Below are 144,179 nucleotides of genomic sequence, written 5' to 3'. Positions count from 1 at the left end.
ACTCCATTAAACTATACCAAACAACATGGCATGTCTCAGTGCTAACTTCCCCACCTGACCTGTGGGATAGTCATCAAAGTCAAGTGCAATTCTTCTGCGGGTCAGCAAATTCCCACAGTCCATTCTGCTATCAACTCAATCTTGGGTTGCTGAGCCTAATTGCTTGATTGCCTTTTAGGGGAATGACTTTTCTTTGTAAACTAATCATGTCTACATGCCAATGTTATCAAAAACGCGCCTCAAGGCACAAAAGGCGTGCCTCGCCTCAAGGCGCAAAAGGCATGCCTTGCCTCAAGGCGCAAAAGGCGTGCCTCACCTCAAGGCGCAAAAGGCGTGCCTTGCCTCAAGGCGCAAGCCTGAGGAAAAAAAAAATCAACAAGATTTCTGAGACATAATCAACAAGATTTTTGTAGGTTAATCTCATGTATTTTCCAGTTATTTCAGTTATGTAATCAGTTTCTTAGTATATTTTAACTCTTGTTGATTAATCTCATATATTTTCCAGTTATGTAATCAGTTTTTTAGTTACTTTTATATGTTAATCTCATATTTTTTAGAATAATCTCATATATTTTAACTTTTGTAGGTTGATCTCATAGATTTTTCAGTTATTTCAGTTATGTAATCAGTTTCTTAGTATATTTTAACTTTTGTTGGTTAATCTCATATATTTTCCAGTTATGTAATCAGTTTTTTAGTTACTTTTATATGTTAATCTCATATTTTTTAGAATAATCTCATATATTTTAACTTTTTTAGGTTAATCTCTTATATTTTTCAGTTATTTCAGTTATGTAATCAGTTTCTTAGTATATTTTAACTTGTGTTGGTTAATCTCATATATTTTCCAGTTATGTAATCAGTTTTTTAGTTACTTTTATATGTTAATCTCATATTTTTTAGAATAATCTCATATATTTTAACTTTTGTAGGTTAATCTCATATATTTTCCAGTTATGTAATCAGTTTTTAGTTACTTTTATATGTTAATCTCATATTTTTTAGTACTTATTTGAGATTTTCTATTTCTTATTGGTTGTTATTTCATCAATAATGCATTTTTTTATTTATTTGTATTTTTAGATATTTTTTTTATAAATTTTTTAAAGTTTTCAAAAAAAAATTTTGAGGCTTACGCTTTACGCCTTGCCTCGGTTTTTGGTGGAGTGCCTATCTACGCTTCAACGCTTTTCACAACACTGCTACATGCACACACACACATGCATGCACATACATACATGTTAGTATTTGTAAGTCACCAAATCTCACATTATTTTCAATTGTCACATCTTTTAAAGGATTCTTTTGTGAAAAGATAATCCACAAAAAACTTGATGATGAAAATCTCCAAGAGTTTTCTGAGAAATACCACATAATTTTTAAATTTTCCCAAATAAATCCTTGCTGATATTAGTAACTATAATGCACACACACGTGCATATTTGTGCATGTGCTTGTATGTGCGTATCTTGGACCCCTGAAACATATGTGTGGCTTCTTTACTGAAGAAGATCCCTTCACTTATTACCTAAAAAATGTGTTAGATTTGATGACCAAAGTTGGTTTTGGAGCATGCACGATGGATCGGTTTTATTAAATGTTTCTAAATTTGAGCTTTAATATTATTAAAAGGATGTTGTTGTCTTCTTCCTTAAAAATGTCCGTGCATCTTCAGTATTTTAAACATTTCCATATTAAAAGATGATTGTACTACAATGAGTATCTATGAAAAGTTTATGATTGTGCTAAAATATGTATCACTAATATACTTTTAAATTTTTTTACTTTATTATGCAATTATGGAAATGCATGTGCACTGTTTTCACATGTCATGATGTAGCAGGGCCTTCTTATGGGATTGTGAACTATCAATACTGTCTCTTTCAGTGATAAATGGCACTCATGTGCAAGTGGGCATCTATCTCTACTTTGAGCTATGAACTGTGATCTGGAACTCAATGTTCTAAGCATATCTGAGTCATTTTTAGTCCAAATGAACCTACCTTAGTGAACCAGGATCTTTCAGCTTTCATGGCTTATGACCTACAACCAGTGAACCTGATTGCTATGGTTAAATGGCAAGCCCTGTGTGGAGGCAACAAGGATTTTTGTTGGGACCCAATTTTCCATTTGAGATGCAGCCAAGCACAAAAGGATTCTGCCAAATTCCATCAATTTTAAGATGGAAATGGCTACATTATTGTAATCCTTTTTATCATATGGGAAGATGGCAGTGAGGTAGAAACCTTGGTCCCCTCTCTTTTCATGGAATGATGCCTTGTATACAATTCTCTTTGGCCATGTCAAACCTAAAAAAGTTGACACCCTCAACGAAAATTATGTAAACAAGTAACATTGAGAGGAAATAAGGTTTCTTCAGTCACAATTTTAATGTATTAGTTAGGACGTCCTTAAGACTAAAAACTTAAATAATGATGTTCTAACTGCCTTTGCATTCAAAATAATGAAAATTGATTTGTCCAATTACTAGTTAAATAACCAAGCAGAAACTCATGTCAAGCCACCAAATTGTGTATATGTAGATCTATGAGTGTATGACCACATAAATCTGTGCATATATATATGCACGATGCATGCATACATGCACACTTAGAAATGTGAACCAGTTAACTAGAGGTCAATTTTGAGAACACTGGAGTGTTGGTGCTGTTCTTGTAAGCTAGGTTGGTAACTATATTACCCAGATCCTCCTATTTTCAGCCATGTCCATGTCTGATACGTGGCAACACCAACACTGACACTGACTTCAGGTCTCCAACTTTTAGCTCGAAACTTGTGGATGCTTCATTTCAGGTGTGACATTTACTAACATCTATAAATGCTTCATAGTATAATTTTAGGCTTTCCTTTTCTGTTTGAACTAAAACACAATTTTTTGGTTAGCTATAATTACAAACATCTTCATTATTTTAGGTATCACATCTTTATGTTTTTTTAGGAATTGCCAAACAAGAAATTATGGGTTAGAAACTTAGAATAACATTTTATTTTTCATACATTTTATTACTACATTGACATCCTTCTTTCTATTTCAAAGTTCAGACACGTCTTTCTCCTTTTGGTATAGGAAAATGTTTATGCACACTGTTGTTTTTTTGCTCCATCATTTTCCATGCCATTCAACATAAACATATAGAAACTGGCTATGGTTTGTGTTCAACGTATTGCAGGGATCGTGCTTGTCAAGGGATTTTTTTTTGGTCAGCCCATCTATTGGTTCCAAGAGAATTGGTTCAAATGGGCACAGTACTGCTATTTGCAGCAAGGCCAAATAATAATAGGAGTCATGCCCTTAAAAACAGTGCCAACTCCGTAATTTATGGCATCATTATCACTGGAAACTGTTAGTATGTCTTGTCCTATATATGTTATAAAAGCAACAAATGAAGACTATCTTGCCAGATAATGTTTGTTCTCTCCATAACCATTAAAGTCCTCTTGCTACATCATGGATGTTTTATTTTATCAGGCATGGAAAATTTTCCCTTAACCAATATAACCTTTTAATGTTATCTTCTAGATATATCGAGTTAAATTTTAACCTTCCTGAGTGTTTTCTTCTTTTTGAAATAACCTTCTGAAGAGTTATTTGTGATGCCAATGCAGCCCTCAATGCCAAAAAATAACCAAAGCTGTGCAGATCTTCATACTTCAGCTCTTGACATTTCAATATCAGATTCCATTTTCACTATGTGCGTATCAGGTGGCATTGTCCTATATAGCTAACTTGTCCATGTTTTTAAGGTGGAAAGTTTCCCCTTAGCATATTATGGTCCTAGTATATATGGAAACATCATTGATAATTGTTGAAGTTGGCAAATTTAAATAAGGAGACTCTTATAGAAGTAAACATGCATGTGAACTAGGCTATCTTGGCTCTCTGTCAATTGATTGTTGTGCATAAAAAGAAATAAATCAAATTGTTTGGGTATAGTTTTATGACGGGAATGTTTTTGATAAGCCTCCATTGAGCCCATGTAAAGTTGAAGCATGACATCAAATGAAATTACCTAGTGCCTGCTGCTTATTTCCTTTGTAAGAAATCATCTTTGTCCTTCACTTCCCTTGTTGCGTGAAAAACATTTTATGTTGTATCGTGCCTGTTGTGTATAGATGTCACTTGTTTGTAGTCTCAAGTACTTATTGGGAAGAAAAAGTTTAGAGTAGATGTCATGGACTAGATTGGTTATTCACTCGTTTTCCACGCTGCACTTGCATCATTTTTTATTTGTTTGATCTCTCAATTTGATCGAAAGATCATTCCTTTATTGCAGCAAACATAATGTAGCATAAGCCTTATTGATTGTCAACTAAAGAAAATATTTTTCCTTTTCAAATTCTAGAATTGCATTGGCATGCCTATGTAGTGGAGCTTTCATATGAATCTCTATTCTTGGTACTCTTCTGATTTTAATGGAAGTCTCTCTCTAGCTAGCAAAGAAAAGGAAAAGAAGAGAAAAGAATATTATGTCAAATATCCTAAGGTTGCTTGTTTTCCATGCTGCAGGTCCTCTTTTTAGCATTACATCTTCAACTTTAAGGGTTCTAAATCTTTCCTCAAATGAACTAGCTGACCACTTGCCTGCATCAATTGGGCATTGTGCTATTATGGATTTAAGAAATAACAGGCTTTCAGGAAATTTAACTGCAATACAATCATGGGGAAATTATGTGGAATTTGTTGATCTCAGTTCGAACTTATTGTCAGGAACCTTACCAAATGAAACTTCTCAGTTTTTGAGGTTGACCACTATAAAAATATCGAACAACTCATTGAAAGGAATGCTTCCAGACATAATGGGGACTTATCCAAAACTGACTGTTATTGATCTTAGCCTTAACCAACTAACCGGACCTCTTCTGGCAAGCCTCTTCACATCATCAACATTGACCTATCTAAATTTTTCTGGAAACAAGTTCACGGGACCCATCTTATTTGTGAACTCTCAGACATCTGTCTCTGCACAAAATTCAAGCCTTGAATTTCTTGATCTCTCTAATAACGTGTTGAGTGGCTTGTTGCCTCCTGACATAGGCAACATGATCAATCTACAGGTGCTGTATCTCAATAAGAATGGATTTTCAGGACCAATACCCCATCAAATAAGTAAGTTACAGAATCTGGTCTACCTTGATCTGTCTAACAACCATCTAAATGGTAGTATTCCAGATGGTCTTTCTGCAAGACTTCAAGGATTCAATGTGTCCTACAATAACTTATCTGGCGTTGTTCCTGAAAATTTGTTAAGGTTTCCTGAATCCTCATTTCATCCGGGAAATGCTTTACTGATTTTCTCACCCCCTTCTTCACCCAAAAGTGGATCAAACATTGATGTCAAGGGAAAACATCAGAACCATTTGAAGCGTGTAGTTGTCGTTGCACTGATTGCAGGATCAATTGGTGGAGCAATTGTTATATTAATACTGTTTGTGCTTATTACTTATAAGGCACGATCATATGGAGTAGGTGGTCAACAGAACTCCAACAGCAAAATCAGCGGGAGGGATATCCATCATGAGAGATCTTCCAGGCCACACCTTTTTGGGCTTCAGAAAAATACAGAGGCCATGCCCACTTCTTCAAGCTTTTCTACTGATCGCCTTCTTTCTTCAGATGGCAGATCATTGTCTGCACTTGGAGATGTTGCTTTGACCGTGACTGAACCTGTTGAACAAGGCCTATCGCTGTCAAAAACAGGACATGTCCAATCTGCAAAATCCTATACTGTGGAGAGTTTACCTCCTCGTAGTTCAAAGCAAACATCTCTGGGCTTTTCATGTTCACCACCTGCTGATGCTTCATCATTGTCTGGGAACGCTGCTGGCTTGAAGGTGCCTTCACCCGATAGATTGGCTGGAGACTTGCATTTCTTCGACACTTCTTTCATGTTCTCTGCTGAGGAACTCTCTCGTGCACCTGCAGAAGTCCTTGGTAGAAGCAGCCATGGAACATCTTACAAAGCTACACTTGACAATGGGCATATGCTGACTGTAAAATGGCTCCGAGAAGGCCTTGCTAAACGCAAGAAGGAATTTGCTAGGGAAGCAAAGAAGCTCGGAAGCATCAGACATCCAAATATTGTTTCTCTTCGGGGCTATTATTGGGGTCCAAAGGAACATGAGAAGCTCATTTTGTCAGATTATATCAATGCGGAGAGTTTGGCTCACTACCTTTTTGGTAAGAGCCCTCTTATCTTTAGAACTTTTTTTGTTGAGAATTCAAAATCCATGGGGATCCTGTTTTGTCATTTTTATTCAAGAATTTTGTTCATCTCCGATCGTTGGTCTATTCTGGTGTTTACTTACTGGTTTTGTGATGCTTTAGTTTAAGGGAAACCTAAAATCATGAGGCCATCTCAAGAGCTTTATGGGACTTGATTTGTATCAGGTTCTAGATGTTCTAGTTGCCTCGGTGTTACTTTGTTCTGAAATTTCATGAATTGGGCTGAATCTCTCCAAGTCCTTGGAGCTCAACTCTGGTTGAGCTGAGGTTGGTCATGGAGTCACCAAACACTCTGAATTAACTTATTTTACTTTTTTGTTTGTCTGTGTGTGCATGCATGTCTTATCTGCAGAGCCTGAGCCTAGGAAGCTTCCACCACTATCCTTGAATCAACGCCTCAAGGTCGCTATTGATGTTGCTCGCTGTCTGAATTACCTTCACAATGAAGGGGGCATCCCTCATGGAAACCTTAAGGCGACAAACATCTTGCTTGAACCTCCTGACATGAATGCATTCCTCACTGATTACAGCCTTCACCGTCTGATGTCACCTGCTGGCACAGCAGAACAGATACTAAATGCTGGTGCACTTGGATATCGGGCCCCTGAATTGGCCATTGCCGAAAAGCCACTCCCATCTCTAAAAGCAGATGTTTATGCTTTTGGTGTGATCTTAATGGAGATCTTGACAGGAAAATGTGCCGGAGAGATAATATCTGCAAACTCGGGGGTGGTGGATCTCACTGACTGGGTCAAACTGTTGGCTAGTGAAGATCGGATGTACGAGTGTTTCGACAGGCTAATCCCTGGGGTTGAAAGCCCTGGAGGGCATCAAAGGGGACTTGAAACCATGCTCGAAGTCTCTCTTAGATGCATTCTTCCGGCTTCAGAGAGACCAAATATCAGGATGGTTTTTGATGATCTGAATTCTGTGGTGCTATGAAACTGTCAACAGGAGTGCAGATGTGCATGTATGTACATTATCTACTGATTCAGCATAACTGGCAAGAGTAAATCTGTTTTGGCAGGCATGGGAAGAAAGATCATTGATGGGCTCTGCTTTTCAGATGCCAATTTTTCATCCCCCCCCCTGGGTTCTTCAAGTTGGTGTTCTAACCCTCCATTCTTTCTTTTTTGTCATGTAATTGATTTATTGTTTCAGTGATGCCTTTTTGGCGGTGTTATAGGGTTTGGAACGGAATGCAGATTAATTGAAGTTGAGTTGGTGGCATTGATTTTCTGTCACCTATTTTCTTTGGGCTTGTTATTCCTGAACTCATTTCTTTATTCCCTTTTCTTTTCTTCTCTTCTCTAGTTGTTCATGAACAATATATGGAATATATGGCTAGCCTAAGGACCCCTAAGGTTTCATTTTTCATTAAATTCATCCAACAAGTTCTCAGAATCTCTGAGACATTACAAGAAAGAGAGGGACTGAATTATCAGATTGCACTGAGATGGCCATGCAAACAAAAGGTAAGGGTACAATAAAAGGATGTATGCATGGTACACAAGATGGAACTTGTTGTCCCGAGAGGGTTGACAATGATAAGGCTCTTGCCAGGCACAAGTTTATTTGCTTGGAGACCTTGCCCACTGAAGAGTACACCCAGCTTCGACCTTGCGGCAAGGGACACTACTCGTAGTTGTAGGTTTTAAACCATATTTATTTCATGTCAGGTGTCAGATTACTTTTAGGTGGATCTGAAACCTGATCTAGAATTTTGACTGGGTAGATACCCCAACCAGGATATGGGTATTGAGCATAATGTTTCAGTGGCAAATGTCATTCAGAGGGTAATTTTAATGATATTTTTAAAAAATTAACTTTACTGAGGAGTTTCTCAGTAAATATTGATATATAAAATTGTAAAATACAAGAATCACTTGAATATGAGAACTAATGTGTGAACCATGATTTTCATAGATTTTTTGTTCTCCTGAATCTAACGGTGCAGATGTGATCTACATGCTTAGTTTTATAAGAACCCACTATTGAATCATCCCATTTTGATGCATAAATGAGATTTTTTTAAGATTTTAAATTCAATGGCTCATGATCTTCATAAATATTCAAGCATTCAAAAATCACATTTTTCATCAAAAATACATGATCCAATGGTTGATTCCTAGCAAATTCACCATGCCAAGCATATCCACATGGCTGGATTTGCAAAACAAATGTTGAAAATGCCCATATTTTTAGTTCTCATATTTCAGTTTTCATATTCTAGTGATTCATCCAAGTAATATATAAAACTATATGAAACATATAAATAATCTCAAAAGTATTTAGAACTGTTTTTATATGTTAATAGCAGGCTAAAATCACGTTGAAAACATGTTATTCTTAATATAGGTGTTTTCCTCCAAAATATCACATTAAAACCATGATATTTTCAAAATATCGTTGATACTTGGTTCAATATGCCTGGGCTTCCTACATAATGAAAGGCAGACCAAAAAACAAAGAAAAAGAGACAGGATTACACTCTAAACCCAAATAGCTGTTTCACTGACCCAAAGGGGGGTTGGCGTAATGGGGTGGAACCTTAGCTGATAGACAGGTGGTCAAGGTTCGATTCCTATGAGCATCTCTCTTCTGCACAAGCCAACGCTCAGCCTAGGTCCTGAGGGCGAGGGTCCTAGCCTCAGAATTTTATGCCGGCGGCATGATGACTGTAGCGTATGGCAGGTGAAGGCATGCTTCAAACGCTCACCCATGGTTTAAAACTGTAGTGGATACCCCTAGGTCATGCCATACTTTCAAATCAACAACCAACATAAACCCATCTTGGCTAACCCAAGCATGCTTCAAAACTTTGACTTGCTCGGTTTTGATCGGCTTTCACAGTTAGTTATAGATAAGGTTCATTCAGGGTGGATCCAGTTTTTGTCTCACTCATATGTTTCAAATTCATTTGACGCGTTTAACTTTGGATGTGTCTTATATAATTATTGATAGTTTGGAAAGAATATCTCGGTCTTTGTCATGCATGTTGGACCAGATCACCCAACAAGGTTGCATCTATTTATGGACCCACAAAGTTGAGCGCAACTGAAAAAATGCAAGCAGGACCAAACTCGAGGGTGAGTCTTCTCCAACCCCGAGAGAATGATGCAAGAGCGGAACCGACCAACTTGGTTTCATTGGATCATTTAGATCCATATCTTACTTTAGATTTTTTTTATAAATTGTATTTAGATATTGGATCCCTATCTAATTATCTAATTAGGGAGGAATAGGTAGGTGCTAAATGAAATATGTGTTGAATGCGTTTTTTATTTTATTTTAAAATTCTGATCGAACAAATGTGATCTATGTACTTGATTTTATAGGGATTAGTGCTTAAAGTTTTCGATTCTCACACATGGGTGGGTTTTTGTAAGGTTCAAAAAATCAACAGTCTAAAATCTTTAAAAAAAATTGAGAGTACTCCAAATATCATTTTTTCATCGAAACGTTGGGTGAGATTAGACTTATGGTGCTCAAAAAAAGTGAGGTAGGGGTTGGAGGTGCTGGATAATTTCAGCATGGTGGCTGATATGGCAGAAGTGTATATAATCGTCTTTTTAATGAGTTGAGGCCTGATTTCAAGAGCGTGCTACAAGCCATTCAAGCGGATATGTTAATGGCCTAACAATGATATTTCTTGGCTTGGATTACCATTGATTGGTACGTTTCTAATTAAGGTGTGGCATCTACTCCCATTGATGATTTGGAAACTATTGTACTTTTGTAACGACCAAAAGCCTCTGGAGCCCGAATTCGTGGATATTACCTTTTAGAGTGAAATTATTAAAAATAACTTCAAAACCAAGCAAAATTGTTTATATATATATATATATATATATATATATATATATATATATATATATATATATATAGCAAGGTCTCGGTATCACTCTAAAAAAATACTTGGTTTGGAAGTTATTTTTAGTAATTTTCATCTCAAAACTAACATCCACAAACCTGAGCTCGAGAGATCCCAGCAGGTTATCAAAAGACTTTTAATGATAATTGAGGATTACCAGAATTACAAGGTATCATAAGAAAAAAGATTTGTACCATGCATCCAAGTTCGGTCCAGTAGTCTAAAGTCATAAAAAAAATTCAACGTAGCTAATTAAACATCACATTTATGAATTAAATCATATTAGTAGTTATAGCTACCAATACAAACTAGAGGTATATATTATGATGAGGATAGAAGCACTAGAATGAGAGAGCATTCGCCTACCATATATACAGACCAAATGGTCACAAATTCTGACTTATTTAGTGATGGATGTGTCTGGGGCAATTAGACACATGACATCTCTCATTCCCCCGGCCCCGGTAATTATTGTGTTTAACATTAATGTTAGTTTCGGGGTGCATGGATTTGGCCGACCCGATAAGGTAATACCATCCCATCCATCAACTAGAGGAATGCCAACGTTAAGGGGACACCCTCCTCTTAGTCACATTAGAGGAGGACTGATGATGAACCCTAGAAACAGGGTGCAGCGGTTTATGGTAGACCCTGTTAGGATCACTGTGGAGCTAGGTCAAATACTATCACACCAGCAAGTAGTGGCAGTCAAGAACAGTGAAGGACACCAAATCACAAGGATGTTAGGTGGGTAGCGGCACAACAAGTTAGGGTGATGTCGCTCCAAAGGAAGAACAAGAAAGAGAAATGGTAAGCCCTCAGGGGGCGCATCTCTACCTAGAATAGAGAGATGAAATATGAACAAACACCTACATCTTTGTGCCTTTAGTACCACAACAACACCAGCACTATGAAGGGTTCCTTCATACTCGCCAGGTACACCTCAAGTATCCCTTAGTGGGCTAGTGGGATTCCAGGGATGTATATAGTAGAGTATGTTTTATTTTTGTTGTGTTGTGTAGTCGGTTGTGACCTAGTTGTTATTAGGAATTCTTGGGTTGCATTACGGAAGAACACATGAAAAAACTTTTTCTGATGGTCTTTTTTTTGTGTAAAGATGTTTCTTGTCATAATTAATAAATAATAGCTTTGTGATGAGTGTGTTTGCCTGCATATTGTTAATGAATGCATAATATATAAGCGTACATACGTAAGCATGCCTAACTTATGAATACAATATAAGGACTCATCGAGGTACATTTTATCAATCAAAAAGCTCTCAATCAAACAGGAGTCAGGCTGTACCCTCATGTACGAGACAAACAAGGCATGATTCAACAACGAGGGGTACTGCAAGCCCTAGCATATGGATCAACCCTCTGGCCCATCCATTCATAGTACAGGGGCTGAGGGTGGAGAAGCGCCATCAGCATCATAGGGACAAGGATGTGACATCATAGAGAGTGGCATGCCTCCCCAATATACCACTAAAAAAATTATGTATGGGTTGCTGCAAAATTTTAAACAGCAAAGCCAGAACCAGGCGGTGTCAAAAAATAGTTCTTGAACTGAAAAGTTCAAGAATATGATGTGTTTATGTTCAACGAAACTCAGAGAGGAGATGCAGAAAATAAGTAGATGATGCAAGTAGAGAAGGCATTGGATGTCATAAAGTGCTTGAAAGACCATAAAACATGGGTCGCTACATCCAACTTGGTTGGAGACACAAAATACTGATAGTAATCCATCAGAGATATGCTGAGAGATGAATAATTTATTTTTTGAATGAATTCCAGGAACAAGTGCTACTGGAAGTTCTTCCCAAAAATAGAGAAGATCAAGAAAGAAAAATAATTAAAGAAGCTCAGACAAGGCAATATGAATGTGGCGACCTACACGGCTAAGTTCAACTCCTTGTCCTAATTTTCTAAGGCTTCAGTATCTACAAAAACAAAAATGTAAGTTGTATAAGCAAGGATTAATGCCCAAAATCCTGAAGTTGGTGGGACCTTTTTAAATAAAAAAAATATGACAAGTTGATTGAGATAATGTCTCACTATGAGTTTTGGGGTGCACGAACATCGAAAACAATAACAAGAAAGAAACCAAAGCAAGACCAACAGGGACAATATAGTTCATCGTCCCGAGGTTTATTCAAGAAGAGAAAAAATAACAAGTTTCAAAAGGCACAAGAAAAAAATAGCGAGGGGAATGGCAAAAAGTAGCATATTAAGTGGTCAAAACATCAGGAAGCAAAGAGGCCTCAACACCAGGAACCAGCACCCAAAAACAATGATAATTGTAAAACTTGCAGTCTCAAGCATGAAGGTCGTTGCAAGGACAAAAATGTTAAGTGCTACAACTACGAACAAACTGGTTACATCGTCAGGAAGTGCCCCAAGCCAGCCCGAGGAGATAGAGCAAAACCCAAGGACAAACTAGTTGCTCTAGGCTAAGTGTATGTGACAACTCTTCAGGAAGCTCTGGCCAGCCCAAATGTCGTAGAAGGTACTCTACCCATTTTTAGCATTAGTGCTTGTGTACTTTTTGATTCGAGGGCAACACATAATTTCACTACCCCCGCTTTTGCTACACAAGTGCCTATTCCACCTATGTCGCTAGACATACACTATCAAGTAGAAACACTAGTTGGAAAAACCGTTTATATAGATATGTCTTGTAAGGGATGTATGGTACACATAGGCGAACGTTTGTTAACGGTATATCTCTTACTATTAGAATTTAAAGGGGCAAACATTATCTTGAGAATGAATTAGTTGTCCAACCATCATGCAATCATTGATTGTCAAAGAAAGAATGCCAGTTTTCAACAGCTTGAGACCTTGTTATTCACTTTTTAAGGTAAAAAAATTTGCAAAAATGATAATCATTTTATGCTTTCAGGACAACAGATACTACAAAAGGGTTGCTTTGGTTATCACTACAAGAAAACTGTTAATTAGCGACGGAAATTTGCGATGGTTTTTTTTCGTCGCAAATTTGCGACAGATTAGCTAGAGAAAACTTTTTTCATGAACCCGTCGCTAAGTAGCGACGGATTAGCGATGAAAGTTGTTTCATCGCTAATCTGTCGCTAATTAGCGACGAATTAACGACAACAATTTTTTTGTCGCCAATTCTCAATACAAGAAAACATTTTAGCGAGGGATTTAGCGAGAGAATTTTTCATTCGCTAATTAGCGACGGAAAAATTCCCTCGCGAAATCCCTCGCTAATTTTCGATTTAAACCGAGCGCGAAATTTTCCCTCTCTCCCCGTTCGAAATTTAAATCGATCGCGCTCGATTTAAATCGGCTTCGATGATGCAGAGTGATTGTTGTGCAAGTCAGTTCATGGTGGACGGCGATGATGCAGAGTGATCGCTGGAGGACGGCGACGCCGGTTCACGGAGGATGACGACGCCGGTTCACGGAGGACGATGACGTCGGAGAGCACCGGTTCACGGAGGACAGTTTACGGAGGATGGTGACGCCGATTCACGGAGGACGACGACACCGGTTCACGGAGGACGGTGATGCTGGAGAACACCAGTTCACAAAGGACGATACAAGTCCGGCGACGAGGCAGAGCGGTCGTTCTGTGCAATGCCTGTCGGGCGCGGTATAAGTCTGACTTATTGCTGCCTGAATACCGCCCGACAGGGATCAAATTTTTTTTTAAATTTAGCGACAGATTATCGACGAATAATGTTCGTCGCTAAGCTGTCGCAAATTAGCGACGAAATTAACGACATATAAGTTTTTTTCGCTAATTAGCGAGCAAAAATTCGCGATGGCCTCTATCCATCGCTAATCCATTTAGCGACGGCTTAGCGACGGATAAGCGATGGATATAGTCTGTCGCTAATCCACGATTTTCTTGTAGTGTATTTGGCATATATGAAGACAGAAGTTGGGGATAACCTTACAATTGCATAGGTTGAAATCGTGCAAAAATTCGTAGATGTTTTCTCTAACAAACTATCAAGACTTTCACCAAAAAGAAAAGTCGAATTCCAGATTGATTTAATTCTCGATATTGCACATATCTACATTACACCTTATCAGATAGGACTACTGAACTAAAGGAATTCAAGGATTTGTTGCAGGAGTTGTTAGACGTTGGATTTATCTTATTATTGGTATTACCTTGGGGCACACCGATTTTGTTTGTGAAAAAGAATGGGTCACTATGAATGTGCATCGATTACAGAAAGTTCAATGCAGTCACATTAAAGAATATGTATCCATTGCCAAGGATAGACGATGATTTATTTGATCAACTTCAATGAGTAGTGTGTTTTTCTAAGTTGGATCTTCGCTCTGAGTATCATCGGTTAAAAATTGAGAAGAAGAATGTGGTCAAGACAACTTTTGGCTTAAGATATTGGGGTTATGAATTTTTAGTTATGCCCATCGATCTGATGAACGCACCCAATAACATTCATAAATTTAATGAATCACGTATTTATCAAAAAACATATAGAAGTAACTTAATCAATTATGGCCAAATGAGCAACGGCTTCCTGCATGTTGAATTAGCCATGGCACGGTCCTTGTGGTCATATAATAAAAGTATATATTTATATGGCCTTAAAAAGAAAAAAAGAGGCATGGGAGTTGGAGGCGCTTTATGGCCAGCATGTTGCCTTCGTTAAACAACTAGTGCAATAATTTGAAGATAAAATTGATTTAAATAGAAACGTTTTTCATTGTGCGATTTTTTTAAAGCTATTTTTTTGTCGTTCACACTGTCAATGCGTTATTTAGGCGTTAAAATATATCGTTACTTTTGAATAAAGAAAGAAAATGAAGGGTTCTGGTCAATCTTAAACTACCATCAGTCACAAGGAACTGTTCTTGGTCAGTGTGTACACTGGTTATTTTGTTTTAAATCTTGTATTGAATTTAAAGTTTAAAGTTCATCTACTATTAAACTATAGCATCATTCGACACAACTTTCAAAAGGGGTCCTGTATTTAACTTAAACCTTTAAGTTCATTTGCTGTTAAATTACTCCCTACGAAGCTTTGTCCTGAAGGTTGGAATCCATCGTACCTTTTCAGACCATCTCGAGAAGGCTGAAGGCGGCAGGTGACCGGAACAATTAAAAGACACCAACTAATAAAGATTTTTTAAGAAAAAATAAAGAGAAAGAAGAAAGGAGAATAATCTTGTGTCCTTTAATCCTATAAAGTTGGTTGGTGATGGCCAAAAGGCTCAAAGTATTGCCATCCCTACCGACCACTTTTATTGGAATATTTCTTTTTCTTTACTTTGTCCGTCCCACCGGCCAAAGGAAATAAAAAAACAAAAAGAAAAAGCAATTGTCCAAGCTGACATAGGATGGCAGTGGACAGGGAAACCGGGTCCTGCCCCACCTTGCTTCGTTTAGACAAGTTAGTGAGGACATGAAATGGGGATGAAAGTTAAAATCAAAACCCATGCAGGAATAGAGGAGACCTTGTTCTAAGGGTGGCAAAATCTGACCCAACCTGCCAACCCGCTTCTTAGCCGGGTTAGGGTTTGGCTTAAACGGGTTCGTGTCATAAACGGGTCGACCCGCCTAACCCATTTATTAAACTGATCATGTTCGTGTTAGGAGTATGCCAACCCGTTTGACCTGTTTAATAAACGGGTTAGGTGGGTGGGTCAACCCATTTACATGAACCCATCAACCCGCAACCTATTTATATATATATATATATATATTAACTTATCTAACCCTAACTCCTGTTTGACCAATAGTCCGAACCAAACCAAATTGTAAATAAAAATGTCTATGTTATCGGGTCGACCCGTTTAATAAATGGGTCATTGCGTCGTGTAATCGTGTTGTGTCGACCCGTTTATTAAACGGGTTAACCGTGTTGTGTCGGGTTATCCATTTATTAAATGGGTCGTGTTTGTGTTTGCCACATCCGACCCGTTTAATAAATGGGTCATGTTCGTGTTGAGGTATTCTAACACAAGGATTATGACATGCGAAACATTTTTATCAGGACATTCGTGTTCATCTTGTAAAGAGCTTGTTCAAACTCATAAAATAGGACAGGCAGTGCTTTTCAGCTGGGTTGGGCTTGCGGAGGCTAGTTAACTAGCAATAAATATATTTTACATGTATTGTATATCATACAATATAGATGGTTTTGAGGTGTTTGGCTTCCAAGCAATATGTTTGTAGCTCAAATCTAATCTTATTGCTTACAACTTTGAGACAATGCAGTTCGAACTTGGCTTACTAGATTTAGAGTCTAAATTCTATTGTTTTAAATTTTTTATTTCCAAAATGTGTTTTTTTTTAACTAATCAACTCAAGCTTGGCTCATTTAGTTCGGGCTTATCATAAGACCAACTTCTACTTGGCGCGCCACAAGAATAAGCTGAACTTCAACATCCTTTGTTTGGTTCATTTGGCTCTTTTACAAACCCTACTTAGTAGGGAGGCCATTAACACTCAAAGGAGTTGACTTTATTGATCTTTGACATTTTTACTCGTCATAAACATAGTCACAGATAATGCCGATATTTTGAAAATATGGCCAAGCTGATATTATACCCAAAAAAACAAATATTTATTTCAAAAATATTGTTATTTATCATTATATGAATTGGTAAAAAAGAAGGATAATCTGAGATATTGGATGCACCAAAGTGCAATATTGTAGCTTATCCCATTTTTCCAGATAAGTAGTTCCTTCTTACACCAATTTAGTGGTGGAAAGGAACTACTTATCTGGAAATATAACTAAAAAAACAGATATTTTGATAAATGATAAAAACTGATAAAATCATATATATTTTCCAAATATGACTCTTTGGTTATTTAAAAAGATATATAATGACTTTACCACACTGTATTACACCTTTGCACTTCAATCAGCAAAAACTTGGAAAGCACTTGTATTTGATTTTTACATTTTTTTAGATGTTGGTCTTTACATATTCTAAAAACTATAACTATGCATATTTTTCTCTAAAATTTTAGTCTTTGGAGATTTTAAGAGAATTTTAGAGCTGATAAATTGTCATTTTAAACTCCTGACACTATGGACAAAAGCTTGAATGGCAGCCAACATCTTATGAGAAACTGAAAATTTTAATACAACAACAACAACTACACCTTCATCCCAAAACAATTGGGGTCGGCGTTATGAACCAAAAAAGAAAATCATAAAGGCACTCTCTTGAGATATAGTCAAGCCCATTTTGCATTCATGGATCTATCCAACCTATTGTTGGATTGAGCTGAGTTGCACACTAACGGATCACCCGATTCGAGTCGGGTCCTTGGGCGAGTCCAAATTTGTTATGTTTGATTATTGTTAAAGACTTAAAGTAAATGCAGATCATTAAGACTAATATGAATATCATAATGATAGTATTACTTTTCCAGAATGGCTCGTGGGACCCCATCCCAGCTCGAAAGGTGAGAGTGTGAGGGCCCACAGAGTTCTTTCTGACGGCAACCCATTTCTCCGGTGAAAAAATCGGCGATCTGTGAGGGAAACCAGCACGACTGCCCGAGAAGATACGGAGAATGTTGCCTATCTATCTTTCTAGAAAACTACGTACAAGTACAACTCTTTTTTTCTTTTTCTTTTTTTCTTTCTAATGTGACAAAGTTACTGAAACGCCCCGAATCATGAGCTGCATCATAGCGCTTGGGTGTGGACCGTGTGGTCGTGGATCCGCAAGAACAAGAGAGCTTTTTCTTTTCTTTTTTTCAATAGGCAAGCAGGTGATAGGCAGACCCCCACCAGTTACAACGTACCATTGGGTTTTGAACTTGCAACGTCCCCAATACAAGGTGGCGTGCAATGACCCTGCTGGTAAACAAGAGCTTCGTTAGGAAGAGGATAGCAATGCCATTATAAGCAATGTTGAGGCTATAAGTGGGAGGACAGAGATGAATATTGATTTTGAGGCCACGAAGCCAAAGGAGTCAAGGTGATGGAAAATGGAAGGCACTGATCATGGCTGGCCCCTACATAAGAGCTGTCCATTCGTGCCTTTCTTTGTGTTAACAAAAACACTCCCACCGTCTCCTATGATCATCTCTGATGTTCAAAAACCAAAAAAGAAAGAAAAAAGAACGCACAGAGAGACCAAGAAAAAGAGAGGTCACCAGAAACCAGCCTCTTCAATCCAAGTAAGTCCATCTCTTCCTCCTGTTGCAGTTAATGTCATCATATCTGTGATTGTTTGATACACCCATAAAGAAAAGAAGCTAATTTTTTTACTCCGACCTGTTTTTCTTCTCATTCTTTTTCTTGTTGGTTCCTCCCTCTCTTATTTAGGAGTCACCCCATCATTTATTTTTTGTGAGTGTCTGTTGATTCCTGGTATTTGAAATCCATAACTGTCTGGTTTCTGATATTTGAAGTCTGTAAATAGTTCCTTGGATTAGCCTTTGTTGGGATTGTTTACTTTTATTCATCTAGGGGGGTATCAGATTGTGGGAAAATAGCAAAAAAGATGAAGTTGGATATTGATTGCAAGAAGATTGGTTTCCACGCTAAGGAAGGTCTGTTTTTTTTCAGTAGGATGTGTTATAGAGCTGTGCTTGAATACCCCTTTGTTGTGGGCATGGTCGTTTTCTTTGTGTGGTTGTATAGATCTTCCCCTGTTGTGTTCTTTTTCCTGCTTTCGAATTCGCCGGTGATCATATGCACCTCCGTTCTTCTTGGATTGCTTCTGAGTTTTGGGCAACCACATATTCCCAACATCATTGAAGAAGAGAAAGAAGAGGGGGCCGAAGTGATCTCTTCTCTTAAAGTTGGTGGTAGTGTTGATCGTGTTGTTATTGAGAAAGATGAGAATTTTGAGGTAGAGGCTCTCCTACTTGACAAGGAAGGAAATGCGATCCAGACCATTGAAGAATTGGAAATCAAGGATAGAAACTTGGGTGATGATGGAGGAAAAATCAAAAGTGGGGAGCCCTTGCCATCTTGCGAAGCTGAAGAAGCGAAGAAGAGTGGGATTAGCATCCTTGTGGAGAGACAGAAAGTGGAGAAATTTGTGCCTGGAGGCGCTACGAGCGAGGCTGATGTGTTCTTTACTCCTAGACATATTAAAGGAAGGGAAGAACTAGAGTTGGGTACAGGCCATTTGGAGAGAGACATTCATGGTAATAAAATGGTTGAAGACTCAATATTTGGTGAAAGCCAAGAGGATTCAGCAAACAAGGGCAAACTTTATTGTCGTTCAAACAGTAAAAGAACTGCTTGCTTTGTAATGAATGATCTAGAAATGGCCAAAGAGGAGAAGAAGATTCAGGAGGATCATGATAATGAGATTCAACATTACGTTGAGGATTTTGAAGATCAGAGGAAAATTCCAGATTCCCATGTTTCGGAAGCCCTTGCTTCCTCCTTGGTATCGCCTTGGATGCATCATGACCATTTGTCTGACTCTAGCTCAGAGCATGCTGAGAGTTCTTCTCCCGATACTTCTATGGCTGATGTAATGCCCATTCTTGATGAACTTCACTCTCTGTTGGATTATGTAGCCCCTCAGCTTGCTTCCATTGAAGTATCTGATGGAAATTCTGATGAATCTTCTGAAAAACATGTTTCTGATGATGCCAACAATGATGGCGATGATAGTGATAGTATTGAGGTGGAGAAGGTAGGTGGCAAGGTTCTGGAAGGAAAGCAAGGACAAGAGGAAATAACGGGGGTCATTTGGACTGAGGATGATGCAAATATTGTCATGGATCTTGGCAGTTCTGAATTGGAGAGGAATCAATGGTTGGAGAATCTGATGGCAAAGCGACATGCTAGTTGGAACCAAAAGATTGAGGAGGAGAAGGATCTTATAGACCTACAATCGGACGAGAAGATCTCACTATTGGATACTGATGATTCTCCATTCAATACAGTTATGGAACCTGTTCAGCTTCAAGCCCCAACCATTGCTCCTATCAAACGAAACCCTTTTGATCTACCCTGTGATGGAGAGGAAGAAATGGTAGCATTATCAGTGCCTGCATCAGCTAGGGCACCCTCAACCCCATCAGCAAAACAAAATCCTTTTGATTTTCCATATGAACATGCTGATGTGGATGAGATGCTTATGCGTGACACTTCAAGCCTTGGAGAATTCATGGAAGTTCATCAGAAGGGATTGTATACAAATGAAAGTCATCTGCTGGGAGCATCGCATTTGGGAGGTATTGATCAAGAGAAGATTGATGCCAACACGGGTTCTGTTCATAACATGTCAGCCATAAATTCTGTTACAGGTTTTGGGGGATTTTTTCATGTTAATCCACCTGTTGACATCAGTCATGCTGAAACCCAGAAACAACAAATTGATAATGACGGCTTCAATTCTTTGATATCGTCTTTTCACGGCCATGTTGTTGAAGCAGTTGATGTAAATATCCAGCATCTTGGTACTTGCGATAAGCATCAGTTGGAAGAAAAGAAGTTTGCCAATATTCAGAATGAAAGTGCAGAGTTTAACATAAGCTGCTTGTTACAGACTCAATCAGATTCTTCTGAGCTTCAGGAAGGTTGTGATAGGCTGCATCATAAACCTAATGAAGTTGAATCTGTTCATCCAGCAACCTGTGGTTCTGTTCAACCAGCTCAGGATAATCCATCATCACCAGAAACCCATTCAGAAGAAGAAGTGGGCCACGTGGAGGTTAGGCAAGAACAGAGGAATTGTGAGGTGGGGGTTGTTCATGATATTGAATTGGCTGCTTCAGAAATCATGGAGGCAAACCTCCAGGAAACTGAAACTTTTCACTACATGATAGGATCAAGCTCATATGTTTCACATTTAGATGGTGGTTTGGATACACATAAAAGAGAGGAATCAGATGTGCCACTGTCATCTGAAGAGCTTCAGGCAAAGAATGTTCATATGGAGCATGCAACTGCAGGTTCATCTGAGCATGATGTGCTTCCTCTTGATGAGTCTTCAAGTAAACATCATGCAGGATCAGATGTTCTTGAAGAAAATCTTGATGATTCAAGTGCCTCGAGGTCATCAGAAGGCAATGCAACAAAGCCTGTGGAGAATGTTGACAAAGGAAATGATAAACTGAGGTCATTATGGAGTGGTTCTTCATCAGGTCATACTGACATTGTGCAACCAGAGTCCTTGGATGATGATAGCCGGGTTGGAGTTCCAGTTTTTTGTTCCAGCCTTTCTGCACTCGAAAAATCTCAATCTGACCTGGCTCCTGTTGCTGAAGCAGAGCTGTTTATGGGTAAAGGAATTTTCCGGTATCCTTCGGTACACTCTGAGACTCGCATGGAAACCTCAGGATTGGATTTTTCTAGCATGGAGGTCGAGGAGCACATTGTGCACAAGTATGGAAAAGAGATTGTTGACGAAGAAGGTGAAGCAGTGTGCATGCCTTCCATGGCTGGTTCAGAAAATGTCTTGGATATTAAAGATTCTTTGCCAGATGCTGTGTCTGTATTGGTTGCAAATGCGCAAGGCCAGTCTGATGAAAATAATCATTCTCACTATGGAGAAGGGCGACTGGAACTGAAAGAAGCTGAAGCTAATGAAGAGGCCCATTCAAGAGAGGAGTGTTCATTGAAGGCATCATCAAGCTTGTCTGAGGTAGAGGAGATGGAGTTGAGGTCACTGGAAGCCCCAGTAGTTAAAGAAGTTGATGTGATACAAGTTGGCTTACCAGCAGTTCAAGATCAGAACATTCAGGCAATTCAAATAGAATCAGATTCTTCTGTACTAGAAAAGCCAGCAACGGAGATGGAGGCAATTCTGCATATTTCTGATTCACCTGCATGGGTACCACTAACAACAGAAGGGCTGCTTATTTTGGAAGATGCAGGTCATAATGTTGATGAGATCCAAACAATCCCATCATTCTCTGTCAAATATTCAGGGGTTGCTCATACTTCTGAATTATGTCAGCCATTACTTACCAAGGATGATGAAGATTTTGTCCATGTTGATGCTCATTCCTCCGATGTTGAGGAGAAATCAGATTTTGCTGTCATTTCTATGTCAGATGGCTCTTCACCGCTTGATGATCAAACTATATTAGCATCAGATGTAGTGCATATGAAAGAAGATGAATCATCTCTTTGTCTGACCTCTGTTGATAATCAAGGAGCATTTAAGGTCAGTTCCTTAAACACGTGTTTGTGTTCTATTGATCTTCTAGAAGATTTTCAAAGCATGAAATAATTCAGATGTCCTGATTTGCAGGTGATAGAGTCCTATGAGGCTGGAAATGTATACAAGTATTATGTGCAGTTATCTACTGATGATGCTGTTTCTGTGGATCACTCTTCTGCTTCTATTACTGCATTAACGGGTTCACATCTACTGGAGCCTGTGGAACTTCCAGAATCAGCAATCTCAGCTGACATGGAACATGACAATTATAAAATAAAGCAAAGTGTATTTGATGACAAATCACCAAATCATATCCATGTGTCATCGTCAGATGCAACTGAACAATGTATTGCAGAGGAAGAATACATGGAAACATCAAGGGTTCGAGAGACTACATTAGATTCTTCAATTGTGCATGATGAGATGAATCAGCTAGATGCTACTGGGATTTCCCATGGGCACCTGGGTGCTGACCATGATGTCTGGGTCATGGGAGAAGGGGAGGTTGAATTCATCAAAGATATTGATGAAGACTTGCTGTCAGAATTGGATACAATTGGTGATTTTGGAGTTGCAGAAAAGATGCTTTCTGGGCAGAAGCCAGAGAAGAAATTGGAAATGCGTTTCGGTGAAGAATCTAAAGAAGCTGATGAAACAAGTTCCTTGACACAGATGTTGCTTCTCGAAGCAAAATCAGTGGAGGACATTAATCTTGCTTTGAAACAGTTCTGCGAAGGAGAGGCTAGCAAACCAAACACTCATCATTTGGTTGAACATGAAATGGATTATGAAGGTGGGTCTGCAGGAGAGCATTTGGAAGTGCGGTATGATCTATCAGAACCGGAAGTTGATGAAGCCAGATCTCTTGATGACATAGAGTCACTGTTGAAGCAGCTTTCCGGAGGAGATTGTGAAAACCGTGGTTCTCATGCTGATGTCCAACAGTTTCTGGATTTGCCTGATAATCATGGAGCACTGGAAGTTCTTGAAGCAAGAACTATTGAGGATATTGACTTGGTATTGAAGCCATTTAGCAAACAGGATCCTGGAGAACCCACTCTTAGTGAACCTATTGAAAACCAAGAGAAACAAGCACACTCTGATGCTGAGATATCTGATCCTGAACCGGTTGAAACAAATCTCCAACCTGCTGTTGTTGAAGTTCATTCGCTCAAAGAGATGGATGAATCTGATCTGAGTTAATAAAGCGGAAACCTGCCATAGTTCTGAAATAAACCCAGACAATTCAATGACTGAAGACAGCCAAAGGATAGATGATTCAAATGAAGTGAGCATAATGTCAAAGGTCAAGAAATCAAAACATAAGAAATCATCTAGCTCCAGCTCTAGTTCTAGTAAGAGTGATTCAGATTGAGAGGTGAATTGAGAATTATTGGTTGTATAATTGGACTTTAAGGTTTTTATATAGTTTCTAGATTTCATGGTTGCATGGAAGTCTAATATGAGTGTTTAGGATTTTTTGGTAGTGGCAGTTGTTTTCTGGGCATCATGTATCTTTTGAGTAGCATGAGCTTTACTGTGTACTTTGTGATGGTGATATTTTTTTTATTCCTTGCAAGAGGGAAAGCGTTTGGCTGATTTTTTTTAATTCTCTCTGTCGGTCATTTTTCACGATGTATAGTTTGGTTTCTTGCCTGTAATGCAATCAAGGATTGATGAGTGCTCTCTCTCTCTCTCTCTCTCCTTTTTGGGCGATGTCGGTTGTCGTGTATGGATCTGTGTTGCTCTCCAATAAATCAAACTCGTGTTGGATGTCAATGCTTTGCAATATTCTGTACAAGGCTAATTCATCAAATGGAGAGAACTCAAAATATCTAGCATCCACATTCAGATACCATTACTTATCATTATACTTCCATTGGTGCACACCCTTATCATTATACTTCCATTTGCCTATGCACTAACAGGCTACATGTTATGATAGCCTTGAAGCTCTTGTAAGACGATAAACACCAAAAACGCCACTGTATTTCTCATGATATCATTTCAAGCGGCCTTTGTGGTTAGATGACTGCTTTTGCTGTTGATCAAGGTGGTAAGAGGAAGATTATCGCTAGGAACATTTAGGGGGGCGTTTGTTTCATACCCTTTCCAATGAAAGGGGCTCTCTTTCATAGGAAATAAGGCCTTTTTCCTGCAAAAGGTGAAACAAACATGTCTATAAGAAATACATAGTGAGACCCACATAATAAATGCAAAAAAATAGCTTTCCTGTCAAAATGAGTTCATGAATCCCCCTCCCTCCCCATGGGACCCTAGGGCTATCAAGGGGTTTGGTTTGTATTGAGTACCCAACCTGACCCAAATATGAATTCCCTGGCATGGCTATGGAAAGTGAGGTCCCGAATAATGTTTGGGTCGACCCAGACCCAACCCGAGTATTATATGTTTTTTATCGAAAAAACATGATCCAAGAGTCCTCTCCTAGCAAATCAAATATGCCAAACACATTTGTATGGTCATATGTGAGAAAAAAAAACTTGGAAAACCCTCCATTTGTGATAAGCTCCCCTAGTTAGCCACTCCCTTCTCATATATAAAGTAGAGAGTAGCTGCCCACGCCTATCCATACTTACCGATGCCTACGGGGCTTTTGAATGGTTATTTTCATGTTTTTCTCTAATCTGACCATACAGATGCGTTCCACGTGTTTGTTTTTATAAGAATAAATCATTGCATCATTCTATGTAGGTTTTTATAAGGTTTGAAAATCGATGTTGTAAAATTTGTATAAATATCATAAATATTTGAGGCTTAAAAAAATATATTTTTTATCAAAAAATCACAATCCAAGTATTGTTTTCTAGCAAATTGATCATGCTGAACGCATCTGTGCAGTCAGATTTGGAAAAAACAACTCGAAACCCCCCCTTCTCTCTCTCTATATATATATATATATAGATAGATAGAGAGAGAGAGAGAGAGAGAGAGAGGTCATAGGCAACCAGAGAGAGTAGGGCGTAACAAGGTTGTTAAATGCGATGAGGCGAAGCGAGGCGTTGAGCCTGCACTTCGCCTCTGAGGCGTACGCCTCTCACAACTGGAATGGAAGTGAAGCGGTGGGAGGGGAGGCAGTAAGAGAAGGTCCACCCGCCCAGCTGGTACGGAAGCGAGGGATATGCCGGTCGTCCGGTGGTCGGAGAAGACTGAGCAGCAGCTGCAGCACAGCAACTCCGGTGGTCGGTGGTCACAACTGGTCGGAGGTTGATGAGGGGCGCATCACAGCAACGCCTCAGTACCTTGAGCGTGCGCCTCGCCTCTGAGGCGTACACTTCAGGTACTGAGGCGTACGCCTCTCACAACACTGGGGCGTAACGTCGAACTCTATGTTACATCGGAAGTGCACAAATCGCGCATTCATATGATATAAGGGATTTAGCTGCGGTCTTTGACTGACACTAAATCTTATTTTCTGTGTAGACATTTAGCGGCGGTCAGAGACCATCGCTAAAATATCCTATTCTAATAAATCAAACATGCCCACGTCGTTTGATTTTCGCTAGACGATTGGGCATCCACTATATATATATATATATATATATATATATATATATATATATATATATATATATATATATATATATATAATTTTTTTAAATTATGCTGGTCCAGATTTTGGGATTGTATTTTCGTGACCTGACAAAAGCCTAACCCAATTATTAGTTATATGGACGGGTTCGGATCAACTCTTAGTTGACAGGCCTAACCCCCCTTAGGTGGTTTTAAAAATGTAGTATTTCTGTGACAGTTTGTAACATGTTACTAGAGATTCACTTGTGCACTGTAGCACACTTATCATGGAAGCTCACATTTTTGCATTCTAGCCTGTTTATTGACAACATTAGGGAAGAGAAGAAGCTTCCTCTCATGACAACAATTGGGAAAAAGCTTTACATGAAAATCTAACTATATTTTAGAAATAAATTTTACATAAAAAGCTAGCTATCAGCCAAAAAATCTACTTCCAAATCCTCAGTTTTCATGAATTGACAAAATTTGAAGCCTCTGTTCCACTACGCCCACTAAATGTTGTCAGTATGGATATCGGCCCTGAATCGTTTGGCCACCGATCTCAAAAATAATAAAAAAACTAACGTGACACATGTTAAAACTATTAAAATAATAGTAAAAATTTATTTTTAATATCTTTTGCATTTATTAAAAAATAACCGATTCACCCTGAATCGTATCGATTTTCTGCTGATACGATGGGTATCGGCACTGATAACATTGTGCCTATGGACGGGCATGCAAACTAGGGATGTCAATGGGTGGGGTTTAGTTTGGATCCAGGTGGAACCAGACCTGACCCCAATTATTGGGTCCAGACTCGGGTATAATCGGATCCACCATAAGAGAAACTATACACGGACCCAATAAGAACTACATGAACCCGACCCAGGCCATAACTGGTAAAATAATAATTTTTTTTTATCATTTTTACATTAAAAATTTGTGGGTCTTAATAGGAACTCGGGTCTGGTCTAAAATTTCATAAACTATACCCGGCTCAATATATTAATCGGACCTTCGGGTCCAGACCCAGGTCTTAATCGAGTCTTCTTATAAGGTTTGGTACGGGTCGGGTCCAGGTAAACCCGACCATTTGACAGCCCTAATGCAAACGGGTCCGAATTGACCAGTACCTGTATTTGAGTAAACGTTTCCAGATTTAAAACTGAAAAATACTTTAAGTTGTGGCCCAGTGGGTGGCATCTGAGTTGCACGTTGTTCAGGTCTAACTTGGACCTGACCCCTTCTTTGATGCCCTTTACTTGTCCGTTCCATATGAGTAGGAATCCCGATGACAGATCCAACAATTGTTTATGGGTCCAAACCCAGCTAGCTATGCCGGTTCGGTTAGGGAATCTAGGTCCACCCAACTCACTTCCCGGTAAAGAAATATCTATAGTATGGAATGGATTTGTGTTTGTTAATTGACAAACCCAAATTCATACAGTTGAATTTGGTAAGCCCTTGCAAATAAGGGTAAGGTTTGCTACCCTCGTCATCATGGGTAGGGAACCGCCTGGTGGAAAACTATTTTATTTATTTTATTTTTGCACATTTGAACCCTACATCATATTTCTCGGACGTGTATGTTGGATTTTTTTTTGGGGTAGAAAATTAATTGCTTACAACGTACTGATTTTTTAATTATAAAAAAAAAAAACCATAGTTTTATGTCAAAAAAAAGAAAGATACAATATTCCATTTTCTACTACGTTGAAAACATTCACTCCAACTAAAGGGTTTCTTACCAACGAGGGTATCAAATACTTTCCCTTGCAAATGCAATTAGTCAAGCATATGCTGTTCCCACATGTTAATCTGATAAACATTCACACTATTTCTTGCATCCAAACCTAGATCAAGTAAAGCTAGACAGTCACCCCTATCTAGGTCAAAGCCCAGATGCGATATTTTGAAAAATATTTTGATTTATCATGATATGTTGAACAGGCAATAAATTCTAATAAAGTCATACTATTTTAAAAGTATTATCAATTTTTCTAAATATAAATACAACAACAACAACAACTACGCCTTCAATTGGGGTCAACGATATGAACCAAAAAAGAAATTCATTTTGGGTCTTCCACATGAATCCTTTTCCTCCAATCATTTCTATCCAATGCCATGTCCTCGATGAGGTTCAAAGCATTCATATCATTTTCTATCATTTTCATCCAAGTCTTCCTAGGCCTACCCCAACCTCTTTTAACTAATATATTTTCCCATTTCTCCAACCTTCTAATTGGAGCATCATTAGGCCTTCGCCGAATATGTCCAAACCATCGTAAACGATTCTCTCGCATCTTATTTTCAATGGGTGCAATACCTACCTTCTTATGTATCTCTTCGTTCCGAATCTTATCTTTTATTGTATTTCCACACATTCATGCATCCGCATCTCAGCTATACTCATTTTTCTAACAAACAACAACAACAACAACAACTACGCCTTCATCCCAAAACAATTGGGGTCAGCGAACCAAAAAAGAAATTCATTTTGGGTCTTCCACATGAATCCTTTTCCTCCAATCATTTCTATCCAACGCCATGTCCTCGGTGAGGTTCAAAGCATTCATATCCTTTCCTATCATCTCCATCCAAGTCTTCCTAGGCCTACCCCGACCTCTTTTAACTAATATATTTTCCCATTTCTCCAACCTTCTAACTGGAGCATCATTAGGCCTTCGCCGAATATGTCCAAACCACCGTAAACGATTCTCTCGCATCTTATTTTCAATGGGTGCAACACCTACCTTCTTACGTATCTCTTCGTTCCGAATCTTATCTTTTATTGTATTTCCACACATCCATCTAAGCATCCGCATCTCAGCTACACTCATTTTTTGAATATGATGTCTCTTGGCAGCCCAACATTCCGTACCATATAGTAAAGCGGGTCTAATAGTCGTCCTATAAAACTTTCCCTTCAACCGCAATGGCATTCTACGATCGCACAACACTCCAGTAGCACTTTTCCATTTCATCCACCCAACCTTTATCCTATGATTTACATCTCCATCAATTTCTCCATACTTTTGAATGATGGATCCCAAATATTTGAAATAATCATTCACCGGTATATCTTGCTCACCAAGCTTCACTACACTCCCATCACTACTTCGTTGCTTACTAAACCGACATTCCATATATTCAGTCTTACTCTTACTCAACTTAAAACCTCTAGCTTCCAATGTCTGTCTCCATAATTCTAACTTAGCATTAACCCCAGCTCTAGACTCATCAATCAAAACAATATCATCAGCAAACAACATACACCACGGTACATTTTCTTGAATTGATCTCGTAAGCTCATCCATCACTATCGCAAATAGGAAAGGGCTTAAAGCAGATCCTTGATGTAACCCAACCGTTATCGGAAAATTGGTTGTCACCCCTCCACAAGTGCGGACATTGGTTACTACTCCTTCATACATATCTTTAATTATACTAATGTACTTGAGAGAAACACCTTTCTTCATCATTGTCCACCAGAGAACGTCCCTAGGTACTCTATCGTATGCCTTCTCTAAATCAATAAAAACCATATGCAAATCTTTGTTCCTCTCTCTATATCTTTCAATAAGTTGTCTAAGAAGATGTATAGCTTCCATAGTTGATCTTCCAGGCATAAAACCAAATTGATTCTCCGATATCATGACAACCTTCCTCAACCTAGACTCAATCACCCTCTCCCAAAGTTTCATAATATGACTCATGAGTTTTATACCACGATAGTTTGTGCAATCTTGTATATCACCCTTATTCTTATATAGAGTCACAAAAGTACTCTTCCTCCACTCATTAGAAGTCTTATTTGTCCGCCAAATCTTGTTAAAAAGATTTGTCAACCATTCTAAACCTTTCTCACCCAAGCATTTCCAAGCCTCGATAGGTATACCATCTGGGCCAACTGCCTTTCGTGATTTCATTTTCTTTAAAGCCTCTGCAATTTCTTTCTTTTGAATCTTGCGCATGAAGTCACGATTCATCTCATGAAAAGGAATGGAGAAGTCTCCAAGATCCTGAGCATGACTTCCATTAAATAGCTTATCAAAATAATCTTTCTATCTCTCCTTAACCTCCTCATCTTTGATTAAAACCCTTTGCGTTTCATCTTTGATACATCTAACCATACCCAGATCTCTCGATTTCCTATCTCTCATCTTTGCAAGCCTATAAATATCCTTCTCGCCCTCTTTGGTATCCAACTTGTCATAAACCTCCTTATATACCTTAGCCCTCGCGTTTCGAACAACTTTTTTAGCTTCCTTCTTTGCTATCATATACTTCTCCAAATTCTCATTATCACGACTCTTACTTAGATTTCTATAACACTCTCTTTTAACCTTAATAGCTAATTTGACATCCTCGTTCCACCATGATGTATCCTTACCTAGTGGTGCACCGCCTTTAGACTCACCCAATACCTCCTTAGCTACTTTTCTCATACCACCCGCTATCTTATTCCACATTGATTCTGAATCCTCCTCGAGACACCAATCAACTTCCTTAACTACCTGCTCTACAAACATTCCTTGTTTAGCTCCTTTCAGTGCCCACCACTTAATTCTAGGATCTATCCTATGTCTATCCCTTTTGCGGCATTGTCTAATTCTAAGATCTAAAATTAAGACTCTATGTTGTGTAGCTACACTTTCTCCTGGTATAACCTTACAATCGATGCAACAACCCCTATCTCTCTTTCTAAGTAGGAAAAAATCTATCTGACTCGTATTAACCCCACTTTTAAATGTTACTAGGTGAGACTCCCTCTTCCTAAACCAAGTGTTTGCTAAGATCATATCATAGGACAAACAAAAATCTAAAATCCTTTCTCCACTTTCATTTCTTTCTCCTATACCATAGCCTCTATGGATATTCTCAAATCCATCCCTACTAATGCCTACATGTCCATTAAGGTCACCGCCGATGAAAAGCTTTTCTCCATAAGATGTCTCTTGTACTACTCCATCTAAATCTTTCCAAAATTGATGCTTAATGGAATCATCTAAACCTACTTGAGGTGCATAAATACTAATAATATTAATAATATCCGTACCTAATACTAATTTAATAAGTAAAATTCTATCACCCTTCCTACGGACCTCAACTACATTATCTATAAACTGACGACTCATAACAATCCCTACTCCATTCCTATTCCTATTTATTCCTGTATACCAAATCTTATATCCCCAAGGTTCTATCACTTTAGCTTTCTCACCTACCCATTTGGTCTCTTGAAGACATAAAATATCAATCTTTCTCCTACACATAACATCTACTAACTCTACCAACTTACCAGTTAAAGACCCTATGTTCCAAGTGGCTAACCTAATTTTATGGTCTTGGACTAACTTCTTTACCCCCACCCGTCCAACAAAGTGAGGGAACCCTTGCCTATTTGACACCACACCCGGGCGCCGGTGTGACGCGTCGCTTCTGGGCGACGACCTAGCAACCCTTGCACATTTATCACTGCCTCCGGGCCTAGAGAGTACAGCGCGTCGCTCAGTAGGGAACGCCCCAACGAAATTCTCATATTGGTTCATTTTCATAGAATATGACAAAGTTTTTATGCTGGCTGTCACAGGCCTACCGCAACCCTCCTCCTTTATCCGGGCTTGGGACCGGCAGTGTATAACTACACAGGCGGAGTTTATACTCATTTTTCTAAATATAAATAATTTAACAAAATATAAATTGTGTTATTTTCACCTTTCTTAATTCTATATGCATGTATACATTTCTGATTGTTATATATATATATTTTATAAAACTATTTTAACTTATGCCTTAATTAGGGTCAAGCCCACGAAATTTTATGTTGCCAAGAGAGCCGCTAAGTCTATGCTTACAAGGGCAGTTTCTTCATGTAAAAAATATAAAAAAAAACGCATGCCTTCATGGGCTATGGCTCTCTGGATAAGGGTAATCATGGGTTGTCATCTAACATGAGATGATCATGGTTCAAAACTCACAACAGTAGGTCTGCAAATGGATCAAATATGGTCGGATATCTGATCCTAGTTCAACATGTTTTTTTTGTTCATATATGGATCCTTTAAGTAAGATCCAAATGTACATTCAGATCAGTTCAATTGAATTACTTTCAGATCCAGATTAGCATTTTAAGTCGGATATATAATTGATCCGATTCAAAATATGATCTGATCATATTTTATTTTTACATGTAAATAGCTTGTTTTTTTTCAAAATTTGCCAGATCCAGTATTGTGGCATGTATTTTGGATTCGGATTCAACCTTATCTTTTCAAATCTGATTCATATCCAGATTCAGATTCGGATCTACTATTTATATTTTGCATTCAGATTCAGATATGGCAAGAACCAGTCTGAGTCCGACCCGTTTGCACCCCGACTGACGACGAGTGACGACTGATAGGAACTGGATCTGATAAGATCTCTCCCGTCGCTCTCCGTGGCCGGACTTGAGACCGAATCAGTCTATGCAGGATTCGGTTATTAATGTAAAATATGACCCGACCCGTTTACATCACCGTTCGGCGGTCGAATAAACACAAAGCAGAGGCCCTGTTGGTCTTTTCCTGAAAAGATCGGGCGATTCTTCGTGATTTTGTCGTCTTTTAAGGAGGCCTTACTCGAAGCTGCCCTTTGGGAGAGCTTTCCTTGAGGGAGAAGGCTGCCTTTGATTCCCCAGTGGAAATTCCGATTTTGCCCCTTCTAATCCGCGGCTTCGTGGTCTTCAACCCCCCAACTCCGACGCTCTTCTTCCTGGCGAAACCCTAGAAACGGTTTCCAGAATCTTCGATCTTCGCCTTCTCATTTTTTTCTAGTGTTTTTTGATGTATGATCATTCAGCTAGTTAGGCGAGGTAAGTGTTCTTCGGAAACTTGGATATTTTTTCTCACAAATTTTCCAATTTTTTTTTCGGATTTTTTGGACTATAATTAAACTAAGCGATCAGAACTGTCGTTTTTATTGATTTTTCTGGTTTTCCTGGCGATCTGTTTAGTTTCTTTTGCTATAGTGGGAGATATTTTATTAAATCGAGGTGACATTTTGTAGTGTCGTTCAGATCACTACCGTAACCTCTGCAAATTTCGTTTCCATTTCTCTGATTCTTAAAAGTATACTGTCGATAGATTTCTGATCCGTTTTTTACGTAGTTAGTGCAGTTCAGAGGCTTCTGTCGTGGCTTAACGATAAATTGGTAAAATTACAAGCCTCCTTATCGGCTTCTCATCCTAAAACCTTTTTCTCCACGTATTCCTTACCCGATTGTTTAAGAGAAAGACAAATTAAATTCGACATTTTCAAATTGATCTAGCAAAAAAGTGAAGCAACCTCATAGCAATTGTGTTTCACTTCTCTTTCGAGATTCAAGATCGAAATTAGTTAGCAATTATGGACGTTAAAACTACACCACTGAGCTAATATGCATCTATTATGTATGTACCATTTTGAATTTAGAAATTTATCTACACATGAACCCTGCAGGTTTTAGAGTTAAATTCTTTCGTTTTATGAACTTTGAATTTCGTTTTCTGGTTACATTTAACAAAGAAGAAGTAATTATTTGCAAATTTGCTTTTAGTGGGCCATCGGATGATCCGAGTGTTTTCGGTCTGATTTTTTCAGATTTCAGTATTGTTATCATGAAGTTATATTGAAAAGAGGGGTCTTTGAGAGAATTTCTTCGAGGCAAAATATGTCGAGGTTCCAGGTTGATGGTAAAGTGGTGGAGAGAGTGGACTTGTTGAAGTGGAGGAACTGGGTGTGGCGCTTGGATGTGTGGCCATTTGCTGTTCTATATTCTCTTTGGGTGTTTACCCTCTTGCCTAGCCTGGACCTTACCGATGCAGCTATAGTTCTTGGTGGGATGGCCGTTGTTCATATTCTAGCGTTTTTGTTCACTGCTTGGTCAGTTGATTTCAGATGCTTCGTTCAGTCTAGTAAGGTATGATGATCAATGCCATCTAAGCTTCTGATTAAGAACCCCATCATTGTGTATGAACCAGTCATGGAACCTTAACTGGTTGATCTGAATGTCATGATCCTTCATTCTATTGATCATCCCTTGTATATTTTATAGTATCTCATGTATCATCTTTCACATTTAAATAATATTATTTAGATAAGAATTTTATCTTTTGATTTGTCTTTAGCGTTTATTTATATTTGGTTGTTAGGTTGGTAATTCTATGAGCAAGTCTAGGATGGCATTTTATGGAATTTAATGGACTGTGGTTTTCTGCTTTACCTAAGCTTTGTGCATGTCATAAAGGTCCTTTGTCATGTAAAGATGATTTCAAGATCATCAAACTAGAAGTTTCCTGATCCTTCCTTTTTGAGCTGCTCCAAATTCATGATTAGAAGTCGACACACATTCACCACTTGCTTTGATGTGGTGTATGTTGTTAGTAGTTTAAATTTATTTCATATGGCTGTTAAAGTTTTAGTAGTCTTTTTTGAAGTGGGGTTAGGGCATAAGGTTCAATGGTCCGTTGAAGCATGGAATGCACATTCTTCAATTCATCGCTACTTTCATTTTTTTCCTTTCTTTCTTTATTTTTGTTGGAGGGGTCAAATGAGATAGCTGGATGGTTGGGTCGCACTATCAGATCTGGGGGATCTCGGGTTCGAATTCCACAGGGTTTTCCCCTAGCATGGCTACCTTTTTTTTTGTTGGGTTGTATGGTCGTGTATAACTTATTGGTATCTTTATTTTTCTTTGTCTTTTTGATAAGCTATGATCTTTTGTGCAGGCTAAGGGTATTCATGATGCGGATGCTTGCAAAGTTACTCCTTCAAAATTTTCTGGTTTAAAAGAAATCGTGCCACTTTATCATCGTAAAATTGTAGGTGCCGTCCATCCTTTTTCTTGGTGTTATTTTTATTTTTTTAATAGCTGTATAAAATTCCTGGATAGACCATGTTCTTTGTTTTCTTCGACTGTCTCATGGATTTTTTATATGATTCTGTTTGAATGATTGAATTCTCAACTGTCAGTTTGTAACACTCTTAGCTAGTTTTATTTGGCTTATCCTGTCCAAGGAAAAATGACTCGGTGGTGATCATTGGATTGTTAAGGTGCCTTTCTCAAAATCTTCCCCCTGTGAGATCAGATAACATATGTCCAGGGCTTGATATGACTCCTAAACATGGATTATGTCATAAACAACATTATGTTCTACAGTTACCTAAACGTGAATTTTATTTATAAAATTCCATTTTCAAATTGGATTTCTGTAGACCATAAAGTGAGGCAGACATATCTCATCAAGCCGAAGATGAAAATAAGCACACTGGAAAGGCCAGGAGGTTGGGCACCCAGCTTAAATCATCAGAAAATCATGGTTCATGGTCCAAATTCCTTAGTGGAAATGTATATAACCTTATCTACTTTAAGCGATCAGAAAGTAAGTTCCATTCTCTCAAGGCATATGTATTAATAATATAATATAAAGAATTTGATCTGGTGTGCAGATGGTTAGACATAAATGATGGTTTTCAGCCTTAGGCTTTCTACGGGTGAAACATCTGAAACTAGATTTTTATTTGGTTATTGTTTTCTTAATTTTTCTAGTCAATGATATTTTGGTCATTTTCACATGGGCTTTATCTTGGTTCCTAAAATGGAATCCAAAGTACAACTTGTTAAGATATGCATATATATTTGTACATATATGATATAAATATATCATACATATATGTGTGTATTTATTGCTATGTCACATGGGTGCGGAACAATTTTAAAAATTTTGGACACGGGAACACGATAATATATATATAACAATAATAAGACTCGGTCAAAGTTGTGCCCATTAGGGAACACAGTGTTAGAAAATAATATATACGTATATATTTGTAATCTTTTTTCTTTTTCTTTATTTTTTACTTTTTACTTTATTTTTTTTGTTTCTTTTTACTTTGTATTTTCTGTGAGTTAATCACAGACTGTGCAGTTGCACAGACTGCTAATGACAGACTGTGCAACTGCACGGTCTGCTAAAGTATTAGAGACGTTAGTCTGCTAATGACAGACTCTGCTGTTGCACAGTCTGCTAATGACAGACTGTGCAGCTGCACAGTCTGCTAAAGAATTAGAGACGTGGCTATATATATATAATATAATATAAAAAGATCAAGTTTTTTTGTTTTTATACGTCTTTTGCCCTAAAATGGACAAAAATAGACTCGGTCAAAGTTGACTGAGTCCAAAATTTGGACGGACTCGGCCCTGGTGTGTTGACCGAGTTCGACACTTGGTTAACCGTGTCCGCCCCGTCTCCGAAGCCGCACCCATGTCGGGGCGTGTCGATGCAGGTGCGTTGACCTTATAGCCGAGTTCGTGTGACTTAGATTCATTATAATAGACAAATACCCATTAGGGTTATTCTCATCCTTTTACAAGTCATGTAATAGGTTGTGCTCATTACGGGCACAACAGTAGTCTTTTTATTTTTTGTTTTTCCTTTGTTGGGATTTTATTTTTATTTAAGGGCATTAGTGTAAAGTGTCCATAGAGTCGTTGGGACCTCCCCGGCTCTATTTCTGGCATTTGGGGAGCATTCCAATGGCTCTATGCTCCCTTGTTGTGTATAAATGGGGGTATTCCCCTTGTAAATCTAATGCTTTCTCAAGCATTTTGCAATACAAATTCCTATATTTTTTAAGTGTGCATTTGGCCCTTGTGTGGCATATGTGCATGTGATTGAGGGTTGACCCATAAGTGGTCTTGGTGCTATTTGATATATTGTAAACCCATAAGAGGCATTATCTTGCATTCTATTTTCCATTTCATTATATGGTATCAGCGCCATTAGTTGAAGAACTTGTTTGTGTGGACGTAAGAGCATGGATCGTGTGATCACAAGCTCATGGTGTCCAAAGATTACTCTACTTCCACTCTACCTCCTCTCTTTCTATTTTTTCTTTTTCTCTCTCTCTTTTCTCTGTACTCTTTATTTGTAAAAATGGATGATGAAAGAGTTGTCATCTCCATTCCCGTGATACTCAACGATATAAACTATGTGATGTGGGCATGCATAGTTAAAAACAAAATATGAGAAAATGATCTATGAGGTTTGGTTGATGGTACCGAAAGAAAACCAAAGCTCATGCTTGCTAAGCTTGAAAATGGCAAAGAAGTAGCACTCCAAGGAGAAGAGATATCTAAAGCCGTCTCCGAATATGAGAAAAAATGGAAGGAATGAAGGATAAGTCACTCCAAGATTATTGAATAGCTCATCAATAGTGTTGACATCAAGAAGTGTTCAAGTTTGGCAGAATTTGATTTTGCTAGCGATGCATGAAAGTATCTCAAAGATATGTATTGTCTAAAAGACATTGCTTATGTATGCAATGTGCAAAATAAAGTTATAACTATGACGTAAGGAGAAATGAGTATTAGAGAATATTATAATACTCTTTCTCTTTTTTGCTCTTAAGACGTAGAACTCCGGAAAAACAAATCAAAAGTGAACATTTATACCAATTTGTTAATGGGCTTAAACCCAAATTTTAAGGGACCAAATCGACCCTCCTTCATGGATGAGGTGTACCTACCATAGTTAAACTCTTGAAGAATTAACTATGTAGGAAAATAGATTGAAGAAACCTCCCTCTACTAAGGGCGAAGAGTCGGTTATTGCTATGTCAAAGCCCATAAACTATGTCACATAGGTGCGGGTGCGGATGCGGGTACGGGTGTGGATGCAGCACTTTAAAAAATTTGGGTGCGGGGGTTGGATATATATATATTTATATATATATATATATAATTTTTAATAGCTTTAAGTTAACACTATGTATATATGTGTGCATTTATGTATTTATATATACAATATAGATAAAAATGGACTTGATTAGGGTTAACTGAATCTACTTTTGGATAGAAATGGACCTTAGTGTGGTTGACTTCACCTAACATAAAGGAAGTTGTGTCCAAGTGTCGCAACCGCTTGGGTGCGACGCCCTGTTAGAAGAGTCCGTGTGATATAGCTCATAAACCACACAAGGGCCTACAAGCTCCCTCACTTTGGGAGAAACAATGATTATGGAAGAAGCTCCAATGAGTATGCGATAAACTCCAATGATTATGGAAGAAGCTCAAATAATCATGGAAGAAAAGACTATGAATACAAGAAGAGTGGCAAATTGATATGCTGTTTTTGTTATGAGCCGGGTCACATCAAACATTTTTTCTCAAAAAGGAGGAGAGAAGATCAAAGAGATGAAAAGAAGGTGGCTTCTGTGGGACCATCTTTTGAAAGAAATGGTGAAAGCGTGGGCTCAACGTCTCTAGTGCAACTCATGAAAGCACTACAACCAATGTTCAAAAATCAAGCCTCTTCTTTCTCCGGTGCGGCCATATCAACATGCATTGATCCCGGTAAGACAAGACTCCAAGTCCTTTCACAAGTCATGTGATAGGTTGTGCCCATTAGGATAGTCCTTTTATTTTTTATTTTTCCTTTGTTGGGATTTTATTTTTCTTTAAGGGCATTAGTGTAAAGTGTCCATAGAGTCATTGGGACCTCCCCAACGGCTCTATTTCTAGCTGTTGGGGAGGATCCCAATGGCTCTATGGCCCCTTGTTGTGTATAAATGGGGGTATTCCCCTTCTTCTAAATCCAATGCTTTCTCAAGCATTTTGTAATACAAATTCCTATATTTTTTATGTGTGCTCTTAGCCCTTGTGTGGCCTATCTGATTGAGTGTTGACCCATAAGTGGTCTTGGTGATATTTGATATAGTATTCTTGTAAGCACATAAGAGACATTATCTTGCATTCTATTTCCCATTTCATTACATAACTTTTGCTGTTTTTGTGATGTAAGTGTTGTCTAATGTATGTGTTAGTTTTAACTTACAAAGATGCAAGTTCTCTTTCTCTTTAGAACTATGTATATTAATGTAAAGGCTTCGGTCTGGTATGCAAATGGGTAGACATAACTCAGGTTTTCAGCCTCAAGGCTTTCTGCAGTTTATTATAGTCTTTGGCATTTTTATTTGCCTTGTGACTCATTGTGAAAAGAGAAGTGTTCTTGTGGGTGAAAACCCTCGCAAATGATTGATCTTGGACATGCATAAGCATGGTTGTATGTGTTATGCTTGTGCCTCGTGCGTGTATCATGCTGTTCTGTAGAACGTTGCCTTTCTTTTTGTCCTTCTGTTTATTTTCTAGTCTAGCATCTGCAATTTTTTTCCATGGTGTTTACTTCGACATTGTTTTCCTGAAACTTTATTCTTTGTTATGTTCTCTGGATAATGTATTTTTGAATTATGAGCAGTTCAACTAAGCCTGCTGTTTTAGCTTTATAGTCATTTGTTATAATACCTGTTAAATTTTGTTGCTATTTATTTGTTGGGGCCTTCAATTATACTGTTCTTAATATTGATTTTGGATTACTTTAATCTTTTCCTGGTTGAATGGGTTCACAAATAAGCAAACGGCAGGGTCTTCACCATCCCAGACGGTTGATTCAGAGGAAATATACTTTGATTTTAGAAAGCAAAGGTTCATTTTTTCAGATGGGATGCGGACATTTTGCAAGCTTCCTTATCCATCAAAAGAAGCATTTGGTTTTTATCTTAGAAGCACTGGCCATGGCTCAGAAGCAAAAGTTGCTGCCGCCACTGAGAAATGGGGTCGGAATGTGTAAGCTATTACTTTTTGCTGCTGCTCTTTCTGATGAACGGTATTTGTGTGTGCATGTCCAGTGCCTTGCTGCTAGTTATGTGGGGTGTTCAAAGTTCATCATCCTATGTTTGTCGCAATACGGATAATTTTCCATATTCATTTTATTCTTCCTTTTTAATGGCAAGCATGGTTTTAGGTTCAAGAGTTCCTAGAGGTGGAGCTGTGTCAAATAATTCTGGGGTATAACACTTATTGCTGCTTAGTGGAATATCATGATATTTACATCTATAAATAGTCGAACACCAAACTAATACCGGTATGTGACCTGCTGAATACTATGGATTGTACAGTGGCATGTATCTGGCCCAAAATACATATAGGTTGTCATGTAGATGCGGGTGTGAAGGGTGCAACACTGCAATTTCAAAAAACTTAAGTGCAGGGGTGCGTATTGAACCACCATAACTTATGATGGTGCACTACATATAATCTAATCTCAGAACAATGAAATAGGGGTGATGAAAGAGAAGATGCAATGATAAGCGAAAGATGCAGAGTATACACACGGAAGACTTTCTGTACACAAGCCAAAAGAATCTAGACGGAAATACCATGAAAAACTAACCATTGGGTCATGCTTAGCATAATCTATTTACTATTCTCATGCATTAAACTTGACTCCAAGTTGATGTTTTGGGTCATTTTAAACGACCCTCATCTTCTTTTGGGTCATTTTAAACGACCCTCATCTTCTTGAATTGTGAGCTTCAAAATTGAATTCATTTATGTATCGAAGAAAATTAAATCTACCATGTTAAACACATGTATACGATTAGATCCAAACAAGTGTATCGTGGTTCGGAACCACAACAGATTTTCTCACATATATATGTATATATATATATATATATATATATATATATTGGAAACCTACAAAATGTGCACGGTTCTAAATGAAACATTCTAATGGATTTCTGTTTTTTTTTTTTTCGAAATTCTGTTCCCATAGATTCAGCATGATTGATTTACTGGAAATGGACACTTGGATCATGCATTTTGGATGAAAAAATGGCATTTGGAGCATCAAAACTTTATGAAAATTGTAAGCCATTCATTTTTGAAACCTTATAAAAACCTATCCATGCATCGAAATCAAATGCTCCAAGAAGCGATTCCTATAAAAACAACATATAGATCACATTTGTACGATCGGAATTTTTAAAATGCTTCAGAAATCCAATAGCATGTTTCATTTAGCACCGTTCCCATTTTGTAGGTTTCCATTTCCCTATATATAGGGAAATGTTTGCTACCCTCCTGGGTTCCAAATCCCCTGGTGGAAAACTCTAATTTTTTCTAAATTTTTACTTTTTTTTACACATCTAACCCTCTAAATGTGATCTACATGCTTGGTTTAGTAGAAACCGGCAATTAAATCATGTTTTTCCAATGTGTATTCAGATTGTTTGGGGGTTGAAAAATCTACAACCTACAATAAACTTCCAACCCTCAAAAGGTCATTTTTTTACTTGAAAAAAGTATACCCAATGGGAAGAAGTTGCCAAAAATAGATTACCAAGAGCAATAGGTAAAAGAGTTTTCCACCCAAGATTTAAGCAGAAAAAACATTGAAACAAAATTCTCAACATAAACTTTAAGATGAACCTTTTCATTTCTCTGAGGAGTTGAATGGTCCTCCAACTTTCTCTTTCCAATATTTGCTTTGCCATGCTTATCACCTGATGCTAGAGCGTCTCAATCACCTCCTTCAGATTCCTTGTCCTCCAACTTTCTCTTTCCAATAGCTGCTTTGCCATGCTTATCATCTAATGCCAGAGCATCTCGATCACCTCCTTCAGATTCCTAGCCTTTCCTTACACTCTTTATTTATTTCCTTGTACACATGCCTTTCACTAGCACCACTGAAATTATCATTTTGAGCATGCAACTTTTCATGCCTCAAGCTTCGATCCTTACTGCTGAAATGATTTTAACCATGCTGAACACATCTATGGGGTCTGATTTGGTCAAAACGACGTCCTCTTATGAGTTTCAACTAAGGCCCTATTTGGATGACAAGGGCAAAACTTTGGTTTGCCAAAAAACCATGGTTTTCAGGCTGTTTCGGTGACCAAAAACGTGGTTCCAAAAACGGAAAAAAAAAATCAAGGCCGGCCATTTCCTGGTCGATGGTTGGCCGGAAAATGGCCGGCTAGCCTAAAAATTTCAATAGAAAAGGTTAAAAAACAAAATAAAATAGTGTCAACCAGCCGAAAAATGGCCAGGAATGGCTGGGTCTGGCCATTTTTCGGCCAGTAGCTGGTAGGGATGGCAGTGGATTGGGGAAGATGCGGGGGACAAAGTCTCCATCCCCGCCCCATCTCAAAATTCTGCCCTCCATCTCCGCCTTCATCACGGGTTTTGATTTAAACCTTCATCCCCAGTCCAAACGGGGCGAGGTGGAGCCCCTTTTCTCCCCAGTCTACTATCATCTCTAAAGAAGGATGTTGAACAGAGGAAGGAGAGCTTACTGAAGAAGCGGTGACCCAGAGAAAGAGAGGGTTGTTTTAGCTTTAGGGTTAGAAATTAGGAATATATTATAAGGGAGTTATATGAAAATTTATTAAATCATTAAAGGTATTTTAGTTATTTCACTAATGGGGATCAGGGACGGGGCGGGAGAAAGCGTAAGTCCATCCCCGCACGAGTTTTGATTTTAACCTCCATCCCCGTTTCATGTCCTCCATCCCCGGTCCAAACGGGGCGAGGTGGGGCGGGGCCCCATTTTTTCTCTGATCCACTGCCATCCCTAGTAGCTCGCGGGAAAATGACCGGACACTAAAATAACTAAAGAAATATATAAAAAATGAGGCACGACCGGCTCATTTTTCGGCCAGCCACTGGTCTGGAAATGGTCGGTTAGCTATGAAAGAATAAAAACGTAAAAAAAAATTAGTGTTTTCTGGCCAATCACTGACCGGAAAATGACCGGCCACTAGGACATTAGTGGGGGAGGCATCCCATGGTAGAGGGAAAAGAGAGGCAAAAAGGGGTGGGAATAGCCCCCCCCCGATAAACTAAGGCAAAACTGGGTTGAAAAACCAAGGTTTGCCCAAACCTAGTTTTGGGTGTCATCCAAACAGTACCTAATGAGTTTATAACCCACAAGGGTAGCCAACATTTTTCATGTGTATATATGTATATATATTAACATCGACATGGGTGTGAAAGTATCTTCAACAAGATACTAAGGTCAAGACCTTAATATTCTTGATAACAAATATGTGCACACATGCACAATAAGAACACTTAGAACACTTGCGCATAAAATCACAAACTCTCACAAATGCACCAAATACATAAGAATAAATATACAAACTTTATTAGAGGCTTGGGCTTTGACTCAAAGCCATGAGAATACAAGAGGGGAGAAGCCCCTATTTATAACCAAACAAGGAGCCACATAGGGGGCTCCCAAGAGAGTCGTTGGGAGCCCCCAACGGTCACATATGTGACCGTTGGAGGCTCCCCAACGACTCTTTGGGGAGCCTCCCTATGTGGCACAAAATACAATAAAAATAAAAAAGAAAGAAAGAAAAAGAAAAAGAAAAAGAAAAAGAAAAAGAAAAAGAAGAAAAATAAAGAAATTAAAAAAGTTACAATCATATTCCAAAATGGAATATGCGTAAAATAAGTATTTACAGAAATACCCTTTTCGGGTGGACAATGAGACAAAAAAGAAATATGCTACTTCAATACCCAAAAAATAAGTTAGAAAACTCAGATCAGACATTTCAAACTTATCTTTCAACATTGATTTTATGCTCTTAACCCCTTTAGAATCACTACCAGTTATGAGCATGTCATCCACATACAACCTGCATTAGATTTTCTAACAAACAAAGCAGTATCATTAAAATAGGATGAAAAATCATTTTCTATCATTACGAAATTAAACCTATCATACCAAGCCTTGGGGGCTTGTTTCAAACCATAAAGTGCTTTTCGAAGGCGAAACACCTTTTCTTTAGGAGTCTTCATTCCAGGAGGAGCATCCATATACACTTCTTCAGTTAGAGCACTGTTTAGAAAGGCATTTATAACATTCATTTGATAGATGCTCCATTTGTTGATTGAGACAACAATTATAAGACATCGGACAATAACCATCCGAGCTACTGGAGCAAAGGTCTCCTCATAATCAATCCCATATTCTTGACTATACCCCTTTGCAACTAGTCGAGCCTTATATCTTTCGAGGGATCCATCACTCTTAGTCTTAACCTTAAATACCCATCTACACTATATTGTTTTTTTTCCTCTAGGAAGGTCTTGAAATTCCCATGTTTTGGCTCTTCTCAGAGCTTCGAGTTCATTATCCATGGTTGCTATCCATTCAGGATATTTTCGTACTTCCTCGAAGTTTCTAGGTTCTATGTAAGAGTGAATGACGCTTAGACAGACTCTATGTTTAGGTGAGAAGGATTCATATGAGATGAACCTAGAAGGAGTTTTTCTATGTCTTTCGGTCCTACGAAGGTTCTCCTCACTTTGAGGAGCAGTCCTACTACCATCATCATATCTTTCAAGGGCACTTCTGAAGGTGTTTCTATCTCTATGAGTATAGATGATGGGATCCCTAGGAGGTTCCTCATCGACATGCTGAGGAAATGGAGAGGACATAGGACTGGTTTCATTATCACTTGAGTCATTCTGATTTGACTCATCATCACTAGTATCATCACTTTCAGTTAACAAATCAAATAAAAAAGAATAATCTACGTTTTCGTCATTAGATTCAAGGTTTTCGAAACCACTAAGATTTTTCAAAAAACTTACATTTCTGGAAACATATAATTTGTCATTTTTAACATCATAACATCGAAAACCCTTTTGGGTTTTGGAATAACCAAGAAAGGCGCAAGGAATGGCCTTTGGGGAAAGTTTGTTGTTTTTATCAATAAGAACAAAACATTTACATGCAAAAACCCTTAACCTGCTATAATCAGGTTCTTTCTCATACAATTTTTCAAATGGGGAAATCTTGTTCAAATTTTTTGATGGAAGTCTATTTATGAGATAGACGGATGCGAGGGTTGCCTCAGCCCAGAGTTTTTTTGGAATATTTTGCGAAATGAGCAAGGTTCTAGTTATTTCAACGATATGCCTATGCTTTCGTTCAGCTAACCCATTTTGTTGTGGGGTTTTAGGACAATATTTTTGATGAAGGATACCATAACTTTCAAGATAACTCTTGAATTCGTTTGAAAGGTATTTGCTGTTAAAATGTATCTCCTAAATTCGTTGATGTAAATATAAATATATATACTTATATACCTAGAGATACATATACATATAAATATTTATATGTATATGTATCTCTATTTATATAAATATGTATATTTATATATTTTTCTTTTTTGATTACCCGATAAGGGTATAATTGTAATTTCACCTTTTGCGCATATTCCATTTGGAATATGTTGTACCTTTTTTCCTTTTTATTTTTTGTATCTTTTTATTTTTTTTATTCTTTTCCTTTTTCCCTAAAAGGTGCATTGGGGGTCCCCCAAGAGAGTCGTTGGGGGCCCCCAACGACTCCCTTGGGAGCCCCCTTGCACCTCCTCCTTCTTGTATAAATAGGGGTGTTCCCCTCTTGTTTTTCCTAAGCTTGAGAGATTCAAGCATTCGGTTCCTTCTATAAAATACATGCCATTGTGCATGTTTATTGTTTTTACGCTTTTGCGTATTTGTTCAAGTGTTGTGAGAGTGCCTTCGTGCACATCTTTTTCATATTTTTTGTGCTCGTATGCGTATTGTCTTTTCATAGACAATTTTACATGGTATCAAAGCAAGGTTGATTATTGAAGATCGTGGGATTCTCTTTTTTTCGAGTGCCTCGAAAAACGTGCCTTCCGATCCTTGAAGATTGAAGTGGTGGATCTTTCTTCTCAAATATTTTAGAAGAATCTTGTGCAAAATTGGTGTTGGAAATATTGTGTTGGTACGCTTTTTTCTCTATCTCTCTTCTCTCTAATGGGCGAAAAAGAGTCCCATTTTGCTCTTGGTTTCAAATTAAATGGGTCCAACTATCATGTTTGGGCCGGGAATATGGAGGCTCATATAAAAGGGAAAGGCCTATGGGGATATGTTCTTGGCACAATTCCGGAACCGGAACCCAAGATTACCATAGTAAAAGAAGGCGAAATCAAGATTCTTGAGGGAGAAGAAAGAACCAAAGCTCTTGAAGAATACTCCAAGAAACACGATGAATGGGAAATGAAGAATTTCAAGATTCTCTCATGGTTTTTCTCATCCGTAGAAACCAAGATTAATGCCAACATTATTAAATTCAAAAAGGCATCAGAAGCTTGGCATTATCTTGAAAAAATGTACACCTCAAGAGATCTCTCTCATAAGTATTACCTTCAAAAGAAGGCTATCTCTCTCTCCCAAGGTGAAATGACGATTAGGGAATACTTTGCCGATCTTTCCTCTATTTGGGATGAGCTTGCAATGCTTGAACCAAAATGGAGTGGAGAGGCAATTGAGCTCCGTCATAAGCAACTTGAAGAAGATCGGTTCTTCAATTTCTTAAATGGGCTAAGGCCCGAATTCGAGCAAATAAGGTCATCTCTTCTCTCCTCTTTCACTCCCCCTTCTCTTGAAGATGTTCTCACCAAGTTAAGTGGTGAAGAGACTCGTATGAATTTATGTAAACAAGGACCAAATGTCCTTGCGGTCCCTTGTAATATTGAAGAACATAGTGAGGTCAATGCTGTATCAAGACCCTGAAACAATGTAAAAACCTATCGTCCCCCTCATTTTAAATTCCAAAATCAAGGTGAAAATGGTGGTCAAAGAGGAAGAAGGGACTATAGCAAAACTATTTGTCATTTTTGTAAAGAACCGGGACACATCAAACCCGTATGTCCTAAATGGAAGAGACTTCTAGCTATGGCGACCACTGGTGTACCACAGAAGGATGAGGCATCTTCAAGTGGGACCCTTTCTATAAATCAAATAGTGGAAGCCCTTCAACCTCTCCTCAAGGGATCTACCTCCGGTGCGGCCGTATCCACTTCTTCTCCTCCAGGTAAAATCTCTTGGCTTTTGGAATCTGGTGCATCTTTTCATATGTCCCCAAACTTTTTGTCACTTTCCGATTATTTGAAAAACCGTTCCCCATCTTATGTCTCCACTGCTGATGGAACCTCTCTTGAAATTAAAGGAATTGGTAATTTTGAAACTCAAGAGTTTTCTATTCCAAAAATCAGATTTATACCTAAACTTAACTTAAACCTCCTCTCTGTTTCTCAACTCACGGACCATGACTGTGATATTAAATTCTCTTGTGACAAATGCTTAATACAGGATCGTCAGTCCGGGAAATTGATTGGGGAAGGCTTTAGAAGAGGAGATCTATACTATATGAAATCTCTTCAAGTTCCAAAAGTTTTGTGTAATGTTGCCCGACATAAGGATATAAATGTATGGCTCAAAAGACTTGGTCATCCTAATATCACCAAGTTATCATATTTACATTTTGCAAAAGACCTATGTAAAAGCTCTTTTTCTTGTAATGACTGCATTCTCGGAAAAATGCGCAGCTTACCTTTTGAGCAAAGAACTATGTTCTCTTCCAAAACTTTCGAAATTGTTCACTCAGACGTCTGGGGACCCGCACCTGTTGTTTCAAAAGGAGGTTTTTCTTATTATGTAATATTTGTGGATGACTTTTCCCGTTACTCGTGGATATATTTTCTTAAGTTTAAACATGAAGTGTTTTCATGTTTTAAAAATTTTCACTCAATGATTAAGAATCAATTCAATAGCAACATAAAGATTTTTAGAAGTGACTCTGGGGGAGAATATCTCTCCAATCAATTTAAGGTATATCTTGAGGATCACGGTATTATTCACCAAAGGTCTTGTCCTAAAACACCTCAACAAAATGGGTTGGCTGAAAGAAAACATAGGCACATTATTGAGACCACTAGGACTCTTCTTATATCTCAAAATATTCCTCAAAACTTTTGGGCCGAAGCAGCTCTTGCTTCTGTTTATTTAATAAATCGTCTACCATCTAGGTTATTAGGTAAAATATCTCCTTTTGAGACATTACATAAGCTTGAACCGGATTATAATAGGTTAAGGGTCTTCGGATGTAAGTGTTTCATGCTTACGGATAAGAATGACAAGCTTTCACCCAAGGCTATCCCTTGTGCTTTTCTTGGGTATTCCGAAACTCAAAAAGGGTTTCGTTGTTACGATCTTCGAGAGGATAAGCTATATGTCTCTAGAAATGTAACCTTTTTAGAAAATGAGAGTGGTTTTGAAAAAAATGTTTCTCAACAAGAAAATTTTGATTACTCCTTCTTATTTGACTTGTTATCTAGTAATGATGACATATCCAGTGATGATGATGTATCATTAAACCATGATGAGGAAAATAATGAAGATATTGGTGAACATAATGATCCAGAAAGTAGAGTTCCAAGTGAGCCTATTACCTACTCTCGTAGAAACCAAGACACCTTTAGAAGTGCTATTGATCAATATAGTGAGCTTTCCACTCCTCTTGACCATAGAAGATCTGAAAGAAATAGAAGACCTCCAACTCGCTTTGTATCGTTTGATTCTTTTTCACCCCGATATAGGGCTTGTCTTAGTGCTATTTACTCTTATTTCGAACCAAGAAATTTTGCAGAAGCTAAAAAATGTATAGAATGACAAGAAGCCATGCAAAGTGAACTTAATGCTCTTAAAAAGGCAGAAACTTGGGATTTTCAAACTCTACCTATAGGAAAGAAAACTATAGGCTGTCGATGGGTCTTTAAAGTTAAAACTAAGAGTGATGGTTCTTTAGAAAGGTATAAAGCTCGCTTAGTTGCTAAAGGGTATGGGCAAGAGTATGAAATTGATTACGAAGAAACCTTTGCCCCTGTAGCTCGGATGGTTACTGTTAGGTGTCTTATTACTATTGCTTATATTAAAAATTGGAACATTTTTCAAATGGAAGTTAAAAATGCCTTTTTAAATAGTGATCTTAACGAAGAAGTATATATGGATGCCCCACCAGGCATGATAATCCCTAAGGATAAAGTTCTTCGTCTTCGAAAGGCTCTCTATGGCTTAAAGCAGGCCCCCAAAGCCTGGTATGATAGATTTACCAGTGTAATGTTGGAAAATGGTTTTTCATCGTGTTATACTGACACTGCTTTGTTTACTAGAAAATCTAATGCAAGGATTGTAATTTTATTACTTTACGTTGATGACATGTTAATAACAGGTGATGATGTTCAAGGAGTCAAGGGTATTAAGTCCGTATTGACTTCAAAATTTGAGATGTCAGACTTAGGTTTTCTGACATATTTTCTTGGAATTGAGGTTGCCTATTCGCAACGTGGTTATTTTCTATCTCAATCTAAACTTGCCTGCGAGATTATTGACAGGTCAGGTATTTCTGATGACAAAGTATGCGAAACTCTTGAAGTTGTGGGAGCAAAAATGAAGATTGACGACGATGTTCCTCTAACCGATCCTACTCCTTACAGGCAGTTGGTAGGGTCTTTAATGTATCTTAGCATTACTCGACCCGACTTGTCACATGCTATACACATCGCCAGTCAGTTTCAGCATGCTTCTACAACCATTCATATGAGTGCTGTGCTCCGCATCATCAGATATTTGAAGGGAACGGTAAATAAGGGAGTATTTCTATCCTCTTCCTCTGAATTGAAATTGCTTGCTTATACTGACTCAGATTGGGGAGGTGACCCTAGTAACCGTCACTCCACCACTGGTTTCTGTGTTTTCTTAGGTGAGTCCTTGATTTCATGGCGATGCAAAAAGCAACAAAAGGTCTCCCTGTCATCCACTGAAGCTGAATATAGAGCCATGGCATCTACCACCATGGAAATTGTATGGATTCGAAGTCTTTTGGAAGATATGGGAGTATTTATCAGGGAACCAACAAAGTTGTGCTGGGACAATAAAAGTGCAATTTATATTGCCAAGAATCACACCTTTCACGAGCGAACAAAGCATATAGAGATGGACTGTCATTATGTCAGAGAAGAATACTTGAAGAAGGTCATTGATCTTCCATACGTAACGTCTGAGTATCAGCTTGCTGACTTCTTCACCAAAGCTCTGTGTTCGCCCCGATTTCATTTCCTCCTTGGCAAACTTGCGGTTATCACACCGTAAGTTTGAGGGGGGGTGTTAAAATGTATCTCCTAAATTCGTTGATGTAAATATAAATATATATACTTATATACCTAGAGATACATGTACATATAAATATTTATATGTATATGTATCTCTATTTATATAAATATGTATATTTATATATTTTTCTTTTTTGATTACCCGATAAGGGTATAATTGTAATTTCACCTTTTGCGCATATTCCATTTGGAATATGTTGTATCTTTTTTCCTTTTTATTTTTTGTATCTTTTTATTTTTTTTATTCTTTTCCTTTTTCCCTAAAAGGTGCATTGGGGGTCCCCCAAGAGAGTCGTTGGGGGCCCCCAACGGTCACAAATGTGACCGTTGGGGGCTCCCCAACGACTCCCTTGGGAGCCCCCTTGCACCTCCTCCTTCTTGTATAAATAGGGGTGTTCCCCTCTTGTTTTTCCTAAGCTTGAGAGACTCAAGCATTCGGTTCCTTCTATAAAATACATGCCATTGTGCATGTTTATTGTTTTTACGCTTTTGCGTATTTGTTCAAGTGTTGTGAGAGTGCCTTCGTGCACATCTTTTTCATATTTTTTGTGCTCGTATGCGTATTGTCTTTTCATAGACAATTTTACATTTGCCACTAGAGTCGGATCTAAGAATTTTTAAACTTTCATTGAATTGGTTAAAAACCATCATATGAAAAGTTTTAAAAGTTGAAAACACTTCATGTTTATGTTTAAGAAAATATATCCAACAATATCTAGTGTAATCGTCCACAAAAATCACATAGTACAAGAATCCTCCTTTAGATATCACAGGAGTCGGACCTCATACATCGGAATTAACAATTTTAAAGGGTTTTGTTGTAAACATGGATCTTTGTGAAAAAGGTATATTTTTCATTTTCCCAAGAATATATTCATTACATACAAAATCCTCTTTGCAAAGATGTTTAATAAAAGGCAAATAAGAGATTTTAACAATGTTGGGATGTCCCAGTCTCTTATGCCATACATGAATATCTTTGTTTTGAGCAACATTACAAAATTGATTCTTGAGAACTTGAACAAAATCAACATAGTAGAGGTCTCCTCTCCTAGAGCCTTCCCCAATCAATCTCCCAGACCGGCGATCCTGTATCCAACATTTGTTAGAAGAAAATTTTATATCGCAACCATGGTTCGAGAGTTGAGAAACTGAAAGTAAATTTAAATTTAGTTTTGGTATAAGACGAATTTTTGGAATAAAGAAATCTTGTTTTTCAAAATTACCTATTCCTTTAATTTCAAGAGGTGTTCCATCCGCCGTTGAGACAAAAGTTGTAAGAGAATTTTTAGAAAACTCGGAAAGAGAACAAACACTCGGGGTCATGTGAAAGAATGCACCGAAATCTAGAAGCTAAGATGTCTTACCGGGTGGTGAGGAAGTAGACATAGCGGTTCCGGAAATCCCTCCTTTGAGAAGAGGTTGTAAAGCTTCTATAATTTGTTGAAGGGAAAGAGACCTATTTGACGATGAAGGTCGTTCCTCCGGTTGAGATGTCATAGCCGTTGCAAGCAATTTCTTTCATTTTGGACAAATAGGTTTAATGTGCCCCGACTCTTTACAAAAATGACATGTAAGCTTGCTATAGTCCCTCTTTGATCCTTGACCACTTGAGTTTTGATTCTTGAAGTGAGGGGGCTTGTAGGTCCTTAAATTGTTCCTCGGTCTTGAGACGACATTAACACCTTCATTTTCTTCATTGTTGGAAGGTGTAGCTAGAACACTTGGGTTGCTCTTGCTTATACCCATCTGAGTCTCTTCCCCACTAAGTTTAGTAATTACATCTTCAAGAGAGGGGGAAGTGAAAGCGGATAAAAGAGAAGATCAGATTTGTTCAAATTCGGGCCTAAGCCCATTCAAAAAGTTGAAAAATCTATCTTCTTCCAATTGTTTATGGCGGAGCTCTATGACTTCTCCACTCCACTTAGGTTCGAGCGTAGCAAGCTCGTTCTAAATAGAAGAGAGCTCGGCAAAGTACTCTCTTATAGTCATCTCCTCTTGTTGAAGCATTAGCGCCCTTTTTTGGAGATAGTACTTATGAGACAAGTCCCTAAAGGTGTACATCTTCTCAAGATATTCCCATGCTTGAGAAGCCTTTTTGAACTTGATGATATTTGCATTAATTCTCGTTTCTATGGACGAAAAAATCCAAGAGAGGATTTTAAAATTCCTCATTTTCCATTCTTCATGCTTTTTCGTATATTCTTCAAGAGCCTTGGTCCTTTCATCACCTTCAAGAATTTTTATCTCTCTTTTTTCTAGCGAGGTTATCTTGGGTTCCGGTTCGGGAATTGAGCCTTGGACATAGCCCCAAAGCCCTTTTTCTTTGATGTGAGCTTCCATATTTCCGGCCCAAACATGATATTTGGACCCATTCAGTTTGAACCAAGAGAAAAATGTGAGTCTTTTTCACCCATTAGAGAGGAGAGATGATGAAAAACAATACGTACCTCAAGGGTTTCTCCAGTCTTTCTTGATAAAGGAGGCTTCTAAAATATTGCACGAAGAGGATGATCCACTCCAAAAAACAATAGCTTGAAGGCACGTTTTTCGAGGCACTCAAAAATGAAAAAACACATGATCTTTCTTCTTCAAACGAGGCTTTGATACCATGTGAAAGTATCTTCAACAAGATACTAAGATCAAGACCTTAATATTCTTGATAACAAATATGTGCACACATATCACAATAAGAACACTTGTGCATAAAAGCACAAAATCACAAACTCTCACAAATGCACCAAAGGCATAAGAATAAATATACGAACTTTATTAGAGGCTTGGGCTTTGACTCAAAGCCATGGGAATACAAGAGGGGAGAAGCCCCTATTTATAACCAAACAAGGAGCCACATAGGGGGCTCCCAAGAGAGTCGTTGGGAGCCCCCAACGGTCACATATGTGACCGTTGGAGGCTCCCCAACGACTCTTTGGGGAGCCTCCCTATGTGGCACAAAATACAATAAAAATAAAAAAGAAAGAAAGAAAAAGAAAAAGAAGAAAAATAAAGGAATTAAAAAAGTTACAATCATATTCCAAAATGGAATATGCGTAAAATAGGTATTTACAGAAATACCCTTTTCAGGTGGACAATGAGACAAAAAAGAAATATATAAATATATTTATATATAGATAGAGATACATATACATAGTACATATGTATATGTCTCTCTCTCTCTCTCTCTCTCTATATATATATATATATATATATATATATATATATATATATATATATATATATATACACACGAGATTACAAGGTTGATACATAATTTAACAATGGGTACTTTGGGGGGGTGCCCCTTGTGACATAGAAAGACTCTACTCTGGTACATAGGCATTTGGAATACTAGACTCTACTAGACTAGATTAACTATAGGACAGACATACTCAAAGTCATGCATTTGCTTCATATTATTGTGAAAACTGAAATCTTTGAGGTTTTAGCTGTCTTTTATATCGTTGAAGAAGTGCATATTAGATGCATGAATATGCACTTGTTTGCAAAGATTGCTGATGTTTCATGTATTTTCTTGGAGCTCCAAAAAATGGTTCTTTCTCAGGAAGTGCTCAAGCTTTTTCAATTAAAATATGAAAAAAATTCTTTTAATGAAAATATCATGTTATTTTATTTTGATAATTTTCAATTTATTGCAATATTTTGAGTTTTATTCTTTTTGGGAAAAAAACCTCCAGGAACAGATAATTTGAAAATATGGCAGCATACATTGACTATGACATGGAAGTTTGTTTTAAACTTTTGAGTGCCTCATTTCAGGCTTGTACTGGCTCATCTAATCTCATTTCTGGGTCCAGCATCAATCGTCTGAGTGATCCAGATCCTATCCAATCTGGAAGTTCTGTGAATTCTAACTTCATTGGTTTTTCTGAAAACTTGCTTTTGAAAATTTTAAGCATAAGCAGTTTGCCCCTACCTGTCTCAGATCTGCAATTACAGATCTTTGCTTGGTATCCGATACCATGAAAAAGATTAATGGAGGGTTCATGTTTACATCTCTCTTTCGAGAAATACGAGAAGCGGATAACATAGAATCAGAAATATAGTGTGTTAGAAAAAGGCAAGCTATATGCACTTCAGGAGGGAGAGACATGCGACACTGATTTACCGAACTTGGTTCATTTTCCACTTTATCTTCATTAATATTTTAGTTCTTTCTTGTTATTTAGTTAATGTTTGACTAGGTTAGTGGTTTTTATTGTGTTTAATTTAAAGCCAATCAACTGAATGCCTTAATTTCTATTGTCCTTGAATTGTGTAGATTTGAATACCCTCAACCAACATTCCAAAAATTGATGAAGGAGCATTGCATGGAACCTTTCTTTGTGTTCCAGGCAAGTAGTTTGTAGCTTCTTAATAGCTTTTGTATTCAGCTCTGAGTTAAGTCTTTTATCATTGTTTATACTTGCTGACATTTTTGGTATGTTTCTTGTTTTTAGGTCTTTTGTGTGGGTCTCTGGTGTCTGGATGAGTATTGGTACTACAGTTTATTCACCTTGTTCATGCTGTTTTTGTTTGAGTCAACAATGGTGAAGAGCCGATTGAAAACATTGACGGAGCTTAGGCGTGTAAGGGTGGATGGTCAGACTATTATGGTGCATCGTTGTGGGAAGTACGTTATGCAATCTTTTGCTTGATAGCAGTTAGTATAATAGTATCATAATCTTATCACTGCAGATGGCTGCTTTGTTGAGATTTTTCTGTTTCACTGTATAGGTGGGTGAAGCTTACTGGAATGGACCTTCTTCCTGGAGATGTTGTTTCTATTGGGCGCTCTTCTGGTCAGAATGGGCATGATCGATCTGTCCCTGCGGATATGCTTTTACTAGCAGGAAGTGCAATAGTAAATGAAGCAATTCTGACAGGCGAGTCTACACCTCAATGGAAGGTAGTGATTTATTTCCACATGAATATATTTTTGAATGTCATTATTTGTGATCTTTGTATTGTAAACACACACAGATATGTAAAATGTTTCTGAAAGCATTTTCACTGCCGTCCAGTGTTGAATTAGAAGGGAACCAGTAGGGTGGCACCAGCTATCATGGTCAGTGCCTACCACTTTCAGGCCAATAGGACACTGGAATCTGCTGGTCGGAAGGATGGTTTTTGGTCAGACTGGATCTAAAATTGAACCAACTAGTAGTACCAAGGATATTCAAACCAAACAGCATGCTACCACAGGTTTCCAACCATGCCAAAGATGAATACTGGTAGAACAGGTGACACCCTTGGACATGGTGCAGACTACCTCGGTTGCTGGCATCCCTATTTGCTGGAAACTGTTACAATGAATAGGGCTGCCTATATATAGAAGATGTGACACCTTTGGAGATGGTGCCGACTACCTTGGTTTCTGGCATGCCTATTGGCTGGAAACTGTTCCAATGAATACGGCTGCCTATATATAGAAGATGTGACACCTTTGGAGATGATGCAGACTACCTTGGTTTCTGGCATCACTATTTGCTGGAAACTGTTCCAATGAATAGGGCTGCCTATACACTTGAAAGAGAGAGGGAGACTGACAAAACCAGTTTATGTGTGTACGTGTAGTGCTATAGCTTGAACCAGAGCCTGGGCCATTTAGGATTGGGACACTCTGGTTACATAGCTTGAGCTCAACTAGAGCTTGGCTAAATTGAGATTGAGTTTTGCTTGGTTTAGCTCAAGCCAAGCTAAATTGAGGGTCTCTTGTTCAAATAAAAACATCATCCCACCCCTTAGCCCGCAGCTACACTCCAAACCTATGTCACACGGACTCTTCTAATAGGGCACCGCACCCGCACCCAGGCGGGTGCGACACTTGGACACAGCTTCCTTTGTGTTAGGTGAAGTCAACCACACTAAGGTCCATTTCTATCCAAAAGTAGATTCAGTCAACCCTAATCAAGTCCATTTTTATCTATATTATATATAGAAATACATAAATGCACACAAATACACATAATGTTAACTTAAAACTGTTAAATATATATATATATATATATATATATATATATATATATATATATATATATATATATATATATATATATATATATATATATATATATATATATATATATATATATATATATCCTCCCCGCACCCAAGTTTTTTTAAAGTGCCGCATCTGCACCTGCACCCGCACCTATGTGACATAGCTCCAAACCCACCTAAAAAGGAAAAAAGCAAAAGAGATATTTTGTAATGTTATATTTGCACTTATGACCTTAGGGTCACTATGGGTACCATCAGGTCACACCATTGCTTTTGTAGGGTTGCATAAGATGTTAGAGTTCCCATATGCACAATAGCCTTAGGGTTTTGTTGGCCTAGCTATACCAAGCTGGCCTGGGCATATGTAAGCTTGGGCTCAGATGTTCATGTTTTCCTATTTGAAATATTTTTTTAAGTCATGTTCCTTGTAATGGTGTTAGTTCATTCAATCAATTTCCTCTCAGTGTATATTATTCAAAATTGGCTTGGCGGCAAGTGTATTGACAGATTTGTGGGTTTCTCTATATCAGTACCATGATCTTGATTATTTTCCCTAGGTTATGTTCATATAATTTTTCTACTCCAATGAAGTGTTGTATTACTTCTGTTTCTTTAGGTTTCAATTGCAGGGAGAGGAAAGGAAGAGAAATTGTCTGTAAGGAGAGATAAAAATCATATCCTGTTTGGGGGGACAAAGATTTTGCTGCATACTCCAGATAAGGTATTTCAAACTTGTTCTTCTTATTGAGCCTTTCGATAATAACGTGATTATTTTGGAACTTGTAGGCAGTTCATCTAAAAACACCTGATGGAGGGTGCTTGGCCATTGTAATACGAACTGGATTTGAGACAAGTCAAGGGAAGTTGATGCGGACAATTTTGTTCTCTACTGAGAGGGTAGACAACCTTTGAATTATCTTGAATAAGTTTTTGGTTGTGTTGTTTTCAATTGTTTTGGTAAGCTCAAACATGTTTTCTATTCTCAGGTCACTGCAAACAGCTGGGAAAGTGGGTTGTTTATTCTCTTCTTAGTTGTGTTTGCGCTTATTGCTGCTGGTTATGTCCTAAAAAAGGTTAAAACTACTTTTCCATCAGAACTACTGGAAAACATTTACTTTCAACAGCTTTTTTATTAGAAGCATGATTGTGTGAAATGACCTTCTTTGTACATATCTCTTAGAATATTATTTGCCACGTGGGGCCACACAAGTGGCAATTGTCCTGGACATGCCAGTCTCACCCCTGGGGGTGCGACTGGCCTGTGCAGTGCTTTGCAAAGTGCCTGCACAGGACGATATTTGTGCTGTCTGAACACGGCACACCCTGCTTAGCAAACACAGGACAGTGCCCAGGCAGGGATCGGTCGGTCCCTGCATGGGTATGTCCCACGTATCAAACACACCCTTAAGGTACTCTGATGTCCTTGTATTTTGACTATTTATTATTAATACCTCATGAGTCATGATAAATCAATTTTCTGATTCAGGAATTAGAGGATCCATCAAGGAGCAAATACAAACTTTTCCTGAGTTGTTCATTAATCATTACTTCTGTAATCCCCCCTGAGCTTCCTATGGAACTCTCCATTGCTGTCAATACATCATTGATTGCACTGGCACGACGCGGAATATTTTGCACAGAGCCATTTCGAATTCCCTTTGCCGGGAAGGTTAGTGTTGTTTCTCGCAGAATTTTGTTGAAGTTGCCCTCGTGCATGCAATACATAGCCTCATTTTTACTAATATTGCATTTTACCATGTTTAGGTTGATATATGTTGCTTTGACAAGACTGGTACTCTTACATCAGATGACATGGTATGACAGTCATCTTTGAAAATTATTTTGCATGCACACACACACATGCGCCCCCCCCCCCCCCCCCCCCCCCCCCACACACACACACACACACACACGCACACGCGCGTGCACCCCCACACACACATACAACATTTATATGTATTCAAGTTTCTGATTCACAGATAGTTCTTATCAGGAGTTTAGGGGGTTTGTTGGCCTGACTTCAAGTATGGATTTAGAATCTGATACAAGTAAAATCCCAGCACGTACTCAGGAAGTTCTTGCTGCTTGTCATGCCTTAGTATTTGTGGACAATAAACTGGTAAATCAAGAGCATTGAATAACCTAGTTGGTAATTTCTGCTAGGTCATGTTTTTGTCATTAAAAGATTTCTGGAGGGACTGTACAAAATTCTCTGCTGATACATTTTTAGACTTTTCTGGATCTGTAGGTTGGTGATCCACTTGAGAAGGCAGCACTTAAAGGAATAGAATGGACATATACATCTGATGAGAAGGCCATACCTAAAAAGTAAGCTTATCTCAATAGACAGTTAATTAATCCTTTTCAGCTAGCATTGTTCTTGAATTGAGCAGCTAATCTTTTAAGCTTTTGAGAGTTTTCATTCCATTTTGGCCTTAATTTTCTTGTGCCATTTCTGTCCAGTTTAGGATAGATTTTTTCTTTGAAAGGAAAAGGGGCACTTGGGCCTTGTCCTGTGTCCGACTTTCTACTTCTTTAAAAAAGAAAAGGCATCATAATTGACATGACTAAAGTGCCATTAGAAACAGTGAAGTAGAAAACTGGGGCCCTGGATAGGTGTTGTGGAGCATTTCCTGTAGGAGCAAATATATTCAAAATATGACTGTCTCCTGGTATATTAATTAATTAGAGAAACACTTTATTTATCAATAAGATACTCAAAGGGACTGGAATTTCCATATGTGCTATGGCCTAATTGTTAACATATATATATACAATATACCCGATAGGGGTAGTTTTGTCAATATACCTGATAGGGGCATTTTAGTCTTTTTACATAGTTGTTTCTAAAAACAACTATTTTAATTAGGTAGATTATTTTTGTATTTTTTCTTTCTTTTATTTTTGTTTTCCTTTTTTTGTTTCATGCATTGGGGGTCCCAACATAGAGTCGTTGGGGGCTCTCAATGACTCCATGTGGGAGCCCCCAATGGCCTCTCATGGGGTTCCTTTGTGTATAAATATGGGGTTATCCCCCCTTGTATTTTTATGCCTTTCAAGGCTTCATCCAATAAATATTTCATTATTTTTATGCTTGTATAGCCTTTTTTTAGGCTTCCATATTGTCCCTTTATGGACTTCTTGTTTGAATGCCGTAGTGCTTGTCCATTATTGGACTTTGTGAATGCTTGCGCATTCTTGGGTTATACTTCCACCTATTTCCTTACATGATATCAGAGCTTAGTCTCTAAAAGAATAGCTCATGTGTTGCGTCATCACGGTGGTCGCCTCGAAAAGCATGCCACTCAAAGTTTGGATTAAAAAAAGAATTTACCCGGTATGTTTTGCATACTTTTTTTTAAAAGGTGTCTCTTGTATTATTTATCTCATGCATTATGCATGAGAAAACACTTATTTTCTTGATCATTATATGTATATATATAATTATGTAGATACTTTTGTTATGGATTCTCTCCTTTAAATATTTACAGTATGCATTTGCAAATGTATTTAAAATGTAGTAGCCTCTTGCTAAATATGTTAAAAATGAATAGTTCTTTAAAAAAACTATTAAACCTTGTGCGGAAGCATATTTCTATAAAATATTTGTTTTAATTATGCATATTGTCGTAAAAATTATATTTTACAAGAATATATGATTTTTCTTTAAAATCTTAAATATTATGCTTTTCATATTACTAATTCTCTTGTTATATGCATTTGGTTTTATCATAATAATTATTGGTAATCATTATGAATTTTATGAGTTCCTTAAAATTTTAGAAACTTGTAATAAGTACACCTTATGTCATCATATTTTGGTAATATCGTGGATATTTTTGCATACTCATGATTTCAATGATTCTCTCATTTTTTCCCTTCAATAATATTCTTCTTTGGCTTTTTAGCATTTAACCCTTAGTGTTTTTTTGTGTATTTTGCACTTTATGTGCTTGTGATATTTGGTTCCTTATGGAATCATCTTATGTTATCCCTTGTAATTTGTATCTTCGCATATCTCATTACAATGGTTAACTTTAAGATGTTTCCCTCGTTATGCAAAACTAATTCTTTGAAAAACATTCTCGATTGATTATGCTTGAGAATGATCTTCGATATTTGTGTTCATCTCTATTTGACTTTTATATAGAAAGTAAATCTTGTATTAAATGCTTTGAATGCTTTTTATAATGTTAACTCGTCTTCTCTAAAAATGTGTTATAGTCACACAAAAATAGATTTCTTTATGAATTATGTATGGTATAATTTCATAGCTTCTATATAACCTATGTGGCTGAGTTATTAGATCATCTTATTGCTTCATGTATTCATGATTAATAGTAATTATGTTTACCTTTAAGATTGTAAAAGGTCCTTCTAAAAACTTTATATGCATTATTTCCTTAATATTACATGTTTTTTGTTTGTCTCATAGTAGACCTTTTGATGTAAATGACTTTATTTTGAAGAATTGATTATGTTAAGCACGATCTGTGTTTATGTAAAATTGCAAAAAGTTGTTATATTGTTGTGCATATGATTGCACTTTCTCTAAGATTGATCATCTACCATTATTGGATCTTTGATTTGAATTTTCAAATCGGTTCCCTTTATGAACTCGCCTATTTGGAAAATGATTTTTGTGAGTATTTATTGCCTTCTTGTGGCATTGTTTTTGTCCATCACAGATTTTTATATGATGCATTCATCTTCTTGGCCTTATTATTGTTGAATCAGAGATGTTTGTTGGGGTGAGTTGTGTGCACCTCATTTTATGTCTTTTTAGATTGTCAACTTGTAGTTTGACTCTAACTGACAGTTATGAGATTTCTGATTGTGAATGTATTGTATCACTCATTTGTTCTTTGGCTATTGACTTTATTATGGATACTTTTAATTATGTGTATTTGTGATGGTTATCTATTTTTTGAAACCATGGTGTTTCAAAATGTGGTCTAAATTGATATTTTTTAAATTGCATCAGTGTTTCCATTACAAGCCTTCTTACCTCGGGTGTCTTTTCCTTTTTTATGCCTCTTATCTAAGTGTCATTATATGTAAACAAAAGATGTTTATTCACACTTTCGTGTGTGGTTTTTAGCCCATTGTTGGCTTAGTACTCTTGCTTTAGTAGCTTATACACTTGTTTTAAGTGTCATTATATGTAGACAAACGATGTTGATTCACACATTCGTGTGCGGTTTTTAACTCATTATTGGCTTTGTACTTTTGCTTTAGTAGCTGATACACTTGATTTTGAGTGTTACTATATGTAGACAAGAGGCATTTGTTCACACTTTCATGTGTGATTTTTAGCCCATTGTTGGCTTTGTGCTCTTGTTCTAGTCGTTGATACACTCGTTTCAAGTGTCATTATATACAGACAAGAGGTGTTTTTACACACCTTCGTGTGTGTCTTTGACCCTTTAGTGGCATGTGTTAAAATATATGTAATTCATATATATATGTATATATTTATATACATATATATTTGTGTAATCTAAAATACCCGATAGGGGTATTTTAGTCATTTCACAAGTACCTGATAGGGGTACTTGTTTCTTTTCTTTCTTTTTGTATATTTCTTTTTTTATTTTTTATCTTTTATTTTTTTGGTTTTTTGTCCACCTAATAGGGGCCCCACCATGGAGTCGATGGGGCCCCCAACAGTCACATTTGTGACCGTTGGGGGCTCCCAACGACTCCATGGGAGCCCCTAGGTGGCTCTTCTTTTAAGGCCATATGGCCACTCCTCCCCTCCTCTTTTTGTGTATAAATAGGGGTGAACCCCTCTTGTATTTTTCACTCTTGAGAGTTCTCTCTCTTTCAATAAGAGGCATTTATATTTTTATGTTGTGTTGTCTCCTTTGGGTTTGGGTATTAGCCCTTGTTGTTTGTTCATTAGTGGATGTTGTAAGTGCTTAGAGCACTCTTTACTTTTCCGCATATTTCATTACATGGTATCAGAGCCTCGTGTATGCTCTTCTTCTTAATATAGCTAGTTGTGTAGCTATATTTGTTTCTTGTTGTTTCTCTCTTCCTTTATCCTTTTAAGTGTGATTATTATGGAAGGAGAACAAAAGATTGATCTCTCCTTCAAGCTCAATGGATCCAATTACATGATGTGGGCCGCCGCCATGGAAAACAACCTCAAAGGGAAAAAACTTTGGGGATACGTTATGGGCACCATTCCGGAACCACAACTCCAACTAACTAAGATGGAAGGCGATCAAGAAAAAGCTCTTGAAAGAGATGCCCGCATGAAGGCCATTGAAGATCACCAATCTAAAATAGAAGATTGGGAAAGTAAGCATGCCAAGATTCTTGCTTAGCCCTTGTTGTTTGTTCATTAGTGGATGTTGTAAGTGCTTAGAGCACTCTTTACTTTTCCGCATATTTCATTACATGGTATCAGAGCCTTGTGTATGCTCTTCTTCTTAATATAGCTAGTTGTGTAGCTATATTTGTTTCTTGTTGTTTCTCTCCTCCTTTATCCTTTTAAGTGTGATTATTATGGAAGAAGAACAAAAGATTGATCTCTCCTTCAAGCTCAATGGATCCAACTACATGATGTGGGCCGCCGCCATGGAAAACAACCTCAAAGGGAAAAAGCTTTGGGGATACGTTATGGGCACCATTCCGGAACCACAACTCCAACTAACTAAGATGGAAGGCGATCAAGAAAAAGCTCTTGAAGGAGATGCCCGCATGAAGGCCATTGAAGATCACCAATCTAAAATAGAAGATTGGGAAAGTAAGCATGCCAAGATTCTTGCTTGGTTCATGAACAATGTGGAGCTTAAGATTTGCGCCAACATTGCCAAATTTCGGATGGCAAATGAAGCATGGTTCTTCATGAAAGGTATGTTTACCCAAAAAGACCTTGCTCGTCAATTCTTCCTTCAAGAAAAAATCCGGACTATCAAACAAGGAGAAATGAGTGTTAGGGACTACTTTAGCACTCTTGGCCCTCTATGGGATGAGTTATCCTTGCTAGAACCAAAATGGGTTTCTAGTATAGATGTGGAATTAAGGAGAGAACAAATGGAAAAAGAACACTTTTTCCAATTTTTACATGGGCTTAGGCCCGAGTATGAACAAGTTAGATCCTCCCTCCTACATAGATCAAAGCCTCTTCCTTTGGAAGATGCCATTGCCGAAATATGCCAAGAAGAAACCCGTCTTGGCATGATTAAAGGAGGAAATGATGTCTTGGCCGTATCTAAACCCGGCAACCATATGAAAACCTATAAACCTCCACATTTTGGAAGGCAAAATAACTATAATGGCAACTATAGAAAAGCCATTTGCCATCATTGTCAAGAACCGGGTCATATAAGACCTAATTGCCCTAAGTTGAATGAAGCACCAAAAAATAAAGTTGCTTTCGTTGAAGAAGCTACTCAAAAGAAAGAGGAAGCAATCAAAGGAACAGACTCTTTTTCTCTTGCTCAACTATCGGAGGCACTACAAACTCTACTCAAGATTCCATCAACTTCGGGTGCCGCCGTAGCTTCCTCCTCTCCTCCAGGTATGTCGTCTTGGATCCTTGACTCTGGAGCTTCCTTTCATATGACCCCCCTTGAAAATGAGCTTTCCGAATTATGTAATAATTATAAAAACTCCTATGTTTCAACTGCCGATGGTACATCTTTACAAGTAAAAAGTTTTGGAACCTTAAACTTTTCAAAAGACTTCTTTGTGCCAAACGTGAGAGTTGTACCTCAACTTAATTTAAATCTCCTCTCTGTTGCTCAAATATGCGATCATGGATGTAAAATCTCCTTCTCAACTAAGGATTGCTCTATACAGGATCTCCGGTTTGGGAAGCGGATTGGGCAAGGCCATAGAAGGGGAGATCTCTATTACATGAGCAACTTGAAACTCCCCATTAACTCTTTTTGTAACCATGTCCAAGATAAAAATATTGATATTTGGCATCAAAAACTTGGACATCCAAGTTTCTAAAAAATGTACTCCTTTCCATTTGGAAAGAAATTTTGTAATGAGAAACATTTTTTTTTGCAAGAATTGTATTTTTGGCAAAATGAAATCTACTCCTTTTCCAAACCAAACTTTTGTGTCCAAAAGACCTTTTGAGTTAGTCCATTCGGATGTTTGGGGTCCTTCCCCCGTCATGTCTAAAGGAGGATACTCCTATTATGTCACTTTCATCGATGACTACACTAGGTATGTATGGATCTACTTTCTCAATTTAAAATCCGAAGTCTTTGAGTTTTTCAAAAAATTTCATATGATAGTTAAAAATCAATTTTCAAGTAATATCTCTACTCTTAGATCCGATTCGGGTGGAGAATATTTATCAAATGAATTTCAAAAATATTTAGAAGTAAATGGAATTTGTCATCAAAGATCGTGTCCTAGGATTCCCCAACAAAACGGCTTGGCCGAAAGAAAGCATAGACATATCATGGAAACCACTAGGACACTCCTTATTTCCAAAGAAATTCCAAAGAATTTTTGGGCCGAAGCGGCCTTAACCTCAACTTACTTAATAAATAGAATGATATCTTCATCCTTACAGAATACATCTCCATACGAAAAACTATTTGAAAGAACACCAGACTTCAATAGATTAAGAGTTTTTGGATGCAAATGTTTTGTCCTTACTCATAAACGGGACAAATTATCTCCTAAAGCTATTGAATGCGTTTTCTTGGGTTATGGAGAAAATCAAAAGTGTTTTAGATGTTTTGACTTGAAAAATAACAAACTCTATGTATCCAAAGATGTAACATTTTTGGAAAATGAAAATGGTTTTGTGAAAACTAAAGATATTGACGAAAGTGAATATACTTTTTTATTTGATCTTCTATCTCAAGAAGATGAGACTCCTCAAGAAGATGAAATCTCTAATGAGTCTTTGAATGACCTAGAGGAAATTCCTCTTGATAATGTTATAGATGAGAATAATAGACCAATCCAAACATATGTTAGGCGTGGTCAACAAACTCAAATAAGTGCCTTAGAAAAATACTCTCAAGGATCCAACATTGAAGAAACATCTTTAAGGAGATCCAGTCGGATCTCCAACCCTCCTAATAGGTTTGTTTCCTATGAGTCCCTAACTCCTAGATATAGAGCATGTCTAATTGCGTTGCATTCATTTCATGAACCTTCACACTATAATGAGGCCAAAAATATTCCCCAATGGGTTGAAGCCATGAACTTAGAGCTTAGTGCCCTTGAAAAAGCAAAAACTTGGGAAATAACTTCGTTACCCACTGGAAAGAAATCAATAGGATGTAGATGGGTCTTCAAAATTAAAACCAAGAGTGATGGTTCATTAGAACGTTATAAAGCACGGTTAGTAGCTAAAGGATATGCTCAGGAATATGGTATAGATTATGAAGAAACCTTCGCACCTGTTGCTAGAATGACTAGTGTTAGGACTCTTATTGCTATTGCGTCAGTGAAAAAATGGCCTATCTATCAACTCGATGTTAAGAATGCATTTCTAAATGGCGAATTGAATGAAGAAGTTTACATGGATCCCCCACCAGGAGTATGTATTGGTAAAAATAAAATTCTTAAACTTAAAAAGGCATTATATGGTTTAAAACAAGCCCCAAAGGCTTGGCATGATAGATTTAGTAATGTAATGACAAGTTTGAATTTTCGTTCATGTTATACTGACACTGCTTTGTTTGTGAAAAGTGCAGGGTCTTCAGTAGTTATTTTACTACTGTATGTTGATGATATGATCATCACAGGAAGTGATGAGAAAGGCATTAATGATATTAAAAAGGTTTTGAAAGAAAATTTTGATATGTCTGACCTTGGATTCTTAAGATATTTTTTAGGAATTGAAGTGGCGTACTCTCCTCGAGGGTACATTCTCTCTCAGATGAAACTTGTTGCTGACATCTGTTCCAAATCTGGTATTTCCGACGATAAGAAGACAGAAACCCCAGAAGTCATCAATGCAAAATTAAGGTTGGAAGATGGAACACCTCTCGAGGATCCTACTCCCTACCGGCAACTTGTTGGGTCTCTAACCTACTTATCCATCACACGGCCAGACATTGCTCATGCCGTTCACTCCGTCAGTCAGTTTCAACATGCACCTACAACTGTGCACATGAGTGCAGTCTTAAGGATCGTCAGATATATCAAAAATACCATAACTAAGGGAGTTTTTCTTTCCTCTGCCTCGTCCCTTGATTTAATTGCTTATACTGATGCAGATTGGGGAGGAAATCCCAATGACCAAGTCTCAACTACCGGATTTTGTGTTTTCTTAGGTGACTCTATGATTTCTTGGAGATGCAAGAAGCAACACAAAGTATCATTGTCCTCGACGGAAGCAGAATATCGTGCTATGGCCACTACAACCATGGAACTTGTGTGGCTAAGAAGCCTCCTCAGTGATATGGGCATTGTCATCTCTACTCCTTCGAAGCTGTGTTGCGACAACAAAAGCGCAATCTATATTGCAAGCAATCACACCTTCCATGAGCGTACTAAGCATATTGAGATGGACTGCCATTACGTTCGTGATGAATACCTAAGAGGAACCATAGCACTACCTTACGTCACATCAGAGTACCAGTTGGCGGTCTTCTTCACTAAGGCTCTTGCAGCTCCTCGGTTTTTGTTTCTCCTTAACAAGCTTTCGGTTATATCCCCGTAAAGCTTGAGGGAGGGTGTTAAAATATATGTAATTCATATATATGTATATATTTATATACATATATATTTGTATAATCTAAAATACCTGATAGGGATATTTTAGTCATTTCACAAGTACCCGATAGGGGTACTTGTTTCTTTTCTTTCTTTTTGTATATTTCTTTTTTTATTTTTTATCTTTTATTTTTTTGGTTTTTTGTCCACCTAATAGGGGCCCCACCATGGAGTCGATGGGGCCCCCAACGGTCACATTTGTGACCGTTGGGGGCTCCCAACGACTCCATGGGAGCCCCTAGGTGGCTCTTCTTTTAAGGCCATATGGCCACTCCTCCCCTCCTCCTTTTGTGTATAAATAGGGGTGAACCCCTCTTGTATTTTTCACTCTTGAGAGTTCTCTCTCTTTCAATAAGAGGCATTTATATTTTTATGTTGTGTTGTCTCCTTTGGGTTTGGGTATTAGCCCTTGTTGTTTGTTCATTAGTGGATGTTGTAAGTGCTTAGAGCACTTTTTACTTTTCCGCATATTTCATTACAGCATGTTGTTTATGCTCTTGGTCTCGTCATTGATACACTTGATATTTGAGGTTTGGAGGACTGGGAGGTGATTGCTTGTGATGGTTAAAACGATGTTCTAATTTACTCATTCAAATGCTTGAGAATTTTTAATCTATTCAAAATTGTCAAACTCATCTTCTCTTCTATAAGAAATGATTGATTGAAATAATTTCATGCATCTTATGTTGCATTATTAAAGTTTGCAAAATACCATTTCTTGATATTATGGGATTTTTTAAATTTGTCATTTTCCGCAAATTGGTTTTGACTTGCTTATATCATTCCCTTTGTCATGTAGGATCTTTTAAATTCTTTAATGAATCTTTTAAAATTCTTTACTTGTTCCTTATATGGAAAAATATTTATCGATAAAATTCATGCATTTCATTGATAATATATATATATATATGTATTTATGTATGTATGTATATTTGGTCTTCTATACTTAAAATCACTCTAGGATGGGTGAGTGAATTATGCTTTTAATTGATTATTGTGTCCACATTGTGGTATGCATAAATTTAATTAACTCATCTTTTATTGATAAAAAGTTATTTTTTCATTTGTTGTTTCATGTGCATGATTCACATAATTGCATGCATAAAGTTCATTAGCTCTTTCTAAAGATTTTGAGTTCTCTAAATAAAGATTATATATTATTTTTATGCCTTTGTGCATTTGTGGTCTATTGTATGTGTTGTGCCTTTGTACACACTTGTTCTAAGTGTTCTTGTGCCTTTGTGCACACTTCACACATTGAGAACTTAGTGTTCTTGTGCATATAGTCTCTTTGAAGACTTCCTTACATTTGTACTCTTTTGTGAGTATTTCATTGTGCCTTTGTGCACTTAGTCTCTTTGTGATTCTTGTAGGTTAATCAAGTCATCTTTGGACTTGATCTTATTGAAGATATTTTCACATTAAAGTCATTTTTCGAACTTGATGTTCTTTTAGTCTTGAAGACATTTTCACATGGTGCATATTCAATGCTTCTTAAGCATTTTTGTCATAAATAAAGATTTACTTATTTTTATTGTGCTCTTCCACTTGTACCCTTTTATGGGTTTTGTTTGAAACTTTGAAGTGTCTTTAATCGACATTCTTTTGGGAGATTTGTATGCTTTTTGGAAGATCACCATTTCATTTAAGATAATTTTTATGCATAATTGTTTATTTATTCTTAATGAATCATATGTCCTTTAAATAATCAAATCTTCTTATTATCAATGTTATGATTTCTTGAAAAATAAGTTGATTATGATTTAATTTCATCTTTGAGAGATGCTCCCTTACTTTGTTGGACGGGTGGGGGTAAAGAAGTTAGTCCAAGACCATAAAATTAGGTTAGCCATTTGGAACATAGGGTCTTTAACTGGTAAGTTGGTAGATGTTATGTGTAGGAGAAAGATTGATATTTTATGTCTACAAGAGACCAAATGGGTAGGTGAGAAAGCAAAAGTGATAGAACCTTGGGGATATAAGATTTGGTATACAAGAATAAATAGGAATAGGAATGGAGTAGGGATTGTTATGAGTCATGAGTTTATAGGTAATGTAGTTGAGGTCCGTAGGAAGGGTGATAGGATTTTACTTATTAAATTAGTATTAGGTACGGATATTATTAATATTATTGGTGTTTATGCACCTCAAGTAGGTTTAGATGATTCCATTAAGCGTCAATTTTGAGAAGATTTAGATGGAGTAGTACAAGGGATATCTTATGGAGAAAAGCTTTTCATCGGCGGTGACCTTAATGGACATGTAGGCATTAGTAGGGATGGATTTGGGAGTATCCATGGAGGCTATGGTATAGGAGAAAGAAACGAAAGTGGAGAAAGGATTGTAGATTTTGGTTTGTCCTATGATATGATCTTAGCAAACACTTGGTTTAGGAAGAGGGAGTCTCACCTAGTAACATTTATAAGTGGGGTTAATACGAGTCAGATAGATTTTTTCCTACTTAGAAAGAGATATAAGGGTTGTTGCATCGATTGTAAGGTTATATGGGGAGAAAGTGTAGCTACACAACATAGAGTTTTAATTTTAGATTTTAGAATTAGACAATGTCGTAAAAAGGGATAGACATATGATAGATCCTAGAATTAAGTGGTGGGCACTGAAAGGAACTAAACAAGGAATGTTTGTAGAGCAGGTAGTTAAGGAAGTTGATTGGTGTCTCGAGGAGGATTTAGAATCAATGTGTAATAAGACAACGGGTTGCATGAGAAAGGTGGCTAAGGAGGTATTGGGTGAGTCTAAAGGCTAGGTAAGGATACATCATGGTGGAACGAGGATGTCAAATTAGCTATTAAGGTTAAAAGAGAGTGTTATAAAAATCTAAGTAAGAGTCGTGATAATGAGAATTTGGAGAAGTATATGATAGCAAAGAAGGAAGCTAAAAAAGTAGTTCGAAAGGTGAGGGATAAGGTTTATAAGGAGGTTTTTGACAAGTTGGATACCAAAGAGGGCGAGAAGGATATTTATAGGCTTGCAAAGATGAGAGATAGGAAATCGAGGGATCTGGGTATGGTTAGATGTATCAAAGATGAAACGCAAAGGGTTTTAATCAAAGATGAGGAGGTTAAGGAGAGATAGAAAGATTATTTTGATAAGCTATTTAATGGAAGTCATGCTCAGGATTTTGGAGACTTCTCCATTCCTTTTCATGAGATGAATCGTGACTTCATGCGCAAGATTCAAAAGAAAGAAATTGCAGAGGCTTTGAAGAAAATGAAATCACGAAAGGCAGTTGGCCCAGATGGTATACCTATCGAGGCTTGGAAATGCTTGGGTGAGAAAGGTTTAGAATGGTTGACAAATCTTTTTAACAAGATTTGGCGGACAAATAAGACTTCTAATGAGTGGAGGAAGAGTACTTTTGTGACTCTATATAAGAATAAGGGTGATATACAAGATTGCACAAACTATCGTGGTATAAAACTCATGAGTCATATTATGAAACTTTGGGAGAGGGTGATTGAGTCTAGGTTGAGGAATGTTGTCATGATATCGGAGAATCAATTTGGTTTTATGCCTGGAAGATCAATTATGGAAGCTATACATTTTCTTAGACAACTTATTGAGAGATATAGAGAGAGGAACAAAGATTTGCATATGATTTTTATTGATTTGGAGAAGGCATACGATAGAGTACTTAGGGACGTTTTTTGGTGGACAATGATGAAGAAAGGTGTTTCTCTCAAGTACATTAGTATAATTAAAGATATGTACGAAGGAGTAGTAGCCAATGTCCGCACTTATGGAGGGGTGACAACCAATTTTCCTATAACGGTTGGGTTACATCAAGGATCTGCATTAAGTCCTTTCCTATTTGCTATAGTGATGGATGAGCTTACGAGATCAATTCAAGAAAATGTGCCGTGGTGTATGTTGTTTGTTGATGATATTGTTTTGATTGATGAGTCTAAAACTGGGGTTAATGCTAAATTAGAATTATGGAAACAGACATTGAAAGCAAGAGGTTTTAAGTTGAGTAAGACAAAATATATGGAATGTCGGTTTAGTAAGCAACAAAGTAGTGATGGGAGTGTAGTAAAGCTTGGTGAGCAAGAAATATCGGTGGATGACTGTTTCAAATATTTGAGACCTATCATTCAAAAGGATGGAGAAATTGATGAAGATGTAAATCATAGGATAAAGGTTGGGTGGATAAAATGGAAAAGTGCAACTGGAGTGTTGTGCGATCGTAGAATGCCATTGCGGTTGAAGGGAAAGTTTTATAGGACGACAATTAGGCCCGCTTTACTATATGGCACAGAATGTTGGGCTGCCAAGAGACATCATATTCAAAAAATGAGTGTAGCTGAGATGCGTATGTTTCGATGGATGTGTGAAAATACAATAAAAGATAAGATTCGAAACGAGGAGATACGTAAGAAGGTAGGCGTTGCATTCATTGAAAATAAGATGAGAGAGAATCGTTTACGGTGGTTTGGACATATTCGACGAAGGCCTAATGATGCTCTAGTTAGAAGGATGGAGAAATGGGAAAATATATTAGTTAAAAGAGGTCGGGGTAGGCCTAAGAAGACTTGGATGGAAATGATAGGAAAGGATATGAATGCTTTGAACCTCACCGGCGACATGACTTTGGATAGAAATTATTGGAGGAGAAGGAATCATGTGGAAGACCCAGAATGATTTTCTTATTTGGTTTATATCGCCGACCCCAATTATTTTGGGATGAAGGCGTAGTTGTTGTTGTTGTACACAATCAGTGTGCTGGTGACAATTCGTGTATTTAACCACCATTAATTTCAAAATTCATTAGGGGAAAAAGATGTGGTAAACTTTCTATTATCTAGTAAAGAGTGCATCTCTGAAAGTGGGGAGGGGGAGGGGGGTGTGCATAGGCGTGTGTGCAGTTGTCTGTCCCTGCACGTCTGTATGAACCTTGCTGAATTTATAGCAAAAATGTTGTGATAAAATGCTCTTGCAACTTATGATTCTTTGTTTGGTTTGAAATATCCTTTTCAGTTAATAGAAATGACTAACAAAATAGATAATAAGTTACCTTGTAAAAATCACTTGATTGTTCAAGAGAGAAATCAAAATTGAAGAAAATTATACTGGGGAGTTTTTTGGCTTTCTTAATTTAAAAAAAATGAATATGCAGGTAATAAAATTTGGAAAATGCATGATTAAACTAAGTTATTTAAACTTTAATGAATTCCTTCATAATTCATGGTTTCTTACTTTGCAAGCTGTTACATGCTTATGACCTGTAGGTTTTGGTTGTTAATTCTTTCGGAAGCCTTTTTTTCAAGTTGAACTTAATTTTTTGTTTATATAATGAAGTCATGGTTGATGGTTTCATGCATATTGCAATTAGAAACTTATCGTGCAACTTGTAAGTTGAAATTTGTAATCAAATGTCATTTACATTCTAGAAGTGTTTTTGCTGAGACTTTTAGGAAAGAACATTATTATCTTGAAGATTGTCTCTGTCCAATGATTGTGCAACATCTAATGGCTTGTGAGTTGGAAATTGTGCAAACACATGTAATTCTTATTTGTTCATTATGGTAGGGGGAGTGGAAATGCTGTACAAATCATACAAAGGCATCACTTTGCATCTCATTTGAAACGAATGGCAGTTGTTGTTCACGTTCAAGAAGATTTTTTTGCTTTTGTCAAGGTCAGTCATTGTTGAACATCACCTGTTGCTGCTCTTTTGTAGTTGTTAGCACCTTTTTGTTACTTGCACTTGTTTATGTTCTTGAAAACTGAATCCCTATTTCTTAGTCAAATGTTGTTTTATATACCAATTGATCATCTGTTATGCTTTTAGTTGCTCTTTTAGCAGTGACTTAATTGATTCACTGTACAGGGTGCTCCAGAAACCATCCAAGGGAGGCTGATTGAATTACCACCAAAGTATGTTGAGACCTACAAGCGATTTACTCTGCAGGGCTCTAGAGTTTTAGCCCTTGCATACAAATCTATTCCTGAAATGACAGTAAGTAAATTATCAATTAAAATTGCTGAAGCTCTGTGTTCTGCAGCTCTGCCTTGCTATGAGATTCTTTAATATATTTAAAGGAGTGCTGCAAGATCTATTAGATTTATGTGTGCCTGTTAATTGATGAATCACTGACTTCACGTGGATGGTATCCCACAAGGAGTACATTTGAGCACATGCAACAGAAGCACTATCACTGACTTCATGTGTAGTGATACTTGAGTTTTTTCCTCTTCAAAGATCCTGTCTACTTTTTTTTCTTTTTTTGAGCATTAGCTGCAAGAGTGAAAGGTGTTTTAAATGTTCAAGTTTCTAGTCGCAGACCATGGTTTTTATCATGACTGGAATATGAATTCCTTGGAGCAATGCTAGAATATCTTTTTGGAAAAAGTCTTTGTGATGCATCACCATAAATTTTCCTGTAAACGAAAGTAATCTCTTCAGAAGGCTTTCATGCATGAACTAAATCTTTGAGAATTTTTTTCTGTACATAGGTCAAGGAAACTCATTTCTGTCTGTTGCCATGGATATCTTCTGATAGGTGTAATACTCATTCACCCCTTCTAGGTGCACGTTGTGTAAGGCATTGATTTATCATCCTCATGGTGATGGGAGACATCTTTCTCATTTCAAATGCTGCTCTTCGGAAAGGGAAACACACTAGCAGTAATCAGATTGTGATTTCCCTTAAATGTGTGGTGATTTATAGGTTTTCAAAACTAATTATGGATAACATTTCCCATTTTCTTATCTGCTAGCTAATGGCGTATAAGTAATTCATACTGCAATATGTATAGTCACCTATATCAGGGTATTTTCTGTGCGAGGGTATTTCATGAAGAGATTTTCAAAAGTTGGAAAATCTCAGGAGTTTAAAAATATTGAAAAAATAAATAATAAGAAAAAAGATAGGAAAATAATAGTTTTGCATGTTTTTTCTTGCAAAAATCTAAAGAAACAGTTTTTAGAAGGTTTTAAAATATAAAAGAAACAAAAAATAGAAGATGTATGCTTAAATATTAAAAAATGAGATTTTCATGATATTATCACAATATTTTAAATATTGAAGATATTGTGAAAATATCATGATAAATTGCAGATAATATCAGCCGACTTGATATTGCCGTATTTTCAAAATATCGCCGATATAGGTGACACTGGTATATACATTTTATCTAAAATGGATCATGCTTGTTGATTATAGTTCAACTAGGCACTTAAGCTCTTCCCCAAAATGTTCAATAGAAAACAAGGGGCTTTTTCCAAAGGACAAAACATTATGGATGAGACATTGATAACACATACAACCATTCATCAATAGTAAAAGAAAAATCAACATCCTTCTATTTAAGGTGGTTCATTAAAAGAAAATGTCATAACGTTAGACTTTATTTTCTTCATGTAGTTGGAAAAATTGAGTTTGGAGCAAAAGAAGTAAAAGACTAGCTAAGAGTCCTAAAAGAAATAAAAGACAAAAAATAAGAATCCAAGGGATCCTCCAGTTCCTGTCAGACTGGATCTCTTGAGTGGATCTCGATCCAGAATGACTTCCCAGGTTCAGATTTGGGACGGTTCGTAATAATTCACCCCTCTCAAATTCGCCTTGTTCTCAAGGCGAGAACTCTCTGGAAACTGTTGTCGTATTTGATCTTTGTCACCTTTAGGGTCAAACACTAGGCGTGTGGTTTTCCTCCGTGCCCTCATGAGATTGGATCTGGGGACATGTAAAGTTTAGGTTAATTTTGGACCATAGATTGAGCTCAAGCCTGGATAGGTAACGGGATGCTTTTGGATAGGATCCAACTGGATTGGGTAAGGGTCCATTTGTTTTAAATCAGAGTTATCGGAAGTGCCATAGTTTGTGGGGAAGCGTGCTTCCCCAAAGTGTGTTTCGGAAGCGCGAAACATCACGCTTTCGAAACATGCTGGGAAGCACACAAAAAAATGGGAAGCTTGCTTCCTCTTTTTTCATTTTTTTTGTATTTTTATTTTTTTCTCTTTTTTGCGCTTCTCCTTCCCTTCCTAGGTCGCTTCCGAAACGATTTCTGGTTCGCTTCTAAGTCGTCCTATGCTTCCCGCTTCGTAAAATTTTGAAAGTGCATTGCTTCCCACTTTCGCTTCTCGAATCGCTTCCCACACCCGCTTTTTCTACTGACAACTCTGTTTTAAATAGGGTTGTAAGTTATTTGGATTTGAGGGATCTAATATAAGAGATTCAGATTCAAGACGATTTGAGGAATTGTTGAAGAACCTCCACAAGTTGGTTGATGGACATCCTTAAGATCTCCTTTTTGTTTGTCTCATCTCCCTTTTTGGATGATTCTTCAATGGTCGGCACCTTCTTGAGTTTAGGACATTCTTGTTTGATATGCCCCGGTTCATTGCAAAAATGACATGATTCTTTTTCTTACACCATTGTTGTTTCTTCCAATGTGAGAAGATTTGTATGTTTTAATGTTATCGGGTCTTGATACAACAATAACTTTCTCTCCTCCTTTGGACACATCGTGTTTCCGCTTGGTATACCTCGGCTAGAGCTTCATCAAGAGAATTTGCAATGGTCCTATACAATATAGAGGACCTAACTTGTTCAAACTCAGGTCTTAACCTGAAGAGAAAAGTGAAAAGATGTTCTTTCTCTAATTGCTTTTGCCTCATTTCAATGGTTGAGCCTTCCTGCTTAGGTTCAAGTAAGACCAACTTATCCCATAAATAGGAGAGGGTTCCATAATAATCCCTCACGCTTGTCTCCTTGTCTCGGAGTCCGAATCTTCTCTTAAAGAAAATATTGTCGTGCTAAATCTTTTTACACGAACCTACTCGTGAAAAAACCCAAGCTTTACATGCCTTTTAAATTTGACAATATTTGCAACAATCTTGAGTTTCATGCTATTTAAGAATCAAGACAAAATTGGGGCATTTTCGGCTTCCCAATCCTTCATCTTGACATGATATTCTTTAAGGGCCTTCTGATGTTCATCGTCATCAAACACTTTAATTTGATCACCATCTTTGTGAGTATGAGTTGTGTCTCACAAGTTGTGCCACTCACATTGTTAAAATATGTTGTACATATATATATTTATATATATAGATCACGACACATACACATATATATATTAATTATATATATGTCTATGTGTCTATCTACATATATAAATATATATATATATTTATATCTTTTGTAAATAGACCCATATAGGGGTAAAACTGTCTTTTTACTTCTTATCGCATATTGTAATTTTTCTCCTTTTCTTTTATTTTCTTATTTCTTTCTTTTTTATTTTCTTTATTCTTTTCCTTTTTCCACCTTGGAATGGGCCCCACCTAGGGGGACGTTGGAGCATCCAACGGTCATATTTATGACCGTTGGAAGGGCTCCAACGTCCCTCTAGGAGCCCTTCCAAGGCCTCCTCTTTTGTCTATAAATAAAGGGGTTTCTCCCCATTGTAAAGTATGCTTCTTTGAAGCCTTTTGAGTGGAATATATATATTTTTCCTCTTCTTTTGGGTGCCTTACCACTTTAAGTGGTTGTGTTGTTCTTTTGCCCATTAGTGGCTATTTGTGTATGTGCGTGCTCTCTTGTTTTGCTCTTGGAGACTTCATCCGGCACTTCATTACATGGTATCAAAGCCTTGGTTGATAAAGCTTCATCGGATCTTCTTTTGACAAGTAATATCCTTCTCTTTCGTGCATTTATATTCCTCTTCTACAAATGGCCAACAAGGATGCAAAAATCGACCTCTCATTCAAATTGGATGGGACCAATTATCGCATGTGGGCGGCCGCCATGGAAAACAATCTCAAAGGTAAAAAACTTTGGGGTTATGTATGTGGAACCATTCCGGAACCACAATTGAAGTTGACTAAGTTTGAAGGTAATGAGGAAAAAGCTTTGAACGAAGAGGAAAAAGAGAAGGCTATTCTTGATTACTCTTCTAAATTAGAAGATTGGGAAAGTGAGCATGCTAAAATTTTAGCATGGTTCATGAACAATGTTGAATTAAAGATTTGTGCAAATCTCGCCAAATTCAAGAAGGCTAATGAAGCTTGGTTCTTTATGAAAGGCATGTACACTCAAAGAGACCTTGCTAGGCATTTCTTCCTATAAGAAAAGGTAAGAGCTACCAAACAAGGTGATATGAGTATTAGGGACTACTATAGTGCCCTATCTTCTTTATGGGATGAACTTGTCCTTCTCGAACCCCAATGGGAAGGTAGTGCTATTGCTATGAGGCAAGAGCAAATGGAAAAAGAAAGATTTTTCCAATTTATTCATGGGCTTCGCCCCGAATTTGAGCAACTTAGAGGATCCCTTCTCCATAGGGCCTCTACTCCTCTAAGTGATATTTTGGCAGACTTATGTCAAGAAGAGACTCGTTTGGCATTAAAACGAGATGTTGATGAAGTTCATGCCGTATCTAGACCCGGCAACAATGTAAGGCCATACAAACCACCTCATTTCTTCAAAAATAATGGTGGTGGAGGAAGGAAAATCATTTGCCATAATTGTAATGAACCGGGCCATATTCGTCCGGATTGCCCAAGATTTAAAAAGAAGGTGGCCTCCGTTGGTGAAGCTCCTCCAAATGAAGACTCAAAGAAAGATGGTGACATAAAAGAGTCTCTTGCTCATCTTACCGAAACTCTTCAACAATTCATGAAGATGAGCTCCTCTCAGTTTTCTTCTACACCATCCACTTTCGGCGCCGCTATCTCCTCCTTCCCAGGTATGACCTCTTGGATTCTTGATTCGGGTGCCTCCTTTCATATGACTCCGAATGCATCACTCTTATAAAAAACAAGTCTCAACAAATTTAAATCTTTTGTCTCCACTGCCGATGGAACATCCTTGGATGTTGAAGGCATTGGGAATCTTGAGAAAACTTATAATGAAAACAAAGAATTTTTTGTTCCCGAAATTCGAATTATTCCAAAACTTAATTTAAATCTATTTTCCGTTTCCCAAATTACCGATTTTGAATGTAATGTCACTTTTTCACCTACCCATTGCTATGTGCAGGATCTCCGGTCCGGGAAGCGGATTGGGCAAGGCCATAGAAGAGGGGGTCTTTATTATATGGATTTTTTGTCATTGCCAACCAAATCATTTTGTAATCATGTTCAATCCAAAGATATTGAGACTTGGCATAAAAGACTTGGTCCTTTTTTGGAAAAATTTTGTAATACAAATACATTCACATGCAATGATTGTATCCTTGGAAAAATTCATTCGCTTCCGTATTCTCATAGTAATTTTGTGTCAAAAAGACCTTTTGAACTTGTGCATTCCGATGTATGGGGACCGGCACCCGTTCTGTCCAAGGGAGGCTACTCTTACTATGTTAGTTTTGTTGATGACTTTACTAGATATACATGGGTATACATTATTAAAAATAAATCCGATGTCTTTAATAATTTTAAAGAATTTCATATTCTTATTCAAAACCAATTTCAAAACAATATAACTATATTTAGATCCGACTCTGGAGGAGAATACATGTCTAAAGATTTTCAAAATTATTTCAAAACAAATGGAATTTTACATCAACGATCTTGTCCTAAAACCCCACAACAAAATGGTCTTGCGGAAAGAAAACATAGACATTTAATTGAAACTACAAGAACACTTCTTGTTTCTAAAAATGTTCCTAAAAACTTTTGGGCCGAAGCTCTTCTTACCGCAACATATTTAATCAATCGTATGCCCTCTGCTTCTTTAAAAAATGTATCACCTTTTGAAAAATTATTCAAAATTACTCCAGATTTTAATAGATTAAGGATATTCGGATGTAAATGTTTTGTGCTTGTTCAAGGACAAGATAAACTATCACCTAAAGCTATTGAATGTGCATTCATTGGATATGGTAAAAATCAAAAAGGTTATAGATGCTATGACACTCGAAATAATAAACTCTATATATCAAGAAATGTAAACTTTCTTGAAGAACAAAATGGATCTGATGTTCACACATCTAGAGAAAACCTTGACTATTCCTTCCTATTTGATCTTGCTCCTAGAATTGAAACACCAGATGCAAGTACTTGCGATAATACTTGTGATGGCATCTCCCATCATAATGATATACTTCAGCATGGTAATGACTCTCAAGTTGAGAATCTTAATGAAATGAATGTATATACCCGGCGGTCAGGAATTGAACATCAACCTGCTCTTGAAAGATATTCTCAAGATCTCTCATTAGAAGAACCTATTAATGCACCTAGGAGATCTTCTCGTAATAGTAGACCTCCACAAAAATTTGTATCTTATGAATCTTTCTCACCTAATTATAGGGCTTGTCTTATGTTAATTCATTCATATCATGAGCCTACTTCCTTTAAAGAAGCTAAAGATCATCCACATTGGATTGAAGCAATGAAAGTTGAATTAGAGGCTCTTAACAAAGCTCAAACTTGGAGTATTATTCCCCAACCATTAGGAAAAAAGGCAATTGGGTGTAGATGGATATATAAAGTTAAAACCAAGTGTGATGGATCTCTTGAGAGATACAAAGCTCGTTTGGTTGCAAAAGGCTATGCCCAAGAATATGGAATTGATTATGAGGAAACCTTTGCTCCCGTAGCTAGGATGACTAGTGTGCGAACTTTAATTGCCTTAGCCTCCATTAAACAATGGCCTATATATCAACTTGACGTTAAAAACGCTTTTTTAAATGGAAATTTATATGAAGTGCTTATGGATCCTCCGCCAGGTCTTGAAATTGGTAAAGGAAATATTCTAAAGTTAAATAAAGCTCTCTATGGTCTTAAACAAGCACCTAAAGCTTGGTATGATCTTTTTAGCAAAGTAGTTTTTGATAATGGTTTCTCCTCATGTTATACTGATACTGCTTTGTTTGTTAAAAATTCTAATGATCACATTACAATTCTGTTATTATATGTTGATGACATGATTATCACAGGTAATGATAAGAGAGGTATTAACCTTATTAAGAATATTCTCAAAGAAAATTTTGATATGTCTGATCTTGGTTATCTAAGATATTTTTTAGGTATTGAAGTTGCATACTCTCCCAAAGGGTAGGTCCTCTCTCAAAGCTTGCCTCCGACATTATTGACAGATCTGGACTGACTGATGACAAGAAGGTGGAGACGCCAGAAATAATCAATGCCAAGATGAGAGCTAGTGATGGCACTCTTTTAGCTGATCCCACACCTTATTGTCAATTGATTGGGTCGCTCACATACTTATCCATCACTAGGCCCGATATTTCTCATGCAGTTCATAGTGCAAGTCAATTTCAGACTGCTCCCTCCACCATTCACATGGCTGCTGTCATGAGAATTATCAGATATTTGAAAGGCACCATAACAAAATGATTATTCTTACCCTCTTCTTCACCTCTTACTTTACTTGCTTATACTGACTCTGATTGGGGTGGTAACCCCGATGATCGTATTTCTACCACAGGGTATTGTGTGTTTCTTGGAGAGTCACTTATCTCTTGGAGGTGTAAGAAGCAACAGAAAGTTTCACTCTCTTCTACTGAAGCAGAGTATCGTGCGATGGCCACTACCACCACGGAGATCGTATGGTTAAGAAGTTTGCTTAAAGATATGGGAGTCTCATTCTCAACTCCCTCAAAGCTGTGCTGCGACAACAAGAGTTCTATCTACATTGCCAGCAATCACACCTTTCATGAAAGAACAAAGCACATTGAGATGGATTGCCATTATGTTCGTAATGAGTTCCTACGAGGCACCATTCAATTGCCTTATGTTCCAACCGAGTACCAGTTGGCGGACTTCTTCACCAAAGCTTTGCCATCGCCTCGTTTCTTCTTTCTCCTTAGCAAACTCTCGGTGATCTCACCGTGTGTTTGAGGGGGGGTGTTAAAATATGTTGTACATATATATATTTATATATATAGATCACGACACATACACATATATATATTAATTATATATATGTCTATGTGTCTATCTACATATATAAATATATATATATTTATATCTTTTGTAAATAGACCCATATAGGGGTAAAACTATCTTTTTACTTCTTATCGCATATTGTAATTTTTCTCCTTTTCTTTTATTTTCTTTTTTCTTTCTTTTTTATTTTCTTTATTCTTTTCCTTTTTCCACCTTGGAATGGGCCCCACCTAGGGGGACGTTGGAGCATCCAACGGTCATATTTATGACCGTTGGAAGGGCTCCAACGTCCCTCTAGGAGCCCTTCCAAGGCCTCCTCTTTTGTCTATAAATAAAGGGGTTTCTCCCCATTGTAAAGTATGCTTCTTTGAAGCCTTTTGAGTGGAATATATATATTTTTCCTCTTCTTTTGGGTGCCTTACCACTTTAAGTGGTTGTGTTGTTCTTTTGCCCATTAGTGGCTATTTGTGTATGTGCGTGCTCTCTTGTTTTGCTCTTGGAGACTTCATCCGGCACTTCATTACACACATACCCCTAAAGTTTCTTTCTTTTGAGATGATTCTCCATGGCAGCAACCCACATAAGGTAGTTAGAATCTTTGAACTTGAATGAGAGCACCGTCACGAGTTCCTTCTCAGCCATCTTTGGAGGAGAAAGCTACAAGCAACACTTGAAAATTACCACAACCACGAGCCACAAACAAGTACAATATGATACCATGTAATGAAATCACAAACAAAAGTACTCACAATGCTGCTAAGAGCATACAAGAAAGTGCTTAAGCACAAGCCTACAAAGACAAAACACTAGCCACCAATGCAAATACAAGGCCACTAAAGTGCATTCACAATAGCACACAAAAGAGCACAAGCAATATAAAAAATAATATTTTATTCAATATAAAATGCTTAAGAAAACCACACAAAAATATATGGGAGAGATCCTATATAGAGAGAGAACAAGGAGAGCAAGAGTGCTAGTCCATCTAGCCACACTAGTTGGGCTAGTAGAAGGGTTTCAAAAAAATGAAAAAATAAAAAGTACAAAAATGCCCCTAATGGGCATGACCTATTACAAATACAAAATAAAAAATACATAGGAATTCTAAGAATATATATATATATATATATATATATATATATATATATATATATATATATATATATATATATATATATATATATATATATATATATATATATATATATATATATATATATTGGTAGCTGCAAAATGCTTAGGTACTAAATCAGTGGTCAATCGCGCTGGCCATCCATCGCACACATTGATGGACAGTCGCGCAAAAAAAAAACATCAAAATGACGAGTTTTTCCGCCGAAGGGGCATTAGCGGCCACAAAAATCGCCGCTAATGCATTTTTCCTCCCCGAGCACTAGCGGCGACAATTTTGTCACCGCTAATGCCCCTTTGGCAGAAAAACTCATCAAAAACGCGATTTTTTGTTTTGTTTTGCACTGGCCGTCCATCAACCTGCATGATGGACGGTCAACATGTTTGACCACGGATTTAGTACCTATGGATTTTGCAGCTACCAATCACTATATATATCGCTACAATTTAACAAGAACATCATATAATTGGAATTCCTTATATTGTGGAGAACTTTCAAAATACATGTTGCCCATGCTTATAAAGTAGAAAAAAAATTCCACGAAGCAATTCTGGTCATTGCTGTTTCTAGTGTTTCTTGAGTTCAGCGTACCTAAAATGTGGACCTTTGTTTTTACCTATGTCACACGGACTCGGCTAGGGGGTCGACGCACCTGCGTCGACACACCCCGACACTGGTGCGGACACGGGTGTGGCTTCGGACACGGTCAACCAAGTGTCGGACTCGGTCAACACACCGGGGCCGAGTCTGTCCACATTTTGGACTCTGTTAACTTTGACTGAGTCTATTTTTGTCTTTTTAAGGCAAAAAACTAAAAAAATGAATATATATATATATATATATATATATATATATATATATATAGCCGAGTCTTATTATTGTTATATATATATATAGCCGTGTCATCGTGCCCAAATTTTTTTAAATTGCGCCGCACCCGCACCCGCACCCATGTGACATAGTTTTTTACCTTCTAAGTGTTGATTCATGGTTATGGGACACAGATCAGCGAGGCCAGGAACTTGGATAGAGATTTGGTGGAAAGTGACCTGATCTTTGCTGGTTTTGCAGTGAGTACCTTCAAACAGATTATCCTTTTTCACTCAGTATTTTTGCTCACTGTTTGTACAGACTGGCTGTTCTGATTGCACAATGTGCAAGGTCATGGTGATTGCTTGTCAAATGCTAAGTGATTATGGTTGATGCAAATTTGGTGGTTCTAATTTGGTATTACTGTTTCTTTAACTATCAGGTTTTCAATTGTCCTATTAGAGCAGACTCTGCTGCTGTTTTGTCTGAGTTGAAAGGATCATCCCATGATTTGGTAAACCACGTAAAATCTCGTACTGGTGTATTTCATGGTTCACATTGTTCCTAACCATGGTTTCTTTCTAGGTGATGATCACTGGAGATCAAGCCTTAACAGCCTGCCATGTTGCAAGCCAAGTTCATATCATTTCTAAACCAACATTAATTCTGACTCCAGTGAAGAATTCCCAGGGGTTCGAATGGATCTCTCCAGAGGAAAGTGAAATAATTTCTTACCGGTGAGCATCTGGTAAAGTAACTTCAAATTTTGTGGCAAAATTTGCTTAAGCATCCCCTATCATATCTTGGATCTTTCTATGAAAATAGCCAAAAGTCAATTAGTGCCAGAGATCCTCACCTGTTTGACTTTTCTGGGTCTACTTCCCCTGCCCATCTGGAGCACTACATGAGAAGAACCTTGGGTGCAGGCCTGTTGTGAGCATATCGTGCTCTGGCAACCTATGGCTATCCATACCCATCCAGCCACTATGAACTTAATCCGTGTTTAGGTCACAAGAATCCAATACATCTCACTGATGTGAATCCATCTGCTCCCATGGTCATCGTAAGGACTCATCTATTTTGTTATGTGTATGTTATATTCCCATTGGTACTTGAAAGAAATGTGATGAGCTGCTATGAAATTTTGCATCTGAGCAGAATTTAGGAATGCCAGTGATGTTTTCTGCCAAAATATGAACGATTGCTCCTTACATGTCAGTCATTTATGCAGCCAGAATGAAGTGGAATCTTTGTCGGAGTCTTTTGATCTTTGTATTGGTGGAGACTGCTTTGATATGTTGCAACAAACTTCGGCTGTCCTCCAAGTCATTCCATTTGTGAAGGTGAGCATCCCCAGGGTTGGGTTGATACTTCTGTTCATATATTTGTTTCATCTAATAATATATTTTCCCATGACAAATTTAGGTCTTTGCAAGGGTTGCCCCAGATCAAAAGGAACTTATCACGACCACTTTCAAGTCAGTCGGAAGGATGACTTTAATGTGTGGAGATGGGACAAATGATGTTGGGGCTTTAAAGCAGGTTAACATCCTAACATGTTCAGTGCTGCAGAATCCTTCATATCTTTGGATTAGTATAAATTAAGTCTGATTTGCCATGCATGTGTGCATCCTATGTGGAACTCTTGCCAAAAGTAACAATTTAGTGCTACAAAGCAAACATGAAATTAAAAGGAAGAATTGGTGATTACTGTCTTTATGGTGTTTCAAGTTTTAGTCTGTGCAGTTGGAGTCTGCAACCTACCTGGGTCTTTCAACCTGAATATGAGGTTCGAAGAGCTGAGGACTTGGTGTTGGCAATTTTTTTTTTTTCAATTTATAACCTGAAGAAACTGCACCCAGCATGAAGACCTGGCTGTGCTGGCTCAGCCTGCCATACCTATGGTCATCATGCTGGTGGTGTAAAACTCCGAGGCTAGGACCCCTGCCCCTGGGGCCTATGCTGGGCATTGGCTTGCGCAGAGGGGTGATGCCCATGGGATCGAACCTTGACTGCCCGTCTATCAGCCAAGGCCCCACCCCACTAGGCCAACCCCCCTTAGAGCATGTTTAAGTCTAGGTTGATATGATAATTCACTGTTACTCTAAACATATCCCATGAAGGCTATGCTACCAGGATATTGAAACATAAAACTCATCATATATACTTTTTAAGGTTACTACATTGGGATATTATGGTGGAAACTAAAATATAGTATCCTGCTAGCACAATTGAGATGAAAAATTCTAGTCAAAGCCATGTTACCTGTTTCTTATGTACGTATCCCATTGAAGTAGGCTAAAGTCCAACATCATGTATGAACTTCAGGTTTGATGCACAGATCCTAAAGCCCAAACCTTTTTAATTATCATAGATCTTTTGAATTTTTATTTATCGTGCATGTGCTTTAGGAGTTGGTGCTTATTAATCTGGCCTTGCAGTTAGTAGCCACACTTCCAGTAGTTAAAGTCTTTCTGTTCTCAGGAGGAATATTTTAGATCTGAGCCTAATATTTCTTGTGCTAAACACATTTTGCAGGCCCATGTTGGTGTTGCCCTCCTGAATGCAATGCCACCAGCTCAACCAGATGATTCATCATCAGCACAGTCTTCCAAGGCTGATTTGAAGGTAGGCAAATCAAAGAAGCCAAGGCCAGGGATGGAGCCACTGAATCCGAATGGAGATGAATTTGGGCAGAGTAAAAATAGAGCCGGTCGACCATCCAAGGCATCAGAATCAGATTCTCTTGCCACCAGTAATCGCCACCTAACTGCGGCTGAGAAGCAGCACCTCAAACTGAAGAAGCTCATGGATGAGATGAATGAAGAGGGTGATGGCCGTTCACCACCCATTGTCAAGCTTGGAGATGCATCAATGGCATCACCATTCACTGCAAAACATGCTTCAGTTTCACCCACACTGGACATAATCCGCCAAGGTCGGAGTACACTTGTAACCACACTTCAGATGTTCAAGATTCTTGGCCTCAACTGCCTGGCCACTGCCTACGTTCTGAGCGTAATGTACCTGGATGGTGTTAAACTTGGTGACATTCAAGCCACCATAAGTGGTGTCTTCACAGCAGCATTTTTCCTCTTCATCTCACATGCTCGGCCACTTTCCACTCTCTCGCCCCAGCGACCACACCCCAACATATTCTGTGCTTACGTCTTTCTTTCCCTGCTTGGTCAGTTTGCCATTCACCTGTTTTTCCTCATCTCATCGGTGAAGGAAGCCGAGAAGTACATGCCTGAGGAATGCGTAGAGCCAGATTCGGGCTTCCATCCCAATCTGGTGAACACCGTCTCTTACATGGCTAGCATGATGATTCAGGTTGCAACCTTTGCTGTAAACTACATGGGTCATCCTTTTAACCAGAGCATAAGGGAGAACAAGCCTTTCTTTTATGCACTTGTGGCAGCACTCGTGTTTTTCACAGCTATTACATCTGATCTGTTCAGGAGTTTGAATGATTGGTTGAAGTTGGTACCTTTGCCTCAGCCTTTTGGTGCGAAGCTGCTTGGATGGGCAATGCTCATGATTTTGAGTTGTTTTGTATGGGAGCGGACACTACGGTGGGCATTTCCAGGGAAAGTTCCAGCATGGAAAAGGCGGCGAAGGCAGGCCACGGTAGCACAAAAGAAGGACTTGTAGTGTATCCTAGTAACCATCTCGTTAATTTAACCACAATTTTCATAGTTTTTTTCTTTGGAGGGTTTTATCATCATCATTGTTTAATTTACTTTAGAGTCATGCTTGGTAAAAGAGGGGTTGGAGAACATTTTTTATTTGCAGATCGTTGATAGATCTGTACACCTAAAAGGCATGAAACTGTATTATTATTTTTCTCTTTTCTTTCTTAGGGATTATAATCCAAAGTTGTACCAAAAAGGCATGAAACATATTTTGGCATGCGTGTTGCTGTAGCCTTTCACTAGTTTTCTGAACGCTGAGTAGCTGAACTGTTGCATGACAGCCCGGTTCAGATCTGGTTGGGGATGGTCGAATAGTTAAAAAGCTGCTCGTGGGTGCTGTTTTAAGCAGTTTCAGATGCTACAGAATTTTGGCTCATCTTGCAGGGATGGGGCCCCTTTGTTGATTTTATGTAGGAAAATGGAGATTTTAATGAATTCTTTGCATCCAGAACAAGGAACCATTGAGTGGCTGTTTTCAAATGAGTGGTCTTGGATCGCTAATGCCTGAGCCGTAAATCATAGAGGCCAATTTCTTGGATCAATTCGAAGTTAAACTGTAAGAACAAGCACCCGCATGGAACGGATCTGGCATGATGCAAAAACAACAGGATACTGCATGGGCGGACAGCAATTTAGTGGCCCTAGTGAGTGCATCAGCAGCGCCGTTTATGTTGGGTTCCACTGGTGGCTGCGGTGGATGGTAGAGGCGATTATCACAGACGGTAGTGATGTCTTATCACCAATACATGGTTTATTGGATACAGGCCACTTATATAGGCTACAATGTCAGGCCCTACTAGAAAATAGTCTTGTTATATCTCACGATACGCAGCCAATCGCTGCTCATCCTGGGGCCCATAATCATTCTCACATCCAGCACTAATCCCAATTGAATTTATTGCAATTTTTGTCAATACATTTAAGGAAGAAAAGAAAAAAAAACAATTTATTTTCACTTATCATGATTTAACATGAATTTATCAAGTTCCAGTTTTAATTTTTCAATCCACCCAGATCTTCCTGAGCCTTTCTCAAGTAAAGCAAAATTTGTTGAAAATAAATATCCCAAAGAGGTATCATTGCCGAAGATATCTCAAGCATGAAATTCGTGATGAAAGATTAAGTGCTTGAAGCTTTTTCAGACTGGTGTAAATGCGCTAGATTGATGCATCTACATGAGATGTCATTTCATTCAAAGCAAGGACCATCATTTTGTATTGGAAGGCTCTCTCCACTTCTAGCAGTTCGACAATGCAAGTTACGACACGAAGGCAACCAGCAACCAGTCCTGGTGCTCCCATGCATAGTCCCACACTGTCCCTGGACAGGTTTAGTAAAAAGTTCTCTAGGAGGATCTTCTCCAAGGCAAACAAAGATAGAACAATGCCAATATGCCACATAAAATTGATTTAGAATCTCTCTCTCTCTCTCTCTCTCCACTTTTTTAGGACATTCACTCTCCAAAGAGCAGCAAAAGAAAAACTTTGGCGTGCGTGGGTCCCACCGAAAACAGAAAGGTTTTTCTTGGAGGGAAATTATCTAGCGATATCAAATGCGCCCTTAAAAGTATAAACTGCCAAGTAATAATCGAGCTAGTGAAGCCATTAAAGTTTAACAGCTGATATTTGAAGAAATAATCTTACGAAGAGTCTACCTAAAACTTTGTCTGCAATTTTATCAAGAACTTTTGTGCATTACATGGAAATTTTCCCCAAGCATCGAGAAAAGATCATAATAAAAGACGAATCTGCTCCCTTTTCGTTTAATCCCTAGCTTCATGATCATAGTTGGACTACATACAATATAAAGACAACTGGCGCGAATATTTGAATGTTTAGGTTCCTATTCATTCTAAATTTTGATAAACGTTATGAACTGAATGCTTTTATTGGGCCCCAATAAATTAACCATCTGGAAAAGAAAAGGAATCATCCTGCAAAAGGAAAGAACAAAATAAAACTCCAATATAGGAGTATATCCCAACCAGCATTATTGATCCATTGAAAATCGTTCAGGACTGGAAATATTGTATACATATGAACAACTAGGTGTCCTTGATTATCGGAGGAAATCAGTTCCCATGCACCAACCTAATCCAGCTGCTTGTCAATCTCTATACTCGAATTGCTTCCACAATTTCACTCCCTTCAGTTCAAACGAACTGGCAAAAAATCCATGATCAATTGTATTCAACTGATAAAAATTGACTCCCACCGAGTGTGCGCGGTGGTGCGGCCTGGGCTTGGATGTCAATGACTCTACCCGGGGTTTACATCGCGAGGGGCAGGCCCATTAAGTGACTCATTTCTCGTCAAGGGGCATAAAAAAAGTGTTCAAATATAATTCAAATATCTTACAATAAAATGTAGCCCACAAAGACTTTGTTGATGGGACGCCACAAGTTCAAAACCCACGGGTGGCGTCTCTTGCGGAAAGGTCGAAGCTGGGTGTACTCACTGGTGGGCAGGGGGAACCTCAAGGGTTTTACCAACCGGAGATCAACCAATGTGCGGTGGGTGATGTTTTTTTTTTCCTTAGACTATCTAAAAAAATATATTATTAGGTGTCCATTTATAAGGCATTCTAGAGCAGCGTGACAAATATCATAGATATTTTGTACATATCATAAAAACATGATGCAGTCCAACGTACTATGATATTTTTACAATATCATTAAAAATGTGAATGTCATAATTTTATCATGATATTTACATTTTTAACGATTTTTTTTTTATAAAAAACTAATGGGTGAATTTAATTTTAATATGTTCTATTGTTATTTCTTCTTACAAATATATTTTTCCTTTATTTTTTTTGATAAAAACGCAAGAAGTATAAAAAATGCTCGACTTCTCCTGGGATTTTGCATTCCAAAATGTCATGATATTTGTCACATTGCTTCAATGCTACCGTTCAGCTAATCAATCTAGAAGTAGGTATGTAAATGGACTGGAGTCGGTTCGGATGTAGGCATCATTGAATTCGGCCTGATAGAATATTGTCTAATTGGATTTGGATTTAGATGACAAGTCAGATGGAAAAGGTAAAATGGTATCCGGATCCGACTAGCTAGCTTGGATACATTTCATATGTATTCGGATTTGGATTATCTATCAGATCTGGATTTGGTTTGGATTCAGATAAATATTTTATACCGAGTTCGAAACCAATTATTGATTGGGTGTAATGATACTCTCTGGATCCATTCAGGTACATTTTATATGCATTTGTGTTTGGATTATCTATAGGATTTTGAGTTGGATTTGTTTTCTCAGATTAAGAATTGGATATAGTACTGTATCCACGAATCTGAATCCAGTTATTAATCAGATGTCATATGCTCTATCAATCTATCTATCTATCTAGCTGTATTACAGCTTTATAATAGGGATACACTACACCGGCAGTCTAGCTTTACCTCCGGCCCTCATATTATATATATTCTTAATGGAAAATTACACAAGAATGACGTGTCCTGTGACAATTTATTTGTGTCCATGTGACAGCTATCTTGAAAGGGCTTCCTTGACCAGAGTGATCAGTGTTTGGCTGGTCAACTATCCAAACCAGACCCAAGAGCAGGGATGTAACCGAGTCCAACTTAATCTGATGCAGGTTAATCGCATTTGGATTTGGATTTGGATTTGGAGTCAGATTCGGACAAGAAGCTGCATACTGAATCCAAACCCGATTATTAATCTGATTCTACTTTCTCTACCGGAACCATTTTTTAACTGTCCATCAAATGTAGTCAATACCACATCCAACTAATCAGTTGTTGCCTCGAATCCAGATTCGGATGGTGAAAAGCTCGTACCAAATCTGCTTTTTTACATGTAATCGGATGTCCATCAAATCTGCATATTCTGATGCAAAAAGCCAAAACCAAAACCATATCCTCACCTGATTATAATCAGATATGGTTTCAGTCTGGCTAAACAAAGTCGGATATTGGATAAAATCCGGTCCTTTGGCATTGTCTCTGTTGCCCTTCTAACCGCCCACAGTTAGTGAGTCAACACCTCTCCATTCCATGCTGTTCAAAAACTCCATCTCTGAGACGGACGGCTCTGATGTAACCATTATTAGCAAGCCGAGGCGAGGCCCCCTGTAGTGGGCCCCACGCGGTAACACACAGCTTCTCAATAGAAATAATACACACCTGAGAAAAAAGAGAGAGAGTACACGAAACAAGAGGGCCCGCGGAGCTGAGAAGGCGGGCCCCAAAGTCTGACTACGTTGCCGTCACGTCCGGGCCCCCACCCTCTCTCTGTCTCGTGGGGCCCGCTGAGCATGCAATGCAACAACAAACACGCACGTGTCTTAAGGATTCGTGTGGGCTTGTTGGACAGCTGTTTTCCTCCATCTAAAAACAAGGCCATTTTCGTCCGTCACAATAAATAAATAAATAAATGATAAATCTTTCACGGCATCAAAAGTCAGGCGTTCCCATTTTGGGAAAGGAGAAACGTGGGCGCCTTTTCCTCAAATGACGCAAATAGCCTCCGTCATATTTTTTTTTATTATTATCTAATTCAAGAGCGGCGTGGGGGGAGCAAAGCAAGGCTATGAACGGGCTGGATTTAGAGAGAAGTTAGATGGGGGGGGGATCACGGTCACGGTCACGGGCTTTACTTGCCCGTTACAAAGCCAATGACATCTCCTCCCTGTGTAAGCTCATTTTAACAATTTAATGAGTTCTATATGGATATATTGGATCCGCTATCCAATCCAATTCTAGATGTACGGCTTCGAATAAGATGGGTAGGACTAAAATGGTATTTTCACGACATTTTAAAAATTGGTCAAGGGTAGATTCGGAATAATTTGAGAAAACGGTCGCCTGCTAAACTACAATTCTGCACGCTCCCCAATCCAAAATTCTGAGAAAAAAAAAAGCTTTTTTTTCCGCACGCAACGCGTTTTGGTTCAGGAAATATTTTTAATTCTCTCTCTCTCTCTCTCTCTCTCTCTTTCCACGCTTGACCTCTTCGCCTCGTCTTCCTCTGCTCTATAAGAACCCCAACCCTAAACCAAGCTTCCCCTCCGAGCCCAATTCGCAGAGAAGCAGAACGGGGAGGAAAACATAGTAGTAGTAGAAGTAGAAGGGATTGACTCCACACCGTCAATGGAGGACCGCGTCCACCCAGTCGCTCCCGAGACCACCGCCCCGCCGAAACCCAACCCTCCGTCGCCGGATCAGCGGTCGGAGAGAGATTCCGGCGAGCACCCCACTCCTCGCCCGTCTCCGGACATTCCTCCGCCCCCGAGCTACGTGATCCAGGTGCCCAAGGACACGGTCTACAGAGTCCCCTCGCCGGAGAACGCCCGCCTCTACAACAAGTACTCCCGTCCCCGCCGCCGCTGCTCCTTCTGCCGCGTCCTCTGCTGGATCGTCTTCTTCCTCATCATCCTCATTGTCGCTCTTGCCATTGCCGCCGGCGTCCTCTACGTCGTCTTCTGGCCAAAAGCCCCTTCCTACTCCATCACCTCCCTCTCTATCAAGGGCTTCAATGTATCCCAAACCCTGATCGCCTCGCCGGAGTTCGACGTCTCCGTCCGGGCGGAAAACCCTAACAAGAAGATCGGGATCTACTACGAGAAAGGGAGCGACGTCTACGTCGCGTATTCCGGCCAGCGGCTGGCTTCCGGCCAGCTTCCGGCATTCTACCAGGGCACGCAGAACGTGACGGTCTTCGCGACGGTGCTGACGGCGTCAAACGTCCGGCTGTCGAGCGCCGTCCATCAGGCTTTGATACAAGGGCAGAGCGACGGTCAGGTGCCTCTATTCGTCTCGCTGGACGCCCCCGTCAGAATCAAGGTCGGCTCCGTTAAGACGTGGAAGATCACCGTTAAGGTCCGTTGCGACGTCACCGTTGACAAGCTAACGGCGGACTCGAACATGGTCAATAAGAGCTGCAAATACTCCGTTAGGCTACTATGACGGTTTCCGTAAACGGACTTGTTGGTTCCGTTTGTTATATTCATATTAAATGATTATTTATTAGTTTTTTGTTTGAATAATTAAAAATAAAAAAGGAAATCATATACATACCCAATTTCGTCTCTCCTTTTTCCCTGAGTTTGTTTTCTATTTTTATTCTTGGATAATATACGTGTTGTTTCCCCTTTTTTTTCATATACATGTTTTTTATTTTTTACTTTGAATAAATGGCCGCCTTTGGACGACACGGCTTTGTTTCATGTGGATTCCTATCTACGTTGATGAATTTTTTGGGTAATTCAATAAAGAGTACATAATTTCCCGCAGTCGATTGTACCAAACTATCTAGTTCGAAATGATAAGTTCAAGCTTTGTCTCGTGCTGGTTGTGTTCGATATGGCTCCTTGGGATTATCATCAAGCTGTTTTTGAGTTGTGAAATTTTGCGGCAACGTGAGTTTATGAACTTTTTTTAAGCCCATTTTCAAAGCATGTTTTCCACTAACAAGACCGTTTAGTTACGAAAAACACTCAAAAAATATACTAGGTGTTTTCTACTAAATAGTATTGTGTGCAGACGACAGTTGAAAACACTTAACGGTTCAATACACGATGGTATTAAATAGGTAAAGGCTTTTCATTCCTGTTTTACAACGGCTAAAAATGCCCGATGCCATCTTTTTCACTTGGGGTTTGGTTGGTGAGAGTGAGAATCTTGTAACATGTAAAGAGGTTTTTAGATTACCCAAAAGTGGGATATATTGGGATATTCCTTTGTGCTCCATAAGATCTTAATTTTGGACGTATCAGTTACCAGTAAGGCGTAGGTTCAGTCCTGGCCCCAAGGGGAGGAACTACGTACGTACTGTCCAGGGTGTCCAAGTGCCCACCCTCACCTGAAAATCCCCGATAATGCTGTGCCATTAATTACCTCCCTGCCCCCAACTCACCTCTCTCTCCCGTTATATATAGTTATATGCCCACCTAACTTGGATTTCTGGCTCCGCCACTGCTGGCCCCTTTGGACAAGGTTTTCACAAATTCAAATAGCTTAATTACAAAACTAGATAGAACAAATTTATAGGGACTGAAACTTCACCAAACTCATGATTTCTGTCTGTAATCTTAATAGAATGTTAAATTGCCTGCCCATAAGATATTCTGAAAAAATGGCATGAATAGTGATGCTTTCTCAGTAAAACTGCTAAAATATTATGATATTGCGGAAAATTTTATTAATTATCTTGAAATTTATGCTCTTATTGGAAATATCTCCAGACAAAAATACTTTTATGTTCTTTTACATTTTTATTACTTTTTACACATTTTTTCTGTTTTTTATTTATAGTTTAATGTAATATCACTGCATATGAGAACTGGAAATATGAGAAGTACCGTGTGAACCCAGATTTTCATTGTCTTTTTTTTCATTCTCTTCACTTAATTCTGACTGTACTCATGTGATCTGCATGCTTGTTTTTTTTTCCTTCGACAGGGAAAGCTGGGATTAGTCCGACCCCTACAAGTTATACAATCATATACCATTGGGTTTCAAACTCGTCATTATCCCAACACAAGGTGACATTCACTAACTGCTCCTGCCCCTCCCGTTGGTAACATGCTTGGTTTTATAGAAACCAGCTCTTGGATCATCCTACTATGATGCATACGCAGCATTTTTTAGGGCTTGAAAATCAATGGTTCCAAAATTAAAGTGTCAACGGGTCAGGTTTGGTTCAGACTCAGGTGGAACCAGACACAGATCTGATTTGAGATTATGGTATAAGGTCCGGAACTGGGTCTAATCGAACCCACAATAAGAGAAACCATACCCGTATCCTATAAGGATTACATGAAGTACACTAGGATCCCACCTGGTAAAACAATATATTTTTTTCATTTTTACATTGAAAAATTATGGATCTAATTAGTAGGTGGTGTAATTGGGTTGGGATTGGTATGAAATTTCAGAAACCATACCCGGCTCCATATATTAATTGGGCCCTTTGGGTCCCACCGGATACTAATCGGACCTTCTTAGGGTTTGGTACGGGTGGGGGGTCAAACCCAACCCAATGACACCACCTACTAATGAACACTCACCTTAATATTATAATGCAAAATAATTGATGAACTTGGTTGCTAGCTAGGAGCGATCACAAGCATCGATGATATTGTGAGAAAATCATTATATTTTCAAAGGATGATATGATGCCAGAAAATGGAATATACTTTGAATATATTACACTTTTAAGACAACATTAACATGGTAAAAACATATTCTTTGCTGTTTTTATATTTGTACTTTTTTTATATTTTATGATGAACTTGGTTGCTGGGAGCTCAGTCACAAGCATCGCCGATATGTTCATACGGTTAAGTTAAACCCAAAACATGAAACATTTCCAAAATATCTCTTATTGTTGATGTACAGTGCTTTTAAGCCAACATTAGCATAGTGTTAAGTTTCCAGTGGGCCCAGGGTAAAACTGGGTTTGAAATTAGGTTAGGGTTAGGTCGGTTAAGTCAAAAGAGATTTTATGTCAAAAAACAAGTTTTGACAACAACAACAACAACTAGGCCTTCATCCCAAAACAATTGGGGTCGGCGATATGAACCAACAAAGAAAATTATTATGGGTCTTCCACATGAATCCTTCTCCTCCATTCATTTCTATCCAATGCCATGTCCTCGGTGAGGTTCAAAGCATTCATATTCTTTCTTATCACCTTCATCCATGTCTTCCTAGGCCTACCCGACCTCTTTTAACTAATATATTTTCCCATTTCTCCATCCTTCTAACTGGAGCATCATTCTAACTATCTGACAGACTTTAGAAAAAAAGTAATTTCTTCTAATTGAGCTCAAATTTAGAGGGTAGACAGGAGACACATGGGGAAACACATTGCAACAAACTGCACGTTCAAATTCTACTCAATTGGAGATTTATTGGTGATCGGACTGCAGAAAATCTGCTCAGATCTGGTTTTCTGTTTTGATAGATTTTGATAAATAGAGTGGTTTTCCTAATTGATTGAGAGTTTATGAATGATTTTTGGATGGTAGGCCCCAGACATGTGGATTGAGTTAGAGTTAAAATTTGACAACAAAACTTGTTCTGGTTAACCAGATATGACCTAAGAAAGTCATAAATTGTACAAATCTCAGTGGACCTACACATTTTTATTAATACCAAGAATATCCTTACATAGATCGGCTTGAAGGATCCGATCCACTTGGTCCACTTCATGAAATGGATCGTGTTTGAGTGCGTGGACCTTGGTCTAGTGAATATGCCTTGGTAGAAATGGGTTCATCATTGTTGATTTGTTTTTCTCCTCGCTTCGCTCTAACAAATGTACAATTCTTCTGGATATGTAGCATTCAATGGATCCCCTCCTAATGATTGGGGGCATGGGACTTGGATCTAAGCTTGTAATACTTGGATTCATGTTATTTGGATCAGGAGCTAAGTCTGCAAAATTTAGGATCACATGATCTCCTCCCTCTTGAGAATTGCCAAGTTCTTTAGGCAATATTCTAAGAGTTGGCTCTATCTAATGGTTCTCTTTCGAGAGGAGTTTTTCCCATTTAAATATGCATTGAGAGAGCAGTGATAGCAGTTTGTGAAAGTCGCCATGTGATGAGACAGTTGCAAGTTCGAATCCCACTAGTATGGGTGGTTGAATATATAACTGCCTCGTTGTATAGCCACCAGTAGGACTAGGGCTGTGAACAGCTTAGACTCCTGCATAAATTGGTGGATCCAAACCTGGATTCACCTAAGTGATGCAGGTATCAGATCTGTATTCAGGTCTAGCTGGATTTTTCATAAGAAAAACTAGTACCCAGTAAAACAATATTTTTAAAGTTGTTTACATTGAAAAAATTGTGGGTCTTAATTAGAATTCAGGTCAGACCCGGGTTTGGTATAAATTTTCATAAACCATACCCGATCCGTTGACACCCCTAAGTAGGACTTATCTTCTGAAAACTAGGAAGGGGCCTTAATCCCTCAGTTTGATCATTAAAAAAAAGGTAAACAATGTAAATGGAATTCTTATAAACCATAAACGTAGTCATGATCACAACGCAGTTGGGCAATCTTATATATAATATACAATAAAAATAATATAAGTTATTCAGTGCCATTATTGGAGCAAAAAATTCTCAAAGATAGGGATGGCAGTGGGGCGGGGCGGGGGACAAGGTCTCCACCCCGCCCCGCCTCAAGATTAGAACCTCATCCCCAGCGGGGATGGATTTTAACCTCCACCCTCGTCTTCATCCCCGTTCCATGTCCTACATCCCCGGTTCAAACGGGGATGAGGCAGGGAAAAGTGGCAGGGACGGGGCGGGGCGGGGAAAAGGGTATACGTCCATCCCTGCCTCCATCCCCGAACGGGGATGGATTTTAACCTTCGTCCCCGCCTCCATCCCCGTTTCATACCCTTCATCCCCAGTCCAAACGGGGCGGGGCCCCGCTTTCCCCGGGTCCACTGCCATCCCTACTCAAAGACTTGAGGCTTTGGATACACGACGGAGACCATTGACTATTTACAATTTCATTCGTCACTAATAAACGGACGCAGCTGTCACTATTGAAAAACCCTGGGTGGACCCACTTTCACGCTATCTTACGTGGCCCACCTCTGAAAACTACCGACACAACCGTGCACCAGTTGTCAAATGCTTACTAATCAAATAGTATTTGTTTGAAAACTTATATTTAAACACAAGACTTTAAAAAAAAACCTCAATTATAGATCCAATTGGGTCGGACTTTGGGTGCAGACCATAATGGTTCTTGAATTTGAATCTCACTGTTCCTATGTTTTATCTTGTTTTTAATTTAAAAAAACCTCATATATGTCCATTTTTTATCCCGTTTTGTAAAATTAAACCCGTACATATTGTTCCATTATGCCATTTTTTCAATTGTCTTTTTTAATGTGAGACCATTCCATTAAAGTATTCAGTATTTAATGATTTTTGTTGTTTCACACTAACTATGCTTGTGAGGTCTAAAACTTTGGTTTGCAGCAACCAACTTCAGGGAGTATGTGTTGGCGCAAACTGCAATGAAAAACAAAACATACCAGAAGCCACCATAGTTGATTCGGACGACGCGAGTGCTCAATATTCTCCTCAGCCACTCGACGTCCACGATGAGCTCAGACCGTCAAGTCGAAGGTGAGCAAAACCCTTAACCCAAATAAAAGAGAAAGCACTAAAATCAAGCAACCATGCCTCTCTATTTATAGCGGGAGGAAAGTGAAGGTTACATACAAGGCATTCATGCATGTCACATGTATGTGACATCAAAAGAAATTACCAAGATTATGAACTCCAACCTACCTAGGGAAGTGGAGTTCTCGAACTTGGTCATATGTTAAGTCTTCCAAAAATGCTAAGCATAATACTGCATTTAATTAAGATTTAAAAACTAAAACACAAGGTTTGTTCAAAGAACTTTCTTTTATAAAGTTTAGAACTTAAGAAATTTCCTGCATGGTCTCAAGCTATGTCACATGGGTGCGGGTGCAGGGATGCGGCACTTCCAAAAAACCTGGGTGTAGGGGTGCGGCAATATATATATATATATATAGTCCAAAAGTTAGACATAAATGACCCTAGGTGCGTTGACTGCACCGAGTGTCAGGTTGACCACATCGGGTGCGGCACCTAGTTGGAGAACCCTTGTGACATATTAAAAAAAAATTCTTGGCAAATTTTTTTAAGTCCAAAAAATTGAACCAAAATGAACTTGATTGCGTTGACTACACCCAGGGTCGTCGGGTTGACCGCACCCGCACCAACGTCGACGCGGGTGCAGCACCCTGCTAGCCGAATCCCTGTGACATAGGTCTCAAGCTTGTGGATAAGAAGCTCTCCCTCTGAAAGGAGAAGTATGGACCTCTTTACACCTTAGGGTTGGCGGCTAATCTAGTTTGGTGCGATTAAGGTACTTGTGCAAACCGATTCTCCATCTACTCTGCTAGTTGGTTACGGGCGGGGACAAGAAGAAAACAATGGGATGGGGACAAGAAGAGGAAGGGGACAATCTGTGACTGGTAAGAAAAGAAGGTTGAAGTACTATGGATAGCAGAGCTTTTGTTTAAAAACAAAGGAGAAGGGAGAAGAGAGAAGAGGGAGGCCATTCCAGTGTGACTTGGCTGCTTCCTTCTTAGGAGTTTAAGACTAGTGAGACCAGTTCTCCAATTTTCCAATTTTCTCGTGCTAAAAAAAAAAAAAAGTTGCAAACTATGGACTGACGCTGTAAGTATTGTTATGTGATAGAGACACCACTCAAGTATGCCCGTGTGTCACGGATGACACGCGCAGACACGAAGTCTGACACTCTTTGACGTCCACAAATTGGTGATACACTCTACAACGTGTCAGACCTTGTGTCTCATCTCATGGCCTGCAGTTAAAAATTAAACATTTTGAAAAAAAAGGTCTTATCTAGTGATACTTGGAGAGAGAGAGATGAAAAGAGACTGAGGGAGACAAAGTAAAAAAAAAAGTAGATCTTTACTTATTTTTTTACCAATCACATAAATTAAGTTAAGAGAGAGAGAAAGTCATCTCAATAAATATTACAAAAATGCCTTTTTAAGTGAATCACATAAAAATGTTTTATATTACTTATTAATATCAACATGCTTTCATAAGTATTACATAAAAAAACATTTTTAAAGAAACAATACAATATATATATATATATATATATATATATATATATATATATATATATATATAATTGGACATGATTTAGTAGGATCAACTAATATTATCAAGTCAGAATTGACTCTGGCCAGGCAAGATCCAACCCATTGACAGCCCTCTGAACCATATGGTGGTTAATGACTCCTAAAAGGATCAACTAAATTTATCGAGTTGTTCCAATGAATCGAAACATCCAGTTATTAATGGAATCCCTTGTCTGCTTGATGTGAAAATATTCATAGGGTTGAGGGCTTCCACACACACACATATATACAAAGGAAAGATAATTATCATAGGCATGCATGTAAAAGATTGAAGATGGAAGCGCTTCTTGAACTTCTAATAAAGAAGCAGCCATCTCAGCTGCTAATTTTTGCATTATCACTTTCTCAACAAGCAAATTTCTTGAGAGAAATTAAAAACAATAAAATTTTCCAGGAAAATCTATGAAGGTAAGCCAAAAATGCCATTTTATGTTTTTGGTGATCATTTAAAAAGTAGAAAAATGCTTGAGATCAATAAAGCATAAGAAACTCGAGATAAAAAAGAATTCCATGCAAATTGAAATATCTATCAAGATAAGATCACAATTACAGAAAGCTGCTGATATTTCAAAAAAAGATTGTATAATTACAATCATAAATTTGATCATTCATAATGTTTTCATGATATTTGCAATATAACCATGGTACCATCACATTACAGAAGTACCTGGTCAATCAAGTCAGCATTTGTCAGTGACCAGCCTTTCTTCCGATAAGCCTCACGAACTTCTTCACATGAGTTACAGCAAGCATCATCTGACTGCATTAAGGTAGCAAATCATGACAGCACGTGGTCAGGAATCCAGTAGTTGTATGAAAGTAGCAAATCATGACAGAAAGTGATCAGGAACCAGTAGTTACTGTTAAACATCTGAGCATCACCAAACAGTAAACCACTTCTTGAAGGAGATAAACAGTGGTTAGCAAGAATACATTTTGTCCTTTATATTTGAATAGTTAACGTCTGAAAGGTTTAGAGCACAGATGAAAAACTAGAAATCTTAGGGTCTTTCAGAGAACATGGAATTGTGTAGAGCTGCAACAAGCCTCCTGTACGATACTGTCTGTTTGTATAGGAGGAAACAAGTTAACTTGGAGAAAAATCTACAGAAAATACGAAATCAGCAGAAATTTATCAAGGCAGAAGTTTATTTTGCCACTTGGGGAAGACAAGCTTAAAACCAAAGTTCAGATAAGATCGAGCATCATATCTGAAAGGACAATGATGCACAGAATTCTATTCATAGATACCAAATTTAAACACCAAGGTTAATAACTTAAGTTAACTCCGAAGAGAAACAACAAATATTCCCTGATATCTACATGATATAAGCTTAAAACCAATTCTAACTGCTGAGCAAGTCCCCTAACTCGATACACAAATTTTGGCTATGGGGGAAATTCTTGACAACTTCAGTGGAGAACTGATGGAGTTGTGTGGATATTACTATAGTAAAATTTGCCAACATTGTGCCACAACAAATATTTTTTGAATATACTATGAAAAAGTCCTCTGACATTGTGAGAATGATTCCATGTATGCAAAACTACCCGAGGCAACAAAACATGTCAGCAGTTGCAAGACCTAGTCTTACTGCAGCTTTAAGCATGTTTATGAAAGTCATAATCAAGTCCTATCTTTACTATTATCGTCCCCTTTCTTGCAAGGCACTCTTAAAATTCATTGTGCTGGCACTTTTACTTGAGAGGAAAAAGTTTCTTCCTTGCAGACTGATTTATACTCTTTTTGAAGAAACACCTCATAGATTTTCACACCAAAAAGCATGTGGCTGATAGGAAGTTCATAAGAAAACGGCTACAAGACAAACTATCACTACTAATGTCGATTTGTAAAAGTTCCTAGTTCAGCAAACCAACTGATCCAAAAAAGAAATAATGGTATTAACTTTCTTTCTAGTATTTGAATTTGAACCTTTCAGGAGAATTTGTCTGAGTAACAGAACATAAAATAAATAACCTTCTTAAAAGAAAAGGATTGCTTCACCCATGAATTAAAAGCAACTACCAAATTTTTACAACTAAGCAATTAAATGTGATCAAACCAGACTATGGTTAATGTTGCATCTAAGTATTGACCTTTGATGCTTCTAGTAAGGTATTCCAAAAAAGGAAAACAAGATCATGTGTTCAAGCTCTCAATAGTCTAAACCCTTAGCCTGAAGAATTTGTAAGCACACACACAGTGGCATGCATACATATTTCTGTTTACAACCATGTCCGGCTGGTATCGCCCTAGTCGGATGGTACCAACCTGACCATTTTAATGCTAGCCACCGGCCGGAAAATAACCAGGCTGATACCACCTGAGGATGGTATATATATACATACAAAATCCTTAAGTGGTGTGAGGTCTATACCAGTTGGTGACAAAAATTATTACTTAAAACCGAACCTACACATTATTTAGGTCGGATTCAGGTCATATCTGTATGTCCTTAAGTGAAAGTTTAAAAGTAAAGTTGAGCTAAACCCCTACACAAACCAACTAATCACTCTAATAATGTCAAAGAGAAAAAGACAATTAATCATTTTTGAGAAAAAAAACTTCGGTAAACCTTTGGAACTTTTTTGTTTGGTTACGCGGAGAAACCCATAGCCCGGTAGCAAGTAGATCATAGATTGACCCCCTGAGCATCGGGCCCTATGCTCCGCGTTGGCTTATGCTAGAGAGTGACAGTGACACCCATAAGAATCGAACATTGACAACCCATATGATAACCTAGGCCCTATCCCACTATGCCAACCCTCTTGGGACAAGACTTCAGTAACTTAAAAAGCGGCAATGGCAACAATACATAACTTGTCATTCAACATCACCAATACATCACTAGTCTTTTTTGAAATATTTAGGTTTGATCTCACTCAATGTCACAAATCTCGTTATCAGGATCTTATCGGCAAGAACAAATAGCATAAGTGATGGCTTGAATGCATTACATTTTCAAATTTTGGTTAGCACTTAAAAATGACACAATAAAATCACAAAATTTTCAATAGACGATTGATATCTTAAAATTGTATTCCCATTCCCATGAGTGTCAGCCCCTTGCATTAACGAGGGCAAGGGATAAGCCCATGCACAGCCAATGTATGGTGACTCCCTAGGGGCAAGGGGTACGTGCCACAGGTTTACACCATCGGGACAATGACCATAAGTACAACAAACTCAGCCAGAGCGACTAGATCTCTGATTCCAAGGGTGGTTTCTGGTACTTCATGAAAAAAAACTTGAACCCATGTTAGTTCACTCTGGGTTGCCCAAGTAGTTAGGTCAGTTATTAGGAACCCATCTTGCTCATGGTCGATTTCTCCTGGTATCATACTGGTGGTTTGTCAGGTGGATGCCCTTTGTGAGCTAAGGTAAGGCACTCACTGGAGGGTCTAGACATGATTTTTTTTTAGCATTGTTCTTTGCACTAAAATCATGTTTTTGGTAAGGACCCTTAGTAAAAAAAACAGTAATTTTTTTTTTTTTTTAGTTTTTATTGTTTTTTGCACATTTGACTCTACATTTGTTATCTATATAAGATTTTTTTGCAAGGATTGAAAAATCAATAGCCTATAGTGTACTAAATTTTCAACCTTCATACCAACAGGGGCTTCGCTAGAGGCGGCTAATGGCAGTTCAACCCGTTAACCGGACCAAAATCAACCCATTAACCAGACTAGAACCAGCCTGTTGAAACCCGGACCGGCACAGCCCAAGAGCTACAGTAATGGTCCAGGCCTAACTCATGAACCGTGTAGTGGGACGTGCCGGTTTCATCTCCCAGCGCAAAAACCCGCTACGATCCGAACCCGTTTAACCCATGAATTAGACCGGACCAACCTGCAAACCCACCTTAACCCGTCTAACAACCCGTCCAGTGAACCCTATCAGTTATAAAACTACTAGTTTCGGTTTTTTCCAAAAAAAAAAATCCCAACAGCTATAAACGACTAGTTTGAGGGGTTATTTTTAGTTGTAATATTTATAGTTTTAGATTTTTTTTTCTAATTTTAATTTGTAATCTACTTGTGATTTTTTTTTTCATAGTAAAATTTTGGACTTTGGTCCCATGGTTTTTTTTCTTTGAAGATTTTCATGTAAAATCATGATGTCTATTTTTTTTTCTGATTTTTTTTTTAATTCTGCCGGTTCAACCCGTGAATCGACCTGCCTAAGCTCGGCTCAACCGTGCTAGTTCCACTGGGCCGGTGTGGTTTGGCCTTCTCACAAACTGTCTGGTTCAATGAATCGACCCGTCTCAACTGGTCTGATTCATAAACCGGCCCGTTAATGGGCTTGAACCAGTGGGCTCCGCTTGTCTGTCTGGAGTAGTTAGTGCATGTTACTTTGTCTTGGGACGTTGTCAGTTCGAATCCCAATGCTATGGTTATATAAATGGTAGGGGTCTGCCTAGGGATGGCAGTGGACCGGGGGACAACGGGGCCCCACCCCGCCTCGCCCCATTTGGACCAGGGATGAAGGTCATGAAACGGGGATGAAGGTCAAAATCTATCCCCGTGTGGGGATGGAGGCGGGGATGGACTTACACTTCCCCCCGCCCCGCCCCCATCTCAATCCCCGCCTTTCCCCGCCCCGCCCCATCCCCAATCTTTTAAGGAATGACTATAGACCGAGGGGAAACGGGGGCCCGCCCCGCCTCACCCTTGTTTGGACCGGGGATGGAGGACATGAAACGGGGATGGAGGCACGGGTGGAGGTTAAAATCCATCCCCGTGCAGGGATGGAGGCGGGGATGAAGGTTCATATTTTGAAACAGGGCGGGGGGGGGGGGGGAGACCTTGTCCCCCGCCCCGGTCCACTGCCATCCCTAGGTCTGCCTAACCCCAGATTTCTATGTCGAAAAAAATCAACCTTCATAAAACCATATTTTTATGAATTCCTACTATTTTGACAATGTCAAGCACAAAATGGGGTTAGATTTGGTCAAAAACTTCTCACTATGAGTAGAGTCATCCTTGCCCACAAAGATACCAAATACCTTATTGTGGGTAGGAAAGCCCCTGGTAAAATCTTGGATGGCTGAAGGTTAAAGACCCGTAACTTTAAATGATTGAGAGAGAAAGGAATAAAAAAACATAAAAAAAACATCCAACACAATTTATAAAGCATGACTTCTAAAAAGTGGTTCATAATCTGATATAGATTGAAGTCTTAATAAACAATCTTAGTAACTTTGTGGACATAATTCAGGATTATGATTTTGTAAATGTGAGTTGCTTAGTCTTTACTAATGCAAGAGCGGCTAAATGTATTTATTTTGTCTTGCTTTCTGTGATGTTTATCGGCATAAAAAGAAATATATTAAATAAGGGTAAATATTGGCTACTAATGAAGGTAATGAACTAACGAGTAGAAATCAATTTTTTCTTTAAAAATTTCCAACTTTTTTGTATATCAAATGTTAGAGATGTGATCTACATGGTGTGTTTAGTAAGAAATTTATTTTGAATCATGTGATTATGACAAGTAATTAGGTTTTTAAAGAGGTTCAAAAATCAATGGCCCACAATGTACCAAAATTTCATAACACAAAAGATCACATTTTTACATCAGAAAAGCACGATCCAAGGCTTGATCCTTAGTAAACAAAGCATGTTGAATGCATAAATTGGTTAGATTGAGTCTATACAACTTGCACCTATGATTTCTAGCTCATTAGTTTTGTACATTCATTAGTAACCAATATTAACCCATTAAATAAACTTTTAAACAAAGCTATGTATTTTTTGTGAATTGATTTGACCTTAGTTAGGAATCTTTTTTTTTTCCTCTTTTAATTTGATTCTTATGTGTGCCATTGCAAACTGTTCACAAGGACCAGCCTTTTTTTTAGTCTATGAGATATCCTATGAACATGAATAATTGTGGAACTTTGAAGATTGGATTTTTATTTTTTATTACTAAGAACCCTCACTGAGAACTAGGCCACTTAATGGACCCACCTCTAACCAGACAAACCCTGGGTAGGGCCCATGACTACCATGCCTTACGTGGCCCACCTTCAAAAGCTACATACATCCGTGAGCTAGTAGGGTTTGATCCAGTACTTCATCTCAATGCCTTCACAAGTGCCCCGTTGGCCACGCTGGTGACCTCAAGTGGAAGGAATATATAATAAAATGGTCTGAAACCAAAGACCTATACGAGCAAAGAGTACTTAAACCCAATTACTAATTAAAAAGATTCTTATTACTCAAAGCATGAAAAGGTGGATCTTTTAGCCCACAAGGTTTGTGTAGGGGTAGTGTGAAAATTAGGGTTTCTTTTAACAGAAAAACCGATATTTTCCAATAAAATACAAAATTTTTGTTGAAATTTAAATTGGTCTAATTTAATTTTTTATTATCCTTTGTGAAAATTAATTAAAACTGGTTGTATTTTCTTAAATTTAAAATGTCCGTTAAAAAAGCATGAAATTTTTGAAAATTGAGAATTGGTAGTTTATATTTACTTAAAAATGGTTTGTCACTATGAGTAGGGGTAACTTATAAATGTCACCAATTTGATGGATGACACAAGTTCAAAACCCACACAGTGCATCCATTGCTGCAAGTTCAAAAAGAGTTCAATACTGCATGTCTCTTGTCTTATGACCAAAGTAGCTGGTTTCCTGGTGGGCAAGTGGGGCCTAATCGAGGGGTTTTAACTGCTTGAAAGTTGGCTATATAGCAGGGCGTCGTTGTCTCCCAAACCTACCACTTGAGCCAGGATTTCCTCTCCTCAAACACATTAAAAACAATGAGCTGCCTTTACCGGCGTCCTTACATGCAAGAGGCAAAGACCAGGTGCAATGTGATTGCATACTTTTGGCATGCTGCTGTACCTAGTCGCCCTCCATCTGCCTGGGCTCTACATCTGACAGGCTGCATCCCAAACAATTAGCATTTTCTTTGGTTTCCTTGTTTTTTTTTTGGTGTAATGTTGTTGGGGCTGTTGTCTAGGATGCACATGAGCTGGGTTTGAGCCGAGCTTGGGCTGGCTCGGCTCGGCTCCAAAAAAAATTGGCTGTTCAAGCTCAGCTCAAGCTCAAACTGAGCTTGAACACCTTTTGCCCAGCTGCTTTTAATTTAAAAAGAAAATTGAAAGTTTTTGAAAATCGTGTAAAAAGCCTTTTTGAAAGAAGGTAAGACAATGGGATTTAAAATCACCCCACTTCAAGGAAAGACCAACAACCTACCCATTATTAGATAATTAAAAAATATTGCATGTGACATGTGTTAAAGATAATAAAATAATATTTAAATAATTTATTTTAAGATATTTTTATATTTATTAAAAAATAGACAAATTCAAGTATTGTATCAATTTTCTGCAATACGATACGTATTGGCCGATTCAGGCCAGTACGCACCGATACTGACAACACTAGTCCAGACAACATTAGGGATGCACAATGAGCTCGGCTCGACCTTGTTCGAAAAAATAAATAAGTTGAGCTTGATCAATGGTTCAGGCTCGATATACGTAAACGAGCCAAGCATGAACAACCAATCCAGCTCGGATAAGCTCAATTAAGCTCGACAAACACACACACACACAAGATGTCGAGTGACATTATGGCAATCACATATATAGTACAACATTCATGAGCTACAGTGTGAATCTTCTACTAACAACACTGGTCTAGACAACATTAGGAATGCACAATGAACCGAGCTAGCTCAGTTCGACCTCATTCGAAAAAATAAATAAGTTGAGCTTGAACAATGGTTCAGGCTCGATACACATAAACGAGCCAAGCATGAACAACCAGTCTAGCTCGGATAAGCTTAATTAAGCACACACGCACACACACATTATATATATATATATATATGTGTGTGTGTGTGTGTGTGTGTTGCCACACATTTGCAGATGTCCGACGACATTCGTATATATATAATATGACATTCACAAGCTAATATGTGAATCTCTTTTAAGTAGATGAAATCGTCAAAGAGGTTTGTAAATGTGTGGTGACACTCGCATATATAGTATGACATTCACGCTACAGTGTGAATATTCTTTAAGTATATTATATTATCAAGAAGGTTCACAAATATGTGACAACATTCGTATATATATAGTACGACATTTGTAAGCAACCATGTGAATCTCTTTTAAGTAGATCAGATCGTAAAGGTCTACAAATGTGTGGCGGCATTCACAAGCTACCATGTCCACAAATGTGTGGCAACACACACAGATATATATATATATATTGGCATTTGTGAGCTACCATGCAAATATACTTTAATTAGATCATTTCGTCAAGGAGGTCTACGGAGAAATTCACATATGTATAATACAACATTCATGAGTTATCATGTGAATCACCTTTACGTAAATCAGATCATCAAGGAGATTCGCAAATATGAATGTTACAGATTTTGATTCAGAATGTTTGAATATATATAATTAATGTATAAAATAATTACTAGTTCATTTATGAAACTGCAACTTAATGTTCAATTTTTATGACGTGAATGGAGAAATTTCATGGTAATAGCATATTGATATTTAATATTTTATGAAAATAGCAAAAAAATGATTGTGTATTTATTTTTACCCAAGTTTTATATTGTTTTGGTATTTGAATCCAATTAAAGATCCATATTTAGGATAAAAATCCATGATTTTCGATAAACATTCATAATTAGATCCAATTTGATACCAATTATAACATTGAAATAGAAAAAAATGCTTGTGTAATTATTTTTTACACAACTTTTATATTGTTTTGGTATTTGAATCAAATTTGAGATCCATATTCGAGACAAAAATTCATGATTTTCAACAAACATTCATAATTGGATCCAATATGATACCAGCTATAACAATGAGGTATCAAAAGAGTGGTATTTGTACAAGTTTTATATTGTTTTTACACTAGTTTTATAATGTTTTGGTATTTAGATCCATATCCGGGGTTAAAATCTATATTAATATGTTAAAACATGGATATTGGTGTACGGATCAGGTCACGAAGTTATCCGACCTATTATCAATGTGTGTTCAAGTTGTCCAAGTTGTCCGCACAGCATAAATCAAACAATGGACATAAGTAACGCAACCTCAGTAGACACTCCAAACAAATGTTGGACTTGCTACAGTTGTTTGTTACAGAACAGGCAGAGTGTGTTGTGTCTGTTTTGTTCATTCTGTCCAATCCTGGACAAGGCATAAAAAACAAGCCCTTATGGTACATGTACAAGCCACAGGCTGGAAACGACAGTGTAATTCTAGGTAGCTTTTGTAAGAGCACGGATAGACACACAAATAACACTAGAACACATTTGGAAATTTGAAACTAAAAACTACATAATACGATAGAAAGAGGGGCTCAAAGCTTTCCCTTGCCTTAATGCCGTTCCTTCCTTTAATCAAAATCATCTGGATTCCAAGTTCAACATCATAGTAACTGCTGGGATATTTATTGACCACATCAACTGAACTTGCCTATTTCCACCTTCTTCTTCAGTTTCTGGCCATGATAGATGAAAGCATCCAAGATCCCAGCAACAGTGAAAATCCCTGAAATTTTTGGAATTATAAAGTACAAACATTATTTTGTTACTTGGACATTGTGAACAATGTTCACGGAAAGGTATGAGAAGTCTCCTAATTTTACTTCAATAAATTATGGTGATGGACTTGGTATGCCGTGAGAATTTAATACCTCCAACTACAGCACAAATATTTGTAAGAAAATGTAGAAAGGATGTTCTTGACTCTGTGAAAATCACCTGCAATGTGATGAGAAAAATGGCTGGTTACACAATAGATCCATCAATTGTGAAGAACAAAAACTAAATCAGCAGCTATTTTGAGGAACTGCACATTAGCTAAGGATTAGTGGAATTGGACAGAATTGACAGAACCATAAAAAGTATCATTGTTTTTAGATTGTGTCTATGGGACACAAAATGACTGCGACATGATATGACATACGTCCAAGGCATTATATTCTAATAATTCTTTTCTAACATCGTTATACTATCAAATCATGCATTCATGTCTTGAGTCCATATCGTATCTGCATCCATATCCATGACATAGATGGCAAGTTGGCAACGTGTTGATTGTCATGACAATTTAACAAAACTAAAGTATTATCCTTTTTGACAAGTCCCAGACAGAGACAAAGGTAAGATGGCGAAAACAGATGACATAAGTTTTCTGAGGAAACTAACTCCCAACTATTTGTGCAAAATTTTATTAGCATACATAAGTTACAAATCCTCAGAAATATATATCAATACCCAACAGGCATAGAAAGTCCAAAAAGGAGATCATATAAGATCATTAAGACCAAGATCATCTTCTGTGAGCCTGTAATCAATCACTGAAACAAACAACCTAAAAGGGTATTAAATGAGCATAACCAATCTAAACATGGCACCCTTCCACAGCCTAGAGAAGGTGTTGAGACGTCTAAAAGACTTCTTGACCCAACAATCTCATGGACTGATCAAAAGACCATCAACCACAACTAGAGATCTTGAATGAAATCAAAATCCAATAATAGTATATGCAACTAAGGTCTGAACAATCTGTCTGATTTACATTCAGTACAAAGTAACCTCCAGGAAACGCATAGACTAACCAGACAAGGATATTTTTGTTGGTACAAGCAAGTTTGGGTTTATGATTGATGTAACATCCATTGCTTGTCAACATCATTTTAGAAATGAAGTTCTGGCTGGGAAGCTAGCTAAATATAACTAGCCTTAACTAGAGACGATGAAAGCATACACACACAGATTTGCATGCATGCACACACATAGACACATACATAAAAGTACATCTTTGTGTCGCATTAACATTCATCATAGGAATCAAAACTAAGCTCTTTTTCCTAAGAGAAAAATTGCTTCCTATCAATGTTGTAACTGACACATGAATAATCCTGATGCCACAAAATCATTTCCCAGCGATTGATAGAGATCATGCAGAAATGCTCCCAGCCTAAGATTTTCATTTCATTTCTTTCCGTTATTATGGAACCTCTCGGTCCATAACAGGATGTTCAAACCAAAGCAGTGGTTTCTCCCTGTTATCAGAAGTAAAAAGGAGAAAGTGTTGATAATTTACTATTTTTTATCCAACATATGTGAATCATCATGATGCCACATAACCACTTCGTAGCATGTTCCTACATCAATCATGCATAAATACCTCCAAGTTAAAAATCCATTTCTTCCCTTTCCTATATGGTTCATTTCACCCATATAGTACCTTCGAGAAGACAAATAAACTACACAGCATAATTCAGTTAACATTGCAAAACAGAAGGGTCCCAGTAAGAAGTGAGATATTCACAATGCTTTAAACACCAAATGCAACCACAGAGAGAAGAAAATCAAGTAGATTAGAGGCTCCAACCACAGTTCACTTCATTTGATGAAGAAATCCCTTCAAGAAAATCTACACTTTCAACACAAGATTTCTCTATGCACTCACCTTAATAGGGGATAGGTCATAAAAGAAGAAAACACCTGGAAGAGATTGCGACCAACCAAATGCTGCATTTTTGAAGTGCTCAGTCACAGAGAACTGCACAGACAGGTTAATGGGCAAGGTACTCTAACCATCTAAATATGTGATCTGTATTTCTGGAGTTTGAACTCCTAAATTGACTACCTGATTTGACTGGATACTTTTCCCTCTTAGATCGGTGTACGTCGTAGGTACAACCTGGAAAAAGGAAGCCAGTATACCTAAGTCCAGGAACTTCAAAGGCAACTAGATAATATTAAGAATGCAATTAAATAAGACAAAAATAATCAAAAATACCTTAATGAAATACTCATAAGCTCCGGAAGGTGTATGCTGTATTCGTGTAACACTGAAAGTTTCAGACACAGACAATCAGAGATGTTCAAGCACCATAAAAAGTTGGACTAAAGTCGCATAATTGAACACAAATTATTAGGTCAAAATGCACCCAGATACTTACCCATAAAGTGGATCAATAACGCCAGGAAAATAATCTCCAAAAGCCAGCTTATTTATCTTGTGGCTTATCTGTTCCAAGAACCATTCAAAGAGATCAATTTTCTTCTTTACTCTTTCTCTATAAAAAAAAAAACCGTAACAATATTTCAGCAAAGTTGTAAACCTGAAACACAATTGTTTCAAACTACCATGTTTAAATTCATGAAGCATCAATAGCAGATCACCACAATACATTGAAACTGTCTTTTTGAAACACCAGCAAATCATGCACATGGATGTTGTCTTGATGAAAGCTTTTCCCAGGGGCAAAATGAAAATTGCCACCAATTTTATTTACTTCCAGTAAACCATAAATGTTGCATCCTTCACCTTCTTCTTCTTTTATCCTCTGAAGAAAGCCCTCTCTTTTGCACTGAACAGAAAGAAAGTACATGAGTAGTAGTTCAACCGGTTTACAAGTGCTAGATGGTAGTAATAGCTTCTAAATGGAGTTATGCTATTGTGGACACTGGAGAGAGAAAGAAGGTTGACAGCCACAGGAAAATTGATAAGACAACGAGCCTTTGAGAGAAGCTATTCATTTTCATTAAATAACAATTAGAGCAATTGCTTACTCTATGATGCAGTTCTATTGACCCAAGGACATGAGTCATGACACCAAGTTAACTGATAGGGGTGTAAGCGGGTCTGTTTCAGTTCAGGTTCGGGTCAGGTCTTATTAGACACGATTTTGATGCAGGGTCTAAAAGTAAGACCCAAACCTGACCCAATCTAATTCAGGTTCGGGTTTGGGTACAGCTAGAAACTGTTGAGCCATATGGGTTAATGGGTCCGGGTATGCATCGGGTCGGTTGTTTAGAAGACCCGTTTTGATTTGGGTCGGGTTCAGGTCTGGGTATGACTGAAAAAAGTAGACCCATATAGGTTAATGGGTTCAGGTATTAATGGTTCGGGTCTTAACGGGTTTGGGTTTCAGCTCGGGTCTTGATATGATTGGGTATTCTAGACCTAATTACCCGTTCTGCATTGTCATCAAGATAATGAAAAACATTTAAAAATCTTCAGGGTTCTGTTAAGTTTGGAGTTTGCTAATCAGAAAACCTAATAAAGGGTGGTTTCACATAGGATCATCATTTGTAATACAGCTAGCAGTGACCTACTTTCATAGTAATGGAAGATTATGATGCATGATTTAGAGTATGTAGATGGCAACAGACTGCACTGTGCTATCATCTGATGCCTAAAAGATCAAACATTAAGAAGAGAGTCTTCGGAAAGGAACGACAGCCATATGCACAACTATAACCCCCACACAAACACAAACTTTCAGAAGTACCTGGTCTATTGAGTCAGGGTCTGCCACTGCCCAACCTTTCTTTTGGTAAGCTTCACGAACTTCTTCGCATGAGTTACAACAATCATCATCTGACTGCACTAAAAGATGAAATGATGACAACCCAGATGGTCAGCCATACAACAGTAAGATCAAATGTCCAAGCATGAATCAATCAGTTTGAACGATAAAACTGCAGCCCACAACAAGATGTTCTCCTATAACATTAAATCATTAACTTTCATAAGCTTTGAAAATCAGGGATAATCAAGAGATTTCTGCACATCTTTGAAGACATCAAATTGGGCAGCAGTGTTATTGAGTTAAGCCTTTTGCAAAAACACCAGCAATCTGTTCAGAAGGAAGCCTATATATATATATATATATGGAGAGAGAGAGAGAGAGTAATGCAAAGGTGCTCCGCGAGCACCCACACCCACCTAGTAGAAATCATGGTGGGTTGCATCTTTTCAATCCGGATTCATAGTGTTAAAATGTAAACTGCAATATATATATATATATTATTTAATATTATTATATTTTCTTTTTCTATTTTTTTATTTTCTTTTTTAGCATCTAGTTCAATAGAAACTAGATATTTTGATCCAGTCAAGTTCCTGTTGGAACTTGACTGTGCAAGTAGCTGTTGGACTGTAGTCCAACAGCTATATTAAGAGACGTCAACGTCTCTTTTTGGAGAGCTCAAAATGAGCTCTCCTCTCTCTCCCATTGTTTTCTATATATAGGGGTGAACCCCTTCAATGTAAATTACCATGCTTCTTAAGCATTTTGTTCATGAATAAAGTATTATTTATTTTTCAAGTGTTCTTCCCTTTATACCCTTTCAAGGGTCATGCTTTTAGTGTCTCCAATAGACACTTGTTTGTGAGTTATTTGTGCATTTGTTGAAGACCACCATTTCATTACATGGTATCAGAGCTACGAAATCCTTAGATCTTGAAGTGCTTTTGCCTCGATTTCCGTGCCACATTTACAAAAGGTGTTTCATCACCTTGTTCTTGGCTCAAGAAGATTTGTTTGAAGAAAGGCGAACTTGTGCTACAAAAAAATTTGGTTTTGTATCCTCTCTTATTCATTTGTCTACTCTTTTTCTTTTCTTTTTATTTTTCTCTCTCTCTCCTCCTATTTATTCCTCTCTTACCCTTGTAAAAGATGGATGACAATGATAAGATCACCATCATTCCTATGAAGCTAAATGATACTAACTATGTAATGTGGGCTTCGATTATGAAGCACCACATTTGGGGAAAAGGTTTATGGGGTATAGTGGATGGTTCCGATTTGGAACCTAAACTATCTCTTACCAAGAAAGAGGGTGATAAAGAGGTTTCTCTAACGGAAGAAGAGAAGAGTAAGGCGTTAGCCACTTATGAAAAGAAATGGAAAGAATGGAGGATAGGGCATGCAAAAATTATGTCATGGCTCATCAATAGCATAGACATTAAAAAATGCTCTAGTCTAGCTAAGTTTGAGCATGCCGATAAGGCTTGGGAATACCTCAAAAACATGTATTCCCTTAAAGATATTGCACATGTATGCAATTTACAAGATAAAGTTCGGACAATGACTCAAAAAGATAAAACTATTCGAGAATATTATAATGAGTTGTCCGAACTTTGGGAAGAGTTGGCTCTTCTTGAGCCCAAATGGCATTGTGCCGAAGACATCGAGCTTCGCCAAAAGCAACTCGATATGGAACATTTCTATCAATTTGTGAATGGTCTAAGGCCGGAGTTTGAATCCACCAAATCGGCCCTTTTACATCGTGGAAAAATTCCTTCTATTGTTGATACTATAGAAGAGCTCACTATGGAGGAAAATAGACTTAGAAAAAGTACTCCAAAAGTTGATGATGACTCCGTTTTAGCTGTATCTAGACCGGGGAATCATACTCGTACTTACAAGCCGCCTCATTTTGGAAGGCAAAACGGCGACTTTGATAAAAGAAAAGTTATTTGTCATCATTGTCATGAACCGGGGCACTATAGGCCTCAATGTCCAAAGTTAAAAAGAAGAGAAGAAAAAAGAGTTGCATCTGTTGAATCTGAGTCAAAAGATCAAGATGCACCTGTGTCTATGGCTCAACTGATGGAAATCCTTCAACCTCTTCTCAAAGGGGTATCCTCCTCAACCGAAGCCTCAACTGGAGCGGCAGTTGCATCTTTCTCCGGTCCAGGTAACTTTCCTTGGCTTTTAGATTCTGGTGCTTCTTTTCATATGACCCCAAATGTTAATAGTCTATCCGAATGTCTTAAAAATGACTCAAGTGTGTCAAAGGTTTTTACAGCCGATGGCACATCTCTCGAAGTAAAAGGAATAGGATGTTTTGAAAATCTTCAAAAATCCAAAAGATTTTTTATCCCAGAAGTTAGATATATCCCTAAACTTAATTTGAATCTCTTATCTGTCTCGCAAATATCTGATTATGGATGTAATATCTCCTTCTCTTCTCATGGTTGTTGGGTACAGGATCGCCAGTCAGGGAAGCTGATTGGGGAAGGCCATAGAGAAGGAGGACTTTATTACATGGACTTTTTGGAATTACCCAAGAATGCATTTTGTTATAATATTCAGAAATTAGAATTGGATTTATGGCACAAAAGGCTTGGCCATCCTCATATGTCTAAAATTCAATATTTTCCAAGTTTGGAAAAATTTTGTAATTCTGAAAATTTTTCTTGTAAAGACTGCATTCTTGGCAAAATGAAAAGGTTACCATTTCTTAGTAGAACTTTTGTTTCCGCACGACCACTTGAGTTAATACATTCGGATGTTTGGGGCCCCGCACCAGTTATTTCCAAAGGTGGTTATACATATTATGTCATTTTTGTTGATGACTTTTCTAGACATACTTGGATTTATTTTCTTAAACATAAATCTGATGTCTTTGCTAACTTCCAAATATTTCATAAAATGGTTAAAAATAAGTTTCAAAATGATATTTCTGTTTTTCGCACTGATTCAGGGGGAGAATTTATGTCCAACGAATTCAAAGACTATCTCAATTTACATGGTATTACACATCAAAGATCATGTCCACACACTCCACAACAGAATGGCCTAGCCGAACGCAAACATCGGCACATTATGGAAACTACTAGGACATTGCTAATTGCAAATCAAGTTCCAAAAAGTTTTTGGGCTGAAGCGGTCCTAACTGCCACCTACCTCATTAATAGGATGCCATCTTCCTCATTAAAGAATACAACTCCAATAGAAAAGCTTGTTAATTTAACTCCAGATTATTCTAGATTAAGAGTCTTTGGATGCAAATGTTTTGTTTTCACCAACAGAAATGATAAACTCTCTCCTCGTGCAATCCCATGTGCCTTTTTAGGATATGCTGATAATCAAAAAGGCTACAGGTGTTTCGATTTTCAAAATGACAAATTATATGTGTCAAGAAATGTATCTTTTTTGGAAAAAGAAAGCTTCTTTGAATTTGAAAAATCCAAGGATGTCACTGAATACTCATTTTTAATTGATCCAACTTCAAAATCCAATGAATGTGATGTTGGATGTGACCTTGACAATGATCAAAGTCCTATTGTTGTTGAAAATGATGATAATGAAGAGCAAATCCATAGGGATGTTAGTTTACAATATTCAAGACGTAGAGAGCAAAATCTTCCATGTGCATTACAAAAATACTCTGAAGTCCCACCTAGAAAAACGTCTAGAATCTCTAAACCTCCAGAAAAATTTGTGTCTTATGAATCTTTTTCACCCACGTATAGGGCCGCCATTACATTAATACAATCATATGTTGAACCATCATCCTATTCTCAAGCAAAAAATCATATAGAATGGATAGAAGCCATGAAAATAGAATTGGATGCACTAGAAATGGCCAATACTTGGACGATACAAGATATTCCTCCGGGTAAGAAACCTATAGGTTGTAGGTGGGTATACAAAGTCAAAACCAAAAGTGATGGGACCCTGGAAAGATATAAGGCCCGTTTAGTAGCAAAAGGATATGCCCAAGAGTATGGCATCGATTATGAAGAAACATTTGCTCCTGTGGCCCGTATGACCATTGTTAGAACTTTAATAGCCTTGGCCTCCATTAGAACATGGCCTATCTTTCAATTAGATGTCAAAAATGCTTTCCTGAATGAGAATCTCGTTGAAGAAGTATACATGGAAGCCCCACCTGGTATTAGTATCCCTAAGGGTAAAGCTCTTCGTCTAGAAAAAGCTCTTTATGGTCTTAAACAGGCTCCAAAAGCCTGGTATGACCGATTTAGTCATGTTATGCTTGATATTGGTTTTCAACCTTGTTTAACTGACACTGCTTTGTTTGTTAAGAAATCTGATGCAGGCATCATTATTCTTCTTCTCTATGTGGACGATATGATCATCACCGGAGGCGACAAACAGGGAGTTGCAAATATCAAATCTCTTCTTAAAACTCACTTTGAAATGACTGACTTAGGTTTATTAAGATATTTTTTAGGCATTGAAGTTGCTTATTCCCCTCGGGGGTATTTGATATCTCAATCTAAATTTGCTCTTGATATCGTTTCCAGGTCTGGAATTACAGATGATAAGAAAGTAGACACTCCAGAAGTTGTCAATGTTAAAATGAAAATTGATGATGGAGAACTTCTTGATGATCCTACTCCTTATAGACAACTTGTTGGAGCTTTTTCTTATCTTTCCATTACTAGGCCAGATATAACTCATGCGGTTCATACAGTCAGTCAGTTTCAGCATGCTCCCACCTCCGTGCACATGGGAGCGATTTTGCGTATAATTAGATACTTAAAATCCTCTCTTTCACGAGGACTCTTCTTGTCTGCTTCATCTTCATTAAATTTAATTGCATATACTGATGCTGACTGGGGAGGTGATCCCAATAATAGACACTCAACTACTGGTTTTTGTGTGTTCCTAGGTGAAACCTTAATTTCGTGGAGGTGCAAGAAGCAGCAGAAAGTCTCTCTTTCCTCCACCGAAGCTGAATACAGAGCCATGGCAACCACCACTATGGAGGTTGTTTGGCTCAGACGATTGCTAGTAGATATGGGAGCTAAAGCAACGCAAGCTTCAAAGATGTGCTGTGACAACAAAAGTGCGATCTACATTGCAAGCAACCGGACATTCCATGAGCGCACTAAACACATTGAGATGGACTGTCACTATGTCAGAGAGGAATACTTACATGGAACCATTGATCTGCCATATGTTACATCAGAATATCAATTAGCAGACTTCTTCACCAAGCCTCTCGCTGCTCCCAGATTTCACTTCCTCTTAGACAAACTTTCGCTCATTGTACCGTAAGTTTGAAGGGGAGTGTTAAAATGTAAACTGCAATATATATATATATATATATATATATATATATATTATTTAATATTATTATATTTTCTTTTATTATTTTCTTTTTCTATTTTTTTATTTTCTTTTTTAGCATCTAGTTCAATAGAAACTAGATATTTTGATCCAGTCAAATTCCTGTTGGAACTTGACTGTGCAAGTAGCTGTTGGACTGTAGTCCAACAGCTACAATAAATGCTGTGGACAGCTATAATAATAAATGTTGTTGGACTGTAGTCCAACAGCTATATTAAGAGACGTTGGAATCCAACGTCTCTTTTTGGAGAGCTCAAAATGAGCTCTCCTCTCTCTCCCATTGTTTTGTATATATAGGGGTGAACCCCTTCAATGTAAATTACCATGCTTCTTAAGCATTTTGTTCATGAATAAAGTATTATTTATTTTTCAAGTGTTCTTTCCTTTATACCCTTTAAGGGTCATGCTTGTAGTGTCTCCAATAGACACTTGTTTGTGAGTTATTTGTGCATTTGTTGAAGACCACCATTTCATTACACATAGATATGTTCAACATAGTCTATTTGATAAGAATCATGTCTTGGGTCATGTTTTTTGGGTATAAAATAAGACTTTTTAAATCATGAAACTTTGGTACATTGTGGGCAGCTGATTTTTTAAGGTCTTAAAAACTATACAATCATCACAATCACATGATCCAAAGCTTGTTTTCTACTTAAAACTGAATGTAGATCACATCTATAAGGTCTGGTCAACAAAAAAAGAATTTTGTAAAAACAAAGCTTTTACTAGGTGGGAGTAGGTGCCCTTGAAGCACCCTTTTACAAAGGGTTTTTTTACGTTTTCCTTAAATCTGACCAAACAAATGTGTTCTACATGCTTGATTTTATAGGAATCTACTCTTGGATTGTCCAATTCTGACACAGGTAGGTTTTTATAAGGTTTAAAAATCAACGTTCTAAGATTTCATAAATATTCAGGGCTTAAAAGATCATGTTTTTAAATTAAAAAAAACATAATCCAAGTGTCGTTTCCTAGCAAATCGACCATGCCGAACACATCTGGAGGGTTATATTTGCGAAAAAACTGAAAATACATGTTCTCTCATAGTAGGCTGGCGGTAGGCTAGAAAAGTGGCAGGCAGCTAACACTTTTCCTATATATATTGGTTGATCTGGATTTCTCATCAATATCACAATATTTTCAAACTATCAGGAATAGCTGTGGCTATAGTCCAGATATTATAACAAATGGAGGAAAGATTCATCGGAGTACCAAACGTATCCGTTATAGCATAATCGAGTGAAAGAACTTAAATTACTAAACTGAACCCATTTTTTGTAGTGTCACAAAATAAAAATTAGCCCACATATTTAGAGCCTATGTTTTCTTTATCTCCTTGCCTTAGCATAAAATGCTGGACTTGTGTTCAATCCTTTTCATTTTTCATTTCAGAGTTTTGTTTTCTGATACCATTTGAATTCACTGCATAATTTTCCGCTGGGAATCTCTTACATGAAAAAAGTGAAGTATACCAGCTACTTTAAGATGCTCTTAAAAATCATTAATGTGGTATAATATTTGTACTTCCCTCAACTACCGTATTGAGGTTATAACAAACCATTGATTCTTAAGAGCATATTTTTTACTGTTGGGTAAGCCCATGAAGTTATATGCTGCCAGGACAGTGACCATAATTACGGCAGGCAGAGCCAGCATGGCTGGGAGGCGGTTTCTCCATGTAAATATCAAAAAAAAAATATTGCTTAGCATTATTATGCATTCATTCAAGTGTCATCAGGATACTCCGTACAAGATCTCTAAAATATTAAACAATTTTGTGTTTCTTGAGAAATCTCAGCAATCTGACATTTTCAATTGGATGGAACACAACTTTTGCTCTGGAAATACTTTTCTTAGTACTAAAATAAAGCTTGCTATTTCAAATCCCTATCACTTCTGTGCTCAGGCATAAAGAATTTCCTCCATATCCAAATGTACGTATCAAGTTAAATAATTTGACAAGTCTCGAAAAGCATCTAATTTCATATGATCCACAACCACACCAAACCACTACTAGTTATGTTGACTTAAGGAGTTCAAGTAGGTCTAACCCGTCAGACATAGACCCAACATGACCCAATTCTCATGGAAATGTAGGTTGGTTAGGGTTGGGTTTAAAATTTAATTGCTCTTTCAACATAGTTGGTTCAGATCCAATGTGTTTTGGACTTGGTGTTCTACACCTAACCCAAATGATTCCACTTACATAATGACAAATAAAAAATATCTCAATAAAAGAACACAACGGCCTCATCCATGACATTAGTTGACACAATTTGCATATAACAAAGGTTACAATCAAATGATAAATATGTGAATAGTCCATGTTCACGCTTCTATTAAGGCCTAGTAAAAAGCTCCCATATTGAAAAATTGCCATATTTTTCTTAATTTGGTCCTCGCTTCTTTTTTGCTCTTCTACAATTTCCCCTTATGATCTTACCAAATCTACAGATGCATGTATGTGCACATTTGCATGCTTAGCCAGATATACACATGCATACATGTGCCCATAAAACCGTCTAGAATCACGTTATCTTGACGGAAATGCTTCATAGAGTGATGAACTAGATTGCTAGTTTTCGCAACAGCAGACACGCATGCCACATTGGAAATATAGGAAGCAAAAAAGTCGACAGAAATATATAGAATTACTTATAGCGTCCAAACTTTACACTTGAATATCAAAAGGTATACGGCTTAAATACATTATTGATTCGGAACCACGGCAAATGATAGACCCGTTTAAGAATATAGCTGAGCAATAAGACTGCTAACTTTTCAGTCTAGCTGAAGATCAAACAACACAGAAAACGTACCACTTCTGCACCATAACAAGAGCCACAGTACGTCTCATTGTGCTCAAGCCTTCCTCCATGTCTCTGTAGAGGTTTTTCAATCTGAAACCATTAAAGTAACAAATTTACAGTCAAACCCAAAGATTTGTGGTTAAGACAGAACAAAAGCCAAATTTTGAAAAATAAAGGTTTTATGTCAAATATCATGTAATCAGATGGAGAAACAAAATCATACTTAACAAGAGATTGATCTACTTATGTTGATCAATCACTTAACACTACAGCACTCAATTTGTTATATATCTGTGTCCTGAACCACAGCCAAACAGGATACAAGACTTCAATGAAGATACTGTGGGAAGCCTTTGGGCTGACTCACTGATCAAGAAGCTTTGAGATATTAAAGAAAAAAGGTGGATAAGTACTTGTAGATGATATAGTAGTTACATCAGATGCTTCAAGTTATGAAAAATCATATGTGAAACCCACAAAACAAATCTATCAACATATGCCTGTGACAATGAATCCCAAACAGAGCATGGAATAATGCAACAAATCTACAAAAAATCAAACAACTTGCTATCCAACTGGCATGTATCAGTATTTGATAGCCTGAAGTAATCAGGTAGATAATAAAGTAGCAGAAAGGTGGTGATGGTGGAAAATCATTTTCTTAACACAGACCCAGGTAGAGGTCTGAGCATGAAAGGGAAAATAGACAAATGACACTAAAAAAACCACAAATCCTGTTGGCTTCCATGCTAAAATTTTCCATTGTCAACCTCATTATTTGCTCCATCATATGTCCAGATGATTTTAAAATGACTATTCGATTTCATGATGTTTGAATTCCCTTTAGAATTGGAACCAAACATAAGTTTCCTTTTATATATGCTCAACTCAGAGACACCCTGTCAAGGCCTATTTTGTGGAAATCAACTTCAGATCTTGCAGGAGGAAAGAACTAAACATTTCATGAGAAAGTGAGAAAAAAAAAGAAAAATGCATAGATTCCACAAAGTACCATTGGGAGTCAACATTTAGGTAATAAATCAACAAAAAAACAAAAGAGAGTCTCATTCTTATCAATATAAAGTCCATGCAGACATAATATAAATTGTATCATCAGGAAGGACACAAAGAGCTATCATTAACTGTGTGCTTTTCCATGCATGCTGCACCCAGTCAAAAATCTTGTCACAAATGATGAACTCATTGCTGATCCTCACAGATATATAACTTCTACCAATACTGCACTTTTTGTAACCCCAGTTTGACACTTATTAATCAACATATCCTATAGAGACAAATACCGAAGATACAGCCTAGACAATGCCTTGTTTATACTTTAAAACACATTACTCGTAGCTAAATAAGAAAAATAAGGGAATATCAACCATGGAACAGTAATTTATGTATAGCACAAAATTACTATTTTCACAGTAAACAATTAAAAGTGCATATTAAGACCAGAATAATAAAAAGATCATGACCTTGGGGGCACCAATTCCATCCGACCTGGTACCAATTACATTACCATGCTGATCAATCCTTTTCTTGAATATATCATGTTTCTGACAAAGAAAAAAGAATGAATGAAAGAAAGGAAAAAAAGATTTTAATATTAGCTCAAACCAGACAGCTTAAAAAGAACATGCTCAAACATGAAGCCATGATGAGTAACGGCCCCATCAAAATATTTCCAAAGAAAGTAGTTAAGGGTGTGCATATTTTGCTGGACCCAAAACAAATCAAGCCTTTTCAGATTTTTAAGTGGACCAAACTTACAATATCAAAATGCTTCTCCCCGCTGATATCCATCGCATCAACGCTGAGCATAGAGCATCCAAGGGCTGGAAAAGTGACATCAAACTGTGAAAGAAGAAGGAAAAAGGCAAATATACTTGAATGAGATTATTGAAAAAACAAAATTTCTTCAATAGTTGATAAGCAACCAAGAGAAAAGATCAAACTCATTCTACACTTCTCAATTTTGATGAATATCACAAGGTATGGCGAAAAACACCTCCATAATCTTTTTCTAGATCATAAACACATAGAATTAGCAAACAGATTCAACAGTCGAAGCAAAACCAACAAACTAGTGGACACTACGAACAACATCCAGTAGGTGGAAGAGAAATAACAAGTTCTCTGGGGCTTTGACACAATGCCTCCCATCGAACCTAACTAGCAGAATAACGGCAATGATATCAAAGGTGCAACAGTCAAGAGAAAACAGGAATAATGCTAAATGAAACTATAATGGAAAAGACAGATATACAACATTTATGCGAAGAGTTCCTCCTCTTGACACATCGACGATCATCTCAGACATGGTAACGGCATGAAGATAAGATTCTGCAGAAGCAAACAACATCCACCAATTCTTTAATACAACCAACCCACACAAAATAACGGCATTGTTCATCTTCTTGTTGAAAAGAAAAAATCACGAAAATGTCAATTTTTTCTAAAAGGAGTTGAGCTCTCTTTCTTGTGAACACAAACTTAATAAAAATTTCCTGAAATAAAGGGGAAAATAAAATTATCATCCAAATCACAGCTTTCTGAAATACAAATTTCTTTCACAGCTTCTTACCCAAAAATCACAAAGTGGGTGTTCTGAATTCAACCCAAAACCCAATTCAATTTTGTTAATTCAACAAATCTGAAATCAAGACATGAATCATAAACGAGGAAAAGATTAAACCCAAACGTGAGATTCCTATCCTTTCTTACCACAAAAATCCTGACGGAAAAATGAAAATCGCCTTTTAGAAAACCGTAATAGCGACTCCCGCCAAAACCCAAGCTCTTTGTCCTCATAAGATATAGGGTCGAATTGCTCGAACCAATGAGTTCAATCGGATCATCAAATCCAACAGAAAACCAGTAAAACTAAAAGAGAAAAATTTCGTCCCCAAAAAGTTCCGATCAAAAAAAAAACAAGAAAGAGAAGAACTCACTAAATTCTGAGAAGACCAACAACAAGATGAAGGCGGAAGAGACGAGGGTGATGAGCCCCCCAGAGAGCGTGCTGCTGTAGAATTCCTCGCTGATCTTCGGGTGGACGTCGAGATTCCGGAACTTCCTCAGCAATTCCATAATTCCGGCGAGGAATTCTAGGGTTTCCGAGCTCCCCTTTTTCCTTCCCGATTATAGATCATCCATGTTCTTCCTTTTTCTTTTTAAAAAATAAAAATCTTGATGCAGCCATGCAAGTTTGGTTACTAAAATGCCCCTTCATTAAATCGGGTCAGATTTCGGATCTTCATTCCAAATAAGGCTTGAACCGAATCCGATCAGATCTGGACCCTTACAACTCTAGATTAATCCGGATCAGATCTGGTCCGTTACAACTCTAGATCTGTTGGAATAGGCGTATTACGTGGCTCCGTCGTTCGTAAAAGGAGAAAGAAGAAAGGGCCGGGCTAGACCCGTTTAATACCAGATCCGGAATTACTTGCTTACCTGGTTATGGTTCAGGATCTGCATGAACTGGCATCTATGTTTCGGATCCCAACTGGATTCGGATATGGACTTCCCGATCCGAAATGTGTAGGATATGATTTGGACCAGAAAAGGGCCCGACCCACTTGCATACCTGCACTGCTGTGACGTGTAATCCACCGAGACCCGATAATGGACCATGACTCACTTGCACCCCCTACACGTTGGAGATATGTAACCCACGAAGAGTCTCTCAAGCTTCCCTCTATCAATGGATCCGCTTTGTCTCGGGTACCCGACCTGGCTCGAACTCAGATGTCTGGGTCTGGGCATAAAAATGTCAACCAGAATGTCATCCAGCTGACTAGCAGTGAAAACGGGTCGGATATGGGTTAAATCTTATCAGATTCAAATCCAAATTCAAAATATAAACAGTAGATCCAAATCTGAAACTGGGTCTGAATAAGATCTAAGGAGCTAAGGTCGAATCCAAATCTGAAATACAAGGGGTAATACTGGATACGTAAAAAATAGAACAAAAACAAAACAAACAAACTATTTGCAAGTAAAAAATGTAACCTGATCAGATTTTTTTATTTGGATCAACTACAGATCCGACTTAAAATACGTATCCAAATCTAAAATTAATCCAAACCGATTGGAATGCAGTAAAAAGATCCATATCCGGAAATAACCTGCCAGACTCGTATAGGATATTTGACAATATCCAATCTGTTTGCGGCCCTACAGCAAAAAAAAACGGATCCAAGTAACACATAGATCAAGCAGCACAAACCTGACTCCATGACACGATGAACGCTCTAAAGCAATGAATCTTTTTTTTTTTTTGACGTCCAAATAGTAAAAAAACTCTCGCCGAGAACCGGGTCACTTAATGGGCCTGCCCCATGTGAGGTAAACCCCGGGTGGAGTCACCGACACCCAAGTCCCTATGGAGCCCACCAGTTAAAGGCAGCCGCACATCCTGAAGGAGTCGAACCATGAATGACCATCGTGCCCCCAAGGCTAACTTGAGATGCAAGGGAATCGAATTTTTTGCAAACATGCTAAGACGAAACATAAGATCTAATCCGTTAAATATGCAATAAAGAAGCAGCACAAAACGAAAATTGGTGCAATGGGCCTGATAAACACAAAAATAAGCAGATCATATTCATTACTATGCTTTACAGATTCATACTGTTTTAGACACATGCACCACAAATTATACAATGCATTTTTATAGAGATTGAAATTATGTTATGGCGTTTCCACGACCAAACAAACAAAATTGATATTTTTATAGTCTACCTTCAGATATGCAATAGCTCCAAACCAAAGCCCCGTTTATTTGCTCCAATTTACAAACTTGAAATATAGAATAAGACTTCCTATCTGATGTTATTCCTGTACTCTTGTCAAAGTGGTGTGAAACGAAGCCTCACCAACCAATGCCTACACAAGAATTGCGATATCTACCATCAACAATCAATAACTCAGCTTTTGTCCACCCTGGTGATAGAGAATGTGGGCATCAAGAGTGGCAGCTTTAACTTTTTCATACATTTCTGATGACTTTGCTGCAAACATAACTAACTCGTTAAAAAACTCCTCTAGTTTTGGTTTCAAACTATCAAAAACAGAGTGCAAATCGGTATCAGCTACCCTGTACTCGAAATCTACAGCCTTATATCCGTCCCGATCCTTGTAGCCCTTTGTTTTCCATGACAGTGAGGTTGTCAACTTCGAATTCTTTCCCCTGTTTTCTTCTTGGGGTGGCAGTAAACGATGAACCTCAGATGCCAGTTCTTTGATTGCATCAGAAACTTCTTTGGCAGGTAATCCATTAACTAGCTCGGACCAGTCACAGCAGGTAACGAATATTGGTGGTGCGCCATCTCTACGAGGACAAAACTCCACGTTCTGCATTTTCCTCCTCTTTACTGGCTTATGGCGCTGAGGGACATACTTGAGCAGCCAGGCGTAAAGAGACTTCAAATATAATTTGTGTGCAGATATCCATTTTGAGAAGCTCATGTTCAGAGAGCTCAGTTCATTTACCAGTTCAATGGCCACCTGTCTGCGAGATTGAGAGTGAGTTGGAAATGCGGCTTGTGGAGTAATATATGCTCCCTTGATGATCCCCAGTTGTGCCAGATGGCATTCAAACATTGTTTTCCACATTCGAGCTAATCTGGAGCATGCAAAGCACAAAGTTAAGAGAAAGCAAGAAGTCCACACAGTAATAAATAATTGGAGGTTTTTTATTTTCCCAAACATTTGGGGGTTCTATTTTCTGATGTCAAATAGGGATGTAAACAGTTTGGATTCAGATGGGATGTGGCCAATACCATATTCGACTAATCGGATGTTGGCTAAACGGATTAGGATGGCAAAAATTGAAACCATATCTGCACCGGATTATAATTGGATATGGTTTTGGCTTACCAAATGCAACTAAATGGAATGAAATTCAGTTGGATTTCGGTAAGTATCCGATTCATTGTCATCCCTCTGCCATAAAAATAGTTAAGAATTATCTGCACATCATAGCATTCTATGCCCTGAGACGACAAAAGTGCAAGATCCATTGAGGTAATTACTTGAAAACCAGTGTTTTATGCATGATTGAACCTGAGATTAGAAAAAATACCCCTCAACCAACTCTTCAAGTTGTGGTTGCAGCTCCTTGTCCGTTCGCTCCTCAATTTTCCTTGATATTGAGTCAATCTGGTGAATGGCAACTAGGATTCTGGAGTGAAGATCCTTAACAGTAGCCCGTTTTTTGTCAATCCTTTCACGTTTTTCTCCCCTTGCTTCTAGATGTCTAAGTTGTTTGCATTTCATATCATATTTGCTTCGGATGAATCCGCTGGCCTATAAGAATGAAAAAGTTAACACGAAATTTCCACAATGATTGTAAGTATAATATTGTTATTTCAAGTATGTTAAAATTCCTGAAATTATTCACAGTAATGAAGCAGCAGAAGACTGTCAATGCTATTACACCATAAGCAAAGTGAAGTAAAGAAATGGGTGAAAGCTGTATCAGAAACAAAATATAGAACTTACCGTCAAAAGTACAAATACTCAAGCCTCAATGCAAGTGAAATCAAACTCTGTATTTCCATAACTCCAACAAACATTCTCAATTCATTAAAAAATGCATACATGGGTCATCAAGCATTAAAGCCATGGACCTAGATTCAGTCACCTAAGATAGATAAATTTAATTTTATAATTTCCATCATATCCAATTCATTCAGTTGAATCTCAATTTTTCTTCATAAAAGTACACTTTGCAGCAAGCAATACTTCAGTGTTTTGGTAAATGCAACTGGTTCTTGTTTATTGTGTTTAGAACAAGTTAAAAAGTTTACAGCATCGTTGCAAGTTGCTTTTGTTACTTCCTCATTAACTATCTGTATACATAAAGAACTGAATTCAGAGCAAGAAAGGGTCATTACGAATTTGCAAAAACAATTATTCAAATGAGTGAATACCATGAAAAAATTGAGAAATTTCCAAATTTCAAGGCATTATGCAAAGGTATTGTAAAACCAAAAATACATTAGTCTAAAGCAAAAAATTCCTATCAGAATTACTATTTCTTGATTTTATGTTTTTCTTCGAAGAGGAAAAATAGAAAAAGGGAAATGAAAAATCAAGTGGATAAATAAAAGAGTAAAAGCAACAAGACAATGTGCTCTGACACCATTTTGATGGCAATAGATGAACCATCCTCAGAAGCTCAGTGAAGCTAAGCTCTAACTCGTGCTTTATATGAGAAGAAGTGGAGGTCTAGGTAACTGTGAAATTTTTATTTTTGAGAGTTAGGTGAATGTGCAAATGTAATGCATTATCATTTCATTTTTTTTTCCAATTCCTGTGTAGATCCAACGGAGTGTTGAAGTACTACTACCGCTTGCAAAAGAGAGTATAGGACCTAGAGAAATTTTCAGAGAATGATCAAAAAGACCTTGGAAGGACTACTGACTGGTATGCCTGTTTGTGAAATATGGTAAGGCTTTTAGAACATTGATTAACATATTTGAATGGTTTTCCAAATTTCAAATCCTTCTTTAAAAAGAAAAGTATTCATCAATCAAATTTGACTGGATAAGATAAAAAATTACTACCCAAAGGCCCCATTGACAGCCCCTCCTCTCAGACAAGGAGTTGGGAACTTTGGACTCTTCACGGAAAGCCATTGGGAAAATAGATCTCAGGGGTACAGAAAAACAAAGAAAAATGGGATATATTTGGGAAAATTTTGAAAAATAAAGTTTGATGATAATGATGAGTCAAGTTTTCCATTTTCAGTAGAATAAAACTGTGGTAAAGAATGGCCAACTTTACCCAGTTCTATTTTGTGCTAAGCCATCTTAAGTTTGTTCTGTTAAATAATTAATCATGGTATTGCAGCTTCTAGTTGGAGATTGATCCAGGAAGAGCACTCTTAATATCACTTTATCTCCAATTTAAAATTATCATGATATTATTGCAAGAAATTCCTTTTTTTTTTTTGGGGGGGGGGGGGGGGAGAGGATACCATGTACCATTTTCCTAAGTCACACGGACTCGGCTAAAAGGTCAACGCACCCGCGTCGACACGCCCCAACACGGGTGCGGACACGGGTGCAGCTTCATACACGAGGCAGACACGGTCATCGCACCAGGGCCGAGTCCGTCCACATTTTGGACTCGGTCAACTTTGACCGAGTTTATTTTTGTTCATTTTTTAAAATTAATTTTGGACTCGGTCAACTTTGACCGAGTCTATTTTTATCCATTTATGATAAGTTTTGTTGTTATCATACTCACAAGCTTCTTTATGTGTTATATTTTGGTATGTTTGTTTTGTTACTTCAATAGAATTACTTTTTTATTTTTGCTTTAAAATTTACAGTCTTATTATTGTTATATATATAGCCGTGTCCCTGTGTCCAAAATTTTTGAAATTGCGCTGCACCCGTACCCGCACCCACACCCACACCCATGTGACAGCCATTTTCTCAAATTTTACTCTCCTTCAAGGAAAACCCAAGAATTTTCAGTTGCTTTCTTAAGAAAAATGCATTAATAAATCTCGCTAGAAATTGCATTCTTGACATTCATTATTATCTTGGTGCCGATATTGATGAACATGCAACAACATGAAGGAACTCTGCAAAAAATTAGCTCAGGCATGAAATCAACAATGATGAGTACTCTATGTTATTGGAAATGAAATGTTCATGAGAATCATGACCATCATACAAATGTCTAGACCTGGTTTTGACGACCTACCTGTTCTTTTGCTAGGAAGCAAACTTTGTGCCTCAAAAAAAGGTCAGATCAAAAGGAAGAATTAGATAGTATTTATAACAACATTACAGCATCACTATGCCCTCTAGAGGTCATGAATAGAAAGAAACAATCTCAATCACTGGTGTCATCAATTAAGCACCATGGAGAGAGAGAGAGAGAGCATGCTAGTTATGACAATTAGTAATAAAAAATTCATGATTGTGATATGTTCCCATTGCCTCCCTTTTTCTCAGAACACCTTCACTGGCAAACAGGGGAGCAAACTGCTTCCTAATTCTTTTATAGAAATAATCTAAATTTTCAAGTAGCTCATGCCCAGACATGATTGCAAAATCAACAATATCTCAACCCCACCTGACAAACGGCACTTTCAAACAAGTATCATGGATAAGGAGACATAACCTTAGATACAATTAAACTTTCCTTCCTGATTCCTTGTATCACTTGACAGGGTTAAAACCAGACTCTTAATTTGCTTCTTCCCAAATTACTGTGGTTTCATCTTGAAACGGTTCCTTTTTCTTTACTGAACACCTATCTTGCTCCTAAATGGAACAAATTGCACTTGAGATGCAGCAATTTGGGTGTCCTTAAGAGCAAAACATTTGAAAAGGAGATTTGACAAATTTTATTTATCTTCATTGGTGATGAACTTTATCAAAAGAAAACACTGAAAACACTTGAGGCCAAGCAAAAGGCTCTTTTTCTATTACAATCCAATTCCAAATAAAGTAGACAAGACAATATGGGAGATCTGCTTGACTGACATCTTTTTATAGTTTTTGAACCGTCAACTTCATTGGTTTCATGTTCTACAAACAAAGCCATTAAATCTTATGCACTAGAATCCAATTTGATAAGTAACCTGAAATTCGTTTTAGCAATAGAAATAACATTTTATGGTGTCCAGGGTCTCTCAATCGAATCCAAACCTCACTTATTTTCTTTTTGTGGATGACTGAGTCAATGGCTTGTCTAAATGGACAAGCTTAAGCTTTAAAAGGATAATGGAACCAAAACAAATAATAAAGAAACCATAAGGAAAAAAAGAATGCCAACCTAAGACGAGAGAACCAAAAAGAAGGAAATCAGACAGTGTTAACAGTTAGCACTATTCAATTCAAAATCATTACCATCGTGGTGGGATAACTTGCTACAGTTGGGAGTGGATGCCTTGATTCTTTTGCCAAAAGGGACAGACAGAAAGACAGATCATATCTAGTAGGAAGGTAGAGGTCCAAACTAATAACTTGTTCCTACTCACCCTGTGAACTAGGGATCGCTTTCACCTACAAGTTGAGGGATTCCCCAGTACTAGAGTCTTCATGAAGAACTTGGTCACCTGTTCGGCTGAACGGTATCTTTTCGCCAAGTCAATCTCTATAAGAAAATTGTTCATTAGGCCCAATTTTTTTTGTCCTTGAAGAAGAAGTAGGTTGTGCAGAAAGTTGGCTTCTGTTGAATTGTTAAAATCCAGCAAGCTCCATGTTTGTTTCTAAAACCAGGTAAAAAGGTTGATAGTGTGGGTGCACTGCCAAACATTCTGTACGAAGGTTTGACCACCACCCATTGACTACATAGGTTTTACTTTACGTTCCCTTAATTTTTTTCTTCAGCAACTTGCACAATCTTTCAAATTAGATAAGGATCCATACAATCTAATAGGTAGAATAAGGAAACCCACAGCTTCGTTCTCAATAACTGAGACCATCACATTGCAATGTTATGAACTTAACATAGTTAAAAAGAATGGAAAGTTGTCAAAGATGTTCACTTTTTTATAGCATTCATCTTGTATCAGGAATCACGCAGCATACATAATCAGGACTTACATGGATATGCAACAGACTCTTAGCAATAAAAGAAGCAACGGTGGGATGCTATATACATGAATACTAAAAAACATTCAGGTTAGTTCATTAGATAAAAAGCATCAAAAGAACACCTTGACTTCATCAGAAAGCTCAGCATACACAATCAGGACACTGCATGGATATGCAACAGACTCTTAGCAATAAAAGAAGGAATAGTGAGATGCTATAAACATGAATAGTAAAAAAATATTCAGGTTAGTTCATCAGATAAAAAGCATCAAAAGAACACCTTGACTTCAGCAGAAAGCTTTCTTTCCCATGCATACAATCGATCCAGGGTAGACGCATGACTCCCTGAATTCATGCAGAATGCATCCCCATAATCAATGCTGCTGTCATCTACATCATCCCTCAAAGATGTTGATGTCAAAGGATTCCTTGATGATGAAGAAAGGGTTGTTGTTGACTGATGCCAAGCTATAAGCTTCAATGCATTTGGTGCTTGGTCTAACCAGAAAATGAGAGATCGGAGGCATCACAGATAACAATGAAATATCAGTCCAACAAGGAAAGTATGCACAAATGTTTCCAATCAGCAACTAATATATTGATCAATCACAAAAAAGATTGTATTACCAAATTGTTATTGCAAGAAAAGAGAATTATGTTATTAAGTACAAGAAAATTGTTTGGAGCCTACATGGAAACTAGAAAAGATAGGTTTAACCTACCAGGAGGAGCAAGTGTTGTATCATCACAACAAGCCAGACATGCCGAGAGAAACAACGAGATCTGAGATTTTTGTGCTGCATCACATTATGTTTGTTAATTTTGTGCATTTCAAAACAAAAAGATAGAGATACTCATGACTTGTATTTCACGTAAATTATTTGTAGCACATCTAACATAGATTATATGTAGAGCGTCTGATATAAATTAAGAAAAACAGAAATACAAGAAACAAAAGGTTTCACTAAAAAGAAAAAAATTACAAATGGCGATAAAAGAGAAGATGGCTCACCTTTCTTCTCTGTGAAATTGGGTAGAGAATGCATGCTATTCACTTCAAGCATCTTCTGGACCTCCTTCCCAGACTCGGAAGCTTTAAGAAAAAGAAGTTCAATGTCCTTCATACTTGATACGAAATCCTTTGATGTGATGACATTTGCAGGAGGAGTCTCTCTCGGCACTTGTATTTTTCTTTTCAAAATCAGTGCGTCAGTTGGAGTATTGTCAGATGCTGTCTCCACAGGATATTGATCGTTCTCTACCATACTATTTTTTTTCTCTTCAAGCAATGGTTCACTAACTGGTGATGCGCTATGGGAATAAGACCTTGAAACCTTCCTGTTATGTCTTCCAAAATTTTGAAATGTCTCATCTTCAGAGGATGATTCAGATTCTTGGTTGGGTTCATGATCGACACCCTTTCCATTAAGAAAGTCCTCATGTTCCTCTCCCAAATCAGGAACTCCATCACCCTTTCCATTAAGAAAGTCCTTTTCCCCTTCCTCTTCCAGATCAGGAATTCCCTCCTCTTCGCGAAGCTGTTTAAGATAATCGGCGTCATCAAACCCAGGACTTGTTTCCCTACCAGCTTGAAATGAATATTGGTTCTCAACAGAAGGGAAAATATCAAAATAGTCCCATGGAGTAGCCCCTTTCGACTGTGGAGATATTGGACTAGAAGGAGAGGAGCTTTCAGCAAATTCAGATACTGAATTGTGGGTAGTGGCATTCGATGAGTGGTGCAACGTTACGGTTACTGGAAGGTTGGGCTTCTCCTTGATGGTGGTGCTAGTATTCCTACTGGATTTCATATAATTCACATGGACCTGCCTAGAAGAATATGGAGATGTGATTGCTGGTGAAGAAAGCATTTCCACTGCCTCTACATGGTTGGACATGGAAGGAGACGGATATGAGAATCGAGAACGGGACTTCTCTGTAAAGGCAGAGGGCTCAGGGGTTGCACTTGGGGAAGTATACAAGGAAGAATCTGCCAAAGAAGCAGGTTCAAAAAGTTTCCTAAGAGCTATTCCGACACTGTGAAGTGATCGGACATAAGAAACATGAGCAGCAGCCAGCGCACACCTCCCCTCAATGGCTTGTCTTACAAAGCGCTTCCTTTCCCTACACAATAACAGTGCTTTGTCACCTTGTGGTTTCGAGTTGGAAGCCCCCATGTTTACAAAGAATTCTTCCCCAGATAACAGAAAGCTGCTTCAAATCTCCTTTGGATTCACAATAATAGCAGCATTCCTAGTGGAAAATAAGCATCTTCAACTCATGAAGCACCCTGGTTCCTCTGTTTATTCATACCAAAACTTTGAATTTTTCCAGCAGTCTGTCTTATAACCTAAATTTCAAAAACAAGAAACCTGTCATCCAAATTCCATCATACTCATCGGATCTGTCCAGAAAACGCTTGTTGCCATCAACACAATTGAAAATTCGAAAACAACCCAATTCAACTTGTTCGATGAATTCCTTTTGAAATCTCATACACCAACAGACCCGTCAATCAGAAAAACGCCTCGGAATTCACTTCCTTCACCTCTAAATCTCCACGCAGATTACTGAAAACTCTTATCAAAACCACTCATAAATCTTAATTGAACACCTGTCACATATAATCCCTCATCAACACAACTAAGATTAAAAAGATAAAAATATAAAGCAGTTAGAGTTCATAACAGAATTCACCTAAAACCCTTCTAATCAAACGAAACGGAAAAGAAATTCTCATCACAAAAACCATAATTAAAACAGCTAAAACTCATTTTCTTCCTTAATTACCAAACACCATCGTCGAAACTCAGGAAAAGCGATGATACCCACAATTCAAAACCACAAAAAATAACAGAATTCTGGAAAAGGCAGATCCATTTCAACAATCGAATGAAAGAAAATTAAGGAATCGGCGTAGGTAATCGAAAACCTACGAAGAGAAAGCAAAAACGAAAAAAAAATGGAATTCTTTTTGGTGGGTTTACCTGAATCAACGTGATGCAGAGAGGAGGAAGAAGGAAACACGGCATGAATTGCTCCACAGGAGATTACTTGGCAGAGTCTTCTAAGGCCACAGAGAGCAAGAGAGCGACCACCGACTCCTTTTAATTTCACAACCTCAATTTAATCAATATGGTAACCAATGAATAAAGTAATCAAACAAAAGCAGCAGCTTCTGTCGTGGAAATAAAGGTAATAGACATAACAAACACTTCGACTTCCTCGGACACGTCTTGGGATATCAATGTAACGGGTCGGATCCGGGTCTCTTTTAGGTGTACCTTAATCCAGTTTACTGGGATACGGACATGGGTCGGGTGACGCTCAGCTGAATGAGGTCCTAGTTAGGCCGTAAATAAACCTTTTTTGCGTAAATGAACTTTGTCAGATTTGAATAGGATCGACCCAGATGAGTAATTGGGTCCCATATTCATGTACAAAGCCACATTGAAGGAATTTGTTAGTGACTTAGTGGCTTGATGGCCAACTTGGGTTGCTATGTTAAACAAAAGATGCTTGCTGCTTTTAGCTAAATATATTTCAACTTAAAGTGATGGCTCTGTCACTTTGCAAATAAGTGGTTGGTATTCAAAGTTCATGGAATGGGGAATGTCATAATGTGTGCTGTGAGTGGTCATTTTATTTTCCATTGTTTCTTAATTAAGAGATTATTAGCAAACTACTTTTTTGAATTTATAACTCAAAGGATTGTCGTGCCGGCAGTGTAAAACTTAGAGGCTAGGCCCCGGGGCTTATGCTACTTTGGTTGCGTTTGGATGACACCTTACAAAACTTGTTTTTTTTTTTAAATCTCATGGGTGTCACACCTAAGGGTGGCAAAATCTGACCCAACCCGCTTCTTAGCCGGGTTAGGGTTTGGCTTAAGCGGGTTCATGTTGTAAATGGGTCAACCCGCCTAACCCGTTTATTAAACGGGTCATGTTCGTGTTAGGGGTATGCCAAACCGTCAACCCGTTTGACCCGTTTATTAAACGGGTTAGGCGGGCAGGTCAACCCGTTTAATTATTTATGTTTATCTTGTTGATTGTAAAACAACTTGGTGGATATGTTTGTAGTATGGTTGTAACTTGTAAGACAATTATGTTGATGTTGTCTTTATGTTTATGACTTTATGTACAATTTCATATTGAGATTTGCAGAAAAAAAGTATAATATGTATTTTTTTTCTAATTGTGTTATTCGCGTTACCCGGGTCAGTTATTGTGTCTATGTTATCGGGTTGACCCGTTTAATAAACGGGTCGCCGTGTTGTGCAATCGTGTCGTGTCGACCCGACCCGGCCCATTTATTAAACGGGTTAACCGTGTCGTGTCGGGTTACCCGTTTAATAAATGGGTTGTATTCATGTTGAGGTATTTTGATCTGCCAACCCATTAACCCGACCCACCAACCCGCCGACCCGACCTGATTGCCACCCCTAGACTCACACCCCTTACGCAAGCCAAAGCCTGCTGACTCATTGGGGGCAAGGGGTAAGCCATGGAGTTTTATGTTGCTAGTACAACGACCTTAAGTACTGCGCTAGGTCTCTGATCATATGGGCAGTTTCTCCGTGTAAATAAAAAAAAAACTGATTTTTTGGAAACCCGGTTTTAACATTTGGGTGGACATCTGTTAACCAGGTTTTAAACCTAATTATTTTGAAAGTGCTGTATGGATGACACTAAACCTGGTTTTCACCAAGTTCACAACAAGAATCATATACACATCAATACTAAAGAATGATTTAAACCAAAAATACCTATGAGATAATGACATCCAAATCGTTATCTCCCTATAGGAGCATAGGGAGTAAATACGTCTCAATAACTATTTTTTTAATTGCATATTTTAGTGCTACACATTAAAATTCTTTCTTTCTAAGAAACCACAGGCGTGAATGAATAAAAATATCTAAATCAGCAGGTAGTTACCTATTACGGATGGCAGTGGACCGGGGTGGGGGCCCGGGACAAGGTCTCCGCCCCTGCCCCGTCTTAAAATTCTGTCCCCCATCCTCATTTCATGTCCTCCATCTCCGTTTCAAACGGGCCAAGGCGGGCGGGGCCTGTTTTTCCTCGGTCCACTGTCATCCCTAAAGAGTATTTTAGCATTTTACTAACAGGGATCGAGGATGAGGCGGAGCGGGGCGGGAAAAAGCATAAGTCCATCCCCCACACGGATTTTGATTCTAACATCCTTCATGTCCTCCATTCCTGGTCCAAATGGCTTGAGGCGGAGCTGGGCCCCATTTTCCCCGGTCCACTGCCATCCATATTACTTGTATATTTTATAAGATGAAGTGTGTATGCAGTGCTATTAAAGTGGTGCTAATCGATAACCAATGCAACTTAAATATTGCATGTAAAGCAAAATTCTTGTTCTTATACTACCATGGTTATTACAATTAACATAAAAATTTATTGCATTTTAGTTTTGTCTTCACTATTATGAAGTATGAATATGATCAAATCATTATGAACTTGGCCTTACGGCGATTTATAAAAGTTATTGGTTTATTAAAGTGTTTTGAACAATGTTGCCAATATCAGAATCAGACCTGTATCGTTTGGCCAACGATTCAGGTGAATCGTTCAATACCGATTCTCAAGTGAATGGTTCTGAATCGGCTAAAAAATAATTAAAAATATTACATGTCAATCAGAATGTGACGTGTTAAAGACATTAAATAATATTAAAAAATTAATTTAAGCTATTTTTTATATTTATTAAAAAACAGTCGATTCTGGTCAGTATCAATTTTTTGACGATAAGAAACTTATTGGCCGATTCAAGATGATAGCGATACTAACAACACTGGTTTTAACTCGAGGGCAGAATCCTCGTGCCCTTGGGCTCAGCGTAGGGATGGCAGTTGGGCGGGGCAGGGGACAAGGTCTCCACCCCCACCCCGCCTCAAGATTAGAACCTCCATCCCCGGTGGGGATGGATTTTAACCTCCACCCCCGCCTTCATCCCCGTTTCATGTCTTCCATCCCCGGTTCAAACGGGGATGAGGCGGGGCGGAGATGAGGGGGGGAAAAGTGGCAGGGACGCGGCGGGGCAGGGCGGGGATGAGGCAGGGCAGGGAAAAGGGTACGTCCATCCCCAAACGGGGATGGATTTTAACCTTCGTCCCCGCCTCCATCCTCGTTTCATACCCTTCATCCCTGGTTCAAACGGGGCGGGGCCTCCCTTTCCCCCGGTCCACTGCCATCCCTAGCTCAGCGGCCTATGTCTAATGATACTCTCGAATTTAAGAGTGGCTAGTGACACTGCACTAAAGAAATAGAAATAGGGATAGGATGTATGGATTTAATGTTTAAAAGAAACACAAGGCCTTTGTTATAAATAATTATCAAAGTACACTTAGGTTGACATTTTTGGTTTTCTAAAATTGTGGATTCCATTGTGGTACTATACCACCATAACTTGAGGTATTTTATACTTGATTTACATATATTTAAGATTTGGATCATGTTTAACATGTTTTATTTACTATATCCATGTGTTAAAGTTGATTCAAACATGATGTTTTATACCATTTTTAAACCACACATATCTTCATGAATTGTGAGTGGTTGATTTTTCATCTCAAAAATAGAATCCTATGGTGTATTATACTGGTAAAATCTTTTAATACAGTAAATATAATGCTAAACACAAATGTATGGTTAGATTAACATTTGGTAGCTATGTTTATGGTATCATATTAAATATACACCATATATTTTCCATTTTATAAATCATTTTTTATATATTTATACAGAGAAACCAGCCCCAGGATCTGAAACCTAGCCGTGCTGGCTTTGCTTGTCGTACTTACAATCACTGTCGCAGCAAAGTAAAACTCTTCAGGCTTACCCCATTTTGTCTATATTCAAAATGCGGGTCTTAAAATATCATTTTTGGAAACATGAGCCCGTCCATAGAATATGAGGTAAAAGATGATACCCCCCATTTGGAAAATTTCCCAAATAAAAAAAAAATTAGACAAAACAGCACCATTACATCACACACTAAATGCATGAGTAACTTAGGTCATACTTTTTTTTTCTTTTTTAAAGGCAAGCTGGGGTTAGTCTGACCCCACCAATTATTTATTCAATGTACCACTGGGTTTTGAACCTGCAACGTCCCACCACAAAGAGACGTGCACTGACAGCTCCTACCAACCACGCTGAGCCCCTGTTGGTGGAACTTAGATAATACTTCTCACCGTGTAAGTCAGAAGTTGTCACCCTGTGAAAAAACAAAAACCACTGCAACTCTTCAGAGATTGTAGCTAACTGAAGAATCCGCAGAGTATCATTTGGTATACCATCAAATAGGAAGCAATGGTTGTCATATGTTCATTATTTTATTTGTTACTAAAAGACAAGACACTCAGCACTAGTGTGCTACTGTTTTCATCAAGAAATTACTGAAAGTTCTGGTGAATAGACTACAGCTTCTCATCTTAATACTCGCTATATCATGGTCTCAATCAATGATGTGTCTATGGTTAATGCATTCAAACATGTACCTACTAACTAACGCGTTGAACTCTCCTTTGGCGATGATGTAAATACCATTTATTGTGGCACCCTCCTTAGTGCCGAGTTTTACCCTATAATAGTAATTAGGGGTGGACAACGGCCCGGCCCATGTGTGTGTATATATATATATATATGTATTGATATTGAAGGCACCGAATTATATCAAACTATTGAGTTGAAAATCATAGGTTTTAGAATTTTTTTTGTCAATTTAATTGTATGAATGTGATCTATAATGTTTATTTAGTGAGAAATGAGTTTTGAATCATATGATTGTGACACATAAGTAGGTTTTTGAAGGACTTCAAAAATTAATGGTTCCCACCACTAAAATTTCATGACTCAAAAAATCATATAATTGATAACATGATCCAATGTTTGATCCTTAGCAAACAAACCTTCATGAACACATCTATGTGGTGAGATTGAGTTCATAAAGCTTGAACCTATGGTTTTCCACTCATTAGTTTTATATAATTTGGTGCCTTCAATAGCATCAAATATTAACTCATATATATATATATATATGGGATTAAGTTGATTGTAAATACAATAGACTTGGCAAACACTGTCACATAAGGTCTTTGTCATTAGCAAAAGATAATTAAAAATCAATTCATTAAATACTTAATAGAACAAAGCTATAAGCACAACTGTATAGCAGATTATATATTAATTAATTAGTTGTATTTGACAGTGCACTTTGATCACGAATCTGTAGCAAAAACACACATGTTATTAGCATTATTGATTGACATTGGGCCGTCGCGAGTACCGATCTGCCAAAAGCCCGACTTGACACTTATTGGGTTTGAACTTAGCTTAATTAAATCTTATCAGGTTCAGGCCAGTTTGGGTATGCCCCTTCTAAACCAAAGTGTTCTCTAACCGGGTGGGTCAGACTACATTTAGATGCCATTTCACAAATACCTGCACCTAGATTACAGGTCAAACGGGGTTATATGTTCGGGTTCCAGCTTCGAACTATACTTGAAGCCCAAAATCAGCCCATCCGGAGTTGCGTACCCCATGAGTGCCCAACCTGATGATAGGAGAGCTCAATTTGGCATCAGTAGCATGACCCCTCCAATAGAATCTAGTCAAGGCAACTTAATAAGTCAAATGATCAAATAATATTCATGCACAACAATTAAGAGCGATTTATAAATTTACTTCTCCAACAAGATTTTAGGTTAAAAGGCAAGCTAAGGTTAAGCAGACCCACCACCAGTTACTATTCAATGTACCACAGGGTTTTGAACCTGCAACGTCCCACCTTGCCACTAAAAGGGCCGACCAACCACGCGGAGCCTCCATTGGTAAGATTTTAGGTTAATCTTGCCCACAAGAGCTTTGCTCATCTGGTAGGGACAACTTGGTAAGTTTAAAATGGTGGAATCTCTTGTGGCATGGTTCAAGCTGGGTATATTCTCCTGTTAGCAGGGAAACCTACCAAACACGAGGCAATGTGCAGTCGGTGATCGGGTTTTTTTGTTTTTTGAAAGCAGACCCCTATCAGTCACACAACGACACCATCCGGATTTAAACTCGCAACATCCCAACACAAGGTGACGTGCACTAGCTGCTCCTACCAGACAAGTGAAGCCCTGTTGGTAGGTATGGTGATCAGGGTTTTTCCTTAACCTAATCACGCAAAAAAAAAAAGAGGATGGTGTGTGACTGTGTATGCTGTGTGTGTTTCCTTTTTTATCGTTTGGCAGTGGGAGCCAGTTTGGATTCCAACTGAGTGAAATTTCTTAAGGTTCTTTTTAGGAAACCCATGTTGGAGGGAGTTGCAAGGAGTCGAGAAAGTAGAACTACTGGAATTCAAAGAAAATGAATTTGGAAGGAGTTGTGGACTCCCACTTTTGTTATAAAGCATAAACAACTCCAATGATTTAGGCTTGCAAGTTGCAACTACTTTCCATTCTTTAGTTGCAACTACTTCCCATTCTTTACCATGTTTGGAACCCCTAGCATGGTATTTGGGGTGGGTTATGGCCTACAATTTATATATATATATATATATATATATATATATATATATATATATAAATAGAGAGAGAGAGAGAGACACTAGAATATGATAACTAAAAATATATAAACTAATGTGTGAGCCACAATTTTCATGTTTTTTTTGTACTTTTCTCTTGAATATAACTGTTCGGTTGTGACATACATGCTGAGTTTTATAAGAACCTACTCTTGAATCATCTGATTTTAATGCTTAAGCTTTAAAATCAATGGCTCATAATCTTTATAAATATTCAAGCATTCAAAAATCACATTTTTTCATCAAAATTGCATATTTCAATGGTTGATTACTAGCAAATTCACCATGTCAAGCACATCCACTTGGTTGGATTTGCAAAAAAAGTATTAGAAATGCTCATATTTCTAGTTTTCATATTTGACTGATCATATATATATATATATATATATATATTATGTAGAGTCACTAGAACATGAGAACTGAAAATATGATAACTAATGTGTGAACCACAATTTTTATGAATGTTTTATTCTTTTCTCTTGAATCCAACCTTACGGATGCGATCTACATGCTTGGTTTTAATGAGAACACGCTCTTGAATCATCCGATTTTGATGCATAAATGAGATTTTTTTAAGGCTTTAAAATCAATGGCTCATATTCTTTATAAATATTTAAGTATTCAAAAATCATATTTTTCATCGAAAATACATGATCCAATGGTTGATTCTTAGCAAATTCATCATGCCAAGTACATCCACATGATTGGATTTGAAAAAAAAAGTGTTAAAAGTGCTTATATTTTTTAGTTCTCATATTCTAGCCATTCATATATATATATATATATATATAAGATTTGCCGAGGTAAAATAGGTGAATATAGTATTTACTAAGGTAAATGGAATAAAAAATTCAGACCATCAGAAATTTAGGAACCTACTGGAATCTTTGTGTTTCAAGGAGTTGCAAATACCTCATCTTTTAAAGAGGAATTCAAATGGGTATTTTGGAGTTAAAGTCGGCTGATTTCTAACTGAAAATCTTGCTTTCCTCCAGCTCCTTATCCCAAACAGCCAATTACCCATATTCAATAGCAGGTCATATACCGTCTTTGGTTACATCTCAACTCCCAAACAGAGACTAATGGTAATGATTGTGAACAACTTGATAACTTAACACAAGTGTGTGCGAGCACATGCTCATGAAAACACACGTGTGCATTTGCATGTATGCATCGGATGGTTCATTGTGTGGCCCCAAGCGGTTTGATACAGTGGAGGCTTGCCCACTAGATAGGTGGTAAGGGTTTCGTTACCATGAGTATCAAACCCCTTACATTAATGAGAGGACAAGGGAGAAGCCTTGAAGTCGGGCGACTCCCTTGGGGCAAGGTGTGTGTCATGGGTTTACTTTGTCGGGAAGACCATCGTGTTAATCTGGCGAGCAGGTTGTATGTTCCCCCCGCGAACACAGGGCCGCGTGTTCGCGGGTCCGAATGAGTGCCACGTTGGCACTCATTCGGGAGTTATGTACGGAAGAATATCTTGGGATCTGCAATATTTCTTCGTACACACCCAAACTAACGAATGAGTGCCAACGTGGCACTCATTCGAACCCCGAACATGCGGCCCCGTGTTCCACGGGGAACATACACCACCCTCTCGTTAATCTGGTATTATAAGGTTGGGTGCCCATAACGGCTCCGCTCATCTGGTATGGGCAACTTGTGAATGTCACCAAGTTGACAGGATGTCACAAGTTCAAATCCCTTGCCACAAAGTCGAAGCTGGGCGTACTCTCTCATGGGCAGGGGGGATTTCAAGGGTTTTACCAACCGGAGGCCATCCAAAGTGCGATCGGTGATGAGAGTGACCAGGATCCATTTTACCTTTATGTGAACTTGGTCCATTTAGTACTTCGTTTGGGTTAGGCTCAATAGATTATGAGGTACCAAATCTGTCGTTCACCCCCATTGAGAAACTCTCTTTTTCAAACCCATGTGCCTAGATCCATCTTTTTTTTTGTCAGAGAACTTTTGCCCATATCTGATTTGTAGACATCCCTAAATATTGGGATATTAAAAGGAGATGTAAACACAAAAAGAAATTTAATTGATGTCATGCCTAATTGGAAAGGTGATAATCAAAGGGAAAAGGAGGGAAAAGATAACCAATAGGGGCTCCGCTTGTCTGGTAGGATTGGTGAGTGCACATCACCATGAATTTGGATGTTGCAAGTTCAAATCCCAGTGGTATATCTGGTGGGGTCTGACTAACCCAGCTTGCCTATCTTAAAAAAAAGGGAAAAAGATAGATAAGAAAAAGCTAATCCTTCGGTACTTTACTTTCCACAAGACCACTAAACGACTCTTTTCTACTAACTTTTATCAAGATAAAAGTATTATCCGAGCTTATCCTGAAAAATATGATAATTGTTTAAATTCTTTCCTTTCTAAGGGAACTTTATGATCTGTAGTCACGTTGCCTTGGTCCATTAGCAAGACCGGGCCAACTTGGTTAACCCGTAGATTAGCGATGTCCTCGAATCTGAGGCCCGAACCTTTCAAACACACCCTTGATGCCGCAGAGGATTCAGAAATTCTTGAAATGAGGACCAAGAAGATCTGGACTTTTCACGGTCTCTACATTACAGGTGAAAATGGATCAGATTCAGTTGGATCGCTGGACTGAATCCAACACATTATTTTTGGATATGGATCTCAATGAAGAGATCAGATTTGGCTTATCCTTTTGTCTTTCTTCACATGTAAATCCCTTATTTTTCTCTCTTTTTTCTTCTCAGGTCCTGTATTATCATTTAAAAATTTTGAACCCAGACCTCTAGTGATTTGGATCTAGTTTAGATCCAGATTAGGATCTGGATTTATTGCACAATAATCAGCCTTGGAGAAAGATATACCATGATCCAACCCTTATCGGACCTTTTGCACCCCTACTCTAAACTAGTGAATGGCAGGAAGTGGGAACTTGGCGATATTTTGAAGTGTTGCATTTTTCATTGGATTTATCGGCTTCTAAAGATATTGTGCTAAGACATCGATGCCTTGTTCAACACCAAATTTAGGGCACCTTTGAAAGCAATAAAGATGTAGGAACACTACAAGAAAAACGTTAATTAGCGACAAAAATTTGCGACCGAAATAATCTGTCACAAATTTACGATGGATTAGTTAGAGAAAACTAGTCATCCCTAAAATTGGAATTAGTTGTGAAATTAGCAACGAAAAAAATGTCTCAAAATCCGTCGCTAATTAGCGATGGATTAACGACAGAAACGTTTCGTCTCAAACTCCATCGCAACTTAGCGACGGATGAGCGACATAATTTTTTTCGTCGCTAATTTGTGATGGTGTTTGAGGCAAAATGTTTCTGTTGCTACTTTTCGATACAAAACGGCCAACTAGGGCGCGAGCCGCGGCGCCGTTAATATGCCCCTCCTTCGATAAGCAGCCCCGACGCTAAACTCTTGATCCAGTCTCTCTCTCTCTCTCTCTCTCTCTCTATATATATATATATATATATATATATATATATATATATATATATATATATATATATTCTTTATTCTGCCTCTCGTTGGCTGAAAACTATGCCGAAAACCATACTCCCACGATCGCTCCGAATGAGAGAGAGGGAGAGGACAACGAGAGGCAGAATAAAGAATATATATATATATATAAATCTCTTCCATTTTCGGTAGATCTCTCTATTTGTAGAGGTCTCGCATACTTCACTGCTTCAGCTTGTAGCCAGGGTTTCAGATTCCATTCTTCGTTTATTTCCTTCTTATTTTTTTCCTATTTTCTCGTGTTTTCTTCTTATTATCGGTACGGATGAAGGCTTGGAGTTGATGCGTCTTCGTTCTCGTGCCTCAGGATGGGAGGATCATGGACGAATGTGTTGTTATCCGATGTCCTACAGATAGGGTTAAGTTTTTATGTGATGTGATTCTCTCTCTGTTTTGGAGTTGCATGGAGGTTTAGGGTTTTG

At 37.9% G+C, this 144,179-nt stretch overlaps 4 protein-coding genes and 2 pseudogenes across 14 annotated transcripts; 4 read left to right on the top strand and 2 right to left on the bottom strand.

Annotated features, from left to right (window-relative positions):
- LOC149819635 (putative inactive receptor kinase At5g10020 pseudogene) overlaps positions 1-7,453 on the top strand; it is a 9,627-nt pseudogene extending 2,174 nt beyond the window's left edge.
- Positions 7,454-17,996: 10,543 nt separating this feature from the next.
- On the top strand, positions 17,997-23,817 carry LOC149819634 (uncharacterized). The gene is made up of 2 exons (XM_089983082.1): positions 17,997-22,228; positions 22,316-23,817. Exons 1-2 carry the CDS (start codon positions 18,596-18,598, stop codon positions 23,426-23,428), a joined length of 4,746 nt encoding a protein of 1,581 aa, XP_089839208.1. The 5' UTR covers positions 17,997-18,595; the 3' UTR covers positions 23,429-23,817.
- An 8,581-nt stretch (positions 23,818-32,398) lies between these two features.
- Positions 32,399-86,294, top strand: LOC149819633 (putative manganese-transporting ATPase PDR2). Its single transcript, XM_089983623.1, has 22 exons — positions 32,399-32,618; positions 33,386-33,704; positions 34,513-34,605; positions 39,199-39,410; positions 53,904-53,976; positions 54,082-54,254; positions 54,359-54,530; positions 56,241-56,345; positions 56,411-56,521; positions 56,611-56,697; positions 57,111-57,293; positions 57,389-57,439; positions 57,618-57,743; positions 57,873-57,952; positions 71,882-71,990; positions 72,183-72,311; positions 82,347-82,412; positions 82,595-82,666; positions 82,738-82,889; positions 83,384-83,495; positions 83,578-83,694; positions 84,691-86,294. The coding sequence occupies exons 2-22, from the start codon at positions 33,456-33,458 to the stop codon at positions 85,804-85,806; spliced, it is 3,588 nt and encodes a 1,195-aa protein (XP_089839749.1). The 5' UTR covers positions 32,399-32,618; positions 33,386-33,455; the 3' UTR covers positions 85,807-86,294.
- Positions 86,295-90,899: 4,605 nt separating this feature from the next.
- On the top strand, positions 90,900-91,906 carry LOC149819632 (NDR1/HIN1-like protein 13 pseudogene; annotated as a pseudogene). The gene has a single exon (XR_016426602.1). The product of XR_016426602.1 is annotated as an NDR1/HIN1-like protein 13 pseudogene (transcript).
- Positions 91,907-99,169: 7,263 nt separating this feature from the next.
- On the bottom strand, positions 99,170-123,222 carry LOC149819631 (uncharacterized). 5 transcript variants are annotated; one of them, XR_016426388.1, is made up of 14 exons: positions 123,020-123,222; positions 122,338-122,411; positions 121,839-121,922; positions 121,544-121,624; positions 120,072-120,152; positions 111,871-111,963; positions 110,767-110,946; positions 110,536-110,603; positions 110,373-110,424; positions 110,220-110,273; positions 110,040-110,132; positions 108,256-108,322; positions 107,937-108,110; positions 99,170-99,326 (listed from the first exon to the last, which is right to left on the bottom strand). XR_016426388.1 is itself a non-coding variant. In XM_089981966.1 (13 exons), the coding sequence occupies exons 1-13, from the start codon at positions 123,156-123,158 to the stop codon at positions 108,022-108,024; spliced, it is 1,155 nt and encodes a 384-aa protein (XP_089838092.1). In that variant the 5' UTR covers positions 123,159-123,222; the 3' UTR covers positions 107,632-108,021. The 5 variants fall into 5 exon arrangements, 2 of the variants coding, with proteins under 2 accessions (XP_089838092.1, XP_089838093.1); XR_016426389.1 differs by lacking the exon at positions 99,170-99,326 and adding an exon at positions 107,632-107,747; XM_089981966.1 differs by lacking the exon at positions 99,170-99,326 and having other exon boundaries at positions 107,632-108,110.
- A 1,433-nt stretch (positions 123,223-124,655) lies between these two features.
- LOC149819630 (uncharacterized) lies at positions 124,656-133,807 on the bottom strand. Of its 6 annotated transcripts, none has more exons than XM_089982572.1 (6): positions 133,624-133,807; positions 131,649-133,250; positions 131,359-131,433; positions 130,917-131,134; positions 126,157-126,380; positions 124,656-125,697 (listed from the first exon to the last, which is right to left on the bottom strand). In XM_089982572.1, exons 2-6 carry the CDS (start codon positions 132,811-132,813, stop codon positions 124,992-124,994), a joined length of 2,388 nt encoding a protein of 795 aa, XP_089838698.1. In that variant the 5' UTR covers positions 132,814-133,250; positions 133,624-133,807; the 3' UTR covers positions 124,656-124,991. The 6 variants fall into 6 exon arrangements, with proteins under 6 accessions (XP_089838698.1, XP_089838703.1, XP_089838699.1 ...); XM_089982577.1 differs by lacking the exon at positions 133,624-133,807 and having other exon boundaries at positions 124,656-125,083; positions 125,169-125,697; positions 131,649-133,588; XM_089982573.1 differs by lacking the exon at positions 133,624-133,807 and adding an exon at positions 133,334-133,585.
- Positions 133,808-144,179: the final 10,372 nt, after the last annotated feature.

Source organism: Nuphar pumila, chromosome 12 (assembly GCF_984573655.1).
Source record: "Nuphar pumila chromosome 12, dmNupPumi1.hap1.1, whole genome shotgun sequence".
NCBI classification, from domain to species: Eukaryota; Viridiplantae; Streptophyta; class Magnoliopsida; order Nymphaeales; family Nymphaeaceae; genus Nuphar; species Nuphar pumila.
The sequence above is the reverse complement of the archived record's forward strand: the minus strand, read 5'-3'. Positions and strand labels throughout refer to the sequence as shown.

What these genes read in the sequence shown, in the direction of transcription:
- LOC149819634 (XM_089983082.1), top strand. Translation starts at nt 18,596, where the DNA reads ATGAAGTTGGATATTGATTGCAAGAAGATTGGTTTCCACGCTAAGGAA. An exon ending in ATAATCAAGGAGCATTTAAG is followed by an intron (nt 22,229 to 22,315) that starts GTCAGTTCCTTA and finishes CCTGATTTGCAG; the next exon opens with GTGATAGAGTCCTATGAGGC.
- LOC149819633 (XM_089983623.1), top strand. Translation starts at nt 33,456, where the DNA reads ATGTCGAGGTTCCAGGTTGATGGTAAAGTGGTGGAGAGAGTGGACTTG. An exon ending in AACCTTTCTTTGTGTTCCAG is followed by an intron (nt 53,977 to 54,081) that starts GCAAGTAGTTTG and finishes TCTTGTTTTTAG; the next exon opens with GTCTTTTGTGTGGGTCTCTG. An exon ending in TGATCTTTGCTGGTTTTGCA is followed by an intron (nt 82,413 to 82,594) that starts GTGAGTACCTTC and finishes TTTAACTATCAG; the next exon opens with GTTTTCAATTGTCCTATTAG.
- LOC149819631 (XM_089981966.1), bottom strand. Translation starts at nt 123,158, where the DNA reads ATGGAATTGCTGAGGAAGTTCCGGAATCTCGACGTCCACCCGAAGATC. An exon ending in TTCAAAAAGACAGTTTCAAT is followed by an intron (nt 110,604 to 110,766) that starts GTATTGTGGTGA and finishes TTCTTGGAACAG; the next exon opens with ATAAGCCACAAGATAAATAA. An exon ending in AAAGTATCCAGTCAAATCAG is followed by an intron (nt 110,133 to 110,219) that starts GTAGTCAATTTA and finishes CTGTCTGTGCAG; the next exon opens with TTCTCTGTGACTGAGCACTT.
- LOC149819630 (XM_089982572.1), bottom strand. Translation starts at nt 132,813, where the DNA reads ATGGGGGCTTCCAACTCGAAACCACAAGGTGACAAAGCACTGTTATTG. An exon ending in AGCTTTCTGCTGAAGTCAAG is followed by an intron (nt 126,381 to 130,916) that starts GTGTTCTTTTGA and finishes TCATTCTTATAG; the next exon opens with GCCAGCGGATTCATCCGAAG. An exon ending in CTTGAAGAGTTGGTTGAGGG is followed by an intron (nt 125,698 to 126,156) that starts GTATTTTTTCTA and finishes TGCATGCTCCAG; the next exon opens with ATTAGCTCGAATGTGGAAAA.